Source organism: Erigeron canadensis, chromosome 1, assembly GCF_010389155.1.
Source record: "Erigeron canadensis isolate Cc75 chromosome 1, C_canadensis_v1, whole genome shotgun sequence".
NCBI lineage: Eukaryota > Viridiplantae > Streptophyta > Magnoliopsida > Asterales > Asteraceae > Erigeron > Erigeron canadensis.
This window is the reverse complement of record NC_057761.1, coordinates 28,952,910-29,097,088: the sequence shown is the minus strand read 5'-3', so window position 1 is coordinate 29,097,088 and position 144,179 is coordinate 28,952,910. Positions and strand designations below refer to the sequence as shown.

General features: G+C 31.9%; 9 protein-coding genes, 1 long non-coding RNA gene, 1 other non-coding gene and 1 pseudogene across 12 annotated transcripts; 5 read left to right on the top strand and 7 right to left on the bottom strand.

Moving 5' to 3' along the window:
- Window positions 1-23,807: 23,807 nt before the first annotated feature.
- Window positions 23,808-29,765, bottom strand: LOC122608380 (probable zinc metalloprotease EGY2, chloroplastic). Its single transcript, XM_043781482.1, has 14 exons — window positions 29,466-29,765; window positions 29,287-29,365; window positions 28,006-28,086; window positions 27,855-27,929; window positions 27,673-27,759; window positions 27,543-27,593; window positions 27,336-27,446; window positions 27,188-27,262; window positions 27,009-27,114; window positions 26,818-26,911; window positions 26,130-26,283; window positions 25,309-25,516; window positions 25,065-25,225; window positions 23,808-24,270 (listed from the first exon to the last, which is right to left on the bottom strand). The coding sequence occupies exons 1-14, from the start codon at window positions 29,630-29,632 to the stop codon at window positions 24,022-24,024; spliced, it is 1,698 nt and encodes a 565-aa protein (XP_043637417.1). The 5' UTR covers window positions 29,633-29,765; the 3' UTR covers window positions 23,808-24,021.
- A 1,527-nt stretch (window positions 29,766-31,292) lies between these two features.
- LOC122605605 (glycosylinositol phosphorylceramide mannosyl transferase 1-like) lies at window positions 31,293-35,333 on the bottom strand. The gene is made up of 5 exons (XM_043778569.1): window positions 34,836-35,333; window positions 33,312-33,708; window positions 32,531-32,694; window positions 32,351-32,421; window positions 31,293-31,687 (listed from the first exon to the last, which is right to left on the bottom strand). The coding sequence occupies exons 1-5, from the start codon at window positions 35,024-35,026 to the stop codon at window positions 31,527-31,529; spliced, it is 984 nt and encodes a 327-aa protein (XP_043634504.1). The 5' UTR covers window positions 35,027-35,333; the 3' UTR covers window positions 31,293-31,526.
- Window positions 35,334-37,539: 2,206 nt separating this feature from the next.
- On the top strand, window positions 37,540-40,894 carry LOC122608491 (probable signal peptidase complex subunit 2). Its single transcript, XM_043781598.1, has 5 exons — window positions 37,540-37,767; window positions 37,874-38,025; window positions 38,516-38,597; window positions 40,317-40,462; window positions 40,661-40,894. The coding sequence occupies exons 1-5, from the start codon at window positions 37,642-37,644 to the stop codon at window positions 40,761-40,763; spliced, it is 609 nt and encodes a 202-aa protein (XP_043637533.1). The 5' UTR covers window positions 37,540-37,641; the 3' UTR covers window positions 40,764-40,894.
- A 1,297-nt stretch (window positions 40,895-42,191) lies between these two features.
- Window positions 42,192-44,173, bottom strand: LOC122589156 (annotated as a pseudogene).
- Window positions 44,174-48,173: 4,000 nt separating this feature from the next.
- Window positions 48,174-48,246, top strand: TRNAR-CCU. The gene has a single exon. It is a non-coding gene; the product is annotated as a tRNA-Arg (tRNA).
- Window positions 48,247-48,397: 151 nt separating this feature from the next.
- On the bottom strand, window positions 48,398-51,431 carry LOC122584667 (laccase-4-like). The gene is made up of 6 exons (XM_043756712.1): window positions 51,331-51,431; window positions 51,095-51,246; window positions 50,358-50,602; window positions 50,071-50,202; window positions 49,076-49,996; window positions 48,398-48,755 (listed from the first exon to the last, which is right to left on the bottom strand). The coding sequence occupies exons 1-6, from the start codon at window positions 51,421-51,423 to the stop codon at window positions 48,625-48,627; spliced, it is 1,674 nt and encodes a 557-aa protein (XP_043612647.1). The 5' UTR covers window positions 51,424-51,431; the 3' UTR covers window positions 48,398-48,624.
- Window positions 51,432-57,134: 5,703 nt separating this feature from the next.
- Window positions 57,135-61,933, bottom strand: LOC122579076 (mucin-5AC-like). Its single transcript, XM_043751168.1, has 5 exons — window positions 61,605-61,933; window positions 60,505-60,616; window positions 60,164-60,278; window positions 58,852-60,015; window positions 57,135-58,126 (listed from the first exon to the last, which is right to left on the bottom strand). The coding sequence occupies exons 1-5, from the start codon at window positions 61,801-61,803 to the stop codon at window positions 57,881-57,883; spliced, it is 1,836 nt and encodes a 611-aa protein (XP_043607103.1). The 5' UTR covers window positions 61,804-61,933; the 3' UTR covers window positions 57,135-57,880.
- Window positions 61,934-78,517: 16,584 nt separating this feature from the next.
- Window positions 78,518-81,128, bottom strand: LOC122610972 (protein yippee-like At3g11230). Of its 2 annotated transcripts, XM_043783927.1 has the most exons (5): window positions 80,960-81,122; window positions 80,163-80,206; window positions 79,593-79,701; window positions 78,842-78,897; window positions 78,518-78,766 (listed from the first exon to the last, which is right to left on the bottom strand). In XM_043783927.1, the coding sequence occupies exons 1-5, from the start codon at window positions 81,053-81,055 to the stop codon at window positions 78,682-78,684; spliced, it is 390 nt and encodes a 129-aa protein (XP_043639862.1). In that variant the 5' UTR covers window positions 81,056-81,122; the 3' UTR covers window positions 78,518-78,681. The 2 variants fall into 2 exon arrangements, with proteins under 2 accessions (XP_043639862.1, XP_043639869.1); XM_043783934.1 differs by lacking the exon at window positions 78,842-78,897 and having other exon boundaries at window positions 80,960-81,128.
- Window positions 81,129-92,832: 11,704 nt separating this feature from the next.
- LOC122585038 (cytochrome P450 90A1) lies at window positions 92,833-99,843 on the top strand. Its single transcript, XM_043757139.1, has 8 exons — window positions 92,833-93,465; window positions 96,569-96,718; window positions 97,490-97,744; window positions 98,744-98,830; window positions 98,939-99,017; window positions 99,113-99,219; window positions 99,342-99,460; window positions 99,563-99,843. Exons 1-8 carry the CDS (start codon window positions 92,938-92,940, stop codon window positions 99,657-99,659), a joined length of 1,422 nt encoding a protein of 473 aa, XP_043613074.1. The 5' UTR covers window positions 92,833-92,937; the 3' UTR covers window positions 99,660-99,843.
- A 4,611-nt stretch (window positions 99,844-104,454) lies between these two features.
- LOC122589147 (putative ABC1 protein At2g40090) lies at window positions 104,455-110,926 on the top strand. The gene is made up of 13 exons (XM_043761396.1): window positions 104,455-104,626; window positions 105,130-105,284; window positions 105,380-105,505; window positions 105,583-105,678; window positions 105,948-106,048; window positions 106,165-106,201; window positions 106,329-106,547; window positions 107,315-107,426; window positions 108,927-109,018; window positions 109,484-109,651; window positions 110,075-110,188; window positions 110,336-110,539; window positions 110,665-110,926. The coding sequence occupies exons 1-12, from the start codon at window positions 104,455-104,457 to the stop codon at window positions 110,534-110,536; spliced, it is 1,593 nt and encodes a 530-aa protein (XP_043617331.1). The 3' UTR covers window positions 110,537-110,539; window positions 110,665-110,926.
- A 2,603-nt stretch (window positions 110,927-113,529) lies between these two features.
- LOC122584278 (GDSL esterase/lipase CPRD49) lies at window positions 113,530-119,142 on the top strand. The gene is made up of 6 exons (XM_043756494.1): window positions 113,530-113,758; window positions 116,579-116,656; window positions 116,796-116,936; window positions 117,556-117,632; window positions 117,707-117,853; window positions 118,607-119,142. Exons 1-6 carry the CDS (start codon window positions 113,648-113,650, stop codon window positions 118,818-118,820), a joined length of 768 nt encoding a protein of 255 aa, XP_043612429.1. The 5' UTR covers window positions 113,530-113,647; the 3' UTR covers window positions 118,821-119,142.
- A 4,978-nt stretch (window positions 119,143-124,120) lies between these two features.
- On the bottom strand, window positions 124,121-125,285 carry LOC122585199. The gene is made up of 2 exons (XR_006321666.1): window positions 124,975-125,285; window positions 124,121-124,509 (listed from the first exon to the last, which is right to left on the bottom strand). It is a non-coding gene; the product is annotated as an uncharacterized LOC122585199 (long non-coding RNA).
- Between the last annotated feature and the right edge of the window lie 18,894 nt (window positions 125,286-144,179).

Sequence of the window (144,179 nt, the reverse complement as noted above, 5' to 3'; positions counted from 1 at the left end):
ATTATTATTATACATTTTGACATAATAACATATTTTAAAGCTACCCGGGCAATGTTTTAAATACCGGTAAATTCCGGCCGGTATTACCGGTACCGTAGACAACACCGGTATTTTAAGTCCGGTATTTTCACTATTTAATATCGACTGGTATTTCCGGTATTCCCGGTATTTTCCGGTATTACCATACCGGTATTTCCGGTATTTTCAAAAAATAAATTTTAATTTTTTTAAAAGATTATTTTTATGATACTTTAATGTTATTTTTTTTTATTTGTGAACTTTAAAACTTATATTTTATTATAAATTACATACTAGGTATTATTTTTGAGTGAATTATAATTGCATTTTGGCTATTTTTGTTAAATTGTAACAAATTTTATAAGATTAAAACACATAAAAATATAATAAATTAAAAATAGTCGTACCGGCCGGTATTTCCGGTAATACCGGAAAAATTTTCCACGCCGATATGAATAAAATATCGGTTTTTAAAACATTGTACCTGGGTAAAATTCAGTTTCTTTGTAAAACGTTTATAAGTTAACCTGGTTAGATTAACTAGTTTTACAATAAAATACGACTATTTTATACACGTTAATATAGCGTATAGAGCTCTTATTAGACCCTTTTACTAGATATCTTACTTTTTAATTAACCCCACAAAAATTAAATTTACTTATTCAATTCACCAAACTGATTTAGGTTTGCATTAAGAATCTCCAACTTGAAGAACAAATCCTAATCAAAGGTAAACTTGATTATGTCGTTTTATACCAAACCACAAGCTTATCACTACCGAATTCCAATCTACCAATAAATTAAAACATGATTGACATATTCTTAAAACGACACGTGGCGTAATTCTTGATCGACACGTGTCCTTTTAATTTATTTATTTTATTAACTTAGCTTTTTTAATTATAAATAGATTTCAATTCCTTATTAGACTTATAATTAAACTCTAACTTTTTACTTATTGATAACACATTCAATTTCCTTATTAGAATTATAATTCAATTCTAACTTTTGGCTTATTAATAATAAAAGACATAATAACCTTATTTTATTGATCGTTTTCCCATTAATAAATTGTCATTTTTTCCCTCAATTATTCAACTCTTATTATTTATATTACTTATAATAAGTTATTAACATGAACACTTAAAAATTTTGAGTTTACGATCTGAAATCACAAGGCTATTTGCCGTCATCCACTATATTTACAAGTTTCGTTTTTGATGTGATTTTAAAAATTTAAGGTAAATATAAACTCTAAATAAATATATATTATATTTATCACTACCGTTTTTATTATAATTTAGTTTCGATCAGTGGTTTACTTTAACCATAATTTATTTCATACCAGTGAATGATGTACGAGACATATTCAAATTTCATTTTGATACAATTTATATAACTACCGTACATCGTACGGGTATTAGAACTAATTTTCGAATATATGAGACTTTGACTACCGATTTATCAAGTCTTAAACAAAAGTCTAGTGGTGGACGATAGCCAACTGCTAACGACCAACCTTTCTCCTTTACGAGCTGGTAACAAATGTTTGTTCTAGTATGCAAATAAATTGTGGATAGGATCAAAAATTTAAAAGCACACACTGCTCCTGAAAAAAAAAAAAATTTTTTTTTTCTTTTAAGAAAAATAATTAAGCGTAGCTTTGCTAAGTTTGTGAACCTTCGCTATTATGATAATGAAGGAAGTTTGTATTGATTAACAAACGGAATTAAGACTAAGTTTGTCCTCATGGCTATTAATTCACTAGCTACGAGTATTTCCAAAAGTTTGGCGTGTGCGACTTAAAACTGCAAAATAGAATTCTGAACGTGTATATTTGGTAATGCGACAAAACAGCAAACCTGAATTTCGAACGTGTATATTGTAAAACAATTGTAGTTGATTTTCTAAAGCATGTGATCTCTTTCTCGTGTCTTAATCACATTCAAATTTTCGTAATTCACATAAATTAAGTATGTTTAATGTACCTTTCCTTATAGTACCTAGCTATCATATTCACGCATGTGAATCAGAACTAACTCTTAAACTTGTAAATGAGAAATACTATGAAAAGACTTATGCACAACTAGATAGTGAACCGTATCATGTATATATAGTATAGTCTCGATCGTTAAGGCTAGATCAAAACCCAAATGACTGTAAATTAAGGAATTTTGCACGTATTGTATAACGAAAAAAGGTGAGGCCCGTGACCTCATCGTCATTTTTTTTTAACTATTTGCAATTTGCATTAACAGGCAATTGATTAATACTTTTGCTCCCCGCAAAACCCACTTCTCAAAACATCTCTCATTCACTAATTTTAAATATGAAAACTATATGTCTCATACATCTATCTATATCTATAATATAATTAAAAGAGGGGTTGGGGTACACTTGGTACCCATAATCCCCCTCCTTGAGTCTAAGAGGGGTGTTTGGTACAATGAAATGAAAAGGGTGGAAATGGAATGAGAAACACTTCTTATGTTTGGTTATAATGGAAAATGGGAAAAAAAATCGAGAATAGGGAATCGATTCCATTCCCCCAATTCTCTATGAAATTTAGAGAATTGATGGGAATGGAACATTTTTAAATTTTTTTTTTGTTTTAGTGATGTTATATGTATTAAATTTGATTATTATTTAAAATTTAGTATTTTTTATATATCCATTCCCTTCTTGTACCAAACGACGAAATCGATTCTCCTTCCAAATACCCATTCGCTTTCCCATTATATTCATTCTCTATTACATTTTCATTCTCTTTGATTCACTCATAACAAACACCCCCTTAATACTCTCTTCTTATTAATCTTTTTTTTAAGTATTATTTATATATCTATGACTGACCTTATACTTTTAATTAAAAAACTTTATTATTTTTATCTATATCTATAAATACATATATATAAACCCAAAAATCTATCGCACAAAAAAAATTAAACCTACTTTTTATTCGACTATTGTTCCACTACAAAAGGTACCATGGTTTTTTTAATTTACATTATAGATTCATATTAATCTTCAATTAATGATTTTATATTTTGTCTATATATGTTCGTTTAGTTTATTTACCTAAGTTCGACTTTCGGATCTACATTCGACTTTTTGTTCAACTTTCAAAGTTCTTTTAATTTATATAATTTTTTCATATTAATCATTATTATTATTATGATTTAACATTTACTTCTTATGTTGTTCTTATTATTATATCTTTTAATTTGGTTTATTGTTCATTATATATTTTTTATGGCTTTTTCAACAAAAAAAAATAAGACCACATTAGTTCATCTTGAAGATCTTAAGCCAACACATGTTAATCATTATCTACGACTCTGTGTTGTGCATGTATGGACTATTTCGGAGTGAAATAACCCAAAGAAAATCAAAACGTTTGAGATTGTCTTTATTGATGAATTGGTATGTATTTTTCAACTTATAGATTGTATAATTTTAGAATATAACTAAAGTCGGAAAAAAATGGGTAAACTATAATCAATATATATTTATATGGAATTATTTTTCATATGTTTCTTTTTACATTTCGTATTTTGTTTCGAAGATCGCAATCTCATTCTAAGGCTATATGTCTGCAGAATTTAATCTTAATAATGACATGATTGTGTTCATGTTTTATTGAAGTAGCATAAACTGTATAATTTTAGAATATAACTAAAGTTAAAAAAAAAAGGTAAACTGGAATCAATATTTATATGGAGTTATTTTTCATATGTTTCTTCTTTAACTTTCGTATTGATTAAGTTGTGATATTGGTCACACACTTTTTGTTTCTATGAAAATCAAAACGTTCGAGATGGTCTTTATTAATGAATTGGTATGTATTTTTCAAATTATATACTCTACACTTTTTGTTTCTCTTTTTATTTAACTAAAGTTGAAAAAAAAAAGTAAACTGGAATCAATATTTATATGGACTTATTTTTCATATGTTTCTTCTTTAGCTTTCGTATTGATTAAGTTGTGATATTGGTCATACACTTTTTGTTTCTCTGAAAATCAAAACGTTCGAGATGGTCTTTATTAATGAATTGGTATGTATTTTTCAAATTATATACTCTACACTTTTTATTTCTCTTTTTATTTAACTAAAGTTGAAAAAAAAAGGTAAATTGCAATCAATATTTATATGGAGTTATTTTTCATATGTTTCTTCTTTAGCTTTTTATTATTGAGTTGTGATATTGGTCATACATTTTTTGTTTCTCTTTTTATTTAACTAAAGTTTGGGGAAAAAAAAAGGTAAACTGAAATAAATATTTATATGGATTCAATTTTCATATGTTTCTTCTTTTAAAGTTTTTTATTTTTACCACTTAACTTTTAGGTTTTTTTTACTTTATTCTAACATTTTTATACAAACTTAAGTAACAAAGTTTTTAATTTTTACCAATTGACTTTTGGGTTTTTAACTTTAATAATCAAATTTTATTTTTTACTTTTTATCTGTTATTATAAGGTTTATAACTTTTACCATCGAACTCTCGGTTTTTTCAACTTTATCTATACATTACTTTCTACTTCTTATAGTTAATTTTAAGTGTCCAAACTTTTGGGTAATGCTAGATGTATGTTTGCATGATGCGGCGACGATATGTCTCCCGTGGCAGCGCACAGGGTAAAATTCTTGTCTAACATTAATTTTCTTAATATTTACATACGTTAAATATATATATATACACACACTAACCTAGGTTCATCACTGTTCACATTCAATTCAATTAGTAAAGAAGATAATATATTAAAGATTGGTAATATTATAGAAATAAAACAAAATAGTCGACAAGATATAATAGGATAATCATTGTTGTTAACTTGTTATTAGTAATTGGAATCAAACTACATTTAGGATACATATTCTTCATATATAAACCGAACCCTACAAATAAAAACATAACACACGTAATCATTGAAAACCTCACGAACAATTGCTACTTTTATTGTTCATAACAACCATGTCTAACGAAAACAAAATTAATTTTTTAAAAAACATTAATAAGCACTCGGTCAATTGTGTAATAAAGGTTAAGAAATTGCTTCTCTGAAAGCATTTGTATAAAAGAAACTCTGCTACAGTGCTACACCATCAGCGTTGATATAATTTAGCATTCATTATTTACATTTGCATATCTCAATTATTTTCAAGTATATGTTTACATTTCAACGTATAAATATTCTTTTGTTCCACATATTAATACTTATAGTGATAATGTTTTAAAATTTGTGTATTTGACACGGGTTTAAAATCTAGTTGGGTATATATGAAATTCTCTTTAAAATTTACTTTAAAAAAGAAAGAGAAATTGTCACAAATCGTCCATGTGGTTTGCTCGATTAGCATTTTCATTCTTGTGTTTTTTTTCTCATGAGGTGTACTTTTCAATTTCATTGTCAACCGTCTCTACCACTAACAACCATCACTTTTACTCCGTTAAACCCTCACGTGCATACCACGTGTGTGTATAATCGTCCATTTTGTAACCCAGGGACTATTTGTGATAATGTTATACTAGTATAAAATCATACTTATACATAAAATCTTTCTTCTTCTCTTTTCTTGTTCCTTCTATGGAGCAACTATTAGTCTATTACCATACTTTATAATTTTATCTTAAGTACTGCTATACTCACAAACACTTTTACAAACTTTGCTTTATAAACTAACGTGTAAGGTTATGTGGCTAATCATGTCATTCCATATATACTAAATAAGGTTAATTAACTGAGATCCCTAATTAACCTAGGTTAAAAATTTCAATAACTAATATTCACTCTTCCATTCTTGAATGTCACGTCTTTCCAATACTAACTTCTTCCTGTAACACCATCTTCGTCTTTACAAAACACATGATGACTTATTACAACATTCTGATCAAGGGCCAATATTACAACTTCTTGTATGATTCATGCTTAGTCTGATCTAACATATCTATTTTCACATTACGAGCTTTTTTTGATATCTGCAACAACTAAATCATATGATTACATAAACAAATTATAATCAACCAAGTGAATCATTGTGAAATTTCTTCAAATAGTTGGTGTACAATCTATAACTTTAACTTATATTCAATTTTTTAATACATCAACAAAACTTCATAAAAAAAAAGTGAATACAACAATTGAATCCTCTAGTCTTAGGATAAGGATAATAATTTGCATCAACAATGAAGAAAGATGGCACCAAAGTCGATCAATAAAACCCACTACTCATATGAAGATCCCCAATGGGAAAAGATCAACAAAAACATCAAGAATCAACCTTGAAAAGTTAATACCCAAAACCCACAACAATTCAACATCCCTAGTTTGCAGCTTTCATCTTCTTTGTGTATTTGGGGAGAATTTGAGGGCTGTGAATTTGGGAATGGAAATAGTTTATATTTTAAGGAGAAAAAAAAATTAATGTTGAGTTAGTATAATCAGTAAAAAGAATTTGATTGATGTGTGAAATCGAGTAATAAAATTTATAAAACACGAACTACTAAAAAATTGACTACAACACACTTACAGGCAGTGAACCCGTTCGTATGCAATATAGTAAACCGGTAAATCCGAGGTCGAACACAAGGACTTTGTAAACAATTGTTCAAATAAAGTAATTCAGATTAAAAAGGGGTTTTTTATGGCCGAGTTGCCACGTTGCAAAAGTTAGTAGAAAAAGTTAGTAATCCCGTAGGATTAATCACAAGAAAGAGAATTTTGATTTTATGACAAAAAAGATTTAAAAGTCATCCGTCTTGACCTCGCTCAACAACATGTTCGGATTGCACATTAATGAAGTTTAAATTCAATTTTAGTTGATAAAGATAATCGTGACAAAACAAAGACACAAACTGGTACCACCAACGTTTGTAAAATTAATTAAATCACCTAATTAATTAGTTCTCTTGTAAAAGCTGGTACCACCAACGCTTAAAACAATTTCCCTAACCAACTAGTTTGTTTGACTATAAAATTAACAATTGTACCTATGTGAAGATAACGTGGTACCACCAGCCGTTACACAACACGTTGACAAAATAACTCCTTTTATTAAATGACATTCACTATCATACCATGAACTAGTGATAACTGTTTATAGACAAACAGTTAATAGAAAATCACATACGTATTCAACTAGTACCACTAACGAAGAACACATATGCCACCAATATCACATAATAATTAATAAGGAGTTAATCATCAAGATCTCGATACAACGATAATTAAAATCAACTTTGAATTATTAAATTAGTGCAATCCTACATATTGTATCACTCCATCAAGACGGATGATAAAAAGTTTAGCTACTCATGACAAGATTAATAAAACTAACAATTATCATATAAATAGAATCCATAATAATTGTATAGTAATATAGTCTCAAAATAAATAATAATAAAAGAGTTTGAGAAAAGAAATCAAACAAGATTTGGACTAGCGGATGAATGCTTAAAGCTGCTCGAATTCGAAACAAAAATTGCGGCTCTTATACCCACGAACCAAGCACCTCCTTGCGAATAATTAATTGCCAAAAACCCTCTAGCCGACCTCCAAACTAAAACCCTTCTAATAATATTTGTTCGATAGCTATCTGTTACATAGACTCCTTGTGCATCTAATGTAATATATATACAAATATGATATGATTTACTTGCATGAGGTCCACTTTGGGTTTAAGTTCGGCCGACTTCAATTCCCATAGTAACCGACCTCCAATTGTTTCTTTTTTTTTTTGCTGGGCTGCACGCAAGAACAAGGGGCTAGGCCCATTTAAGTATGTTGATGTCAAATTATGGACTTGATGTCCACGCATTCTTTTCTCTAATTGAGCCCACCATCAGATTCATTTGAAGTAATTAATATAATTGGGACTTAATACTCATTGACTTGCAACTGGAGTCAAACATGAATTAAAAGACTTTATCTTGAGCATTTTATGATACTCCACCTACATGAACCTACAATTCAAATATAATCAATTAAGTAACAAAATTCATTTAAACAGTTATTATTCAAGCATAAAAGAAATAATATCGCGTAAAATAATATGTGTAAAATAGGCGATATCATTGATCGAGAGAAAAATGTTAACCATGATCAAGGAAACTGAATGATGTGGATATGCCAAATCATCCTCCATGTTAGTTAGTAAAAATAAGTTAGTAAAATGTCTGTCAGTATAGCATTTCTCTTTTATCTTTTACGTTGGAGTTTGCTAATTGGTCATCATATATTTACTTCTATACTTCTATATCTATATCTATACATATTATCTTACTATATTATAAAAGAAATAGCCCATTTTATTTATGGAAGTGTTGAAAATATGTAATATTTTCACTTAGCACCCCTTAAAATATTTCAACATACACTACCCCATAACATTAATGATTAATTTACACTATCAATCCTTTATTCTTTAATATTTTCATTAACCATTTACATCAATTATCCACACCACTCGACGCCGTCTCCACCACCAACACTCGGCCCCCCACTACAATGACATTGTCACGACCACCGCCGCATTGCGCGGGTAACGTGCTAGTATTATAAAAAAAATCGCCCCCATGTTGATAGTTACATGCGAGAATTGTCGAAAATACCCTTAAATATTAAATTACATAATTAGTATTTTATTTTTTTCTAAATATCTCCATTAACCCCTTTATATCAATCACTTTTACAATATTTATCTACACCACTCGACGCCGCTTCCACCTACAACAGTCACCACCAACACTATACCGTCGCCACCACAACGACCACCGTGTTGATCGGGTACTGTGTTAGTACGGTAAAAAGAAAAAGTCTAGTATCTTTATAACTTACATTAATGATACACGACATTATTCGTTTTACATAATTGGCCATAAACATATCCGCTATATATAATTGCATACTATGAATTAAAATATGTATATGTACACTAAAGACGTTGTGAATTAATATCCAACACCTCCATTAGTACATCATATCATTTAATATTAGTCTTTTTACATGATGGACGGATAGTATATATATATATATATATATATATTAAAACAGTAAGAACTCTAGCCTTCTTCTAATCTAAAATTAACTTTAAATATTGTCACATAAGATTCTTATGTGGCATCCCCATATTTATTAACATTATTTTATCTAATTAACCTCATTCATTTATAATAATAATTATTATTGTATTAAAAATTAAATAAAAAAAATTAACATTATCATCGTCGTATCATCAAAGGAACCAAGTTATTTTGGCAAATATCTTTCACATCTCATACATCCTAATTCTTATCAATTATTATATGCCAATATTATCAAATTATATGTATAAATTCATAGTTTGGAATTTTTTTTTTCCTCATATTTCTTGGTCGATTAAATCTTTATGTTCTTATACTGATTAATAATATTTATTTACGATTTTTAAGTTTAGAGATTTAACATGGTTGATAATGTAATCACATGCAGATTTCGTAGCCTTTATATGATTGAGTTTTCTAAGTTATTTTCTTTTTAATTATTCATCCAAGTTGCATTTATTTAAGGATTTATTTATTTTACTTCCCTTGATACTTTTTGCCAATCAAATAGATGTAAAATATTATAAATACTTTTTTTTCTCAAGTAATTTGTTTCCTCATTATAATTTTCTGGGTCAATATTTTGTTAAATAATAAGTTAAAACAATCAGACCTTGTAAATATATATACTAGGTCTTTTACCCGCACGATGTGCGACAACTTAAAATAACTTAAAATAAAAGAAAAGTTTTGATATTATAATTCTTGATGGGATAAATTTTAAAAGAAATATGTCTTTTTGATAAATGTTACTAATTTATGTTGTACAAATAGTTAACTATTAGTTAATTAAATAATATATATTAATAGAAATACCTTCAATTATTTCCATACATGTTGAAGTACTTTATGTTATCCTCATTAAAGAATTATGTTATCATCATCACTTTATATTTTGCAATGATAAATTGATAGACACAACTCAAAAAACCTGTTTTAACTTGGATTCATCTTGGTAGGTTTAAAAAATACGAAAATATTGTAAAAAAACATTAACTATAATATAAATCTAAGAAATAATGAATACAATTAATGAACATAAACCTATGTGATTTTATAAAGGATGCAATCGCCTTGCATTCAAACCCGGTAACATAAGGCATCAAATTGTTACCTTGAATCAAATTGAAAACGATGTAATCTTCCTTCAACTTATTTTCCTTACGTAATATTAAAAACGCAAATCGATTTCTTATGTGCTAAAAGAAAAATGAAGAGCAAAGTTAAACAAAATTTTAAAAAAAAACGTATGTTAATTACTGAAAGAGTTTCTCTCCTTTTGATTATTGATGTCATGGTAGGAATTAAAAAAAAAAAAACTATTTAGTTTTGATTTGTTTTGACCCCCACGTCTTGGAACAAAAGAAACTACGTATCCTAATAACATAATAACCAAAATTTTTTCCATAAAAACTATCTAATTAATAATCTAAAATTTTCCTCTTTATTTAAAGTTATTTGGATCCATAACTAATTATTAGACTTAGAATTTGTTGCCAAAATTTTGGATCCATTAATATATAAAAGTTGGAAAAAAATATGGAGATGCCATGTAAGATAAATCCTATGTGCCAATTTTTAAAAATAACTTTAAATTAAGGTAGATGGTTTAAGAATGCTAGGATAACTACTTTTTTAATATATATATATATATATAGATACATATAGATACATATCAAAGGTAAATATCAAAATAACAAATAACAAAACAGGTGAATAATAACAAAACATGAACAAAACAAATGTAAAAGAATAAACTCTTTTGCAATAGAAATAGACGCGGGTAAATATATTTTTATACTTATATATATATATATATCTAAAATACTATTTTTTTAATTAAAAGTTAACAAATTAAAATATTCAATTTCACTTTATAAACATTTTTTTTACCTTGATAATTTCACAAACACTTATTGTGTTGCTCATTAAGTCTTATTGATTAAATAAATCATTCAATGCCAAAAGTTATTGCTTATCCATGTCATCACAAATATCTCGATGTCATTCGGATTTTCATGTCAAATCATAAAAAATATCACACATGACACATTCTTTAGATGGTGCCAAGGCATACAACCTTCTAAACGGAGTTGCGAGATTGTCACCATCAAGCCAATGATCATTCCAAAATCTTGTCTTATTTTCACTCTCAACTGTTCTTTAATAACATCTTAAGGGGGCTAGCAATCAAGTGTGCCTCAGAGAATGAGGAACATATATTATTACCATTTGTTTACTCAGGAACGCAGACTCAGAACTATGAATCACATTGATGATTTTAAACCTACGTAATTTAGAATATTTTGAATCACATGTCATATCCATTTGCACATATCAATGCTAAATTAAGAGTATCCAGGCCACCAAAACCACCCACTTTATTACCTAACAATTGCCTATCAGTAGATCCATTACATTTCATTTTCTGAGTTGGCCCCCCTCCTCTCTTACTCCTTCCATCAAAAAAATGAAGTTGTGATCTTTATCAATCGAAATAGAGAAAAATAATATATCCTAAATACTTTGAATTGCCGAGTTAGAATCCAACATAGACAACACATTAGTAGTGAGTTTAGATTTTATTCTATAATAACTTTGCAAAATTAATTAAATATAACCATGGATGGAGTCCCCACTCTAATTTGGTGAATCTTGTCTTATTTTCACTCCCAACTGTTCTTTAATAACATTTTAAATGGGCTAGTATACGAGTGTGCCTTAGAAAATAAGAAACATATATTTTTTCATATATTATTACCATTTGTTAACTCAGGAACGCAGACTCAGAACCATGAATCACATTGATGATTTTAAACCTAACATAATTCAGATTTTGAACCACATGTCATATCCATTTGTACGCATCAATGTTAAATTAAGAGTATCCAGACCACTAAAACCAAAACCAAAACCACCCACTTTTTTACCTGACAATTGTCTTCTAGTAGATCCATTACATTTCATTTTCCGAGTTCGACCCCCTCCTCCCTTACCCCTTCCACCAAAAAAATGAAGTTGTAACCTTTATCAATCGAAATAGAGAAAGATAATATATCCTAAATACTTTGAATTACCGAGTTAGAAAATATCATAGACAACGCATCAGTATTGAGTTTAGATTTTATTCTATAATAACTTTACAAAATTTATGAAATATAACCTTGGATGGAGTCCCTACTCCAATTTGGTGAATCTTGTCTTATTTTCGCTTCCAACTGTTCTTTAATAACATCTTAAGGGGGCTAGCAATCGAGTGTGCCTTAAAGAATGGGAAACATATATTTGCCCATACATTATTAACATTTGTTTTACACACGAACGCAGAGTCAGAACCATGAAACACATTGATGATTTTAAATCTAACGTAATTTAAATTTTGAACCACATGTCATATCCATTTATACATATCAATGCTAAATTAAGAGTATCTAGACCACCAAAACCTAAACCACCCACTTTTTTACCTGACAATTGTCTTCCAGTAGATTCATTACATTTCATTTCCGAGTTCGACCCCCCATCCTCTCTTACCCCTTCCACACAAAAAAATGAAGTTGTAATCTTTATCAATCGAAATAGAGAAAAATAATATATCCTAAATACTTTGAATTGCCGAGTTAGAATCCATTATAGACAACACATTAGTATTAAGTTTAGATTTTATTCTATAATAACTTTGCAAAAATTATGAAATATAATCATGGATGGAGTTCCCACTTTAATTTTGGTACAATGAAAAGTTTTTTAATAGTATTTTTGTAATTTTGTTCCTACAAAATATTAATAAATAAAGAATACTACAAACATTGACTTTGTTGTCATAGGCTTATTCTTTGTAAGTACATCAATTTGATGGAAACATTATTTTTAAAATAAACCTCTCTAATGGTAAAATAATAATTTTTTGTTGTTTTATTTTTAATAAAATAAGGGTGGGGGGGGGGGGGGGGGGGGTTGGAAAAAATGTTTTTTCTTTGTTTAGGTAATTGTATAGTACATTGATAATATAGTTGTATGTAAAAACATTATATTTTTTTCAAAATCCTTTATAATGGTAATCACAATAGTCATGCATATTTAGAAGTTATATTGTATATCATTAATTTTGATAATTTATTTTATGTTGTTTAATAGAGCGTAACTTTTCTGTTATCACATGCTCTAAAATTGCAGATCAATGTTAAAGCTTGACATTCCCAAAGTTGTCACTCACCTAAGCTAAACTCCTCATTCTCAACACTGTCATTGATAATTTCTAAACCCGATATTATTATAATTATAATAGTAATAATAATAATAATAATAATTATATATATATATATTGTAGATACAGGGTGTTATGCCATTATTAATATTCAATTTTATTTTATTATGGTTTAAAATATAGCTTACTATATTTTTATTAATAGAAAATTGATCTATATATTTTATATGAAACATATCTTAAATATTTCAATTTAAAATATGCTTTATTTTTTTTTATATGATATTAACTATTATTCTATTGGATAAGATATAAGATAGATAGTATTATTTTATTATTAAGATATATATTAGCTATTAATCTATTGAATATATTATATTAGAATTATTGGATAAAAAGTATAAATTTGTGATGGAAATCAAAAAGTGTAAATTAAATATAAAGGGGGATTTTTTTTGTATAGTTATAAAAAGTATAAGTATTAATATTGTCATTTAATAAAGATGAAATAATTAAATTTGATCTAATGGTTATAAATCAAAGATGAAATTCATCCAAGGGTTCTTGTTTGTTTATGAATGAATTTAACACCTTGTTATATATATGTCTTTGATTTATAACCATTATATATATATATATATATATTGGTAGATAATAAGTCATAATCAAACTGCAATTAACAATAAACAAAATAAAAGAGATGCAAAATAACAATAACATTACAATTAATCTAATAATAAATAAACACGAACAAAATAAACTTAAAGTGGTATAAAAATAAACCGGATGTCTTTTTTTTGTTAAGAAATTTCTTGAAATTGATTTGTTTATTAAGTATAGGAAAGAGAAGATTATTACGAATTAGAATAATTAATAAAATTTTAGGTTGTATTTACATAATAATAATTTATTTGAAGAGTTTTAAGGATAATACATATCTTTAAAATTTTAAAAATTTTGTTTTGATAGAAAAAGATCTATAATAAAGTTTTAATTAATAATTATCTATTAAATAAAAAAAATAAAAAAAAATCTAAAAAAAAAGGAAAGAGCTACCAGGGGGTGTTAGGGGAGATTAGGGTGTCAAGTGTACCTCAACCTCCTCTTTTATTTTTATTATTACTAGTGCTCAGACCCATTTATTGAACGGGTAATCTCAAGATATATAATAAATCTTATAATAATTGTGACACAAAAAATATATGACCAATATCACAACTTAATAAATACGAAAGCCAAAGAAAAAATATATGAAAATTAACTCCATATAAATATTGATTTCAGTTTACTTTTTTTTTCCTTTTTTCTCTTCAATTTTAGTTAAATAAAAAAGAGAAACAAAAAGTGTATGAACAATATCACAACTTAATTAATACGAAAGTTAAAGAAAAAACATATGAAAGTTAACTCTGTATAAATATTGATTCCAGTTTACATTTTTTTTCAACTTTATCTATATAAAAAGAGAAACAAAAAGTGTATAACCAATATCATATCTTAATCAATACGAAAACTAAAAAAGAAAATTAATAAAAATTAACTTCATATACATATTAAAAAAGATAATAATAACAATAAAATAAGAATTTAATATTTAATAATGATTAAATATGGACAAAATATGTAAATCAAAAAATGTTTTTGGTAGTTGATCGTAGTTTTTTTTTTTTTTTTGCCATAGGTTTTTTCTTAGGCTTGAAAATATGTGAGAGTTTTTTTATGTGATATATATATACATAATAATAATAAAGATTTTTTTATAAGATTTTTTATTAAAGGTCAGCCGTTTTTTATTAAATAAATATTAAAAAAAAATAAAGGATTAATAAGGATAGAGTATTAGACTAAAGGAGTGAGATTAGGGGTGCCAAGTGTACCCCAACCCCTTTTTTAGTTATATTATAGATAGATTATATATATATAGATAGATATAGATATAGATATAGATATATAGATAATAGATATAGATAGATAGATTTGTTATCGTTTAAATGCTAAAGATATATATGTTAAGTTAATTATTCTGACAAAAAATATAGATCATCCCTTAAACGAGCTTAATTCTACTCTGTAAATCCGTAGTATACCTAGATGGAAAAAAAGTCATTATGTAATTTATGTAGTAGTTAGTTATCTAGCATGTTCTAAAATAGTACTACCTATAAGAATTGATGTTCATTTATAATGTGCAAGAAAATAAAGTTATTGTTATCCTTTAGCTTTATTCCTGTATTAAAAGTTTATAATTTATTGTGGAATATCTCCAATAATGATATTTGTTCGTTATTAATGATTCAAATTAATTGTTAAAAAATAAATAAATAAAATTTTAAAATAATGTTAAACTATGTAACAAAATAATTTTCGATAAATCATATTTTTATTCTAAAATATTATCATACATAATAAACTGCTGCGTATATAACAACTGTAAGTCATATATGAAAATTTGAAAACACTATTAAATGTCGATAACTTTATGGTCATCTTGAATGTTTTCAATGAAACGTATATGAAAAATAATACAACATTTATGTGTTAATTGATGGTTTTACGTATTATGATGTAATATAATTTCATGATGGGGCGGTATTAAAAGGTGCTATAAAATCTTTTGTCCTTTTAAAATTGGAGTCTTTTCTAATGAATTTATGCATTTTGTCCTTTTAAAATCTTTTTTTTTCTTAATACCGTCCTCCGTATTTCATGTTATAAATCTCTCTGTGTCAGTAGGATAAAAGATACGCTTGAGTTTGATGATCAAAACCCTTTAATTTCATGTTGTGAAACTGAAATCTAAGTTGTAGTATGATAAGAAAGTGATTCTTGTTAGGAAAAAAAATCTAAATCTTTTTTGATTAATTCTCTTAAATAATTAGTTTAAGTTTTTTTTTTTTTTAACTATAAAATAACTACAAGTGGTAAAATTAAGAGGTAAAATTAAGAGATAAAATTAGACATGTGCACGAGTCAAAACCGGCCCGATCGGTGCAAACCCGTGACTCTGCAAAGCAAAAAAATCAAACCCGTGACCCAACCCGTTACCCTTACAGGCGGGTCGGTTCGGGTGGGTTTTGGGCCGGTTCGGTTCGGTTATCGGGTTTAAAGGGATTTTTCTTCTTCACTTGTCAAAACCCGAGCGACCCGCCCCGGCCCGAGACCCGAAGGAGCACCAAAATCAAACCCGTGACCCGGTCCGTTACCCCTTCGGGAAGGTCGGTTTTCAGGCAGGTCAAGACCGGGTCACAGGTTTTCGGGTCATATACTCATGCCTAGATAAGATTAAGAAAAATAATTAGTGATCGTCCTACCTAGTTAACCTAAAAATCTTTCTAATTATAAGATGAAAAGGATCGATAAAATCAAGAGATAATTAGAAAATATAATTAATGAAATCTATCAACGTGATTTTTGGAGAATTTTTAGACAAACGATATATCATTTCACTTCTGAAAACAAGATAATCCGTATGAGGTGTTGATGAAATGCTAATGATTAGATCTTCCCAACATCAAGGGAAAAAAATATATTTTTCTTCGCCTATAAGAACGGCGTGTTAATTGGTTGTGGCTCAAACCCTAAACATTCAAGCGGACGGTATGCTAGAGGTTAAAGCCCAAAGGCACCACTGCAGACCAAGGATGCGATAACACAGCCCGCACGCGTCTGAAGAGATAAATACCTGAAACCATGGGGAATTAAGATTCGATCCCTGGTCTCCAAGGCCCCTAAACCCCCAAAGAGGGCCCTAGGTGGACCAAGTGTAAGGCAAAAAAGTAATAGGGTTTGGTGGTTCACAATGAATTTCGAGCAGGAGGTGCTCAAAGTGTAGAAAGTGACTCGATGTCTGATGAGGGTTTTGACATCCAAATGGAAGGCGAAGGAGACCCTTGTTTGGTAAACTGAATATGATGGAAGCTGTGATGAATACAGTTAAAGTCGAAAAAGAACAACGTACATTGAATGGGGTCGTTTTCAATAAGTAATACGTTAATAGATACAATAATTAGAACAGAATAAGTGAAATTGTAAATGAAGATTGAATATAAGTGATGGCATTGAGGAATACATGATGTTTGATATTATTGAAGAAAAGAGTAAAATTTTTGGAGGTATTTTCAGCAAACAGAACTTATGATCAATCCTTCAGCTGGGGTTAACTTCTTATTAACTGCTAATTTTGGCCACCAAAATAAGACCATGCCAGTGGCCAGTGGGGCTGCTAAATATAATAGAGATGGATCCTAAGATTAGATTCTGCAAAGGCGACACATGAACTTGCGGTGACTAACAACAAAGATCAAGTGACAGAAATTGTGGGTTTACCCTCTGTTTGGCATGATTTATATCTGGCGGTTATTGACGGGAAGCTGATAAACAACCTTAAAGTTAGTAGTAATACAACGATTATGCCAGTGTTCATCCTGCGAACAGAGGTGCAAAAAATGGATCTATGGTGCATAGGTATGAAGTCTAGATAACTGAAGGGTATTGAAGTGGAGATGGGGCTGTTTCGAAATAATATTATTGCGGAAAAAAATAAGGCAATTCTAAGACATTATATGGTTTTGTGACTCAACTAAATGACCCAACTGAGTTTACACCACCAATCTTCATTCCACAAAAGACTCGTAAGTCCTTTGCACAATCTTAAGCCCAATATACTCGGAGTGTATCCATGAAGTTCCGGAACAGCAACCCAGAACACCTACGAGCATTATTCATCACAAAAACCCAAAAGAAGTCCTACCACATCCCGAACCCTGTGGCTATCCAAGAATCATTACAAGGCAAACAAAAAAAATCCTATTATAAATATTAAAACCTAAATCCTAAATCAATCATAATGGTCGACCATCTCGAAACATATGAAAAGGAGATTCAATTGTTTGCAGTGGTCCCAACAACACCCAACATCATTGGATTGATATATACATAAATATAGAGATATATAGATATAGATATATACATTAAAATGCAACATAAAATGCAAAGAATGAGGATGAAGATATCTTTGGATATCGCAATAAACCATTTAAAAAAAAATAATAAAAAATTGTAGGAATGGAAATGGACACTTGATACCACTAGCAAACACCTAAGATGTTCTATTATTTACAAACTTGAAGAAAATCTGACCAATTGATCCATTGATGGTCTTATCCATTTAGGTTGCAAGATAATGATAAACAATGGGGACGGGAAAGGTTCATTTATAAAATAAAAGTATTTTCAAGATGTAGCTATGAGACAACTTTGTCTAGCTAAAGTAGTGATAAATTATCCTAGTAACAAAACAAATGGGGCCTTTAGACAGTCCATCAATTCCTAATTTCCAATGGAAATCAATCAAAAATTGGAACTAAATCAGAACCCTCTTCATAACTCCATTCTTCCCTTGAATATTCTTGATATTAGTAGTCTAAGGCCATTACTTCTGGTAAAACAGCTTCACCATCTTTTGAACTTACATTTTGCCTTTTTGTTGAACTATCATTGTACTTACATAATTTAGTATCCTTTCTTTTTGTTGAAACAAAACTTTCAACATAACTACCAAAAACGTTGAACCTATGACTCGAGATATAAACATTTTTGCTAAATGTTCTTTTCTCAAAATCATATATCAACATGTGACCTTTTGTGGCCATCCGAATTTTACCATTGTCATAAAAAATCATCAAATATATCAAGTGTAATTTTAGTCCAAGATTCTTTAACACCGTACGTACTCATTCATCAACCAAACCGCAAACTTTCCATCCGACGAATTCACATAAATGGCAAGCTTTCCACCAAGAACAACAGGTTCGCAATTGATAATTCTATAACTACATAAATTGGGTGAAGGGACTTCACTAAAACACTCGTCTACTAAACTAAAAGCAACAATTACTTGATCAGAGGTATCTCTCTTTCTACCAATCCAATGAAGAAACCCGTTAACATAAACAACAGCTGGCGAATAAGAACAATCATAAGGAGTATCGATGATTAGCAAATGATGGTAACGTACAACCTTGTAATCATCCATAACTGGATCATAACCAACTCCATGCGTGCTCGTAATGTATAACTAATTATGATTCCTCTTAAGGCCAATCTTCTTATGGATAGTTTTTATGAATGAAGGATCTGTAATTAGTAGAGATAGCCAATCCTTTGAAACGCACCTGACGGAAGACGATATAGAATTTGAGTGATGATATTCGATTGAATATTCATCATATTTGCTGCGCATGGATTCATATTCATATCGTCGACAGTTACGAGTACATGTATGTATATATAAACAGGGTTTTGGTGTCGGTTCGATTGATTTATATTATTTATTATGTGTGGGCTGGGCTGATATATATTTGTCCCATTGGGCCGGCCATCAGTAATTTATTCCTGTCCATTCGCACCAATTCTGTAATTTTTGTCGAATGGAAATTGTTTGTTTTTAGTTATAAGTTATAACAATGGAGTCTATAAGGGTGAGTTTTTTTTTTTTTTAAAAGGTAATTTTTATTGACATACACCTCGACAAATTATCAAGGCAAACCGATTACAATATACAACAATTTTACGTTAATTTAAATATACACCAATCATGCCAACTAATGCTCACATTCATTTTACAGTTCCTATACTAGAGATACCCCAACGATCTAACGTCTTGGAAAATAGACTCCACATTGACGTCTACAAGGGTGAGTGATATATGATGGGTTGAAATTACAGTAAGGTGTTTGGTAGTATACTAGTATGAAATACAAAGGAGAGAAAAGAAATACAGTAAAAATGACTACACTTATTTGGTTGTATAAGAAAAAAGAATTGAGAACGGAGAAGTAAAATGAATTCTATCCTCGTCTCCCAATAATTATAAGAAAAACCTTTTCAGAAGTGATATCCGTACAACACAAATTAGCCATCCACATCATATATATATATATATTCTACTACACAGTGTACAACTGCGTAAAGCAATGATTATTGTGTATGACTAATTTGTGTTGTGAGGATATCACTTCTCGAAAAAGAATGACTTATGAATGTATTTGACCGACCACAATTTTCTAATTTGGATTATATTATTATACTGAACGAAATTTATGTTGTCTTTTCATATTAAAATAATAACTAATTTACCTGCATATTATGCGGGTAACCGAATGGAATATGATTTTTTTTAAGATATAACACAATGAACGTGTTTAATTTTTATTATATTGAACACTTTTACATTATATGTTTTGAGTAAGTGATGTTAATACTATAATCTATTTAAAAATCATAACATAATAATAACATATACATCAAATTAGCTATGTTAAAAAATCTAATGATCATTCAAATCTCATATCTCTTAATTCTAAAATAGTGATACAATAATTAATTTTGATTTACAAATTTGTTTCTAATTTCAATATTGATCCTAATGGAATCTTTTCATGATCATGTAGTAAAATTATTTTAAATTTATAATATCTTGAAATAAGTTACCACCATTTTCAATTCTTTTTGGATGATGTCATAAAAATATCAAGATTACTAACTAATATGCCATTGAAGTCTTTTTTAAAATAAAATAAAATGACATCATCACAATCTTATTTTATTAATATATAAGAGATATGAGATTATAATAATATTTATAATTATAGATATATAAAAAATGGGGAAGTGAAGGTGAGGTTGTCACACAAAACTTGGGTACAAAAACTTCTCGCATCTTGATTTTTTATTCCATAAAAATCATGAGGGGGGGGGGGGATATTTAAAAATGAGTATGTGAGAGATTTTTCACCTAAGTTGGGTGTGTGACAACCCCATACTCACTTTCCTATATACAAAGGGGGAAGTGATTAAGTGAAGATGATGTTGTCACACACCGAACTTGGTTGAAAAATCTCTTACATTTTAGTTTTTTATTCCATAAAAAATCATGAGGGACTAAAAATTTATTAATTATACAAAAAATATTTTAAAAAGAGTATGTGAGGGCCTGAGGGGTTTTTCCATCTGCCAACTATTATTCTAATTACATTCAGACGATTTAACATCAAATTCTATGATTTCAATGATGGAAATAATTATGATTCGTATTGTATATATAATGAAAATATGATAATAATAATGTGTACCTGACGATCTAAAGGACCTTGTAATAGCAATAATGTTTGCCATTGATGTCGGGTTCCCAAAACAAGATGATTGTTTAATGATGGGATTAAGGATATGAGAGAGAAAGTGCACACGCAAGAATAAGATTAAGCTTAGACCTAAAATGGTTGGAAATGACTCTCTATATATAGAGAGAGCATTTACATTTTAGACCCTGGTGTTTAGCACGTGCAATATAAGTCTCCGTAGTTTCAATCACCTAATGAGAAACCCTATAGTATGTCTTTAAGAGTAAATACACTCATCATATATATACTAGACATAGGGATTTCAGTTATCGTCAATTATCATATCACGAATGATAAACGATTAGTGACAGTCACATTTAACGTGGTTCCAACATTCAACTATATCACACATGATTTTAATGTTATTCATCAGATTGGGCACTCTTAATCAACAACGTCATAATTAAAATTAAATTGAGGCAACCATTGATATAAAAAACTCAATGTATGCGTTGTTATCAAAGATTTTTTTTTTCTCTCTTTATTTTTAAGCAATTTAATTTCGTTTGTTTTGTTTTATTTTTTGTTTTTTACGGAAAAAAAAATAACCGATATTTGGACTAAAAATACTCAAGATAATTTTATGTAAAGACTCAAAGATTATTTCGTGGCCAAAGATTTGGAAGTGAGAACCGGAACTTATGATCTTGAAAAAAATAATAGTTAGTGCATATACTAAAAGAAATAAAGTACGTATTTGAACAGAAAAGCTTTAATAAAGATCTTGAAAATATGTTTTATCAGAAATAAAGTAAATAAATTCCAGGTAAGTATATGAAAATCTCAATACAGTGATCTTGATGAAAATTGAAGAAAAAAAGTGTGATAAAGTAAATAACACCGCGATATGTATTGACGGGGAAAAACATAGATCCTATTATGGAATATTACGTAAAAAACCCCGGAAATAAAAAACAATCGTTCCTGCCTTAGTTAGTGATTAAAAAAAAGAGAAATGCTAGACACACAAACTAATTACAAGCAAAGTTTTACAAAATGATGTGTTACCAATAAAATGAAGAGTGAGAATGAAGAAAGAGAAAAAGAGTATTACATAATACATATAAGTGGTCCATCTAATATGACACATGAGTTTGTAAAAAACAAATTGTAATTTGTTTGTTGATGTAGCATACCTCAAAAAAAAAATACAATGATGAAAGTGTTTTGATTGATTTCTAAGTGATAGCAGAAAAGAGAATTATAACTTAAATCGATCAAGTAACAATGTCTTTATAACTGAAACTAAACAACTGACATCCCGAAATATCAGGGATCATCTTTGTTTCTTTAGAGAGGTGCATAGACTGAGTAACAAGTATTCCTTACCGGAAAAATAAATAACCGATGTTTAGGACTATATCAGACGATGTCCACGTGGGGTTTTCAAATGACGTGGCATGCTGAAATGGCCCTTAACGGGTAACCAACGATGAAAACTAACGGTATTACCTTTATTGAGAAATTTTTAAAAATGATATCCTTTTAATAGACGAAACCTAAGTAGATTCCCTTTAATAGGAATTTTGGGTAAAAATGTTAGCTTTTTATGTATTTTTCTCTATTTATAATTCAGGTTTTAGTGTATGTTAGGTTAGTTTATTGGGCCGGGCTCATAGATAGTTTTTTAGTTAATGGAACTTATATTTTTAAGGTAAGTATTCCCGACATCAATTCAGAAAATCTTGTTGAAATTTTTAGTTTAGTCGGTAATGATAATTAAAGGAATAAAAACAAAAACTTAAATTTTTGATTCCTTTAACAAGGAAAAATAAGCAACGATTTATGACTCGTTTGTACGCTTATATCTATGAGTCGTGAGGACTTTGAAATTTGAAAAGGCTGATTCTTCATACTAAGGAACGCCCTTAAACGCCCTCCACATTGCCCCAAAAGGCGTTCTCCACCAAAAAAAAAGTTTGTCCAGTCGCATTTTGGACGCTCAAATTAGTCCCTAGCTATGGAACCATGCTCGCCTGCAAAGTACTTCTATCATAAGCCTTTCGTATACTTTTTTGTCTTTTTTATATATAATATTAATATATTAAAGTTTTATTTAATTAAAAAAAATGTGGGTTCTCTAGAACCCTTACTCCAAGGTTTAGAAGGGGTGTGAGGTGGCATCCCACGTGGCACAAAAAGTGCAAGGGGAAGGGGTCCTAAGAACCCCTTACTCCTAGTAGTCTAAGGTTATGCTTGAATTTGTATTTAATACGAATAAGTCGGGAGTATCATATCTTACCAATATATTTAAAGCTGGCATATCGAGTCTGACACGACACTAAATATGATAAGAAGCAAACCTATTAAGGCCAAGCATGACATGGAAACTAATTGTGTCAATTAATTCAAACACGATACCATATTTAACAGGTTACACAATCTATATATTTGAGGGCGATGGTGAGGTCCATGTGTCGCAAAATGTGGAAAAATTCACTCACCTCCATGAACAACAATTTAAAGTGTAAATGGTGACATATATTTTCATTATTTCACTACACTAAAGAGATCATGTATATTATTTGTAGCACTAAAGACTTGTAATGGCTTCACTTGTGAAAGGGAAGGGGTAGGGCAAACAAACTAGTAAACTCATCACCAAAACTAGGATCCCCAGTGCAACGTACTTGTTGTCGGGCTCACTTATTTCTTCGGCTAGTGGAGCAATTGGGCCCCGTTGTAAGAAGAATATTAAAACTACCCAATAAAATGCCACATCATCCAGTAACGAGGATAGCCCCAATAACACGATAGAAGCAGCTGATAAACGATATGCAGCCTGCAAACAACAATAGAGTTTGTTACCCGGCCTTCATGCTACATCTTATGAGGCAAAGATAGACATTTTTACCCCTTTACGTACTAATGTATCAAGTTGGGATGTGCTTTACCTTAAACGGGTCAAATGGGCCAGATCAAAAAAATTTACCTAAAGGGAACTAGCCAAACATGTTGAAAGTTTCCCAATGTTTATTTTCAATGTATAACCTCCTAAATTTTTTTATTCAAAGTTTTATTTTTATATATAATTGGGATTGTAATCATAAGTTCATAACACACAAACCGTTTTTTAAAAGGAATGACGGAAAAGTGTTTGGGGATCAAACCAACTTGACCCAGCTCATTCCAAGTCAAACTTGGTTTGACTTGCTACCCAACTCGCCTATCATGCGACAAAATAAAATTTAAAAAGAAGTTAAAAGAATGGAATTGCAAAAAAAAAAAAAAAAAACTTCAATATGTTAAACGAAGAAAAAACATTCCATCAATATGGAATAAAATGTATTTGTCGGTTAAACAACCTGGCACCTTTCAACACAAACCCATTTCCACTTGTTTCCTTTTCCATCAAATTTGCCCATTTTGCAGTGACAATGAAACAAGAGAAATGATATTAGTTCCATGGTTTTTTATTATTCTACCACACAGTAATAACACACAGTACTAGACTACTAGCATTACACTAGCATTACAGCACACTATACAAGTTGAAGATGCATGGATGTGGTAGATGATTAAAAACTTATGGTACTAATATCATAGCCTATTAAACAATGGAATTGAAAAACAAACCTTTCGTCCCCATATTGCAAAAGATATCCGTCCACCATCTAGCTCTCCAGCAGGAATGCTGTTGATTGCGTTGATGAGAAGTCCTGCCCATGCCCATATCACCAACGGGTTCACAGATATTGTTGCTCCTTCTTTAAGAACATCACCAAGAAGTAGTTTTGCTATACAAAATGAACTACTAAATTCACAAACGAGAACATACTAGATAGTTTTATGGCCAATAAGTAATCAAGATAAACCTTACCTATCCCACCAGCAAGAAATGATTCGTGAAATACAGAAGCATCAACGATGACCCCAATACCATCGGCTGGCGGCAAATAAAAGCCCAAGAGAAGAAGAACGAGACCTAATGAAAATCCTGCTAAAGGTCCTGCTGCTGCAATCTTGAGAAGATCCTCACGGTTTGGTACAATGTTTAGAATCCTTGTTATTGCACCAAACGAGCCTATCTGCCACCAAAATGGGTCATCAATTTCAGCATTCCTCCTTTCTTCTTCTTTTTTTTTTTTTGAGTGTTTTTCCACACATTTGTTTTACAGACAGTGGAATTATTGTTAAATCGCCAAGATAAAACCAAATGCTAGATTGTGGAAAAAAATCTAAGCTAGAGGTATCTATACGCTCATTTAATTAGCACCTCACACATATTACTAAGTGATATCAGATGCAGCTAAATGGGCAGATTGGGCCACAGGTCCAAAGGGTTCGGATCAAAATGGGTGTTTTATATACACGTAAAAAAGATCTGGGTCGTATTTGGTTGACCTGAAACACCTATTGTCCAATGTTTATATATTTTTACATATAAATACTTGAAATATGATTACAAATGTTGGACTATTTAAATACTAAACTAAGTATTTGACTAAACTGATCTAGGAGGTTGTATGCATTAGAAAATACACCTTGTGCGATCCATTTGACCCGTTTTCTTAAGCTAATCTTTTTGATTTGACCTTTTAGAGACAAAACATGACCGAAATCAACCCTTCTATAATTAAACGGGTTAAAATGTGCCGCCAAAACCAAGTATATACGTATAACACACAAACTCAACCTCACCTGCCAACTGGGTACAAAGTATGGAACCCCAAGCTTAACTCCTGCACTTTTGGCAACTAAAATATGGCTGATTTCATGTACACCCAAAGCAAGTGCAGTTACAAGAGCACCAGAAAGCCCATCCTTCAATAACTCGGGGTTGTCAAAAACCGATCTGGGACATTACAGTATGCACATTATTGTTCATTCTCCTAGTCCAATGAACTCGATGGGCAAAAAACTATTGTGCTATATGGTAACTTAGCAGGAAAGGTAAAAGTAGCAACAGCAGCCCATTTAGTTATAAGCAGGCTAACTTGGGTTATGTTTTATCTCAAATGGGCCAAATCTACAAAACGAGTAAACAGGTCGAAATCAACCAAACCAAATGCTTACAACCTTCTATATAATGTACATTTGAGGAACTAGATTATCATTGTAATAGTAATATTTTTGTAATATTTATGCGCAAAAAAACTTAATATAAGAAATTAAAATTTTAAAAAAATGTGTCTGCGGGTCAACCCACCCAAACCCAGCCTATCTCAGCTCTTACTATAGGCATGACCTGTTTCGGCCCAACCCATTTGGACCAATTACCCGATCCAGCTGACCGTCCATCTTACCACCTAATTCCAGGTAACAGTTAAAGTAATTATAACTATAGACATGCGTGAAACCATGAGAATGATGGAATAGATTTACATACAACAAGTTGGATTGCAATGCCGGCACATTACGCAGTAGTAATGTGAATATCGTAACTAATCCAAAAGCTCCAGCAGCAAACCATTCAGGGACAGCTGCAAGAAAAAAAAAAACAACTTAGTGTTTAAGTGCGATGACTTCTAAAGGAGGATAGTCCTTCTACAATGACAAAAAGTATAGACTCGTTAATACCAGTGGTTTCAGGTTGTAAGGTCTTTCTTGGAACCACAACTGCCACGGGTTTATCATCCTCGGGGTTAATCAGAAGAAAAACCTTATATTGATCCCCAAAAGTGTCCTTCACAGAGAGTCAAAAATACATGAGTAACTTTTCATATGGTGAAATAGAAGAAATATGTGGGTAAACAAACCTGTAGCCTTTTGTCTATCTTTTTGTAACTCACGGCAGCCTGTCCACGCAAGTTTCCTTTGAACAATACTCCACCCTATAAGATAATGAATCATTAAAAAAAAGACACGATTTTGAGTGACCTAAAAGATAGCCATGTCGTCAATTACCTCGTATGGCTCCTGGCTAGTGATAAAGAAAGTGTCGAATCCAAACACTTGGTCTTTCAGTATGTCAATTGTTTCCTTTGGGATCATGATTACATCAGCAAGTTGTTGTGGCTATAGAAAACGGTATGAAGTTAAAAGGAGAGACGGTGTGATTGTATGAATGTATGATATGCATAAAAGCAGAAAGGACACAATCGAAATATTCACCTTTACACCTGGCAGGGGTGATCCACTTGTAATCTCCACATTTTCAACCACCTGATTTGGAACAACAGTTAGTACTATACAAAATTAAAAGATAAGATTTTGGGCAAAAGTAATAGTATAATGGGATTACCTCCATGACTTCTTTTGGTTTCTCTTCGACAACTTCTTTATTTAGTAACTTGTTAAGCATCTCGAGCTGACTAGATTTTCCTTGATCCTAGAAAGAACATTGGTTATTTTTATATTAGAAATCTAAACTATTAAGTAATGACAATATTTTTACATTTAGGACAGTTAAATTTGGTAAAAAACCTCGATTGGTCCTTGAGCCTTGGAACTATCCAGGAATTTGTTGAGTGATTCCAACTGACTAAGTTGGCTCTTATCCTAACAAAATTTATATTCATAAGATCAATAATCTAACATATATATAAAAGAAGATAATATCGATAAAAGCAGTTACTTTTGCTTTATCATCCCCCATGATATCAGTAGTTGAATTCGTTGATTCTGCAATTTCAACCGCTTCATGCACGTCTGTTTCCTATACAACAAGTTAGCAGATCTAAGCTTGTAACTAGATATAATATAATTGAACAAAATGTATGTGCAAGGAGACCCATAATCTTAGTCAATGTGGTTTTACGGCTTTATTGATTGGGTCTGTGTGGTTTTATCATTTAAAACTTCAGATCACATCTTTCAATATCCTTAAAAGTGTTGTCTGCGCCGTTAGAACACATTTGATTATGATGAAGTTTGATAATTGGCATGTCAATGTGTTCCTAATGCTGATGTGGCAAAACCCTTTATACAGAAAAAGCAGTATATCTATTTCGGTTACTGCCTCCTTTTCTTATTTAAATGATCTGATAGGTGTGGCTTGTTTCTAATAACTTGATCACTCCATCTAAATTATTCACAAGTCACAACTAAATGATTGCTTATGCCCCTTGCACTTTTACTGGTAGTTGAACCCATTCAAGAATCCAACACCAAATTTTGTAGCATGCAATAAATTCACCAATTTGGCTTTTAAATATGTTTGAATAAAGGTAGTTTTGTCAATATTTAACCCAAAACCCAACCTGAAATGGACACAGAAATAAACTGGTTAGGGTTATGTAATCCCAATCAACCAACCTGATTTTTTCGAGCAAGATTTTAGGATGGCCATTTGGATAAACGGGTTGAACCGCAACCATTTGACCCAGGTTGACCTAAAACCCATTTGACCTCGAAATCAACCCATTTGACCTGCAACCGACCTGCCAACATGTCTGACCCGACTAGGTCAAATGGGTCATGTGCAGGTTAATAGGTTTCAGGTTAGGGTTAAAATTCCAACCTAAATTTCCAATCAGGTCAAGTTCTAGTTGGGTAATATCAACCCCACCTACCTGAACGCAACCCACTTAACACCCCTAACTAAAAGTAATTTTCCTGGTCACTGCACGCTAACATGTCGTTATAGGCTAACCCATTATAGTATAACATCTCTTTTAGATGCGTCCTAATGTTTGCACGAACGCATGACATACAATGTTGACCTCTAGTAAATCTTTTTCCATTGACAGTTTCACAAGTTCTATTCTTTATAGCAATTTATAAAAGAACCATATACCCCGAGTTTTAAAAGCCTTCGATCAAACCACAATAACCAAAATAAGTATTCAGCCTATTCAAACCACACAATATTATTATTACTAAATGTTAATAAAAGACAACAGTTTAGATGAATCACTTTATCATTATCGTCGTCTGGTCCAGTCTCCGATTCACTCGCTCTGCATTTCACTACTCGGTTGCCACTAATTACTAACCTAAAAAATGCAGATCACAACATTAACTTGAATACTAGTATAAATATAAGTACACAGCCTATAATACAACAAGAAGTCATTCAGACAAGTTTAGTAGTACCTAGAAGAAGCACATTTAGGTCGATAAGAACTAGGGGGCGTGCGGGCATGGTTGATGTAACAAGACATGGAGGGCTGAAACTGGAAGTCATGACAAGAACCTGGAACAAAGTTGGCCCGAAAACACGGTGACGAGGTCATTGTGGATGTGAAGCTGATCATCTTCATTATTATGTTAATAAGGCTTGTGACATTGAAGTTGATTTTAACGAATTAAAGTTCAAGAGGAATTTGGTGTAAGGACTGACTGTTAAAGGTGGAGAGGGAAAGAAAGGCAATCCTTCCTTTGATATATTTCAGCATCTTATCTTCTTCAAACTAATTTATATATACATGATAAATAAATTAAAAAGAATAGGATATTTATATGGAATATTTCTGTTTTGTTTTTATTTGTTACTTACCCGCCATAATTCTAGTGTGGACTTCTTTTTACGGCCATACTAGTATATGATTCTTGTTTGTTTCACCAAAATGGATATTTGTTGCATTTTTGGTTATATAGTTGTTATACTGGAGTTCAAATGTATTTCGTAATTATAAGTTTTGAGACACAAAATTGATAATTTTAGCATAAATCCATAAATAAAACTACCAAATAAACAAAAAGAATTCTTTTTTTAAGCAGTTACCGGTTACTTATACAGTCAGTCATCCGTTACATCACATAGACCAAAAATAAGTACATACATCACATAAATACCCGAGTTTTGTCGTTACATTATATGTCATTATCCCCTTTTTTTTAACACAAAAGTATGAACGTATGGTAGAAAAGATCAACTAATAACTGGACTTGACCACCTGGGCTAAGAAAAGAAATGGACCGACCTCATTTCTATGAAGAAACCTCTTTTTAGGTGATATCATGTCCTGGGCTAAGTGAATATTTTCATTTGGCTAATAGCCTAATCGATCTTGAAATACTTCCCATTAGGCGCCACTTGGATTTGAATGACGTTGAAACCAAATACAACTCTTCATTCGTTGTCACTTGTCAGGATGGAAAATCATTATGGCATGTTCTCCCTTGGTGCAGGGCCAGGAGTTTAATTGTTTAGATGGAAGACTTAAGATTAATGTTAGCATTGGTTAAATGTCACTCAGTTATATCATATGTAACACTTAAAGAATGAATTTTCAAATTTAGCTGCTTCTTTCTTGGTTGTTGTTTTTGTCTAAACTATATTATCCATTTATCTCAGGATGGATCCACTTCTAAACACCATTTGTCTCAATATTGTTAATCAACTTCTAAAAGGAATGAGGAAGTTGTGTATAATCTTGTCCAAGAAAGTGTCAGGAATAAGCTCTTGTCCTTAAGAGTGAGGAAGACTAAGAATGTGGATAATATGGGGGGAAAATGAAGATTGAGTTGGGTGAATTTCAGTTTTGTGGCTAATTGAGGGTTGGAGAGTGTATGCTGCTACTTAAATATGTATGCGAATTGGAATAGTGAGTTGTGAAAGATGAAACTACTTGGTCCAATTCTAGCATATTTAAGGTTTGTTGCATCTTTGGTATGTGGTTTGGAGATGCTGTTTTGATCTGTTGGTTGCTGGCTTTGCTGTTGCTTCATGTTGGTATTTTGGTTGTATTCTGATCTGTAGCATTTTGATTCTATTCGAGTCTGTTAGTTTGTTTGTCATTTGTTATTTGTATATGTTGTAAATACTTTGATATCAATACAATTCGCCCGTTCTAATTAAAAAATATATATATATATTGTTAATCAACGCAGGGATCATATTGGTACCATAACAAGAAGTTGAATAAACCTGGTAGAAAGCATCTCAATATAACTCAAAAACAACTGCACATAACCCACTGAATAAAACTCAATTTTTCATCTAAATTTACACACTATTACATCATATGAGTACAACAACCTAGCTAACCATCGGGATCCATAACAATACTAGCATACGTGGTTTGACTTAACAATTAATGGCTTCTACAAACATTGAGAAGTGGTAAATGTAAAATATGGTTGTGGCTAGCTAGAGCTTCATATCAAACAGAATGAGTGGTAAGCTTCAAAAAAGTAAAATAAGGGAAGGGGTCACCAGAACCAAGTACCACGACTGTCAACAGCCTTCACGTTGGTTGGTACCAATGGCATCCTGCCAAACTCAGATACAAACCTATTAATACACTCGGTCCTTTTGTTGCTATGGCCTCCTAGGCTACTAATTCCAGTTGATCCAATCTCGTATATTTTGCCTACGTTACACCAAAGATACACCTGTCATTAGTAATCAATTCGTATTCTATTTCTAAACAATTTACATACCTACGAGAATGGCATTCGAAATACTTGATTGTAAACCAGAGAAATATTGATTTTGTACCTAACCTTTTCTTATTTATATCAATATAAAAGTCATTATAGTTCTAATTGCTGGTCAAGACTTTCAACGATCTATGTGCAGTCAAATAGAGCATACTTTCAGATAATTGAGGGGTTACAAGTTCTTTGTATCGAATTTTTACATGGACGGTTAATAAATGACAGGTATCCAATAATCTATTTCTTGATTGTGGTACCATACACATTTGGACAGTATCCAGTTGCCTGGTCATAAACCCCATTTCCCCGTTGCAGGTTCATGATTAAAAAGAGTTAAGAGATCAAAATTTTAAAATTAATTATGCTTTGTTTTTTCGTCGGTATGCAAAACTATGAGGTCTTTCATCTTACAATTTATCATGTTTTGTGGTATTTTAACTAAAATGATTATTGATTTAAAAAAAAAAAAGAAGAAGCAGAGTACTATGGTTCAGAAAGTCAAACCTCTCCCAAAATAATGCTAATAGCAACCATAATAATAGTTTATATACATACATTATACAATGTGCAAATTATTAATCGGACTAGTAAAGTACCTTTTGCCCATATAGGAGGGGCACCAGTGACATTGGCAACCAGAAATGACATTGCAATATCTTCACAATTCCTGTTCGGATTCATTAAAAATCACTAAATCAGTTAAATATTCAAAGATAATGCAGGTCAATATAGCAAAAGTTGCAACTTAAATAACAATAAGTATTCGACAAGAGTACCTGTTCCTCTTCACATATTCCTTAAGAGATGCAGGCATTTCATCAGTGTACAAACGTAAATACTTCCTATGAAAAAAGGATGCCTTTGAAAGAATCATACTGTATGTACCCGTCCACCAAACAGGCCACCATCCACCATATACATAGCGATCTTTGTTTTCATTCTGCAAAAAGGAAGTATTTTGATATCAATATTGGAGCCTTATGGGATTTCTAGGACATAGCAAGAAGCTAACTTACACTGAAGAACAGAACAAGAAAAGCCATGTGATTTGCATAAGGCAAAATTGCCTACAAAGGTAAACAAAGGTAAACATCTTTGCTTTCACCCATAAGCTTTCAAAAGTTTTGCATTACGGTAATGCAACCCATTTGCATGGCCAAAATGATGACATGGCAGTTATAGTAACTTTGACAATGTTAACTTGTTAAAATGTGGCACATGTCAAACCCTTTTCGGTGATTATCCTAAATGATTCTACAACTTCTTTTGAAAGTTTGAGTATTTCTGGGCATGCAGAAAAATAACATTACCCATGACAGATACCAAATTTGTCATCATCTCTTAGATCATTTAGCAAAACATTCAGGCTGTACATATTGAGTGAACACTAAAACCCACATGCAAAGAATTAAGAAACTAATGTCAATACATAAAGTAACGGGCTACTGGGCTTGTATGTTGGGCAATGTGGTGGCCTAAGTATTGGTCCTATCAGTATAAGCTACAGACCACCACAGGTATTAGTAGTTTAGTACGAATGGCATAACAAAAACTTACTGATTGATCAATCAAATGGATGCGAGGAACAAACCCCACCATTGTATCTGGTGCACTTTCCCACACACTGAAGGCAAACTCTACTGATGAGCAAGGAAATATAATATCATCATCAATAGAGAAAACAGCATCAGTAATGGGATTCTTGATCTCTTTAAATCTATTGTTGAGACTGTCTTCCTCATTTATGTCAAATTTCAATTCAATCTTCCGACCAGATTTAGGGTTTGACTTTAAAACATGATTCAGAAACTTCAACAGAGGTTCAGAAGGTGGATTAGGCTCACTCCATACTATGTGAATCGAGTCCAATCTAGGACATGATGTATAATGAGATATTGATTGTTTGAGAAGATCATATCTTTTCCACGTGTTAATTAACAATGTATAGCCTTTTCTGTAAAGCAATCAAAACAAAATTGCATAAGAAGATGTACTCAAATCACTATCACCACCTAACAACTGTTGAAAAATACGAAAGCGACTACCTTTATTGAGGTTTCTATCAATGTACGTAAACCTTATCTAGATTTCCACTAGATAACAAATAATAAGTGCTTATATAATATCCTAAGAGATACAGCCAAACCACAACTTTGACAATTAATCAAATTTCAACACAGTATACATATTGTGTTGATTAACTATCTACTTGTTTTATAACAAATTAATGCTCACATGCATTCTAAGTATAGACTTCCCCTTTCGGCCTTTTGTAGATACTCCATGAACTAATCAATTTTTTCAAGGCTGTAAAAACTACTGTAAATGATTACTAGATATGAGGCCTTGAAAGTGAAGGCATGTTGGATTATTTACTAATTTACATTAAAAATAATAGAGGCAACATCGCCAACAATTGGAGCCGACAACAGATATTAGTCATTTAGTCCATATACAGTAAAGTATATTTCTGTGACATATATGCTACCATTTGTTGTAATTTTGTAGCCCAAGGTCTTGTATGGTTCACACATCCTATGGCCTTCTAGAAGAGGCAGAGCCAAAACAAAAACATTGGTGTTTATCACATCAACGTTTTAAGATTTTTAAACGAAAACAAAACTTTTGAAACTTTGTTATCTTACTCAAAATTACATTACACATCTAGAATTTTGCCGCAGCCTCCACCCTCAACGACGGTCAAGCATCCTTGTCTTTGTTCAAACTTCAATCCTAATTGATATAATAACGATATTTATTTATGGAACCGGTAACATTTTAGCAAGTTTGTAGACCTTATCGTTAGTTAAAAAGTAGTAACCGAATTAATAACTTACAATTTGTCAACTACCAATTAATTGAGGACTTACCTCACATTCGCCTTTTGTTATTAAATTCTTAAAGTAATAGTAATTCCATTTCATATAAGTAATTCCTAATTTGGCATCAACTGATACAGATCACACAAATGATAATTACAAATTTTCCTATTTTACTAAAATAATTCATAAATAAATAAATAAAATACTAATTACGAGTAATTAACTAATTAATTAATTAATTGAATAATTCGTTGATTACCTGGAAGTGCGATCAAGAGGTGGTAGGTTACGCTGATCCCATCCGAAAAACGACGGCGTTCTGGACAGTAATAAAATCACAGTAAAAATGAAACAAATGAACAATAACAACTTGATCTTAAGTGATCCAACGGCTGAGATCGCCGTCCGTTGTGCCGCCCTACGGCTTACTCCGTTGATCCTTGCCACCATTACCCCCAGTTACTGTTACTCTGTTACCTCTGTGTGTGTGATACAAGCTCCTCAGTCACACACCTTCTGTATATATATATATTTATTTAATATAGATAGATAGATACAGATTGTGTGTGTGAGAGAGAGAGAGAGAGTGTAGTAACGGACAAGGTGGAAAGGTGATGATTCCGGTGAAAGAGGAGCTAATAATTTGGCTGTCTTTGTTTGTTTGGCTGGGTGTTTAGTTCACATTGAAATATATATGGGGAGGTAATAATTGTTGTTTGGCTGGGTTTTTTATATATTCGAGAGATCGAAATCAAATTATTTGAGCATTTATTTATTGTGTTTGTGTGTGCGATTTTTGGTCAGATATTTTGATTTTATATTAGACGGGGATGGATGTTGATTGAAATTAAAAAAAAAAAACCGGATAGACCTTTGGTTAGAATAGACCTAATCAACAATTCAACATTATGAAAAATGCAACTTGTTGAACTAGTAAAATACTAGTATGAATGTTAAATCCGTGTCATATCTAAACCCATTGTAAATTTATTTCATGTGTTTTTGCTTTTTTATAATTGTGGAATACTAATATGCTTCTAAATAAATGTACGTTTATTAAGGATAAATTTAAGTCTAAGACACAATAAGACATTCTATCAAGAGATGACTTTTTACATCAAATAAATATTTTAGTGCACTAAAACTTATTCAAACAATCGTGAAAAAGAATTTAGTTTACCTTGGTTAACTTGTTTGATTTTGGTGCTATCTTTCTTCTAGCCTAACTTGGTTATCGTGGGGAAAAATGATTAATCTTCTTAAATATCCTCCTACAAATCCTCATAAAACCGTCAAGTCATGACATGTGTCCACCAATTCTCTTTCCTATTCTCAACTCTAGATTTTGTCACATGTCATAATTTTATAGAAGGATTTTCAAGAGGTATAGTTAGGAGAATTAATAATTTCCAGTGTCGAGTCTTAAATCATCAAATTTTGCAATATGATGGGTGCATACAATAAGTTTTTTTATCTTTAAGGTTTAAGCAAAAATGATTCAAAAAATAAAGTTATTACTTAATTTCATTGCCCGTGTATGTTTGTATTTCGAGCATATTTGCTTGAAAATATCAAAAACTTTTTCGAATCAATGTTGCGGATTTTTATACTTAAACCTGTATCATTTAAAATTTTCATGGATATGCATATACTATTGCAATTTTAGGCTATAATGGATATAATCACCATTAAGATAATTCCTAGGGAAAAAAAATGGTTGCCGGGTTATTTGTAGCAGGCCATTTTTAATGATAAAATGATAATGTTTATAAAAAAAAAATTTATTAAGTTAATTTCTAAATTGATTTTATGGATTATATATATATTAAAGTAAAAAGTTGTATAAAAGGTTGAATTGCTTTTAAAATTTCTATTTATCTATATCTATAATCTCATATAAAAAAAATAAGATTTAAGACTTTAAGCACTTTTTACAATATCTCAAAATTACATCTAACCATATAATAAGTAACACACATTCACTTCACACCACTTCTTTATCTCCCTTTATTTCATACCATCACTTTCCAGTGTGACAGGTCCATCATCACCAACACCCCGACCATCGCCTTCCGTATCCATCATCACCACACTTAACTATCGTTTTTTTAAATGGTACCACTGCAACGCGTCGGCACTCATCTAGTAGTTTTTTACTAGCCCTTTAGACCTCTTTGATATATCATATTGAAATTCAGTTTATTGGTGGCACGTTTATAATACTTGACTCTGACTACTAAATCACTTTTTGTCATTAATCCTCACGCTAAAATCTCAGCTTGTTAGTGTCACATCAACATATCAAAAACACCCTTTTAAATATACCCCCGTGTTCCCGTTCACTGCACTGGTGCCCCGGTCAACCGTTCCCCTAGTTACTCCATGTCACCGGTCACTCGTGCCCCTAGTTGCTCGTGCTTCTGGTCACTCGTGCCCTTGGTTACCCCTTGCCCCCAATCCCACGTGTCCCCTGTCACTCTTGACCTTAGTTACCTATGTCTCCTGTGACTCGTGACCCTGTCATCTTTGGCCCTGACCTGCCTTTGCTCTATGTGGATTAAACAATTTTGGTGATATATCAATCCGTATGGATCATGGATTGATCCAAATAATTAAATGGAGAAATGGAGCAATCCATTGGATTATTAAATGGATTAATGAATATTATTTTTGATCGAATAAATGATATAAATGAATTAGATCGGATCGAATTTAGATCAACATTCAATCCATTGCCAGGCCTATTCAATACGCCAACAAATATGCTGGCTTCCTTAACACAGTACGCCAAATCTCAAAGTATTCGTCTCAATACCCGATAGTTAAAAGTTGTTCTTATATATCAATTTTCTTAAAAAGATAAAAAAAAAACAAAAATTTAAAAACAATTGGGCCAAATCCTGTGGTCCTATACCAAAAAAAAGCCCATAGTCAAATCAGGTTCACCACTTTACTAGTTTACTACTTTTGAAAAACGCGGAGTTACTGGAAAAAAAAACCCCAAATTATTATCCATTTCAGACAAACCCTAAAAATCCTCAATCAAAAATCCAATAAAATCACCGATGACGACAGCCACCACCACCACCACCACCGAAACCACCACCAATTCCGCCACCAAAAACCCCAAAAAGACAAATCTTTTAGATCATAACTCCATCAAACACTTACTAGACGAAACTGTCACTGAGGTAAACGTAAATTTTTTTTTATATATATATATTTTTACTACGTACAGTAAATTATCTTTTCATATTTTTTTTACAATTAAATTTTTGAAATGATTATTTTTATCAGATCGTAACAAACCGTGGATACAGTGAAGATGTGAGAACGAGTAACATAAGATTGCTGATTGGATCGGTTATTATAATAATAGCATTATTTGCTCAGTTTTATAATAAGAAGTTTCCTGATAACAAGCTTTTCCTCATTGCCTGCATTCTTTCATATCCTTTTTTTTTTTTCGTTTTTCGTATTCGTTTTTACTTTCGAGTTTTATTCTGTTCTACTATACTGCATTGTTAAGTCCATTCACATGTAGACTGTAAATGAGAAATAAAATAACGTGACAACGCGTTAAAGAGATGTTATTTGATACGACAATGGAAAGGGTACGCTGAAATGTGAATTTTAAGTTAAATAAATTTGTACGTTTGTTGTATTAGACATGTTTTTTGAAAACGTTAAATTTGATCGGTTTTTGAAATAAGACGTGTTTCCATTGTGAACCCCGTAATGGGGCATCATAAAATTTGTTTTGTGCATCACTAATGGCGTTGCGACGTTTTTGGTGTCTTCTTAACATTTGCACGAATTGGTGCCATTTTAATATTTTATGATAAGATATATAACTTGCTCTTGTATATATAGAAACAGACATAGTAATATGTGATTTACTGTCAGAAGTGAAATATGTTTGATCTTTGACTATGGAAAGTATGTGGTATTCAATGGGATATTGCAGTTGATCATCTACACCAAGGAAAAGAATGCGTTTTTGTTTACCTACCCTCCTTCAGTGAGTTTTATTTTGTTCTATTTGTGCATATACTTGAATATTTGTTCAAATTTTAAAATTATATTTTTCAGTTTTCTTGCTCTTAGCTCATAGATCTATCATTAGGATTTAGTTTCTAGCACATTTTGCCCTATAAAACCTGAAATTGACGCTTGATTAATTTGTTTATAATAAAACGCATTCATTCAGTGGTTGTATGGTAAATCGTGAGGACTAGATTAGGTAGTAGCTCCTTTTTGGCGCCTCACAATGTTTTGAGGTTTATACATCTATAAATATATATGTACTCTTGAAGTATCTAGTATTTGGGGATTTTGTAGCATCTAATTTACTCCCTACATCGATTTGGTTGTGCTTTTGTCTATGTTCAGAATAAGAGTATGGCATCAAGTTTGATTTTTGTCCATGTAATTGCGCGACTTTAAGGATTCTTTGTCATCAGGTGATTATTACTAAGTTGCATAATGCATATATATTTTGCTGTCATCAAAATAAGAGAGATATGTCCACTATGAGATACAGTACTTTGTACTTAGCAGATTCATCAAGTTTCGTAGACTTAAGGTCAGATTGTTAAGGAGTCTTATTCAGGCCTTTTCTCTTTGGATGTTGTTTACTCCTAGATTTACGTTAGGTGTCCTACATCCCTCCCGAACTTCCTCCATCAGTCCATCCTAGATATCTCCCAGTATGTAAATGCTTATACTATATAGCGATTACAGACTTTTGTCATCTCAAGGGAAATGCATTATGCAGTAATAGATGTCTGAACCTTGTATCTTGCAACCCTTTAACAGGGTACACAGCTCACTTTTGATGCCCAAATCCAAAATAGTGCTGTGTTGCAAGCCAAGGCCAGTTATGTTTTTTTTCCCCTTAAAAATCAGAAAAATAAAATTATATTCAAGGCTTCATTTAAAGTTGAAACAGGAGCACGCATGTTTAATAAACTGGTAATAACAACATATTCAGCAAGTCAGCATAAATTCACAAAACTCGAATAATATTTCCAGTTGCTATTTTTAGCAATAAAATTACAATTTCAGATATACAAGTTGTCTTTTGACTCTTTATGTAATACTTGGATGATTACTGAATTTGAGAAACGTTGTCACAGATGTCTAGCTGTAAGCTTTATACTTCTGGAATCAACATCGACAGTAGTATAATTTTTTATTACCGGGTTAACTGCTTGATCCCCACGAAGTATAATAGTATTCTGCCCATATATTGTCTTTTTATTAAGTTCGTGTGCTTTTGATGAATTATATGTTGGACCACTTAGGAACTGCCCGTTAGTTACCATGCCAATGTTTGGTGTTCGTTGCTTGTTCTATCAGACAGGTTAAGTTACGAGACCCCCAATAATGGACTTTTTTTTTCTATTAGAAATGGTCATATATCTTATGGAACTTCATTGGGGCTTCAATATATTACAGAACTTAAAAGTTATACAAGCTAGTCATATATATATTTTTTACTTCGGCTACTCACTGTATTTCTATTATGAGGCTTAGGCTAGCCTTTTGATGCCACCAGCTTTGGGAACTGTAACAATAAAATAACCTTTTATCATGATGCTACAATGATACAATTGATTTGAGCTACATGATGTATTGAGAGAATGTTAGACTTTGCTGTATATAGAACTCGACCTGTTTATAATTTTGTATAGTATGCTGCTATCCTTCTTCATTATTAAATTTGTTTTCTTGATAGGGCTCTGCTTATAACAGCACTGGCTTGATGGTGTCGTCTAAGTTACCCAGGTTTTCTGACATGTACACTCTCATGATAGCCAGCGCTGATCCAAAATCCATTTCTGCAAAACCAACTGTGGAGCTCACTAAAAGTGTTACGAAATGGTCTCTTTCTCTCTCCCCCCTCCTCCCTCTCTTTCTCTCTCTCTCTCTCTCTCTCTCTACACACACACACACACACACACACAAAGCACACACCCATTTACATTTTGACTTTTCATGCAACCAACCTATGTTGCCATTGCTATCTTAACCATTAGGATGAAGGCTTTGTTTCTAATGTTGCGTATGGCTGTTTTGCAGGTTCACAAAGGATGGCGTGTTGGTGGAAGGGCTCTTTTGGAAAGATGTTGAGGGCCTAGTAGACAGCTATGCTAATGCTAAAGAAAACAAAAAGAGCAAGTAAAATGCGTCTTCATATGTAATGATTGTGATTGATTGAGGGGAAAAGACCTAAAGTAATAGACAATTGCAACATTGAGAACTTGTAGAGGTATTATACTCCAAACAGTAGTTGATCTTTTTTGAACTTACAAATATGGAGTGCATTCACTATTGCTTGCAAATATGAAAAATCCACATATGGAAGTGTTGATGCCTTAGAAATGCGTCTTCTATAGAGTAATTTATACTTTCTATTGTTAGAAGTTTCGTACAAACTAGTCTAGGACTGTCAATGTCATTGTCAACAAATCTATCACTGATCTATTTGTATGATTGAACAATCAACTGTTTTGATCCTTTGACCCTACGGAACAACCCATTTAAGCAAGCCAATGCTTGGTTGATTCAGGACCTGCACGGCTGCATTGGTCATGGTCGTGATGAATCTATATAGATTTGTTGGGTTGCGTATCCGGTCAATAGTCATTGCTAAGGTGGAAAATTATGATCAATTTGACAATCATAAACGAGTACACTTGGTAGAACCATGCGGACAATAGTCGGCTAGATCGGGTGATATACCGCTCATATTGTTTCTCTTGTAGACGAAGTCGTTAGAAGTTGAAAATTACAAATATTGATCATAAACAATAGCGTGGACAGGGTAGGTTCACACAACCACAATGACAAAAAGATATGCCTTACCTATATCCTTAGACGTACAATTTTACAAATTACAGACCATCAAGGATGGGCTTTCCAGATGTATTCATTGAAATGTCAGTTGTCTTCTATTATTCCTCTACACTAGCTCGATCTCGTTGTCTGCTTTATACTAGATGGCGTGCAAGTATTGTGTATAGGTGATTCGGATTGATCAGCCATCCATTCATGTGGCCCGCCAGTTGGTTCTTTTGCTGTTGGTCATATTGATCGACCTCCTAAGCTAGTCGCAAATATGGTAGATCCAGAAACTATTAATGTCATGGTTTTTCTGGCTTGTTATCGATCTATAGATTAGTTGGTGATTGAATTAGGTCTTAAAAAGGGGGCAGATTTTAGCAAACCAAGTCATTGTCAATGGGTACCTTCATCATAATTGTCCATGCCATGCTTTATCTGACCTGTTAAAAGTCAAAGAATTATATTCTGACAGTATTTTATCTACAAGACTCGAAAGTCATTAAGTTGCTGGCTTTAAAGTTGTCTCTAAACTGCAGCAACCAAAATCAAAGATTAAAATCCGTGTAAATCTCATTCGAGTAAAATTCTAATGACGATTACACTTGAAATAAAAAGATTTAGATAACAAAGTAGGAATGAATAAACATGACTTGTAACAATTAAAACAATACATTTGCTGGTGCGTAGTAATCATATATGGTCAATCTCACATGTCTCTTGTGAACGAACTTTCTAATCTCTTATAAGATCATCAGTTTCAAATATTCTAGACCACTAAAGTACCATCGTGGAGACTTCTTGGCGAAAGGAAATGATACTTGATGTCAAGTTCTTCGAAGAACTTCTTCAGCTCTGTTACCAGCTTCGATATTCTTTTGTTTCTCTTTTCATAGTTTTGAAAGTTAATTGTATGAGTGACATTGAGGCTCATTTTCATCTTGTTTGTATCTTGAATCTCCTTAACTCTAACAATGTGTTTTGGACGCCAAAACTGAGGTTTGCGATCTATGTACCTGATAATGTCAATCACACTATTTTTATTCACAAATTAAAAGCTGACCACGAGATCATATTACATACCCTTTAATTTTAGCTTTTAGAACGGTGATGATCTCCTTTGAAGTGGAAACATCCAAATCAAAGTCCACATAATCGTTCATGTCAGGGCTTCGATTGAAATTGCTGATTGCTTTTGTAGCCAATTCTGAATTTGGATAATAAATCTTCTCATTATCATATCTCAGGAAGACAGTTGTCAATATGTTCACTTCGTCCACAACAACCTGGACACCATCAACGACACAACGATCTCCAACGTCATACGGGTATTTGACAAACACAAATATTATGGCTTCAAAAGTTGACTTAGCAGAGGCCCCAAATGTGAAAATCGCAAGTAAGAACTGAGAAGAGATGAAAAGCAACACTGCTGTTGTAGCAATCTTTGTGATAATTAACCAGATGATTATAAGCACAAGTATTGTAATTGCAGTTACAAACTTGTTTAGTTCCTTTATGGCTGACTTTGTGTCATGTATTGAAAACACCAGACGAGAATGATTCTCAGACACATTCGTGACCCAATTACTAAAGGACTTGTTCGTAATACTTTTGGTTTCCTTATCTCCTCCTATCATTGAGAGCACTTGCTTCACCTCATCTTTGTTCATAAAACGCAAAAGATCATCCTCTGTGATGTACCTAGTTCATTTGGCGATGATAAAAACATAAGTCGCTTAGTCGCATTCACAACAGACTGAAAGATCAAGAAATAGGATTAGAATGATTCTTACTTATGCCCGTGTTTAGCTACATTCCTAAATATAGCATAGCCGGCATTTTCATCAGATGGATTAGGAAAGTCAGACTCCCTTACAACTTTAATCAACAGTTTCATCGTCCCAACAGATATGCTGTTAGGATTTAACTTCCGGAGTTTTGGCACATCAATAACCGATCCCTTTTTTTGTTCTCCTTCTTCCTTCCGCCCATTAACGCTTTCTGAGCCACCGGTTAATGATGGCCCAGAAAGCGTCCGCAGAATGTAGTAATGCAAGATGTCTTCTTGTATTCTATCAAAATATCTACTAACATAAATTGAAGAATTTATGATCTTTACAAGCAGAGTTCTGAGTATCCAAAGACCCGCAACAACAAGAGTAGAAGCAATCCCCCTAGTGATATACTTTACAACTTTTCGTGTACTTCTTGATTCACGAACACCACGGTTGATCAAGAGTTCCCATGTTAGTAAAATTAAACCTAACCAAATAAAAACCCAACTGCTCTTTCGCAAACTTTGAACAATATACCGAACTTTCTGTCTAAGCAGGAAATTTTTTAAATTAACAAAAATAACGCATTCGTACGCCAGGTTGAAATAAAACGACCACGTAAGATTGCCAATATCAAAACACACCATTCCCATAACTCGAAAATCCAAATCTCAATATTTTCCGATTTATCTATAGTTTTGCTAAGTATTAAAACTATAGTTATGCTAAATATCAACATACAGTTAATAGAAAACAGAATCTTGATTTTCTTACATAGTTTATCTGTCACTTTAGCTTTAGTAACTTCTTTACAGTATATTTTATCATCATCATCATCATCATTATCTTTATCATTGTCATCGTCGTCGTCATCCTCCTCCTCAACTGTTTGGACCACATCGACCTGCTGTGGTCTAGAAATTGGACTACTCTTTGGTGTTTCTATACCCGAAGAATCGGTACATGAGGACATTTTTTTCCTTGATCTGAGACACTGGTCTTGATCCAACTGAACCAACTCAATGTTAGAGTTTAACTTATGTTCACCACCCGAAATCTTCCGTTGACATAAAGGCGGGCAATATATCTTCTTTAAAAAACATTTAAACACTTATCATGGTGGAAGTATAAGGTAGGGTAGTCTAGGTTATGGATTCATTCTATCAAATGTAGTATATCTTTTAAGACATACGTTGTAGAAAAGGGTGTAAACGAGACGATACATACAGTTCGCGAGCTACCCGAATTCGACTCGTATATTATTCGAAATCGAATCGGTCTTAGTCGAGCTCGAGCTCGAGCTACTCGAGTAGACTTTCGAGTCGAGCTTGAGCCTCAATATAGCCTATTCGAAAAGCTTGCGAGCTTAATCGAGCTTATACTTATTAACAATACTACCCTTGAATATTATATTTTTACATAATTTATATTCTATCGAGCCGAGCTTAATCGAGTCAAGCTTGAAGTTGTCGAGCTTATAAGACTAATTTGATTTAAAACTAATTTTTAATTCTTAATCAAGTCAAGTCGAGTTGAGCTCAAAAGTGTCGATCCGTAAAGCAAGCTCGAGCTCGAGCTTGAAAATAAAGGCCCGGTCGAGCTCGAGTCGAGTTTCAAGCTTCGAGTTTTACAATCGAGTCGAGCTCGAGCTTGACACTATGTCGGCTCGATTACACCCCTAGTTGTAGTTACAGATAAAAAATATGACATATTGGTCAATGTAACTCTTTTTAATATGTAACTTTTTTTTTGAGCGGCAAATTTTGAACGTCAATGTACCTTGACTTTAAACTACCAATAGTGATAAAAACTCATAGAAACTGCTAAAATTATTAAAAAATCCTTAATGAATAACGACCGCTATGAATTTTAACAAAATAGTCTGTCGATATTATTTTATGCGGGTACAAAGTTAGTGGTAAAAAGTTTATACATATAATTTGCAACTATGGTTACTCCATTGGCAATGGGGAAGATATATGGTGCCCTAAGCGTCAACCTCATAATGTATATAAAATTCTATATTTCTAATACTATTTTGACAACCCGCAATCTATTGTGAATTATTTACATAGTTATAGTTTTTTATATCTTTTTTTTTAACGTTTGAATGGTTAAAGTCTGTTTGTCCTATTTATCGGCTCCTACGTCTTTCTGGCATGATGCCATTCGAATTTCAGGAAACCATGGAGGGAGGAAAACTTCCTATTACTCCACCAAATGGCATGATGATAAATAGGAGTAAACTTTGCTCTCTCAGGATTCGAACCTGGGTCTCCCCAGGCCCAAGACCCTCATGGGATACCATTCAGGTTTTACCCCAATGATAGTTTTCTATATCTTATAAAGTTATAGTTTAATTTTATACTTGTTAGTATTTTGAAAACTTTCGGTCAACCCTACACTAAAAATCATGTACATTGGATCAAGGAATATAGATGGGTCAAAGGACTTAAAAGTGAACTTGCCCCTGAAAGGTAAATAATGCAAATAGTGAAATAGACCTTATTACTTTATTAAGGTGGGCCCACAGGCTAGGGCCATGAGTATTACAATTGAAGACATCGAAATGGTAGGGGTCGAGGGGATCCCTCGAGTTGTATCCAACTTAAGGTATAAGTTTTTATAAACTAGGTTCATTGGGTTGGATTATTGATCTGAGTTTTTATCTCTGGAGAACAGAAGTTATTGGTTTTATCCTCATGTCCAGCACGACTGTCTATATCTCAACCTTCCCCATACATCATTGAAAATGATATTTGGGAATTAGGACCCAAAACCCGTAGAAGACGGTATTGGGAGTTATTTTTATTAAGAAAAATAAACAAACAATATTTCACAATAAATGAACGTATTTCACATTATTAAGAACTTATTCGTGTAACAGTTGAGCTTATAGTTTATAGAGGTGTTTTAAGGGAGTAATCGGACTTTTAAGTTCTTGATAAAAAAGGTTACTGAAATTTGAAGTTATTTTACTTACTTTTATTCTTTATTACCCTTACTTGTTGAATAGGTCCTAATAACCCTTCTTCAACATGACAACATTGTAAATTATTATTTCATTGTTTGATAACGATAGAATAATTGATATGAGAAATGTTAAATACGAGTAACATATATAATAATACATCAGCTCCGTATTTCCACGTGTATACTGTGAACATAAGTTGAAAATGGCGGGTATATTTGACACAAAAGTTTCGAGTTGAGGTTATGTTTAGATGTTTGGAGGCGGAGCTTAAGATTAGGGCTATGAGCTGGGCTTTTAATTCAACTCTTTTTAGGCAAATTATTATTATAAAGACCTTTTAGTGTTTTATTAAAATCAAGTAGGTTGTATCAGTTATTGGAACTCTTGCCTCTGGAAATAGAGGCAATGAGTTCGATCCTCATTGCGCAGCAAGGCTGGACCACTGGAGGTCCTTTTCTACCTTTGATAGAAACTGGAAGCAGTCTCTTTACCTTTGGTAGGGGTAAGACTGTCTACATATCAACCTCTCTCATACACCATCGAAGACGGTATTGAGACCCAAAACTCGTGGAAGACGACATTGAGAGTTACTTTATTTTTTTAGTGTTTTAGAAGCCTTTTAGAGCTAGGGTTTCTATTTCAAATGTTTATCTAAATAAAACTATCATTTTAGAAAAAGCTAATTTTCAAAAGTTTGAGGCTAAACCTTAAAAATCCAGACCCATCATATTAGATTGCAACCATATGGAAACTCAACTGATCCGCAAAGCCGGTTTTTGAAACATAACAAGTTATATAATTTGTGAGACCTACTTTTTTCTTCTTGAAGACAAGCAAATTTTATTATTCAGTATTCTTTATTTGGTGTTCCATCTTTATTATAACTATTGTAGGCTAAATATTAAATAAATAGAGCACCCTTACACAATTACACCATCCCTATTCACAACCCAATCCATCAATACTATTCATTAAAAAACTAAATTCTCTCTCTTATATTTATCCAACCCAATTAAACTCAACTTTTACACTCCCATTAACAACCCAACAAAATTATATTTTTTTAATAATTAATAATGTTTTATATTTATAACTAACCATATAAAATATAAATATTAAAAAAATACTACTCACACTTATGCATACCACAAAAAGTTTTATATTAAAGAAAGGACCAAACATTGTTTGGTTGACCAAACAAGTCGCATGACTTTTGGATTAGGCCCACCAAAAGAATCCCATTATATCCAACCGAACGAACCAACTTCCTATCGATGGGAATGGTTTAAAGCCTTAAAGCCATTTAAATATGAGGTGTAGAATGTACAACTATTTTTAAACAATTCAATTAAACATTTTCAACATCATTACATGAACCAATGCACCAAACAATTTCCTCTACAACCACCACCATTTGTTTTTTTTTTTTTTATAAAAAAGAAAAGACAATACAAATATCCATGTATAATTCATTATCATAGTCATACATATTTACTTATTGTTTATCATCAGACTAGCTAGAGCTAGAAGCCTAGAAGGCGAGAACCAACAAGTTATTGGTTGATGGGCTGTAAGCCTAAGCCGGCCCAAAGGTAACACCACAATTTTAGATTTTTAGTCAATGATCTCAAAAAGAAAATCAAGACAGAGAAAAAAAAAATGGAGAAAAGTCGAACACTTCCATTTGGCCGAATCTTGGCTTGATATTTCTGAGCAGCCGTATGACTTAATAAAATGTGTTTTAATGGGAGGACGAGACTCAAAGACAAAATATCAGATATCCTCAAAATGGCCTTAAGTTTTGTTATGACAACAATATCATATATAATAAAATGAACCACAAGCCATGACAACAATAAAAAGAAAGTTATGCTATATATGTAAAAGCAGTATTTCCATCATTCTTTCTAAAACATAAAACTCCAACTATTTTTCTAAACATATCATATAAGTTTGGTTGTTTCTATATTAAATTTATTTATAGGCACATTGTGCAAAAGCGCCTGTAGCTCAGTGGATAGAGCGTCTGTTTCCTAAGCAGAAAGTCGAAGGTTCGACCCCTTCCTGGCGCGCTTTCTAACATTTTTGTTCATTTTTCAATCTTTCATTTTCTGAATGTCTACTTTGTTTTTTGCTAGTAAGGTAAAGGTTCTTTTATTTCAAGAATGACCCTTATATAATTCGATAAATTACATAAATGACACTTTAAATCAATAACAACCATCTACTGTACATATCTCACAACAAAGACAAGTTTAATTTGAAGAGAAAAATGTTCTCTGAATCAATAATCAAACACCAAAATCAAAATACCTTACCGATTCCGTCTTTATTTCTCTAACAAATGCTAAGCAGACCGATCGTTGTTGTTCGTATCCACACTTCAATGAATTTTTTCTTGGGCAATAATATATCTAGAGATTGTTTCATAATTCGCAAAATATTGTTGATCAGCATGTTGGAAGATCCTTTGGTGGCGGTATAATTGATTCGTTTGGTCCTTTACCGTTATCCACCAAAAACGCCATCTTTAGCCCCCATGTCGTGTGTACTTCCAAATGACAGTGCAAAAACCACACTCCTATTACGAAAACAAGAAAACATTTCAGTCTTGTTAAGAGTGACTCGAATATTGTTAGAGTTCAGGTTTCAATGTATTAAAAACATTTTGGCTAGCATTATTTTCATTTTAACTAAATGAAAACGTTATGTGATATAAACATCATTGTGCCGCACCCACACTAATTTTCACACTTGTTAAACAGCCTCCCTGAATTTAAGGTTTGTAAAGGAAACATCATATAACTATATTATGTTTACATCGTATAAGTTATCCCTTTTAACTAAATAGACCTGTCAAAATAAAACATAACCCAACACGCCTATAGCTATAGTATTTACCTGGATTATCAGCTCGAAATCTTATGGCTGTCCATCCAGCCGTGGGTACATTAAGAGTGTTTCTCTCAACCGGATCAACTAGATTAAACTTCTTCGGATCATTCAATGGATCAAAATTCCCCATCCCTTTTCCAACCACAAAAAAGTTAAATCCATGAAGATGTATCGGGTGGCTTTCTGGTGCTATCACCGAATTACCTTGAATCACAACTTGAACCGTAGAATTATATGCCAAGCGGTAAACTTTAGTCCCATTGGTAATTTGCATATTTGTTAACGGGCCACTACCCGTGTAGTTATATGGTGCCACCGGATTTCCTGGGAAATCATCGGTGTAAACACCACTTATATTAAAATAATGTGCCTGAAGCAGAGGTGTAGTGGGCATCACAAATGTAACATTATTAATGCCCGCCACAACTCTGCTTCCATTAATACAAGTAGAACATGGGTTCACTCCCACCCCTACAACAAACGTTAAAAAGTGGTCGATTTTTAATGGGACCAAGGCAGGGTACTTTGCAGAATTAAGGCTTTTAAGAGACTCGATAAAGACATTTGTCGCTGATGTGGCATTTACTGCAGGAAGGGCGGTGAGGATGGTCGGTGAGTACATTTTGGTACTTTTGTAGCGTAAAGTGGATATTGCAGTTTGGTTGTCAACCGCGACAATGGTGTCCATAAAAGGAGAAATTGCCATCAAGTACTTGCCAGAGTTTTGATCTGCAGTTAAAAGGGCGGTTGTGGTTTGGCCTGGGGCAATGTATATCGTATCTGTTTTGAATGGCTTCACATAACAAGCATCAACTTCAACAACCGTAAATTGATGCTTAGCGATTTTAAGAAACAAATCTTCATTCAGTGCAGCATTGATTATACGAAGCAAGTATGTTTTCCCAGATTCCACGTGCAAGGTGTATCCTGTAAAACTTCCACTTTAGTACCCTAAATATCGCGGGAAAATATGTTGTTATACAAGTGTATGATATCAGTACCTGTAGAAGTACTGCAATTGGGAACAGGACCCGGGTAGCCATTGATGGTGTGTGCATCCGATACATTAGGCGGCATACCAGTTTGTATCCACTGATTCATCACATCATCTGCATCCGATTTCCACCATTCACCTACCAAAAATAGAAAGAAATCATGGTGAATAGCCAAGAGTTGTTAAGAAATCATCCAATTCTGTGCTTGTTCAATTCCAGTTGCTAGAGTAAAAGTATATGTGGTATCTTCAACATTGCTATCCATGAATTACTTGATTATGCTAAAATCTTACCTAAAATGACAACTTTTTCGTGGTCAGGCTTAGGGAACGGGTAAGGAACACCATGCTTAGGCAAAATGACAATAGCTCCATGCACGGTTGCCCTTAGCCAGGTGATATGTGCATGCCAAAGAAGTGTGCCCCTTTGTCCCGTAACGTTAAATTTGTAAAGATAGCTTTGGCCAGATTGTATCGGGCATTGAGTTACATAAGCTGGCCCGTCTGACCACCCTGTTCTTAGTTGCCGGATTCCATGCCTACAAATTGGAACAGCTTGGTATTAAAAAGACTTCAAATTAAGTCCATATTTCAAGTTTGTATCATGATTGAAGACTTTCGGGTTTGATTTCAATCAACAATAATACATGTAGATTTTGCCTATAACCTGAACAAAATATGATTTTTTAAGATTTTCATATTAAGTTTTAAAAACGGGTAAATGAAGAGATATCCATGTACAGGCTACCTGGGAAAAGTCGAGCATTTGACTTAAATATATATGCAGGCTAACTGGTATTTGTGTGGCTATTTCCTAGACTGTTTTTTTGATATATGTTTACCTAGTGAGATTCAAACTACATGTTGTGCACATAATTGATATTCCACATGTTTGTACGTTTAAATTGCTTTTTGAAACCAATTGTGCGTTTAAAACCTTTCGAACAAAATCTAAATATTGGGTTATCATCGTATGGACATTAGTGTAAATTATTGAATGCAGAATGGAAACTTGAATAATAGAACCATACCAGTGGATCGTAATGTTGTGTGGTACGTTGTTCACTAGTTTAACAATGACTCTATCATCTTCCCTGGTATACAAAGTCGGCCCTGGAAACTTTCCATTTATAGTAACTATAGGCTTAGTTTCACACAGCCTAGTAAAGTTCTTCATTACAACCTGCAAATCAGAAATTCATTAAATCTAACGATGACCTTGATGCACCAAGACTCAAGAAACCGGTAACATGGGACATGGGCTTACATTGAACTTGTAATGCCAAACCTTGGTCTCAACCATAATTGGCAACAAGATTATAGCTAGAACAACCATGACTGAATGCGCCCAACTCGCCATTTTTCTCATTTGGGTTCAGGCTAGCTAGATAGGATATCTTTATTTCTAAGTTTTTCAGGAGTCATAAGAGGTTTTATAAAGACATTAATTAAAAATGTCGCTTTATAATGTTAGGTGAGCAAAAAGTAATATGGCATGGAATTGATCAAGATTTCTTGAAGTTTAAGGTAGAACCTACAGTTTAGTTCTTGCATTTTCATTTGACCATTACATGATTTTGAACTATAAAATATACATGAAACATACTTCCCACCTTATTTGAATTAGTGTCCCATGTTTCTCATGTAGTTTTGTTTCTACTTAACAAGTGTTGTTTGCTTCTAGAAGGGCACGTAAATGGTGGCGATAGCGACAGATGGTTGATGGTGGTGGTGTTTGAATGTTGGTGATGGAATTATAGGTTTTCAGGTGAGAAATGGCTTTCATTAACTGATAACCACAAAGGTATGTGACCATGGCTGCTTGTGGTAATTGGTTATAATTAATGGTGATGTTTAGATATCATAGAATAAGGTGTTTATTTTGAGATGGGAGATTCTTTTCATGAACAATTTCTTGATGGGTATTGTTCATCTTATTTATCTCTTGTCATATTTTCAGGATTAAAATTATTGCTTCAAATCGAATAAATCATAGAGGCGTGAAAGAAAGACATCTGAACGATTAGATGATTGTATTGTCTTTTCGTTCTAAACTAGAAATTGACAAAAACATGAGAAACAATATTGTCGATCGAATTGTTTCCCTTAAGCAACTTTCATCTCAATAAGAATATGGATTGCATCCAAAGTAACTATATAGAAAAGTTAACAAGTACTATATATAATTACATATATATGGACACTTAAAACGTGTGTGATGCTTTTATAGCGTCTGCGATCTTGCTAATACATGATTTATATAAAAATCCAAGATAATCTATCAGACTTTCTTTGGATACACCCTCAACTGGAGTTAATTCAAAGGACCAGTTTACTAGAGTTGAATCATCCCCATAATCTACGAGTTTGAGCACATTTACAGATCCGTCCAAACCCACATTGCTAGCTTCCATTCTATATGAGAATTTATGTAATAACGGGTCTAAGAAAATTAAGCGTTCCTTGATCCAAGACCGGTCTCCATCATCTTGAGGAAACATGAAGCCGGAAACTAGTCTAACATATCCAGGAACACCCGCGACTCCTTTTAGGTGGGTGCATGTTTCAACCATAGGCATCCATTCGTGCAGTCGTGCAGTTTGAGAGACCATGGGCCATACCTTGTCTATAGGTGCCTCAACTATGCCTCCAACCGAGCCTCGCCAATTGTTATCTAGGCTATTTTCCTTTCATACACACACAAAAAAATAATTTGTTATATGATTTTAGCATAAGAAATTGAGAAAATGATAAGTGATATACATACCATTGTTTGTAAACCTTCTTGCTGTGATAATTATAGAACCTTTCAGACAAAATTCAATACATTCCAAAATATTAAATACATAGTTATCATTTATTCGAATTCATAGATTTTACCAAAACAACCTAGGTATTAATGTCTAACCTAGCTTTGTCAAGTTTCTTGTAATATACGATCGGATGTCATTAATTGATGACTTCAAGGATTAGTTAGAATAAGGTACACAATGAAAATTTTCTATAGATTTTAATCTCTGTGTAGATTACTGGGGACACCCTTAAGCCTAAAAGTACTTCTAATTAACTAACTTAATTCATATCTGTCTTGCTTAACTTGACTGGTTTTCAACAGATAATTTTACTAAATTAAACTTATACATACTAGTTTCAATATAAATAGATATATATATATATATAGCATTGTACCCGCGCGATGCGGCGGTGGTCGTGACGGCGACGGTGTGGTGGTGGAGGCGAGTGTTGGTGGTGGATGCGACGTCGAGTGCTGTAGATAATTCATATAAAAGTAATTGATTTAAAAGGTTAATGGAGATATTTTAGAAAAATAAAGGATTGATAGTGCAATTTAATTATTAATGTTAAGAGAATAGTGTATGTGAAAATATTTTAAAAGGTTGTAGCCTTGTAGGTGTAAATATTACATAGGAGAGCATTTTAGACATTTCCCCCCATGTAACTTTCAACATGGGGGGTATTTTCTTTAATATAGAGTATAGATATGTATATAACGTGAAGGGATCAAGTGAGAACCAACATATATGGTGAGAACCGTGGTAACCATTGAAAAATCATCTCTAAGGGCTTTGCCCTTAGAATTAAGGGCTACGCCCGTACCGTAACAACCGTCACTATCTCTTGGATTGACGCCCATCAAATCCATACCATTCCCATATGCGTCCGGTGACCCATATGATTTTTTACAAAAAAAAAAAATTTTGTTAAATGAAAATAAAAAACAAAAACAAGTTTCAAAAAATGAAAAATCAAAATCAAAAAAAAAAACAAAAAACCACACAAAAAAGAAGAAAGAGGAAGGGAAACTAGTGGTTCTCACGGTTCTCTCCATATTTGTGGTTCTCACGTTAACCCTACCCTGTATATAACTTTGTAAAACAATGTGTGTTCGTACTTTTTCGTACCATATAATTTTCATATGCCCCTGCATGATGCACCTACCTATATAGACATCTCACACTGGGATTTCAATGAAAGAAAAGGCCCTTTATTTTTAAGGTGGAAATGAGTCCTACGTGAAACCAAAATAAGGTGCAAAGTCCAGGAAAACAATGGACCAGTCAACGCTTTGAAATAGATGAATCACCATTTGACAATATATGTCACTTATCAACTGTCTGTAAATGCATTATTTATATGTATGAACAAGTCAACAACTGAGACAAAGAGAAGTGACCTATGTTTACAAGATGCCGAGTTAAAGTTGCAAAAATTTTGATTAATAGGTTCATCAGTGTTATCTCAAACAAGCCAAGCCAAAAACGTTAAGCTAGAAAGGAAACCAGGGGAACGGGTCAAGCTAGTCAAAAGTCGCTAGGTCAAATTTTAGTGCAGCTAACCTCATAGATCACTTTTAGTAATAGAATTATAATTAGTTACCACTATACTAAAATTTACCCATTTGACCCATTACCCAACCCACTTGTTTTGCCACCTCTTTTTTACCAGCAATTGTCATCGATAAGAGAGAGAAGTAGAAGATATGTTAGTATGTATGAATTATTATAATCAGTGCAGCATCAGTGTGAAGGATGGCTAATGAAGATCACTTGATATTCTTCATATGTATGATATACATATTGACAAACACATATACGAGTATCGACAACCTGAGCTATACCCAAGTGGTTAAGACTTAAGTGACATTATCAATATAATTTCTCAATTATATTCTAATTAACATCCCACCTTCCTATGATTATCTAGATCGCTTAATTTGTATTTACGACATCCTTGACTTTCTAGGTAATTTAATACGAGTACATATTTGTTTTGGCTTTGGTCGACTTTTAACTTGACTGATTTTTAACAGATAATTTACAAAAATTAAAATTGTACATGGTAGTTTCAATATTATAAAAAAACAATGACTTAGTACTTTTTTGTACCGCAAATATTTTTCATACGCCCCTGCATGTGTTTCATAAGGTGCACTTGAAATAATGAAATATGCACCTACCTATTTAGACATCTCACAGTGGGATTTCAATGCTTTAAAGAAAGAGAGGGCCCTTTATTTTTAAGGTGGAAATGAATCCTACATGAAACCAAAATAAGGTGCAAAGTCCAGGCGAAAACAATGGACCAATCAACACTTTGAAATAGATAAATCACCATTTGACAATGTCATTTATCAGCTGTCTGTTTATACTTCTATATATGTGTACAAGAGTGTGACTTGGAGTTGTGAGGATTGACTCAAACATGCATGCTAAGCGAAAAACTTAGCTTGAAAGGAAATCAGGGGAACGGGTCAAGCTAGTCAAAAGTCGCAAAGTCAAATTTTAGTGCAGCTAACCTCATAGATCACTTTTATTAATAAAATTCAGATCAGCTGTTATTGTAATAGATTGTCTCAAAACATAGTTAGCATATTAATTGTGGGCAAACATGTGTTTGCGGTTAACCCAAACACTATACAAAAATTTACCCATTTGACCCATTACCCAACCCACTTGCTTTGTCACCTCTTTTTTACCAGCAATTGTCATTCATAAGAGAGAGAAGTAGAAGATATGTTTGTAAGTATGAATTATGATAATCACTGCAGCATCAGTGTGAAGGATAGCTAATGAAGATTACTTGATATTCTTCATATGTATCTTATACATATCGGCAAACACAGATACCAATTAAATCCAAGTCAGTGAATGATTTTTCTTTTATTTTAGCCAAACCGCCAATATGTGCTTCTATCTAGAACCAATTTTTTTTATTTTCTTTCAGCGTACATAGGTCTGTAGAATATCTAGTTTTGTAAATGAATCATTCTTATACGTTTTTAATTTGTAGCAAGCTTCACCTGCATCCTTGGAATACAAATGGTTATGTATATCGAGAGGTTAAATTCAGAAAAGCAGGCTATTCATCAAGTACAAAAACTTGGGAAGTATGCAGGTCAAATGCAGGTGCAGTTGGCAACTATCATGAATATGGAGACTTACTCCTTGTTCACTTACCATGGAGATTGATTTTTTAGTTTTTAAAGAATATGCCGGAAACTAGAAAAGAGGGCTAACCATGTAGTTGGACAAAATCTTGTTTGATTTGAAAATGCAAATGCCACATTGATTTTTTTACTTCTTTTTTTTTTTTGAAAATAATAGAGAAAGATTAGTCGCATGTTCTGATAATTACTCAAGGTTAACAATGAATAGGTGAAGTTGTTTGATACTTTGATGTAAATCAATTAGTTGTTATTTTGTTTGCTAAGATGATGACATGATATCGACATCGTTCAGGTATCCTTGGTCACAGGCTCAAGGGAAAATTATGGGTGTCGCACCTATGTGAGTGAATAAAAAAAACAAAATAAGAAACAGCTGCAAATTAAATTGTTACCCCCCTAATGTTAATTAGAGATGTATGTTATGTTTATATTTTACAAATAATCACTCATTTTTGGAAGTTTTCTAGTCAGACTAGTCTTCTTTGAAATCAATGACGGAACTTGAACACTTACTATGAAGGGGCGGATTTCAATGAGATATAAAATTTAGCTTTGCAAGAGAGACTAATATGTATTATAAAAAATTATTTTTAAAGAATGTATAAGAAAAATAGTGTTAAAAACAAAAACTTTTGGAGGGGCTCGAACCCCCTTTGGCCCCTTACAAAAAAGTTCCATCCTTGTTTGAAATACAAATCAATTTCATTAAGATTGCAGAAAGACTAACATTAAAGGCAAGAAGGGGTCAGAAAGGGACTTTTTAGTACATGACCACATGGTTTCATACCCAAGTTCTTTTGTATAGTTCTTTTCACAACTAGTAACCATAGTTTCTCTAGTTCTATCTTCAATCAAATTTTCCTTGCCTTATCTCTATTATTTCTTATGTTATCTTCCATGTTTCAGGATGAAAAATGACACGAAAATTCCAAAAACGGCTATTAGAAAAAACCCAACCATACAACAAAACATAATGAAATGTGTACATCACAATCAAATCACTACCACGCCCATAACCACGTTCCATCATTTGGATTTTGGTTGATTTCCGGGACCATATTAATTCTATTCTTGATCATGTCTATTAATCAACAAACCAGATATGATAAACAATATATCATTCAGTCAACAAATGAGAGATCACAAGATTTCCCCTTGTCATGGTCACACTCATATGACTCCAACAAACAAGACAATCTACAACATCAACATAACACCATCCTTTCCACATTAAGTGCTTTCAAATTTCTGATTGCACATTGGCAGAACCAGAAATTCTAAAAAACATAGATCCAATGTACAAATTCATAACTACTTCTATTTTTCTGGAAGAACTGTTATAAACATGTTGCTTTCTTGCGATTCATAGTCTCTATTTGACTCGGTGCCTCAATAAAACGTACCCCCATACCCGGGGGTACCTAATGATGCGACGCTTATAATTTAATCAATAATGCTTCAATCAGTTAAGCAAACCCAACTTCTAAGTCATCTCTCAACATATCAAACTTGTAACTTCAATGCTCTCACACTTGGTTTACACAAACACTTGGAACTAACACCTATGGAAAGAGAGGATTTCTACTAGGCTCAAGCTCTTGTTTATGTGCGTGATACAATGATACAAACCATATCAACCAAGAAACTAAGAAAAGACAAGGTCTTTAAGCAAGTTGAGATAATTGAACCGATTTTCTCAAGCCAGATTTTGAATCAAGTCAAATGCACCCTTTTCAAACTAATAACTAGATTAGATGATGCCATATCATTCATGGGTTAAGCGATTTGGACAAATTAACATACAAATTAAGAAAACTCAGATATCACAGTTATGCATTCATCTCATAAGTTACCTTCCACGGATGTTAATGACACCCCTCTCACTGCTAATTTCATCATCAATGTTTCCATCCAAGCACAGACCGTTGTTATTCACACTCATTTCCGAGCTTGCATTGCTGCTTGTTGCAAGAGGTGAATCTGAAACACTAATTGTTCGACTTCTTGTGGGACCAGGCCTTACACTGTACATCGATGATGCTGGAATATTAGTCATCAATGGCCTCAAGTTACCAGGCACTGTCCGCCTTATATCCTGTTTCAAAGAAAGAAAAGAAATCATGACCACACTCTGAAGGTGGCAAAAAAAAACTGCCCCCGGGGAGGGGGGGTCATGTAGGCTGTAGCATTGATGACAAGTTTGGGTCAAATCTGTGGATTTTTTACGGGGTTGAAACATGCCAGATTGACCAAACACTTTTTGCCTAAAAAGTTATCGCATCTATCAGTGATCATCCCCATTTTTTTTAACGAAAGACTTTTTGCCTAAAAAGATATAAGTTCTAACTGTTATCATTACCCATTTTGACCCTTTCCTCTACGACTTTCTTATTTCACAGCTGAAAAATGAAACATGGCCCCAATCTACACATTCATAGCAATTAGGTCAAAATAGCATCTATACCAAACTTTGAGCAAAAAAAAAGATAGACCAATTAGTTGTTTGACCCATAAAGCTTGGCTTTTATTGTTCTTTTTACCATTGCCATTTTCACAAAGAACACATCTTTTAGTTGCAAGCAACCAACATGAATTACAAAAAAAAAAAAAATAAGATCAGTTAATTGTCATGGACAAAGCGCAAATGCATTATTGCAATATTATACATTTATATTACCACAAGTGACAAAAATTCCTCATTCTTGGATGGTATAAAGCTTTTTGGCATTTTCACAAAAAAAACCGTGGTTCCTTTGCAAGATGAAAAACCAAAATATATGACAAAACTTGTAAACTATTAAATGTGAGATGGGAAGTTACCATATGTCGTATAGCCATATCCAAGGATTTCTTTGAAAGTGATCTGCCAAAACCAGAGCTATCAGGAGATGACTTTGCAGATAAGTTACTATGAGGTGAATGCTTATCGTCTTGCTTTGGTGGAACCAATTTCCGCATGTTTATAACCCTTTCAACCATCTTTGTGCCATACAAACCAGGGCTCAGATTGTCATTAGCCTTAGCATAAGCACGATTCAGTGCAGGAATTGGCACAGAACTTCCACTGATATGACTCATACCATTCGGAAGTCGTCCTCTTGAAGGTGAACAAGATTGCCTTCTTACCCTTCCATTAGCCACAGGCTCAACAGATGAAGACCGGCTACTAGGGGCACCAGGTCTTCCCCTTGTAGCTGAAGTGGGTCTATCAGCAAGTGAGGTTCGTAAATTTGGCGGTGCATCAAGGGAGTAACCGGGCATCTCTTGAGGATTCCATGGTCTTGGTCTTACACTCGGAGAACTAGCCCGTGGTGCTGGTGCACTTCTTGTTGTACTTGGTACCGGTTTTGTGACTGTAGGAGGAGATTTAAGTGGCAGGGTGGATGTTCTTGTTACAGTTGTCAGTGTGGGTTGCCTACGGGTTGGTGTTGGCGCCCGTGATACAGGTTTGGTTGCAGGTAAAGATGGTCTGCTTGTGGGAGTCGAGGATCTTGCTGTAGACCGTGGTGTAGGAGTAGAAGATCTAGCTGGCACAATGGGCTTGGTTGAACCCATAGTGGGGCGAGAAGTAGGTGTTGAAGACCTAGTAGGTCTAGATGTTGTAGTTGAAGATGGCCTAGATGTTGCAGTTGAAGTGGGTCTAGACGTTGCGCTTGAAATGGGTCTAGACGTCGCGCTTGAAGTGGGTCTAGATGTCGCGCTTGAAGTAGGTCTAGACGTTGCGCTTGGAGTGGGTCTAGACGTTGTACTTGAAGTGGATCTAGATGTTATGTTAGAAGTCGTTCTGGTTAAAGAATTGGATCTAGTAGACGAGCCCAATGTGGGCCTTCCAGTTGGAGTAGCAGGTCTTCCGGTTGGAGTGGTGGGCCTCGAACCTCCTGGCCTGCGAAGTCCACCACTTGACATATTCAATCCAGGAGATGACCCTTGCTGCCTAGTTGCAAAGTTATTCCTTCCAGTAGCCTCTGGGTTGGTGTTTGATAACTATATACCACAAGCAAGCATATAAAGTTATGAATTTGAAATATGTTTGCGACAGGAGATTAATCTTATGTTAGATATACAAACTGGGATTACTGCAACACAAAATCTACATAAAGCTATTAGGCATGAAAACAAAATTTGCTCTTACTCGAGATTTTAGTGCAGTGGGACGAGCTTTAGGTGTTCCATGTTGACCCATGACGGTCTTCTGTGATTCCATTTCTAGTGATGGGAACAGAGGTGTACCAGGGGGCGTCAAAAGCCTGAAAACACAACAATGCTCACTGAATATCGACAAAACAAATCCACGTCCAACATGACAATATGACATGAAGTCAATAACATAACAAACTATCCATTCTTCCAAGAGCGCATACAAGAATCCAATAACAAAACTTAAGTGCATAATGAGTTGCAACAACCGCATAAAAATAATCCTTACAAGATTATTACACAACAAAAAACAATACTACCAATAACACATATTACCAGTCATAATCGTTCTTATCGTTTTCAGAGTTGAGGAACTCATCAGCACCAGTCTTTCTAGCACCCGTTGCTGGAGGCATACTGAACATCTGAGAACTTCCTTCGATCGATCCTGCAAAATGAAATATAATAACAAAACTATTTCAAACATTCTTCGCACAAATATATCATCATTAAGTTACATACACAAGTAGATTAACCATCTTTTAGAACCTAAGTCAGTAATGGCAATTTAGATAACTGGGTCTCCAAAACAATATGAAGTAAAAGAAGCATAATACTCAAATTTCCCCCTTTTACCCTCTAATAAATGTCATAGAATTCAGATATTATCTTTGTCAGACCTCTTAAATTCCCAACAACCAACTAGTGGATACATGTTAAATGAAGCATTTTTCAAAAATTTAACCGGGAAGTAATTAACCTTTCTCAAGCTATTTTTTCATAAATTTAATCGGGAAGCATTTTTTCAAAAGTTTATCTCCAACTCGGAACTTTTTCAATCCTACTTAGTCAAAGTTTGAAATGTTAAATCTTGTCCTTGTTTTATTTACCAAATAGTACTTGTACGCCAAAAAACAAAGGTAGCAAATCAATTTGCTACCGTTGTAATATCGATTCACAATTTTACACATATATACCTAAATACATAAATTTGTGAATCAAAGTTAAAATATTTACTCCTTCAATCCGCTTTTCTCATACACATTTAGGGGTGTTTGGGTTATAGCTTATTTTAACGGCATATAGGGTTATTGAAATTTGAAAGAGCCAATAAGCTCAGTTTCGCTGACTTATGAGCTTATTAAGTTAAACCTTATTGCTTAAAGCAATAAGCTTTATACCATAAGCTCATAAGCCGTTAAAACTAAGCTTATCGGCTTTTTTCAAATTTCGATAAGCCAATAAGCCGTTAAAATAAACTATAACCCAAACACCCCCTTAGCTAAACAACCCAAAACTAGTAACAAAGTCAATTATTCAACAAACAATATTTGAATAGTAAAGAAATATAATGTAAACAACAAGTGAACAAACACACACTACAAATTACTAACAGTAAAAAAGAAAAGTATATATACATATATATAGATACATACCAATAAGGGAATCATCTTCATCAGAGGTATGGTTAAAAAGATCACTTTGTTTTTCCTTTTTTCTCATTTCTAAAAATAACCCTAAATCTTCTTCTGCTTTATCTTTCTTGTTGTTATTATTATTATTGAAACTCATCATTTGGCCTCTTGCCATCTGTCCCGGCATTACCTTTTCCGGTGCCCGAAAACTTCGATTCATTTCCTGAATCTTTACAAACAACCTTAACAAACACAAACACAAAACATCGTGTTCTCCAAAAAACCAAACCCACCCACGCGCCTAAACTTGAAAAAAGTTTAAATCTTTAGCTGCAGATCTAGCTCAAATGTTTCAAATGCAGTCAATATATACATATTATATATTTTTTGAAGAATGAGAAAAAAAATAATCTTGAAAATCAATATATAATGAAAACGTTTGATGGGGTTTCACTTTCAGAGAAGCATTTATATGAAGATGGAATTTTTTTTATTTAATAAAGAGAGAGAGAAAGTTGAAATAAAGAAGTAGAGTAAAAAAATTTACAAAATATTTTTGAAAGATTTTTAAGCTTAAGCAAGCCGGTGAAGCACAGAGAGAGACAGAGAAAGAGAGATTAGTTAGTGGCAATAAGTGTAAATAAGAGATGTTTGGAAGGGGAGTTTTAATATTTTGAAACTAGTAAAGACAAACAGTTTTTGATTTCCCCAAAAAAATTGATACATGTACTTATTTGTTTAAATTTTTTTTAGTAAAAGAAATAGAAAATTTTATATTTATAATAAAGAAAATGCAAAATTGTATTACTTAAACTGCAATATACGTGTATAGAATTTTTTTAAGACCACATCCTGAATTTAATGATAATTATATATTTATTTAATATATTTTAACTATGTCTCGTAAGGTTGCATTTAACAAAAACTTTAGAATTTTAAATAATTGATCACTTTGTATTAAAAAAGAATATTTTATATCATTAAATTCAAATTTGTCATGCATTTTGGTGTACATTTTATTCTATTGGTCTTAACAATTTGAATAAAATAATTGTATTTTATCATAAAGTTCAAAAGACGAGACGAGTTTTTGATATAAAAAGCATTGTATATCTATTTATGCATGTCAATGATAACTCCTGAGACTATGTGGTTCAATGGTCCTAGAAATTAAATTGCAAAACTTTGGGTCATAGGTTCGAGGTCGGCATCTAAACCTCTTAGATGATAACTCCTGAGACTATAATTAGTAGTTTCCTTATTTCTAATTGTTTAAGCAAAAGATCTCGTTTAGGTACTTGGGCTTAATATTTCTACGGAAAAGACGGAAAAATTTTGAATATTTGCTAACGATTCCTTTACGGTGATGGACTCGTCATCCACGCCACTAAGTATTTTGGGTATGTGAACAATAAAACATCCCAAACGAGAATTTGGGGTGGGTATTCATAAGGGTATAGGATCGAGGTTGGCCCAGACCCCTGTACGACCTAGTGAGCATGGGGTTCAGTGTTCGGCTTGTAATGCCTAATAGGGGACAAAGTCTGCCCTTTCAAGGTTGTACAATCAGATAGTATATGTACGGTTTGTCGATCTCCATAAGATACCCTGGAGACATGGTCGTATGTATCGTGTCTGGATGTTACCGAGTGGGGTCCAAACGCGAGTGTCTCATCTTATTAATGTCAGCTTAGTGCACTTTTAGTGATGGTAGTTTAAGTAAAAGCCTGAGCTATTTGATGAAACAAAGTATTAGTTTATTATTGTAAAACTGTAAAATAAATAACAATAAACAAGAACATAAGATAGAGGAGAATGAATCATTATCTCATTAATCTCATGAATATATGTATATATATTACAACAATACATTTTCCTCCAAGAAAGCAATCCTCTAATAAAGTATAAGATCTCTAAATATCTAGTAAATAGGTATCGACATCCATTCCATGTTTATCCATAACACTCTCCTTGATGTCCATCGATTGGAGACATGATGCCTCGTTAAAATCTTACTAGATAAAACCCAATGGGACAAAATTCTAGTGAAGGGAAAAGAGTACATAATTCTTTTAATACGCTTGGGGATGTTGCCTCGTTAAAAACCTTGACAGGAAAACCCAGTGGGACAAAGCCTTGCTCAAGGGAAAAGAGTGCAACGCATATCTTCTCCCCCTCATGATCACATCACTTAAAAATTCTCATTATTACCAAATGTTTTCAATGCCTGACATATGAAATGTCTTAACAATATAAATTTCATTGCTTCTCGTAAAAATGAAATCCTCAAATATTATTCTCTTCACATATATTCACCTACCATGTTTGAGGATTAGTAATACATCATGCATCTCATTTAAGTACATCCTCATACTTCACAAGTTACACATTGCCAATAAACTCAAGGTAAATGATGTATAATTCATGTTTGAACTGCGAAAATAATTAGTGTTTCAATGACGACACTTCTAAACCAATAATATGATCATTATCTAAAAATTTATAAAAGAGGCAATTTAAGCATCATGTGACCTCATAATCATGAGCGTCATTTATTATCAACATCAGTATATTTATTATCTTTCTCTCTTATTTGTCATGCACATTAATTCATTCTTAAGATATTAAATTCATAAATCAAGACAAACTTTGTCTTTCATCTCACATTCATTAATTCAATCACCATTGGACACTCCTTCAAAGTTTCATCGAAATTCAAATCATCAAAATTGCATGAAATTTATATCATATCCAAATCCGGATTTCTTTATAAATTTCAACCATAATAATTTCAACGACAAACAATATTCTTGAGAATTTTTCACACGTGTTTCAATCATTTTTAATCACGAGACATGCTTCATGCATTTTATATCCTTCATGGAATCTCAATTTCAAATGAGCTCTATTTTTATATACTAGACGCGAATCAATACTTTCTAATTTTGCCAGACTTTTAATTTACTTGCTTCCACCATATAATTTCTGCACTTTCAAGTGTTTGGACTTCATGTCCCAAACTAGTAGCGTCTTTTCATCTTGGCCAATCATTCATAACATATCAATTTATGTGCATGCATGCTTTCAAGATCCTCACACTATTCATACTCTTCGCACTATCATATTTAATCAATCTTGACGTCGCTTTTATTTACTTTTCGATTCCACAATTCTCTAGACATGTCACAACTCATTGAGATCTCATTATTTCCAAGTACCCGGGGTTTCTCAAAAAACTCCATGTCTAGTTTCTCGTCATCAGTCTCTTTTGGGGTCTTTGTGCCTCGACTTTGACCATCTAAATTTTATGCTCCTTTTATTTCAAGGCTTTTATTTTGGAATCGACTATTCTATCACTCATTATCAATCGGAGCATAAACAGCTTTTTGGTTAGTTTACATTGCTGGCAATTACTAAATATTCTGAATGAATTATCCCACAAATTTTTTTAAGCTTGTATTCATTGGTGTGAGGATCTTTAATAATTCATTCTTACTTCTTTAGCTGCTTTCCACTTTCCCTAATGTTGGGAACATCTCCCCCTAATGTTGGAAAAATTAAATCATGTCAATGAGAAACTTTAGCCATAAACAAATCTTTCAAGGATGGCTTTATTGAATACGTACACCGCTTTCATGTTCCAACTCATACCCAAAACAGCCATACTAATGTCTAGTGTAATCAGACAGTTTCGAACCGAATCAAAGCATAAGTCTATACACTTCCAAGGCACGTCTATTTTCCCAACATTATTTCCAACATTTTTTAAGGTCTCATCTTTGTGCATTGTGGTGGAGCAACTTTAACATATATCGCACAACCAAAAAAACTCATATATGAGACATACTTGGTTCTGACCATAAACCAATTTCAATGGGGAGGAACACTATTGGCATGATGCGAGTTCATATTATTGCATGTTAAATAACATGAGCTCAAATCATAAGTCATTCATTTGCTCTCAATTATCAATTACAAAATTAATCATTATTGCCAATACAATATGGAACATGTTCTCAATCTTATCAGATGAGCAATTAATCACGCAAACTTCATGTTGCGACTTTGATGACCCATTTAGACGATGCATCGATTTAAAACACTAAATGATCTTTTGATGGACGATGTATATGCCTACTTACATCTCCTTAGCATATGTTCCATTAAAATAAAGGATTCAATCCTCATTGTATTGCATACACATTCATATAGAGTAAATATTCATAATTTAAATAATCACTTAAAAAAATCTCTAGATTCTTCTAATATTTCGCATCAACATTAACCCAAGATGGTTCAACCGATCATGCCAATTAATCAAATATCAATGTCAATAAATTATCCCTTAGACTCGCATGTACTTTGCACAACTCACATGCATAATCAGATATCAAAATATGCATCTCATGATAATTCTATATTATGAAACTAACATTTTATTTAATCCATACAATATACTCATATATGTAAAACGGATAATATAAGATGTCCAATCAAATATATATACATATATATATAATATGTTCAAGCAAAGCATGATATATAAGTATCACAATAGTGACCATTATTCGTCTAATATTCAGGCATAGTCTTTTATATATATATATATATATAATATGTTCAAGCATAACATGATATATATCACAATAGTGACCATTATTCGTCTAATACTCAGGCATATATATATATATATATAATATGTTCAAGCATAGCATGATAAATAAATATCATAATAGTGACCATTATTCGTCTAATACTCAGGCATAGTCTTATATATCATATACGCAAATTTCAAACTATAAGTTATAAGTAAGATTTATAGCAATATGCTTATGATGTGTATGTATAATCTAAAGCAATAATTATTACATGCAGTAGTTTGTCAAAACACTTTCATAATGCATCATTTCTCATTAATATATATATTAAAAACAAAGGTACGAAAATGCGTGTAAAGAATAGTAACGGGTCATTTTATTTCTTTGGGCCCGTTTTCATTTTCTTAATAGGCTAACTTCATTTTATTTTGGACCCATCTTATATTTTAAATTTTGGGCTTGACAAATTATGTTTTGATCTTTTAAATTGCTTCTAATTTGTTTACAAAGATCATTTATTTTAATTGCATATTATTATTTTTTAAGTTTGTAACATTTTTAAGATTATCTCATCTTATTACAAGTGAATTATTACATAGTATACATACACATAACAGTAGGGTGCATGTTTTGAATATATACATCTAACCATAATAATATAATGTTTCTAAAAGCATGTAATAGTTTTTACATAGTACGGAACACAATAAATATAATGTCTCCCGGGGCAACGCCCGGGTAACGTATCTTGTTATTAATTTAATGAAAACAATAAGTTTTTAAGTTATGTACATTTTGATTAACAATAACGAGCATAGTGCTCGCGCGTTGCGGCGACTAGAAGGTGATGACAATATAAAAGGGAGGCAGTGGTGGCCGGAGATCGAGGGAGGCGGTGGAGAAAGAAGGTGGTGGCGGAGGGTGATAGAGGTCAATGAGAGTGTGTAATGATTAAAAAGAATGGAAAAAAGATGTTATATAAGGGTTTTATGTTTAAGTAGGGGTATTTTGGGGAAAAAAAATGCTGAATTTTAAAAAATACAATACTTTTTATAAGGGAGTATAAAAATACTCAAGTTTATTAAATAAAGTACTGGAACTCGTAAGAATTAAAGATCGCAATGACAGCCGATTTGGTGGATATCGGCCTCACCCGTTCAATTTTTATATATGATTGATCTATATCTATATCTATACTATATTAATAAACAAACTACTCTCTCCTCTATTCAACTTTCTACCTTTAAAATACCCAAAATATCCTTAATTTTCAATACATTCCTAACTCACGCACTAAATATACCCAATATATTCCTAAAATATTTTATACTCATATTTATCCAAATTATCTATCTCTTTTATTAATTAATTAAAATACTTTCACCTAATATCTATATAATATTCTTAATAAAGTTATTTACAAAAGATACATCTCTTAACCATAAAATAATTACACTACCATTTACGTCAATTACTTTAAGATTAATAACCACATCGTTACCACCACCGTCAGTAACACCACCCGTTGCCGCCACCACCACCACATTGCGTGGGTACCTATCTCGTATACGAAAAAGGATATGACATTGAATGACGTTTAATCATACATGGATTATTCGTTTTCCACTCCAAATAAACATTTACACACATATTCCAAATAAAAAGCTATAATTTTTGAATTATTTTTGATAAAATTAATTTTTTTATATATTTCTTTTTCATCTTCAAATCAACTAGTTCTACAATTCTATGTGAATTTCTCATTTAACGTAAATTTTATGGTAGATGTCCAATTATTTTATGCACTTTAACCTATATCCGACCTATTGACATCTCTGAAATCAATAAGTAATATTCATATATTTTTTTTAAGGTGCAGATTGAATATTACAACAGAGCTTCTAGAATATATTGTATAAACCAGATTCACGTTGTAGAGTCTCATCATCCAATACCTAGTTATATATGTAAACTAAGAGATCTTGTTCAATCACATGCATGCATATTAAATTTTTTTTATACGAGAAAATCATATTAGATATTTCAGAAGCCAAAGCAATCACAAGAACTATCCAATAATCTTCAATAATTCTATTCGCAAATAATCACCAATATCAACCAGAGTAGGCATAAAAATGAGTTAATCATATTCATTGCTTTAAGGTTTACAAGCATATGTAAATGATGGAATAGATTTCTTCATGCGATCTTTATAGAATATCAAGTTTAAGTTTTAATACTTTATAATTTCGTCATAACATCAATTCCATCTATAGTCAAATAATGGAACTATCTAGTCATGGATAAAATAAAATAGTTAAATAACCATATATAGTTTTATTGACATGAAGAAAAAACAAATAAACCTTAAATAATGGACTCAAAATTATGCATCACAAAACTTTAGCCGGAACTTTCCAAAGAAAAATCCAATTAAATCTAGGTACGAATTTTGCTCGAAACAACTTATTTACGGGGTAAAAAGAAAACAAATCAGCCCATCATTCTTAAATTATACGTACTTGTTTAATCACATTAACTCATAATGCATGGAAAGCAATAATAAAAAAATTAGCCATAATTTATTCTAAAAATCACAACCAATATAACTTGACAAAGAAACAAAGCCATAATATTGCCAATCTAATAGCACATATTCGTTTTACCAGTCATAGTATAACGTCTTATATACATGATCGACGCCTACTAAACCAAAGAAAAATATCTGTGTTTTCAATAGTTGATAATTATTATAACAAATAAAAACTAATTAATTCAAAATATATATATATAACATAATATAGATCTATATAATTAATAAATATTGTTATTGCAAATAATGTAAATGCAGGAAACATGTATATACATCAAGATTTGCCTGGAACTAATCATTAAAATTTGATGTATGAACTCCAATCCTTTTAAGAGGAATCAGGCTATCATATCATATAGTAATTAATATACGTAAACTATATAATTTAGGCTACACAAAAATATAAAAGTAATCAAGCTTTCAAAAACACAAGTAATGATAACAATAGTAAATAACATAAAAATTAAGCAACAAGCCTTGTTCGATATTTTATATATTATGTTTGATTTTGATTGCATAATATGGTTATCGTCAATCAAATTATAGATTCATAGGTATATATAAGTAGTTTTTCTTTTTAAGTGAGAAAAAGAACAATATAAAATTCATATATACCTACAATATAACTATCAACATAAACATACATATATATACATGATATATGATAGTAAAAGATAGCTAGCCAACATGTGTCATCAGGCTACGGGTTTTAATTTAAGACACGTATACTCATACGTAACGCATAATGTAAAGAATTATGTTTTCAGGATAAATTATTATCATATTACCAAAGTGAAAATTTCATTAATCTATATATAAAGTTAGTTGTACCTCAACCGACGACAAACTTAGATATTAGAAAAACTTCTAACGTAACCGCAACTGGAAATTAAAGCTTATTGATCATATATCTCATCAATCGACGGCAATGAAAGATAGCTCGGATGTTTTGGAGACTCATGCTGATAACGTATTGTAAAAGAACAATAAATAAGAACAAAAGATAGAGGATAATGAATCATTATCTCATTAATCTCATGAATATATGTATATATATTACAATAGATTTTCCTCCAAGAAAGCAATCCTCTAATAAAATATAAGATCTCTAAATATCTAGTAAATAAGTATGGACATTCATTTCATATTTATCCATAACATTTATTGATTTATTAGATGGACACGAGTATATATAAAGCTTTTGTTTATTTATCTAGAATTGGGTTTTTGATGGCCTTTTAACAAATCAATCTTGAGTTATATGATGATCTAGAGTCAAATAATTGGAATACATATACTTAAGTTTTTAAACAAATAACACATTGAACAGATCTTTCATTGGGTTTTTGAGAGTGATATTTATACAACAAAATTTAGTTTTCTACAACAAAGGTATAAAATTTATTATGCAGTGTACAAATGTATCTTGCAGAAATTGTTGTAGCAATATCACTTACCTTAGGTTTTTGATAGCTAGATGGCTTTTTAAGTATAGCTTTACTTTTTTAAGCTATATTAGCGTTGGCTTTTTACAATTTATACCTCAAAGTGAATCAAATTCCCTTTTCTGTATACTAGACCATGATCTTTAGATTATCACAATCATATTAAAGTTGGAATAAAAAAAAATAAGTTTTTAGGATCTTGATAACGAAATTGTCGTTGATATGCTATTATACATGCATTACTAAAAATACTTTACATATAGAATATCAATCCCCAATTTATTTATTTTCTTAATAATAAAATGCAGCTTTTTATATACATAGTTTCTTAAAAACTACTCCATTAGATAATAAGAACCAAAACAAATAGGTAGAAGACAAATGACCACAATTGTAGTTTTATGTAAGGTTAAAAACACTAAGGGCAAGTTTGGTTCACAGAATGTTTTTGGATGGAATGAAATTTTTTGAAGGAATTAGAATCTGAAGGAATGAAATTTGACAAAATGTTTTTGATTTTTTGAAGCTTTAAGTAAGGGACGGAATGAAATTCCTTCCCCTATCCCCAAGGAATGGAGATTCCATTAAATGAGAGAATGTTAACATTCTAACGGAATGTAATTCCTCCATCTTTAACTAACCAAACACACTAAAGAATGGAATTCAATTTCAATTCCATCAAATTCTATCAAATTATGTGAATCAAACACGACCTAAAATGTATTTGATTGCATCTGAATGGAATGGTTGAGCACTGAGTGCTGAATCGGTCAGCATTTGATGTGTTTGATATGACATCTGAATGCTGAACGAGAAAAAAAATATATTCTCAATGATTTCATATCTAAACCCTCCCTTAACCATTTAGTTTACTTGGTTTACCTCATTACCCTTCCTTTATCATGAACACTCCAGCCCATTTTATCTCCTTCACATCACGCCCATCTCTGCCACTCTATTTTACCTCCTCCTATATTCCACATAGATTCAATAACATATGAAGTTTGTTGTTTCATTAGATTAAAGGGGGACAATATGAAAATCGATCCACTGCCTTCTGTCATCTCAAGTTCCAAATTCTGGATTTACAAATTCACAAAACAAAAAAGCTCTTTCATTTCAATTACTTCTTGGTTGGGTATTCAAAGTGCTTCCACCGATTCAAGTTACCCACATAATTTTATTTGTTAAGGATTTATTATTTTTATTTCTTTTTATTATTTGTTCTACCATTGGCTTTGAGTATATTATATTATTTACCATTCGACTCCAATTAAACGAGCAAAGCAATAATTTGTAAATATTTATAGTAATTATAATATATTATCGTACTTTAATTGTATAATATTAATTATTATTATTATTATTATTATTATTATTATTATTATTATTTCAATATTCATGATCAAATGTTAGAATGGTAATTTATTTATTCAAAATGTCAATTCAGAACAGATATCAAACATACTATTTTTATTCAGATTTATATCCATTCAGCATTTTTAAACCATTTAGACTTTAGAATCATTCGGCACTAAATGATGTCGTGTTATCAAACGCAGCCTAACATTTATAGTTATCTCCTTAAATAACATTTTTATTTCTTGATCCACCGATTTTAAGGTCCACAAAAAATTGTCATCTTGTAAAACTATGAGTTCCGAGATATCTTAAAGCATCTCCAATGGAAAGGTTGATAAAAGTTTTTTACTATTACATCAAGCTTTGAAAAAAGCTTTGATCTAAAAACTTTTTATACAATAACTTGATAAATAATGTAGAGGTTGATAAAAGCTTTTTACTATTACATCAAGCTTAAAAAAAACTTTGATCCAAAAACTTTATATACAATGATTTGATAAATTTCAAGTTATTTGAGGAGACAAACACTCTCTTTCTTCTAAACTATATTACTAAAAAATGTTTCAAAGACTTTTTTTTTGATGTTTTACCAAAGCTTTATGAAAAGCTTTTTTGTAATAAGTCTTTGATAAAAAGCTTTTAAAAAACAACCATTGTGGATACTCTTACTAGGATAAAATTAAGTATGCACGTTGTCATCGAAACACTTAAAAAAGGGTAAATTGCTATCCAAGTTTGTTAATTTTTAAATTTAAGGTATTCAACTTTTTTTTATCAATAAAAGGTATCCAACTTTTCAAAACATAAAATTAAAAATATTTTTTTGACATTTTTTAACTAGCAACTTTTGTTAATTTTTCGTATATGGCAGAACCAATAGGGTGTTCAAAACTATCTACATCCGAACCCATAATCTGGTCCGATTTTATCCAAAACTTCTTTTATCCAAAAACTCGGATATCTAAACCTTGAACATTCGATTTTTGGAATAAAATATTTTGATTTTTAGTACTGAAACTTCGACTTTATTGATTTTAAGTTTTTATTTTTCGTTGACGATTTATTTATTCATGTTGGGTCGGTGGATGAAAAAAAAGGTAATTCCCGATGAGGTTTAAAGTCAGATGTCTAAATTCCGGATTATGGGTTTCATTATCCGAATCTGAATCCAAAATATTGAATATCTGAAGTTCAGATATCTAAGACTTCGGATATTTAAGTTTTTGAATAAAATCAGATCGAATCATGAGTTCGGATAGGGATACTTCTAAACATCCTAGTGGTTTCTCCATGTACGAAAAGTTAAAGAAAACCGCGGTTAAAAAATGTCAAGAAAAAGTTTTATTTTATATATTGAAAAGTTGAATACCTTTTATTGGAAAAAAAAAATTGAATACCTTAAATTTAAAAGTTAACAAACTTGAATACCTTTTATTGATAAAAAAAAAAAGTTTGAATACCTTAAATTTAAAAGTTAACAAATTTGGATATCTTTTTGTACAATTTATCCCTTAAAAAATGATACTTTTATGTTTCTTCATCAATTGTCCAAAATTATCTATCATACTTCATGATAAGGTGACCAATTTTAGAACTTAATTATGATTAAATAATAAGTTGTTAAGCACTTATATAATTAAGTGATCGACAAAAAACATTATTTTGTTGATAGCTTCTATTTAAAATATTAATAATATGAGAACTAATATGTTTAACTTAAATCTTTTTTATCTTGCCAATGGGTTTATAGTCCAGTGGCATTTTAGACTTCCAATGAAGGCTCATTCTTTGGGCAATCAGGGTTCGAATCCAAGGGGGCGCATGCTTTACCTCAAATGGCATTCAATGCCGTAGATGTCGCGCCGTTTGGCGATCTATCCGGGGGTTTTCCCTGTAAACTACCGCGATGACATCCTGTCCGGTGGGTGTAGAGATCATATATGGGGTGAACATGCTCTGACTAAAAATGAATGTTCATAAAAAAGTCTTTTTTATCTTATAATTTTTGTAATCAGACGCAGGAAAAATTTATTATAGTTTCTTTTAAAACTACTAGTACAATATATATACAGTCTTGTATTCACTTTTTAATATACATGAAATTCTAGTTTAATATTTTTGACATATATAGTTGATTTTTCTATAACATTAAATCTGCTGAGTGTTGATTTGACTTTGATTTTCTAATTGAAAAGCAAAAAGATGGATAAGTTAATATATTACCAAAAACCATAAGTAAACTCGACTAATATTTGGTGATACGTTTCATTAAACAAAAAATTAGTTTTACCAATTAAAGATACCTTCCACCTAATAGAGTTGATAGGCGCATCCTTTAAACAAATTCTATATTAGATTTTAGACCCTTATCATATACACGGGTTTTACAACATTATTAATATAAGAATTAGTATATAAAAATAAAAAAATACTCGTACTTACGTTAGATGTAAAAAAAAATACTTAAAAAAGAATTGAGATATTTAAATGTGAATCCTGAATGATAGATCATATCAAGGTTTGTGGGGTTTTTAATAATTTTGTCTGTTGTGATTTTATTTGTAGGTTTCTATTTATATAAGAAGAATCTGTGTCCTAAATATAGTTTGATTTTGATTACTAATAACAAAAATGATTATCCTAATTACAATTACTAATAACAACAATATTACAACTAAATTGTTACAGTTAATAATATAAAATAAAATATTGATATAAATATGTAACCTTCTTAACTTTTAGCTATATTTTGTTATTAGATAGACATTATGCGATAAAGTATTAATTATTTTTAAATTGGGTTAAAAGTGTAAATTGGTGATGAAAAACTAAAAAGTGTAAATTAATTTATACATGTGTTGATTTAATTAATTTTTAAAAATTGAGAGTTGTAATTGGTCAATTGAAGTTAGGTTAGTTGCCTTTTAGTATATACTAAAAGGGTGCCCGCGCGTTGCAACAACAACAGTTTATAACGCGTGAGATGTCGTAACGGTAATACAGGTTGTTTAGGATACTTTCATGAGATGCGGCGATTAGACATCTTAACCGTGGTTATCATTATTCTAAATATAAGTCAAGGAGTAAATGAAGAAAATAATAAGGTGCAAAAACTAACCATTCTAAATATATCTATTATAGTGACTTAAAGGTAGTTTGGGGATATTAAAAAAAATGTTGAATTTCTTAAAATAGAGAGTCAATATGTTTTATAAGGGATTATAGATATATTAAGATTTAGATTTTTTTTTATGTACGCTATGCCTAAATCACAACTCTTATATCGACAAGTTAAATATTTGAGTTTTGCATTCTACTTTACTCGAACGACTAGTGGGTAGCTGGCCGGAATGTAGCGACTTTGAATAAAAAACTTTTAGAGTCTGTTGACTCCTTGACTAGGTTTGGTCATATCTTTCGACTTTCGAGCATTGTGGCGGGCAGGCGTACAAGGTAGGAACGTACGGACTTTGATCAGAAAGTTTTTAGAATTAATTGATCGCTTGACTGCTATTCAAAAAAAAATTGATCACTTGACTAAGCGAAAGGTGGAAATCACGTGTTTCCAAAAGACCAAATGGAAGGAAGAGTAATTACCAAATTAAGAAATGGGTACAAGTTTAGTTAATCGATTTAAGCTAAGAAAATCATATTCTTGTTGGTCCACTCTCAACGATGAAGTAAATCTAGACTTGGGTTACAAATAAGTAGTTTCTCTCTAGCGAAAAAGTTTTTACCAATCTATTTTGGTTGGGAGGTGATAAATTTATGGCCAACATTAATCCATTTGTGATAGATTTATCATCTTTCATTTAAGTTTGTGGTAACAAACAATTCACACTATGAAAAATGATACATAAATTTGGGATTTCACCTTTTATGCAATTATTTAAAAACTTGATTTCTTGAGGTGTACAAAAACATTGTCATTTTACTACGGAAAATGATAAATTTTTCTAAAAAAATAGCCTAAAAATTCTTCTAACTATTAGATTGAGACATGTGACATAATCAGGGGTAAAATTAGGAAAGAGAATTATTGGATAACACTTGACTAATTTTTAGGAGAATTATTAGATTGAGACATGTGGCAAAATTCTACTAACTGATTAGATTGAGACATGTTTTAAAGCGTTTTGCAGAATTTTTAGGCGAAAATTAATTATTTTCCTTTTACTACTACACTAGATTTGATCCGTGATTATTTTTTTTATTTAATTTTGAAAGACAACGAGCAGTCAATGTTTCCGAAATGGGTGTTGATTTGCTCAAGAATAAAAATTTTGTGCACAAGGAAATTTTGATAATTAGACTATTATACCCTTGTATCATTCATCCATGTACTTTTGAACAGTCAAAACTCAAAACCCATATAATACCCATGTCCTCAAATGTTAGTATCTCTGGCTCTTTGTTCCCTTTTCACTTTTCTAGTGCCCTCAATGTAGTACTGATTTGTTATCTTTTGTAATTTTTTAAAAACGACATTAATGATTTTTATTCCATGTGATAATTGCATACATCGTTTGATATTAATCAACGTTGTAAACACACAATGATTTCACCCATTTGGAACATTAACATCCATTTTATTAATCAGTTTATTTCGTATTTGTTTAATAATCGTTTTCCAAATGGTATGACCTAAAGATGGGCTTAAACTAGTATTTTGCAATAATTTTTCAAGTTTTAATATGATTGTCTTGTTATGGTAAATCGTAAATTAGTATGTTGTTTGAATATAAAGTTGCAATTTTCAACGATTAACAAATATAAAACTAAATTAAACAATGAAAGGGATTCTTGTTGTTGTGCTACGGAGCTTTGTTGCTGGAAGTGACAAAAATGTAGGCAGGGGAAGGTGTGATGGGCAGAGAGTTACTCGTACTAATTAAGTGCTAACATAGTTAAGGGGTATAATAGTCTATTTGCAAATAAATTTCTTGTCCACATAAAAGTTTTTCTTGAACAAATCAACTCCTTCCGAAATATCGGACTTTATGATAAAGGATGTTACTTAACCGAGTAAGGGTCAAGGCCCAAGGGGTGTTCCATGCCCAAATTGATATGGTAATAGGATCAACTTATCATTTGTACTAGTCAAGCTAACAGGCCAGCCCAAGTTAATATATGAAAGTAGAGCCGAAACACTACAACTCTACCACTGCGTTCTTCGAGTTTTCATTTTTAAGAAAAAAAAAAGTAAAGGTAAGAAAGTTCATGTTTTTGCGTTAGTTTTTTCTCTTATAAGAAAAGAAGGTGTAAGAAAGGAAAAGTGATGGTTAATTTTCATTTAAATACTTTCTGACCATTATTGGCCTGATTTGAATGGAAAAAATTCTTCCCCTATCTAATCTTATCCTTTCTTTTCTTTTAATAAAAAGTCGAGAATGCAGCGGAAGTAACATAGCTGGCAATTAATTTCATTGTTTCCCGCGAAAGATACATAGTCTGGCAATTCGTGAATCTTTGAAAGCCAGCGTATTTGCCAGGAACCCTTTAGACCGGGTGTCGTTTTTTATATCAGTATTGTCCACCCTACAAGAATAGCTTAAGACAACTTTCTTAGCATAATAATGAGACATGCTGGAGGCAGCACTTGAACCCAAAACTCTCTTATCTATGTAAAGTCCCGCTAATGAGCCCATAAGTTTTGCAAGTAGGAATACCACTAAGCTATGCTCCACTGATGGCAAGTCATGAATCATGATGAGTTGCAGTACCAAAAAAGATAATGATAACAAAAGATGTGTTAATTAAATTTGTAACGAAGACTAAGCTTATGTACAAATTAAAAACAAAAGTTTAACAAAAGATGATGGCTCATTCTAAATTCCCAATTAGCCAATAATAACACCAAAACTTATTCGGGTGGGACGTAGCATTAGATTGGTGCTGCATCAATCAAAACGGTTGGGATTACAAGTTATAGATATTGTGTTCCTCTCCAAGATATACTCTGGACGTTTTTCTAATAGCAACCGATTGGTTGTAGACATCTCATTACTTATACTCTGTCGCTCACTAGATTAGTGTCGTTTATCGTGGTTGTGATTATCGTTGTTTCTCCAAGATAGTAATGGTTATATATGTATTTAAGGGTGTTTAACCTCGTTATCTTATTTTTCATACATGTATCGAATATTGACCAAACACCTCTAGTATATATTCATGTACCTCATCGTATTCAGTCACTCACTAATAATGCAATTTAATTTCATGGGACTTCTACTCCTAATTTTTTGGTTTCAAAATTTCTTTTTCTCGAAACCTTTCTTCTGTTTCTCAAGAAGTGAATAAATCTTGGTTTAAAGGACCGTATGTTGCAACATCTAATTTCACTACCTCGCAAAATGAAAGCCTTATCCAATAAGGTACATTGAACTTTGAATAGCAAGAACCTTGCCCAGAATAATCACACAATCGATTCAATAGAAGGCATTAATCAGGCAAACACAACAATAAGAGAGGATATCCTTTATCCTGTTGCAGCTTTCATGAAAAATTTTTTGATGACGATGAAGAAATGTTAAACGATAAATCCAGACCAGAAACCAATAAAGTTATCTTTTACATCTTCACAAGTGAACGAGTGAAAAATAATCTCTCTCCCGCACGCAATAAATTTATATAAAGAAATTAAATACCCCGTATATAAATGTGATTAAATATCGTTGTTGCGTATATGCCATAGTCCTAATTATCATTTTTCAACATTAAAGCTACTTGACAAGTTTGTTTTCATGAAAATGATATAATGGGTTGATGCTTCATTACGGACGAAATTGTTTCAAAGTGCTTGACTTTTGTATGAGATTCGTGGCCAACAAATGATCAACAAACATAGGAAAAAAGATCCAATAAACCAATTATTATGTAAATTAAGTGTTGCAACCAACTTAAAGTTTCTAAATATTATCTTCTACATTTTGTGTGTAGAGATCAACATTAAATTATATTTAATTCACATTTGTCTTGAAGTTTATAGATTCAAATTTATGATACACCAAAGCGAACACCAATTCACAAATTCATAACAGATAACATTAGGATGAAAAGGGGTGAAAAGAATTTACAATTTTTGAAATGTGGATTAATTATCAAACTTCTTCTTGTTCACTTCGGCTGATATGTGCTTCATGATTGACCCAATAATTGCTTCCATCTGGCCCCGAAAGCTTAAACCTGCACAATTCAAGTTCGACATATTGACTTTGTGCTCAGATAAAGTTCGCATGAATCTTTTTAGTACATACTAACCGCTCAAGAACTGATTTTCCCTCCTTATACTTTTGGTTCTTTTCATGGGCGGTTTCCTGAAGATCAAATACCAACCTCAAAAATGTTTAATAAACGAGCATGCGTGTTATGTAAATGCTAAACTAAAGGTTTCATTAGATTATCTCTATGCCGGTTCTGAGAATCCATAGAGAAATGTTGACTGAGAAATGTTGACTAACTTCCAAACCATAGAATTGGGACTCACAAAGTGAAAATGGTGAACGCTGAAAACGTACATAACCCCATATTCTGTTCATTTTCTCCCAATGTCGTGTACATGCCCGCACAATTGACCAAACTAAAGTTTTATTAGCTCCTAAGGAATTTATACATCGCTACAATTCATTTATACACCACACGGGTATAAGATTAAAGGACTGTACGATCAACACACTATGTTTAGTGGTATATAAGGGTGTACAGATCACTTATCATTAGTTCATGAGTTCATCACCATAATGTGGGTTCCATTTAATGATTGGAAGCATACAAAACCCAGAAAATGACAATGTTAAACAATCAAACTAACAAGACTCACATGGACGGATTGTGTATGGTTGGCTACTAATCTTGAACTTAAGGTCCTTATGTGTGTATCTATTTTATGGGCCTCATTCGAGTTAATGGAATCCAAAATCAGAAGTCTTATTTCTTTAAACAATATGAAAACGTGACCCATATAATGAAAAGATTATGTAATAGAAACGAAGTCTCGAGAATGAGATCTTACATAAGTCCATCCAACAACTGATCCGCATTTGACACAAAAGATGTCAGCAACGGTGTGTAATCCTGTCATCATCAGTCTATCTTCCATGGGTCCAAGTGTGACATTTGCTCTGTAAAACTTAAGAGTATTTGAATCCAAATTCCATAACTTTACCCAAGAAATCATCTAATCACATATTCAAGTTCTCACAACATGTCATTACATCATATCATTTAAATTAACAAATTATTTCAACATATATAAAGTTAATTACTTAATTAGTCAATCAAGTGGAAAAAGACCATCGCTTGTGACCTATTATACACGTAGATTTGTCAGATCCTACCGCAACTGTAATTAAGAAGATGATATAACCGATACAATTATGCAAGTGGACAAACCATCAAGATTATTGATAGTATAATCCATTTTTCGAATGCAAAAGGATGTATTAAAGAAAATAGAAACAAGAAACCTTGTTCAATGCTTTATAGTTCTTAAAACATCATAAGTAGCCAAAAAATTAATCAAAAATAGTAAGAAAACAATTATAAACAGCATTACTCACAGATAAGAGCAATAAAAACTTACACTTTACTGAAGAGATAAGCTTTACCATGCCTGCAATGGAATGACTGAGTAAAAACAAAAGGGAACAAGGTAACCTCAGTCAGCAAAATTCTCTAAATATAACAAATCAACACCGCTAAAACACCGTAAACTTGCACACCAAACTAGCAAAATCAGTGATTTAAGACACTTTTATGATTACTTTTTACTATTTTTTATTACTTTCATGACAAGGTATCTTCCACTTAATTTGTTTCATCAATCCTGTGTAGATATTTGTATTCACTTAATTGCACTAACAAGAAGACATTTGCTTTTTATGACTAAAAAGAAACAAAAGTAACAAAAAAACACACTTACTTTTAATGACCAAAACAGAAAAGAATAAAAACATACTATGACTGACTAAATCTTATTGATTTAACCTGCAGCATCTGTTTTAATAACTTTAACTTCTTACTTTGTATGTTTTCAAAAGTTTTAATATCAAATTAATACTAACAACAATACCCAATCCTGACATGGCGGTTAAGAGACATCAAATTAATAACAAAAATTCAAAATAAATATAAATACAAATTATTAATCCTAAGACCTTTCAACTTCAATCCATACATACACAAACTATACCATCAATATCAATAAAGATTCAACATTTATCATAACAAGATCAAATTTTGAAACATGGGTTCCAATAATTATCCAAATATCATCAAAACCCAGAAACTAAGGTCCAACTAATCCATCAAAAACATCAACACCAAGATTATTATTAAAAAGTAATAAAATTATAAAAAAAAAAAAAGAGAGAGAATTACCTTTGAAACAATGTCATCACAAAGTGCAAGTTGGGTTTTACAGTGCTTACAACTGTAAATCTTTCCCTCCAAATTTACTAAAAACAATCTTCCCATTTTTCTTTTTCTGGTCGAAATATTTGTTGGATTTTTTTGAAGATATGAAAAAAGTGATGAAGAAAGAAAGTTTTCAAAGGATTCAATCAACAACATATTCACGCAATCTGGCCCCATTAATCTTTTATATTTCCGTGGACCCCACCTTTCTTATTTTGTAGGATATTGTTGTTTCCTTTTCTGAAAATACAAATTAGAAGGCGTAGGGTACATTATATTATGCATGGGGTATAACTTATACTGCTTAACGTACAACTTATTTTGGAGAGAATACAATTGTCTAGGTTTATTTTATTAAGGATAATGATCCATCCTCGTAAGTCATTAGTCTAAAAATCCTCCTAATTAATAGGATTGTGACAGGTAAAAAATCAGGGGGTGAGATTAGGAAAGAGAATTAGTGGTATCCCCATGTCATCATCTAAAGCTATTAGGAGAAATTTTAGGTTAATTTGTTAGGAGGATAAATCATTTTCCTTTTTTTAATGACAATAATGAAGTATGTCCTTTTTCTTCTTTAAACAATTCAGTCTTTGAATTACCTTTTTTACCCCTAACCTTTTAACACCTGTATTGTAAACCCTAAAAAACTCTTACATAAAACCAAACTTTCACACATATGTCATATTTTACAAGTGTTCCTTTTCATTCTATGTTATCCTTTTTCTTTTTTAATCAATTCAGTCTTTGAATTACTTTTTTTACCCTTAATCTTTTAACACCTGTATTCTAAACCCTAAAAAACTCTTACATAAAACCAAACTTTCACAAATATGTCATAACCACACCGTTAATATCACCATCACCCGTCATCGCCGCTCTGCCGCTACATTACACGAGTACCCCTCTCGTTATCATAAAAAAAGATCGACTAGCAAAATGCTAGAGGATGCAATCATGCAAATATAAACACCAATATTTACATATAGATATCTATACATAAAACGACACTCTCAAATAAATCTCATGACTTTAATTGTTGAGTTTAAAAAAACATGAAAAAACTTATGACAGTTACAAGCTTTGACGACCCTCACCAATGGAAGTCGAGACATTGGTTTTTCACTTCATGTTATTTTTTATGCAAACTCAAACAATTCCTCAGGACCCCAATACACAAAATCCTCCACATATGAGAAGCACGTTAAAAATAAAAGAGTTTTGTTAATGATGGCTGTTAGTTAATTAATTTGATGCATACAAAATTTGTACTTTATCTTGCGAAAATTCAGGGGGCGATTATTGATATATAAAGTACTACTTTTTATGTATGTAATAAGTTATTAATGACAACCCTTAAGGCTGTCATTATCAATTTCCAAAAAAAAAGAAAAAACAACAAAATTACAAAAGCAATCTAAACCAAACTATACATAATATTAGTAGCAACTCCTTTAGATCTTGATAATAACCACAACTGGAAATACACCTAATCTCAGCTATAAGAAGTTCCAGGGACAGTTTGACGTGGTTAAATACATGCTTATTTCTTGTTGACCATATGCACCAAATGGAAGTCATAAACATGGACCGCTTTTTTCTTTCTTACTATCCTTGACACATCCTTTATGAATCTCCAATAAGCCTTGGTAGGAGAAAGCAAAAATATGAGTCAGAAACACATCATTCACTCACTTTACCCCATATTTGTTTGGTCCTAAGATAAGTAAAAAAAAGATACTTAGTAGTTTCACAACCAGATTACACATCAAACAAAATTTGTTTCCAATGTTTATATTTCTTTTCATCAACCCAACTCGTGTCGCAATTATGTCTATAATAGCTCTCGATACAAGAATATTCACCTTTGCAGGGACCCAATTATTCAAAGTAAAATTGATTTCAAAGTAAATCTCTTGGATCTCTCGATTCTACATCTCATAGAACACACTTGTAACTCAATGTCATTGTTATTATCAACAACATATTTAATATCAAGACCTTTTTCATGAATCAACACCCCATTTTTCATAATGCTTTTCCAATTTCCAACGACTATATTGTTTAACGATAAGTTAAAAAAACTCCGTTGCCTTTCGCCCTTTCATGAATTATTGATATTCCTTTACACCATAAGATTTGCAAATCTGAGAAAAACTTAGGCCACCAATGAACTAGGAGAACTTGACAGCTTCAATAAAATCAATACCAAGCCTACCTTTATCCTTTGGAGCAACAACACGACTCTAACATGACACATTGTTTAGATATAGTGTGTTTGTGTGTGGTCGTCTTAATTAGTTTTACCAAATTCATTCAGGAATTTGGCCACTAGTTGATTAGGATGGATTTGAGAGCGGTTTCACTTAAGATCAAGGTCTTAACTTCAAGATTTTTGACATCACGAGTTTTTTTTCCCTGAAGAGTTTAATTTGTTGAGAGAATTTCTTTTAAGATACTATTGTGAAAATAAACCTTTTGAAAAAACTCGAACCTTATATCTTTTTTTTTTTAATGTGTGGAATACTCGCAGCGGAAAACATACGTTGTCTTAACCGGTTCCGCGCTAGAGAACCCATTCACCTCCAATACCTAGTAGAAGGATAAACATTCAATTAAAACAATATTTAATTGGTTGAAATCTCTGTCCCTCTCAATAACTCAAACCTGTTTCACTGAAGAAATTTATTTGAATAATGTAAAATTCCTTGAATTTTGACTGAACCAATTTACTTCTTAACTTTTAAATATATGAGTGGAAAAAAAAAAACAAACAGGGCCTAATTGTTTTTAGTCTCTGTACTTGTAACTTTCCCTTTAGCCTCTCACGTACAAATCACGTGAAGGCATTTTGTATCATATGCATGTTACCCAGTACCCACCTTTCTACTCTTGGGATATATTGACTTTCGATATCTACTTTGTTCATATGACAAGTTGTTGGTAAATGAAATCATATATTGTATTATAGTATATTATCATCATGCAACTAAAAGTTAAGAGCTTGATTATAAACAGATATGGGGTCATACATTTTAGTTAGTGAGGTTTCGATGACTTCATCTTGAGATAATGGTGATGTACGTTTTTACATGACAAAACACAAAAGTAGTATTAGCTTCACCAAACTGTAAGGAACCCGTTTCAGGCTCAATACCCGTATGAAAAGGCCCAATGGACCACAGTGTTACGATTGATAAAAGAAAGATTAACAGGCTATCAACAACAAAACATTGGGCTGGATGACTAGAGAGTAGAGAAGGTAATTAAAGTCCATTGACCAATCCCATTACTTCAACCGTGTAGGAACTAGAAACAATCAGAATATCCCTAATACGCGTTCGGCTTAATGGCTTTGAGTGACTTAAAGAAAAGAAATGTTAAACAAGTTTGTAAAGAATGAAGTTTGAAGCCGATAGTGACTTGACGTGTCTATTGGGGGACCTCTTTGTTAGATTCTCGTGAACGACATTACATGTTGCAACTTTGTGACAAATGGTCTGGACCAAAGCATACACGAAGCTTGTGCTCAGTCCGCACCAATCAGCAAAATTTATATCTAAATTTTTTTATCTATGATTTAATAAAGCTATCGACTCCCCATAATATTAATTGCTAGTTTTGCCACCAAGACTAAGGAAGTGTACTTACATGGTTTAAAGTGTTCTTTGTCTACTACTAATATAATATGTTGCACAATGCATGAGCTATCTCATGTATAGGGTGTTACAAATTTTTAAAACTACAAAATTAATCCCAAAACCAATGGATGGTACTGAATCTTATGTTACCAAGCCACAAGTTTTTCTTTTCCGATTTAGTTAATCGAACCAGAAAACTTTCTATTTAGTGGTTCGATTTATGATTTTGGTGACGAACGAAAAACAGAAAAATCAAAAACCAATGAAACTTTAATACTATTATACGAGTATACATGTATATATGTATACACACACTTAGCTAACAGACATAAACCTACCGATTTTATAAAACTTGTATACCTAGTATTATCTGTACTATCTATATAAACAAACTACCCCTCCTCATTCAACTCTCTACCTTTGAATTACCTAATATACCGTCTACATTTAAACTACCTCCACACACCTTATCCCTGAAATTCCAAGATTACACTTAATAAAAAAAACCCTACAATTACCTAAAACCCCTATTGTTATAAAATCCCCATTAACTCTAAAATTATTGTTGAAGGTATTGCTACGGATAAGAAAAACTTTATAACTTACGAAATTACGAACTAATTATGTCCTTTGTATATTCGTATTAAATTTTAGTTTTTGACTATTTATTTTTTTTAATTGCCTTGGTCTCCTCCCCTACAATTGTAAGTGGTTATTTTTCATGGTTAGTGTTTGCACTTCATTATTTTTTACACCTAATCCGCAACTTATTTTTAGTATGATATATACGGTTGGATTATGCATTGACGCATCCCATGAAAGTAAACTGAACGCTATAAACCGTTACGGTGTCTAAAGCGTTATAGACCATCAACGCTGCAACGCGTGGGCACCACTTTAGTTATCCTAAATGAGCTTCTAACTTTTGAAATCGTTTTTTCCTCGATTACATAAATTAATATACTAGTGGACGAGGGCCACACCCAATTTGGGCCGCAGGCATACTTACGATATGGGCTCAAACTCTTGAATTACCTATATAAAATTTGATGTTCAATCTTATTTCGAATGGAGTCATCGAGGGCATTACCCCCACATCTAATAGTGTAGATCCTCCCATAACTAAAACACCACATAGATAGTTACCAACTATCGATCCACTAAGTCATGACTAATGTCTATCATAAGTTCATTCTGTTAAGTTATACATATACATATTGTACGTATTATCAAAAACATATTAGTAAAGTAAATTTAAGGTTATACAATGTTTGGCTATTCTGATCTTTAGTTGGTAAAAGAATATTATTTCTGCCATTTTAAAGAAAAAAAAACATTTCTAGTAAATTTGGTCGTGTTTACACTTCTATCAACATAATTTTCACCGATTGGGCGATTATACATCTAGTTAATGAAAAAAAGCAATCAAATATAATAATGAATACTAATAAATACTTATAATGTCGGGGTAATGTCGTGGGGTGGGGAGAGCAAGAAAGGCATTTCATGTGGGTTAAGTGCACAACAAAGTGAAACATACTCATAAGTCATAAGAATCATTGCACAGGCAACAACCACAAAGGTAAAAGAGAAAATAATAACTCATGCATATATATATATTTTTTATCATTATTTATCAAATATCTTTAGTTTTTTGTTTTTTAAAATAAAAGTCTCATTTTCATGTTTGCTAGAAAATATATCTTATTTTCTTCTCTCTCTATCTCTCATTAAACTGACTTTTAAGATATTTTTATTTGGATTTGTAAATAACTCTCTTTGAAACCTTAACTCTATCCAAAGCTAACAACCTCAAAAATTTTGTGTAATAAATGAGTGGTATTTCAGTTTTTTCACGACGGTTTTGAACCTTGGGAGACCCAAATTCAAATTCTTAGGGAGCTATGTTTATTCCTATCAATCCTATCAATCGTTCAAAAATGAAGAAAAATATCGTGTATAGGAGGAAAGGTGTACGTAATGTTTTGGTTAGAGATTAGGGGTGTTCGTGGTTTGGTTTTTACCCAGTTAAACCGTAAACTGAACCGTTTAAAAAACTGAAAAAAACCAAACCGTTTTTGAATTAGGTTTTAGGTTTGGTTTGTAGCCGAAACCAAATTATATATTTGGTTTTTGGTTTGGTTATGGGTTTATGATAATGAATTTGGTTAAACCGAAAAAACCGAATAACTTATATTCCTTTTATGTATTATCAAAAATATTTAATACATATATTTTTTTTTGTATGGATAGTTATTAATGTATTTTTTACTATTGTTTTCTATTTGTTTATTAAATTGATTTCTTCTGAAATTAAAATAATTCAATTGACAAACAATGTAAGACTTGATAAAAAACCTTTAATAAGGAAAACAAATAAGAGTTTAGTTGTTTCAGTTATGTTGCTTATTTATTCATATTGTACTTGAAGTCTAAATTTACTATTTCGGTGAAAATTGAAATTAATTTGGTTGAAACACAATCTAGACAAACAAAAATTGTAAAATTGTGAATTTGTGTTTTTCATATTTGGTTTGTTCGGTTTTAAACCGAAACCGAACCAAATTCTAATTTGGTTTTTGGTTTGGTTTTTTCATTTTGAATTAGGTTTTGGTTTTGAAAAACAAAAATAAAAAAAAACCAAAAAACCTGAACCAAATAGTCCGAATAACCGAACACTGAACCGATGAACACCCCTATTAGAGATATAGGCTCAGATCTTGACAAATTTTAGTGAAGAAATATAGCTTGAGAATGATGCTTTTTCAAACATGAATTTTATATGGGATACGTTTTAAGGGGGCGTTTGGTAAGAGGGAATCATTGAGAATGAAAATGTAATAAAGAATGGAAATAGTAGGAAAGAGAATGAGTATTTGGAAAGAAAATAATTACATTTTTTGGTAACAACAAATAATGATAATAAGAGAAATATAAAAATAAACAAATCAATATGAAATTTTTTTTTAACAAAAACTAATTATAATATCATAATATAAATAATTAAAATTAATAGTTAAATACATGAGAAAAAAAAATGTAATTTGATTTCATTCTCACCATTTTGGGAGGAATCATGAGAATGGAAATGATTCTCCCTTCTACCTCTTCATTTCCATTCTCTTGTGTAACCAAACAAGGGAAGTGATTCTCATTCCATTTTCACCCTTCTCATTCCACCCTATCAAACACCCCCTAAGTATCAAATGATATATGGAACCAAAAAAGTTTCACATGTTTATATATTTAATTGTTTTTTGTAAAGCTCCATAATTCCATTAATCAAAAATAAATGAAAAAACAGCTGACTGTATTCATAAATGTTTAGCCCCACCACACGTGCCACTAACTAAACCAACCAAAAGAAGGCAATAATGCGATTTTAATTTAAATAAAGTTTGGGAGCAATACGGAGTATAAAAAAATGACATATCTTCTTAAATAATTTTTATAAAAATCTTTACAACTATAAAATCAATTGGATGTTTAAGGCTATGTTAACTCGCTAGTACAAAAACTTGTTTGTGACAAAATTCTCCAAACCTCCACAACCAAGGGGTAACATGGAAGGCAAAGGGCCAATGCGCATTTTGAAATTTAGATTTTGTCATTTATTTATAAGTTTTTCATGGTTTTTTAAATTTTTTTTGTAAGTTTTTAACATTTTGTCCCTTTTTAAATTTTTCAATTTTGCCCCTTTTTAAATTTTTCTATGTGATTTTTTTTCTAGTATTGCCTCTGTCTACAACCGTTGTCAATACCATATATCTACAGTCAATCACACCACCACAGCAAATATCAACACCACAAGATACACTTGGCCGGATCTCTAAATCCTGCAACCACCTTACAGTCGTCGTCGTAACCATCATCTTATGGTCACATTTCCACCACAAATATCAGCACCATAAAACTATACTTGGTTGCAATTAATCAACGATGGTGGTGATGCTTGAAGTTACTTAATGACAGATGATAATGATGGATACGTTAAGTTTATTTAAGCGTTTAGACTATGAGCTCCTCCACTCACAAGTCACAAAGTGTTTCATGACAATATGACATTCAATCATTAAGAAGGACATTCTCTCATTCCCTTGGCGTGGGGGAATGCCTCTAGAAAACATTTTTTTTTCTTTTTTTTAAAATTGTTATATATAAATTCTTTTTAATTAAAAAGAGGAAGAATTCAAACCGCAAGACGCGTTAAAAATTGGACTGGGCACGCAAAATAAGGGAGCAGAACGTCCCCGAGGCCGAGGTGGCCGGGGCATTCCGGGTGAAAAAAAGGGGTGAAAAAAAGGGGAAGGAACAAGCTATTCCGTGTAATCTTACTGCGTTTGAGTAAACTTGTTTTGAGGTTATAGCTAAACTCAAACTACAATACATACGTTAGTTTGTATCATTGAAAAAGTAAAGAAGATATCGTTTTAAGAATGTATATTTTTTGGGAAAAGTGAAGGTGTGAGACAGCACCACCCAACTTGGGTGAAATCCCCCTCACATGTTAATTTTTTTATCCATAATTTTATAATGAATAAATGATGGCCCCCCATGCTTTTCATGGATTAAAAAATTAGCATGTGAGAGGGATTTCACCCAACTTAGGTGCCTAACAGCACCACCTTCCCTTCCCCATATTTTTTCAATACATGTAACATCAAGTATACATAATGCATAAGTTTGACAAGAAAATGAAAATTTGTTAGTACCAAAAGTATTAATGTCTTTCCGACACTTTATAGTAGTTTATAATTCAAATGACTCTTTTTATTGTACACTAAAAACCATGAATATTTATAAAAAAAAGGTAATGAAGAACCTAGCCCGAATAAGGTGTCGCTTTGGAAGGTATAGTTTGGTTTGGAAAGAACGGAAAGTTGGCACCAAGGTACGTGACCTTTTTGAAATTATTGAATGGATTGGTCCCGTAGCTTATCATTTAAGACTGCCCCAGGAGCTAAGTAGGATACATGATAACTTTCACGTATCAAATCTCATGAATTGTTGGCGAATAGGATTTTGCATGTATCGTTGGATGACATCAAATGACAAATTACAGTTAAGAACCAATTGAGATCATGGATTGAGAATTTAAGACATTAAAATGAAACAAGATTCCTATCGTCAAGGTACCTGATGGAACTCAAAATGAGGGCCAATTTACCTTGGAGCTAGAGGATCAACTGAAAATCGAATATCCACATTTGTTTGATGTTATAGATTCCAACAGTAATTCCAACTAAATTTTGAGACGAAATTTCCTCAATTGAAGGAGACTGTGACATATCAGAAATTTCCTCAAATGAAAACATTTTTTTTTTGCACAAATTTTCCTCATTTTTTTAGACATTTCCATGTCAGAAGTCCATCCCTGAAATTTATGATAAGTGTACAACTCTTTAATGACCTTAACGAAAACCATTAAGGGCGTTTGGTTCGCGGAATTCCCTAGAATTTATGGGAATTGGAATATGAATTTCAATCCTTTACCATGTTTGGTTGGGACATAAGATGAAATTGGAATTGTAAATTTTCCTTTGAATTCTCTAAAACATGGAATTCAAAATTCCTTCAAGATACGGAAGGAATGTTTAACATTCCAATGAAATGTGTATAAATTACCAAAAAAACCTTCAAATAAACAAATTATTATTATTATTATTGTTATTATCATTATTAATATTAGAAATTCATAAAATTAGTATAAGTTATTATTATTGTTGTTGTTTTCATTTATTATTATTAATGAAAATATTATAGATATTGTAAATAAATTAAAATAATAATAATACAATAATATTATATAAAAATAATAAATAACAATATAAATAAAATAGTATTATTATTATTATTATTATTATATTATTTATATTATTATTTTTATATTTATAATAAAATTATATAAAAATAGTGAATAATAATAATATAAAACAATGTTATTTAAAAATAATAAATAATATTAATATATATAATATAATAATATTATTATTATTAATATTTTTATATATTTATATTATTTTAATTTTTATATATTTAGTATAAAATTATATAAAAATAATGAATAATAATATATAAAATAAAATATTTATATTATTTATATTATTAATACTTTTATATGTTTATACTATTATTATTTATATATATTTATAATAATATTTTATAAAAATAATAGATAATAATATAAAAAATGTAATAAAAAATAATATCACATTTTTTATATTATTATTATTTTTATATATTTATATTATTAATAATATTTTCATTATTAGATTAATAGCTTTTATATTTCTATTATAACTATTTATTATTATTTTTATCATTATTTTTCTTATTATTATTATATTAATATTATTTATATTATTAACATTTAAATTTATTATTACTTATATTTAAATATTATTAATATTTATATTTGTTTTATTATTAATAATGGGTATTCTTGTCATTTTTATAAATTAATTTCAGATTCCTTCAAATGAATTCCGTTGAATTCTGTCAACCAAACAATAGCAGATTTTAAAAGTTTCAAATTCCAATTCTTTCAAATTCCAATTCCTTTGACAGATGTCAATTCCTTCAAAAACATTCTGTGAACTAAACGCCCCCTTAGAACTATGTATATATATATATACACACACACATATATATACAAGCTGACCCAGCCCTGACCCAACTTGACCTAGACTCCAAGGTGACCCAACCGAACTCAGACCCCAAGTTGACCTAACCCAACCCCAAGTTGAGCCAACCCAGAACCCAAGCTGACCCAAAATCCATAATCTACATTTGTGTTAATTAATGTACATTTGTGTAGATAATTATGTGTAGATTGTATCAAGCTGACCCAACCCAAGCTTACTCAACCCATCTGATCAAGCTGACCCAACCAAAGCTGACCTAACCCAGCTGATTAAGCTGACCAAACCCCAAACTGACCCAAGCTGACCTAGACCCCAAACCGGCCAAACTGATCCAACCCAAGCTGAAAAAGCTGACCATGCTTTACAAAAGTTCAATTTATTTACAATTATGGCATCGCACATTTTTTATTTTTATTTTGACACATGTTGCGTTCTAATTGGCCCATAAGACCTCATCTTCCTTCTCTCTTTAAGACACCTTCTTCTAGGATATCTACCATATATATATATATATATATATTGTGGATAATGGTCGATGGACACTTTTTTATATTTGTTTTTGATATAAAGTAAATGGCATTTGTGGCTTTGTGGGCACAACCTTACTCTGATACCTTGAAGAAGGTTTGATCTAGTGGGTTTAATGCGTATCTTATGCGGCCATGTGACAGAACATGCTACCACATTAAAACACTTGCAACTTTATACTAAAAGGGAAATGTTAATCACATTTATTTTGATCATTCGGTGGTTTACATCATTATATTACATGTGTATTACATATCAAATGTATCGTATAATATGTATTAGCTTTAATATTATATTTCATACCTACATAACATATCATTGTTGTATTCGTCAACAATACCGACGGGGCAATGACCCATGAAGTGATATTAACATCTGGTGGTCGAGCATGTCTAGTTTAATGGTTTGCGGGATTGCGCAAGATTAAAACTCGCAACCTTAAGCCGTCCTATTAAAAGTTTCATGTCAGAGATTTTAGCTTTGATCTAGCTATAATCTGTTAATTCAAATTCAACTCACATATTTTAATCAATACATGATCAATTAAGCAGTTTGATAGGTTGATAGGTTGGTTACAAGTTATGTGCATTAGTTTTAGATCCACTCCATTGGTTTGAGTATCTAAAAACGTACTAGTGTACTACTCATGAAGTTGGAGTTGCATTTTATAAATAAGCAACAAAATGAGAAGTTGGCCTAACTTATAATATAAAAGGAAAAAAAATAAGAAAAACGTAGTCCTCGCTCCTAACGCATTTTGTCAAAAGTAAGTTTAACATATGGAGTAGATGATAATGTTTTTACTAGTAAAGAATTAAGTACATCTTTCCATACGATACATACATACAATTTACGATACAAACTCTGAAGAAGAAAAACTCCAAAATAATGCCGACATAAATTTCTGCCCTTTCCTTGTCTTCTTTTTCCATTCGTTTCTTTCACTTTCATGTGTCACCCATTCGTGCGGTTTCTCTACATTAATGTCCTCTCACTTTTCTTTCTCTATCTATTTACCATTACACACACACACCAACTATGTGAAGAAAAATAAAAAGAAGCAAAAGAAAAACCAAACACTTCATTACTTTCATAGTTTCATCATCTCAACCAACCAAAAAACATTTGTATGGTTACTATGGAACTATTCTCTCTAACTATATTCATTACTATATCTCTCTTTACCATAGTAATAATTTTGTACATATTCCGTACAACTAACAAAACCCGTATGCCACCGGGAAGCACCGGTTTCCCGGTGATTGGTGAAACATTTCAACTTATATCGGCATACAAGACTGAAAACCCAGAACCGTTCATTGACACACGTGTGTTGAAATATGGGTCAGTATTTACAACACACGTGTTTGGCGAACGCACTGTGTTTTCAGCTGATGCCGAAACAAATAGATTTATTTTGCAAAATGAGGGAAGGCTTTTTGAGTCAAGTTATCCTGGTTCTATTGCTAATTTAGTTGGGAAACACTCTTTGTTGCTAATGAGAGGCAGTCTTCATAGGAGAATGCATTCTTTGACTATGAGTTTTGCTAATTCTACTATAATTAAAGATCATTTGCTGGTTGATATAGACCGGTTGGTTCGGCTTAATTTGGATTCTTGGAATGGTCGGATTCTTCTCATGGAGGAAGCCAAAAAGGTATCAAAAAATCTTCAAATTTTTTTACAATTACAACGTACTTTTTATATCTATGTTTTATGTTTTATACTAGTATTACTCATAGCACTTTATTATAATCTACTTACTGGATTGAAATGTATAACTCTAATTCTAGAGAATGATGAAAGGAATACTAATTTTTGTTTAAATAACTGTATACTCAAATTGATACTTATGATGAAATTAAAGACCAACTTTTAATAACTACCATACCATCCTTCTCTTTTTTAATGCCCATGTTTTTTATTTGAGGTAATGTTCATTTGCAAAAAACCTACATACAAAACCAATTAATTTTACCATGATACTCTTTACACAAGTTATAATAAAGTATTAAGTAAATATTAAGTATAATAAAACTGGCATTTTACAAAGTAAGTAACATGCAGTCATTATAATATATTTTTTTAAGTATATGTTTTTAATATGTGGACTTTTAAATTTGAAGGGAATAGATTGTAACAAAACAAACTACAATGAGTAATATGATACATGTGTATACACGTATCATTTTTTCTATACCACCCGTATGGTCGTATTAAAATGTGAGTCGACTCGGTATGAAATGGTCGAGGTTGACAAGTGGTCTGAGTTAGGAACAAAGTTGACACTTTGATGGTGACGGATTGTCAGAGCTAAGTTTCATGTGGGTTGTTTATTCTATTTTAATATAGTTAGCATACTAAACAAAGAGAAGCGATACTTTTATAACTTTTATAAAGAACATATATGTTTTAATGGTTTGTGATCATTTTAAAAATTAAAGTTTTTGTAAAAACTAAAAAATTAGCTAAAACACACTGTGATTTGAATTTAACATAATGTGTTTGTAATTTTTTTTAGAAAACACATTGTGTTAAGTTTATATTTCTGATTTTCACGCGCTATCAAAAACACACTGTGATTTGAAATTTAACACAATGTGTTTTTATTGTTTTAGAAAACAAAATTAAAACACATTGTGTTAAATTCAGATCACAGTGTGTTTTGGTCATTTTTCTAGTTTTCACAGAAATTTTAGTTTTCAAATGAACATTTCACATGTTTTAATATCTCATGCATAAAAGAATAGATAAGTCTAACAATCTTATTTCAGTAATTTTTTTTAATTAATTTTATTTCTAAATTTTTTTTATATGTCAAAGCTATTCTTTTACAAGGAATATTTTATCTCTTAAATAAATGTTTATATTATTATTCTCTTAAATAAATGTTTATATTATTTCTTCGTACAATGTAGATAGTCATTTATCTTTTAAAAAATTGTAGAAAATTGGGCTAATTAAGCGCCTAAGCCATTGCATTTTCGGCATATACATATGTTCTTTTTCCTTTCATTTTAATTTGGTCATTTAAATGACCAGTATCTCTGCTTAACAAATAAAGTAAAGTAACTCCCAATGCCGTCTTCTACGGGTTTTGGTCCCAATACCGTTTTCGACGGTGTATGGGGGAGGTTGATATGTAGATAGCCTTACCCTTACCAAAGGTAGAGAGACTGCTTCCAGGTAGGGGTGAGCAAAAACCGAACCGGAAAACCAAAAACCGAAAAAAACCGACAAAACCGAACCAAAAAAGCAAAAAACCGAACGAAATCCATTGGTTTGGTTTTTATTTTCTAAAAACCGGACGGATCGGTTCGGGTTTCGGTTTCATATGCCAAAAAACCGATCAAAAACCGAACCAAACCAAACCAATTATATATTAATTTTGTTTTATATTTATATCATATTACATTTATATTTATTACTTATAATTTATAAACATATTAATATATTTAAACTTTTTGTCTTTTTAGTGTACAAATCTATATAAATTATATGTTTTAGATGAAAACGTACAAGAAAATCAATTAATTTTATAAAAGTTATAACAATTTTAACACCTAAATAATATAATTAGTTAATAAAAAGCATCTCTATATTTTAAATTCTATATCATAGTTTTTTTTTGTTAACAATTGAAAATTAAATTTATAACATAATAAACAAAAAAGTAAAAAAAAATTATAAAAAAAACGGAACAAAAACCGAAACCGATCCAAACCAAACGAAAAGCCGACAAATCGACAAACCGAACCGAACAAAAACCGAAACCAATGGATTTGGTTTTCTAAAAACCGAATAGATCGGTTCGGGTTTCGGTTTTAGCAAAAAACCGACCCAAACCGACCCATACGCACCCCTACTTCCAGGTTCTACCATAGGTTAGAAAAGAACCTTCAGCCTTACTGAGCATGAGGATCGAACCCATGACCTCTGTTTCCAGAGGCATGAGCTCTAACCACTGATCCAACCCAATTGGTATTCTCTGCTTAACAAATGACATATCTTAATATAATATTTGTATTTTAATATATGGACATATTTTTTTAGAGTTTGGCCTTTGATAATGACATATATCTTAGTCTACTATATTTGAGTAAGTGGACATATTTTTAGAGTTTGTTTTTTAAAAATGATATTTATCACTATGTGGACATAGAGATTGGTATTTTTACATGTATATATCTTAGTCTACTATTTGAGTACGTGGATATATATATTCATTTTTTCCACATAAATATTTAGGGAAAAGTGACGGTTATATATCAACATCTACTTAAATTTTTTTTTTATAAATAAAACAAATTCTTTGTACTTCAATGTAAAGAATAAAAACTAAGTCAGAATTTAATCTTCCATGTTATAGATTTATATATTGCTATGGTATATTTCTTTATTACTCTTAATAAAAAATATAACTGTTTACATTCTTATGCCATTTTTTTAAATTTCTAATGAGATTGAATATCATATTACTGCCATTGTAATTAGGAATGGGAAATATGAAATTCATTCTTTGTAATACTAATATAAAGTAATGTTTGGTCATATGTAGTCTGTACAATCCCATTCTAGTTATAACAACTACTTCAAATTATTAATAAAGTAGAGGAAGAGGAATCATTGTGTTTATTCCATTTCATGTGAAACTCCAAAAAGTGGCAAAGTGGGAATTATCAAAAACATGCAATAGGCTTATATTCTATAGTGATTAGTAATATGATTTATTATTAATAGCTAATTAATAACTTGTGCAGATAACGTTCGAGCTAACATTGAAACAATTATTGAGCATTGACCCGTGTGAATGGTCAGAAAATTTAAGGAAAGAATACATGCTTGTTATCGAAGGCTTCTTTTGCATTCCTTTACCATTCTTCTCCTTCACGTATCGTCGTGCCATTCAGGTACTTATTACTTTGACATTCTTATGTTAAATTAAATCTAGGAGATACAAAATAAGTATCAATCATTAAGAATCAAATTGTGTTCATTTAAAATGAGACAAGTCACATGTATGGTTTTAGTATCATGGTATGGAATTGCCTTTATGAGGGAAAAATAGAATATTAATCACGTAACTATGATTCTTAAAATTAGTAACAGATCCTAATTTCTTAGCTATATATGCCTTTGAAAGTTTGAAGTTAGAGAGATTTGGCTTTTATACACGAGAAAAAAATCTGATAAAACCCGCTACATCAAAGTTGTATGTACACAAGTACACAACATAATTTTGTCATACAAACCAGGACAACAAGAGTATCAAACTTTATCTAGCTAGTTATATAATGTGTGGTAAAAAAGTTTATACATGTTATGTATGACTATAATGTATATATATAGTACATACATATTACCAGTGGCGTGCCCAGAGGGGGGCAAGGGGGGCTATTGCCCCCTTCAAAATTAACCATTTTGCCCCTTTTTAAATTTATATTTCATTAATTTTTTAATTTTGCCCATCCGATATTTTTTCCTACTGGTACCGCCTCTGCATATTACCTTGTATATAAATTACTTACTGGTCATCCAAAAAAATGCTTTTTCTTTATTTTTTTTCGGTGGTTTGATTAAAGAGTATCAATTTGGTAAAGTAGTTTGGTTGATAGTTAGAATATCTATGTAAATTATCAACGCAAGACTTTGGTAACTATGGTGGTGTTATTTATGTCAAGGCAAGGAAAAGGGTGACAGAGGCATTACATTTGGTGTTGAGAGAGCGGCGAGTAGAGAGGGAAAGAGGGGTTAAGAAGAAGGATATGTTAGCGGCATTGCTTGACAGTGATGGTGGCGATGTAAAATTTCATGATGACGAGATTGTGGATTTTTTGGTGTCTTTATTGGTTGCCGGTTATGACACTACATCAACCACTATGACCCTCGCCGTTAAGTTTCTCACAGACACTCCATCAGCTCTTGCTCAGCTTAAGGTTCGTATAATATCTATCTTTACATCATACATTGGTGACAAAATGGACTGGTTAAGATTTAAGAATAACAATAAAACAAGTCCTTTTTTAATTTTTCAAGTAAGGTATCATTATATGAAAACGTACATTTTAAATAGTACTTAACTAGTTAATTAAATCTATACATTAAATTTTACACTGACGACCAACGTCTAAAGTAATTTTTTACTACTAATTAACTCAAACTTGAAGATATGTCACTATATCATACAAGCATAGACATGAAAGTAGTTACTAAATGGGCCAAAAAGTAACCAAAAGTAGTGTGCAAAGGTGATAAAAAAGTCACAAGTTTAATGCATAAAACTGGAAAAAACAGAGAGAGCAGAGGCATTTGTTACAACATTAGATGATGCAAAATCCGCACGCCCTCTTCCTTTACAAAGTTATTTGTCAATGTGTGTGTGTGTGTATGGTTATGGCAATTGTGGGGCTACTTTTGTCCATTCATGGCTAGGCTACAGTGCTGCTGCCAACTTTTTTTTTTTACACGGCAAAACTCTAAGACCATTCACATTCGTGACCCAAAATATGGGTTTATAGGTTGTTCAAAAAGTAAAAGAAAATAACATTTTATATTTTTATTGAATATATAAGTGTCCTCCAACTTTACAACCGGTCGGAAAATAGGTTGGTAGGTTGCAACCTTATTTTGCCCATGTGTTATTTTATGACTGGTGATTTTATATACTCTGTATTTGCTTAGTTAAAAACATAGTTTAGGTTGAGTTGTTAATGGGTGTAAAAAGGTTGAGTTAGGTTGGGATGTTAAAATGGAAGAGAGATAATTTAATTCTTTCTTTTCTTTTGTCAGAAGAGACAAAATACCGCCAAGTGAACTTAAACCACACTGGCAATTAAATGATAAACTGGTGTTTCTGTGGTGTGAATTCATATATTTGAGTTTCGCATTCGTGTTTGCTGACACTAAACACTATTACTCCGATCATATATGTATAGGAAGAGCATGACACAATAAGAGCCAAAAAAGGCACAACGGTGGCTCTTGAATGGGACGATTACAAGTCCATGCCTTTTACACAATGCGTAAGTTCCCCAACGTTTTTGTTTACGCTGAATGCTAGTTAACTTTTACATCATGACGTTTTTGTTGACGCTAAATATAAATGAAATTGTACTGTATTGTTTTCTCAGGTGGTTAACGAAACATTGAGACTCTCAAACATAATTAGTGGTGTCTTTAGAAGAGCAATTACCGACGTAAAAATCAAAGGTACCCGTGGATCATATATAGACTGTTCTGAATCGTACGATGCTTGAAATTTAAGTATACAGACTATTGATCTTCTTAATTTGTATTGTAAGCAGATTATACAATCCCAAAAGGATCAAAAGTCTTCACATCACTCAGAGCAGTTCATCTTGGTCAACATAATTTTGAGCACGCTCGTGTTTTCCATCCTTGGAGATGGCAGGTTTTTAATTCTCGTCTATCTTCCGGCAAAACATTAAATACAATCATTTATCCCCTTTGAGTGACATATGGTTATGTAACAAAATACAAAATAAATACTATTTTATAATTTTTTGTATATAGAAAACTTCGGAATCAATGGATTTCATGCCATTTGGAGGAGGACCAAGGAGATGTCCAGGTTACGAGCTAGCCAGGGTTGAACTATCTCTTTTCCTTCATCATTTCGTCACTCGTTTCAGGTAACTTGTGGAGCTTAAAATAAATATGCGGTTCCATCTAATTGGTAAATGGTACAGTATCTTTTATCTATATGCATTAATGTATTCGAACTTGTATTTCAGTTGGAAGCCGGCAGAAGAAGATAAGTTGGTGTTTTTTCCGACGACAAGGACACAAAAGCGGTATCCTATCATCGTGGAACAACGTAATGTAGTATGATAATGTAAAGACTAAAGAATAGTACGTAGATATAGAAATCTGATTCTGATCCAATGGGTTATATATGACTTTGATATTGATATAGTTAAATAGAAATGTATTAAGGATCGAGTATAAATGTACAATTTTAGGACGATAAACTTTGGAAGATCCATCAACAATTATTATATTTCAGTTCTTCAAATTAGGAATACTGCTAACACATATGTATTTGATTAGATAAACACAAATGCGAAATAACCCTTTTGTTTGGTAACATTTTCTTAGCCCGTGTGAATTTATGAGAAAATTAACAAATATGGTAGAGTAAACGCAATCTAAATCATCAACAAGCACACACAAACACAAAATCTCTTAATGTGAAAAACCTCTCAAAGTGAGTGTAAAAACTACGACACCATTATGCTGCTTAAAATCTACTACCACTAATAAAGAACAATACAATCATACCTTTCCATAAAAAGCTAACAACCATTGTAACTCGACCTTCAAACCACTTGAGACGAATTCAACAGTCCAAAATGTTGGCCACATGTTAAAAACCAAGACGATCTAACGGTTGAATTTTTGGGGATCTTCTGTTTTGCGGGCTGCTGCAAGGTAAAACGGGGATATGGAAGTCTCCCTTTTTCTTCACTCAATAGTCAATATGATATGTGGCTGCCCAAAAGCATCATGTCCTAAATGTTAAAGTTCAACAAAAGTCAATAGACTTTTGCATTTGGGCCTAAGTGGGCTTTTTCGCATCGGTTAAAAGAAAACAAAACCCAACAGTACTTATAATTTGTCATATTGTGAAGTGTGAACATGTAGCTAGCATATGGTCTATTTTTGTAATTCTAACTATTTTATTGGTTCCACGACATATTCATCAAATTGATTTAACATTTATGTATATATTTTAGAGGTCTACATATTGTGCATGTTGGATTCTTGCGCCATCTAAGGACTAATTTTAGTAGCGGAATCAGGATTCGAAGTGACCTATAGTACACCTTTTTTTACCACTAGCCTTGCATTGTCGTAAAGTATCGACAAAGGCTAGATTGTTATAATTTTTAGCAATTTTAAGATTTTTTTGGTTATTTTTAATGGTTTTTAAGAGTTTTTTTTGGCATTTTCATACTTTCTATTTCTCATTTAGATGCACAAGTATGTATTTATAAGTTTTATTGTTAGAAAAATCTTTTTAAAGTTTAAAGTTATTTACATTGACCGGTATCTCATATTACTTTGACCCGTAACACTCATAAAGATTACATCACTTTCGAAAACAAATTACACTACGCCGATTTAGCGGACTCGTAGCCCGGGCTACCCCTAATTACAATGTGGTTCCGCCTATGACTAATTCGTCACTAAAAACAATAAATAAATAAGAGAGAAATTGTCACAAATCATCCATGTGGTTTCCTCGATTCGCATTTTGATCCCTGTGCTTTTTTTTTCTTTTTTTTTTTTTATCATTAGGTGTCCCTTTAATTTCCATTGCTAGTCGGCCTGCCATTAAGAACTGTTAGTTTTCATCCGTTAAACCCCTCATGTGCAATGCACGTGAGGACATTTTGTCCAGTTTGTAACCATAAGGACTATTTGTGATAAAATATCTTTGAGGAACTATTTGTGATAGAAGAAAAAAACTCATCATCTTCCTACCTCTCTTACTCCCACCACCAGCCAAACTTTCGGTCACCCTCACAGCCTCCTGCCGCCACTTCTTTTCACCATAAAAAACTCCGGCCATCATCCCAACAACAATTAGGGTTTCATCTTTAACCCTAAGCCTTAATTACTTAATCACAACCACAAAACCCTAATCTTTTTTTTTTCTATTTATCTCTCACACGGCCACGCACCAACAGACTACCACCACCTAACGACGGTCTAAAAAGAAGAAGAGACATTTAAGCTTCAATACAGGTTGTTATAGATCTGAGCATCCTCGATTATTATTTTTTTTCCCTTCGGTTTTGGTTTGAACCGCCATAGACTACCACTTTTCATCACCTTTTATCACTATCGTGAACCATCACTGTTTTGTCAATGTTTTCGGGACTGAAATGGTCAACTTTTGTCAATGTTTTGGTAACCTTAGTGGGATGGTGGTTCTCGGTTTCTGGCGGTGGCCGACCGGTCAAGAATGGTGGTCGGAGCAAAACTAATGGCTGTTAGTGTTAGGGACAGTTGGTAATGAAAATGAATAGTACAGGGACACCTAATGTTAAAAAAACGAGAGTAAAAGGATGAAAATGCGAATTGATCAAACCACATGGACGATTTGTGATAATTTCTCTAAATAAGACAAACAATTATATGAGATTATAAGAAGACATTTTGTCGTGATATAAATGTCATGTTTAATCGTTAATTGCCATTCGTCTTCTACTATATGGTTTATATCGTTGGTGAACAACTTATTGGTTTGAGGTTTCACTTTTCAGCGAATTGTGTTTTATGTACAAGGTCATGGTCGATTTCTACCCGTCCATGTTTTTTAGCGAGTGGTTACCCTTTAGAATTATTGAGTTTGATATATATATATGGTGGTCGATATATCATTTAGTTTTACTGAACTTTCAATGTTTTTAACCACAATTTTAATCTCGTCAGATATAAATGTATTAAGATAGTTCTTTGACACGTTTGTATCTTTTCATATATATAAACTAGGTCTTTTACCCGCACGATGTGCGGTTGCTTAAAAGTATAGTTGAATTAAGTCGGCTAAAAGTTTAGAATGTCAACAATTATTAGTAAGTTGTTTTTGTGTTTTATATACACTAATAAAAACTCATCTAAATATTATGTGGTGGCATCATGTATTCATACGTTTAACTTGTAGTTTTTGATGATAATTTATCAGTTTAAAGAAAGTTTTCACAATCTTAAAACCCTTCAGATTTTATCATGTTAACTATAACATTTGTTACTTGAAATCATATAAATTTTAACAAATCAATTGATATTCTGTTGCGGTTGTGATTTTATTAACTAAATAAAATAGTGCTTGTTTTTAGTTAAAAAGAAGATTTGATATTTAATATGACTGGTAATTCTGGTTAAAAAGAAATATGCCTAATTAATAATCAAAAACTACCTTTTAAATATCTTTTTATTTTTGCCTAAAAATAATTGTCATTGAAGTTTACGATTTCTTTTATAATTTTATAAGATAAATAATTTTATTTAATTGTCAAAGAACTGATATGATGTACCTAATTGCTATTTGAATGACAAGTTAACTCAAGAAGATGATGTTCTTAAGCTAATATTAAAAATAACATCATAAATAAAGTAAAAAGCAAAACAAAAAATTAAGTAACAATATTAAGAAAACATGGTTATAGTCTTATGGATGTCTCCATCTTACTAAAACATGAGGAAAAAGAAAATCAAAATATACTATGCAAGACAACAAAAAATTCTAAAATAACTTAGATAATATAAACGAACCTTAGGATCGAAAACAAATTCTTTTTGTGTTTTGGAAAGTGAATCTTTTGGTAGGGAGAAAATTTTAAGAAATTTATTATGAATATATATTGTGATTTGAAAGTGATCGAGTTTTACAATTGAAAACATATATTATAGATATTTATAATTAAATAATATTGTAAAAAAATTATAAAGATGATACATAAGCTTTTATCCTATGTGTTAATTTTAAAAAATAACTTTAAATTGAAGATGCCTTTAAAAAGCTAGGATTCCTACTGTTTTAATATGTATATAGATTCGTCATTTTCTACAAAGTAGAGCATTAGATATTGACACGTGTACCGAACTAATTTTTTTTTTTAATTTTTATAGTTGGGATGGTTGGAGGTGAGTAGTTGGCTTCATAAGTCAGTCATCTAATCTATTTGTACATTTCATAGGTGAATGAGATCTGTGGGTTACAAGTGAGTAGTTGGTATTGTACGTGTGAATCATCTAGCCTATTTGCAAACCAATCAGAGGGTATCTAAAGGTGGCCACTCATCCACCAAGGACTAGTTCCTGTCAACATCACATCAGCAAAAAATACTCTAAGGACTAATCCTTCCAAAATGCACCCAATGCACTCATCCCCCAAGGATTAGTTTTAGATACACTAATTTTTTTGTCTTCTTCTTTGTATATTGGATTAAAATAAAAGAAAAAAGCAAAAAATACCTGCATCAACTCGTCCTGCAGGAACGAGTGGGGCGGACGAGTGCGAGAGACGAGTGGAGGACTAGTCCCACCCAATGGTGTTCACTAGTCCCTCCACACCAAACAAGTGAGGGACGAGTCCCACTGAGTACCCTCTTAGGCAGATTAGATTGCTGTTGTCGCAAATATAAAGTTTAACACGTGTTAATTATCTAGTCTAACAATGTATTTTCCTTTCATCCAAACTATAAAGTTTTTTTATATTGGGGAACATCCCCCAAAATAATACCATATACAACTCAAAATCGTGGGCCAGGAAACTAATTTTATGTATATATGTTTCACTCGATTAAGATGGTAAAATATTTTGTATCGAAAATGTTTTTGGTGATTTTGCCTTTAGAAATTTAAAATTTTAGTAGCATCTTGAGAAAAAGAAACATATGCCGGCCAAGGAGACAAAGAAAATGATATACCTTTGTGATTGTCATTCCAATGCCAAAACTTCACAATATGACCGACATTGTTTGTTCAAATCAATTTCCGAAATTTTTTTACAAAATATTTCATCCTATAAGTATGTTTTTCTTTCATTTATTATTTACTGTACTTCACAATTTGATTGATATATATTTATATATATTCCATATATATAATAAAAATGTTGCGTTTTTCTAAATTAAAGCTTGCTATTACAGCCACCACCTTGGCCACAGCAGCTGTTGGCGCTAAAATCGCTAGCTCCGATGATCCTGCCACCACTCTCAAGCTCTGCACCATCGTCCCTACCCGCCTTTTTCGCCTTTCTGTCACCGCTGCCTGCATTGCTTTTGGTACCTTTTTTTTATTTTACTTCTTTATTCTACATAATTTTTTTTACATAATCTATATTAAACTTGTTTAAGTTCAAGTTCTAATGTGGCAATCAGGCATGGAGTTGCCCCTCTCCAATTTTGGTAGAATATAAATTTTTTTTATTTTAAAATTATATTTGGAATTTTGCCCCTGTTATATGAAAAAATAGATAAATATAGTGAATACATAAAAATCATAAAAGTTAACGTTATAAATTTGCCCCCTCGAGATAAATTTTCTGTGGTTACAATACAATTATCTAGATGCATAATTTAGAGTGTCACAGTTGTGTAACTCAAACAACATATGTCGAATAAGGAAGATTTTCCTTTCATGTTACACATTGAAGATGAATTTACATTGTATGTAATAGTTTATTCAATATAAGCAGCTGGTCAAAAAAATAATACGAGTAATAATAATAAAATCCTGTAGTAGATATTAATACAAGTATAATGCTCGCCTTTTTTCCCCCCCAAAGATTATGAGTACTCTCTAAGGGGACTGGCGGAAGATAGTGATGAGAGGGAAAGAGTTAAGCATGAAGTTCACACCAGGAGTGCATGTAGGCTTAGAGACTTATGTTTCAAAAATGGTGGAGTTTATATAAAGCTTGGTCAACATATTGGTCAACTGGTACGGCAGGCCTCCTTTGATCACCATAATTTAGTTTCGATAAAAGTAACATGTGATTTCAAGGTTGGACTGCTAATTATTAATTTCTTATGTAGGAGTACTTGGTACCCATAGAGTATGCTAAAATAATGAAGGATTCGATGTTGAATAGGTGTCCAACCTCTACATATGATGAAGTGTGCCAAGTTGTGAAAAAAGAACTTGGTGCGCCTCCTGAAGAGGTATGTTTAGCGTTTATCATATCGCTATTCATTTTTATGAATTCTTGACTGATTTATGCAGTATTTTTCTTACTTAGATTTTTTATGAGTTTGATCCCGTTCCAATTGCAAGTGCTTCTCTTGCTCAAGTCCATGTTGCCCGTACTCATGAGGGGGAAAAAGTTGCCGTGAAGGTTATAAACTCATATTATTCTCCCAAGATATAGTTTCTCCAGTTGCCTTTGGCAAGATTTGAACTTGTGACTTACAGCCTTCATTTGTGGGCTCATATGGTCACATGATAGCAGTACCAGTTGATCTATGATCAATTGATTTGTGGGCATGACATCTATGTGGTGTGCGCTATGGATATCATGACAGTACATGGGACCAGCGGGTTATCACTCATTTACCCTTTTTATATATTTCAAAATCATTATTTGATCTTCTGCTGCTGTTTTAGGTGCAGCATACACACATGACAGATACTGCAGCTGCTGATTTGGCCACGGTGGACTTCATTTATACTACTTTGCACCGTCTTTTTCCTTCATTTGATTACAGGTTTATATCTTTTGTGAAGAATATCTAAATTTTGTGTGAGAGTTTAATTATGTAATACTCATTTAAAGACTAACATTACATGGATACAACCTAAACTTTAGTGGGTTTTGATGTAGGTGGTTGATAGATGAAGCACGAGATACTTCACCAAAGGTTAGCTTTGAAGCCTTCCATTGTTTTTCCTTAAATATCGAAGTGCATGCACGCTATTTGTGGTTGTCTGTTACTCTGTTTATGGACTTCTAGTTTTGTTGCAATAAGTTTTCTTTATGGTTATCAGGAGCTAGATTTCTTAATTGAAGCGAAGAACAATGTAAAATGTATGGATAACTTTCGAAGGTTATCTCCTCATATTGCAGCATATGTATATGCCCCAAGAGTATATTGGACTCTGAGTACCTCAAAGTTATTGACCATGGAATATATAGAAGGTCCACAAGTCAACGATTTGGAGAACATTAGAAAACTTGAAATACGACCAGATGATATTTCAAAATTAGTAAGGCCATTTCTTCTTTTTTGCCTTACGTTGTCCATTTTAATGAACTTATTTGGCTAGAAAAAATGTAGGTTTGTGTGGCAATAACATTAAGTTGCTTATCCCCAATTTTTGTTTTAGTGAGTTTTTGAGCCATGGTATCTGATTATTTTATTGCGAACTAAAGGGGTGGTAATTTCGACCCATACAGTTATGAATGATATGATATGGGGTATGTTTCATCTCCAGTTGTCTAACTGAGAAAAATATATCTTAAAGTGTCAAATGGGTCGAAACGTCACCCAAAGATTAAATTTAACGCAACAAAACCTCTGTATATTCTTAATGAACTAAAGATGTTTTTTTTAACAGAATAAACTAAAGAAGTTAATGTTGTGGTTAAAAAAGTATACTTTTTGTAATGTGTTATTATATGACACTACCTATTGGTAGTAACAAAATTAACTTAATTGGAAAAATGATATTTTTACTCATTATGACCCGAATCATTTTTGAATTGTTACCCAGTCTGGCTGCTCCACCCATTTTGCCACTTTTATAAACTAACAATGGCATGAAAATGTCCAAAAGCAAAAATTAACAGTTTTTGGGAATGATGGAAATCATAAATGCAAGAAAAACAGCATACTAGGCGCCTTGGTCTAAGAATGCTTATTCTTGCATAATATCAAAGTTGTTTCTATTATTTCCACAAGAGCAATTGATTGCAACAAAAATCCTGTTTCCATCGTTTAAAAAGTCTCACTCGTTTGGTTGGACTCATGAAGGTTAGTCAAACTTTTGCTGAAATGATTTTCAAACATGGATTCGTGCACTGTGATCCACATGTTGCTAACTTGCTAGTTCGTCCAATGCCTTCGGGTAGAAGTAGCATTTTTGGTAAGTCCTTTTATTTCTGATTCTGCTGTTTAGAATTCTAACAGATAGATGTGTGCACTATGAATTCCAGTTGATTGTAATATTGACTAGTTATCTCTGAGTATATATGACTAGTGATATTATAATTTTTTATTCTACTTCTAAATGCATCAAAATCTTTTACTGATTCATATCTTTTACTTACATCTTGAGGTTTTTTTACTTAAATTGGCATATGAATATATGAATCCTTAAGAAAATGGTAGAGATGAAATTACATTTAGTCTTGTATATATAGCTTTATTGGAGTTCAATTTTTGCTAATACTAGAAAACAGTTGCATACGACAGTTAAAACTAGAGGTGGCAAGATGGGCGGGTTAGGTAAGAAGCCAAAACGGCAAAAATAAAATTTTATTTATTTATATATAACTATAATTTAAATAATGTGTTAGTTATGATTGCAAAACAATACTGTACTATTACAGTAGTAATCTAAATCTATTACAATAGCAACCTAAATCCTAAACCTACCTCTAGGCAATATGATCGATATAACAGTTTCTTGGCTTATGTATCTCCTGTTTAATAGCCTGGGTGCTGATAAATGGTGCCTGCTTCTTTGTATATCATATAGTATCTACGGATATAATATAATTTATAGCAATGACATTGGATATAAATAAATTGCTAAATTGTGTGAATGCTTTGGCTTGAATTCTTCATTTCCTGCAACTTGTCTTGTGTATTTAATTGTATGTTACTATCAGTCTTAACATATCATACACCCCAGTCTAAGTTATGAAATTTTAAAGGAATCATTGCATTTAATTTGATTACAATACTGTTGGCCCCATCCGGATCATCTCGGGCTCGAATCAAACATGTCTAATGAACAAAACTCACACACACAAACTCACACTTTGTATATAATGAATTCTGTTATGTTTTACAATGCATAGACACTTGTATATATAGACATATTTCCTAACCATTGTGACTCCTCACGAAAGGTCACAACTTTCCATACATAACTACCATCGTGACTTTTCCTAAAAGTCACACCCTTCCATAAATAACTTCCTATAACCGAAACTACCATTCGGTTAATAACTTTATTATTGACATACTAGACCCCTTAACTTATAAACATTACAAACACGACTCTAAATACACAAACTAATTACACAACGACCCGTTAACATGGATTAATGAATTAATATTCAACAAATACTGTACCATTAAAGAATAATATTTGTTTGTTTGTTTCTTCCTTGAATATAGTGATTAAGGAGGTTTGTATGCATATGAATAGTTTAATACACCTTGGGCGACTTATGAACAATTTATTTTTGGTTAAGTCTGTAAGTCTTAGCCATCTAACCTGTTGGTGATAAAGTATAACACAATTGAATCAATATTTAGGTAAATAAGCAACATTGCTGTTTCTAGTTTATCTCATGAAAATCTCCTACTTCCTCGTCTGATTGGGTTTGCTGTGGTTAATTTTTTCTGTGCAAAGGAAGACGCAAACCGCAATTGGTACTCCTTGACCATGGTATCTACAAAGAACTTGACACTTACACAAGGACTAGCTACGCAGCTCTCTGGAAGGTGCACCTTGTTTTTTCCCGAATCTACCTGGCACCTTGTTACAACCTGAATCTATCTGTCCTATCTAGTAGTGTCGAGATAGCCAAAAGGTCTAAACGGCACAAGTTGATCTGTAACACTTTTAGTTAGTGTTTAAATGCAAATATATAAGTTGTGCGATGTAAAGAACAACCAAGTACTTTTCATAAAACAATAAGGGGGCTTTATGCTTCAAAATAGACTGGGTTTCGTTGCCTGCTAAAATTTTGAGTCTACCAGTTTGGCCATTAGAGACTACAGAGGAAAAATAACCTGAATTGATCCATTCAGATATAAATGGTTCGTGATTCCTCTTTTTTATTTACTTCATCTACTATTTATTTTACTATCTGTTTTTCTTCGACATTTTAAAAAAATATTAAAAACGGCTACTTAAAAGAGAGAAAAAACAATGATCAGAGTGCTTCAATGAGATTTCTTTTACAGGCTCTAGTATTAGCTGATCACTCGGCAATTAAGGAAAATTGCACTAAACTTGGTGCTGGAGAGGATATGTATACATTTTTCAGTAGCATTCTCACAATGAAACCATGGGAGACAGTTATTGATCCGGCTGCTGATCATTTAGCCATACACGATCAGTCAGACCTTCACGTAAGATTCTATTGTTGAAATATCATAAAAATTAATCAGGTTTTGGTCACATTTTTATATTTTGTATAACCAAATTTTCTATCTAATATAGTAATATATGACCAAGAACTTCAATTTAAGGTAATCTTGAGAGTTAACACGTTTTGACGTTTCATGTCACTGTCAGTTAGATAGAAGTCAACATGGTCAAATTTACTAACACATTCGCTCCCATATCTTCGTTTCAACGTAGTAAATGGGTTAAATTATCTTAAAACTGGAGTTTTTGTAAGTTTGATGGTTTTGATGGCATAAAAAAGGTTGGATGCCTAATTAGAACTTCGACCACAGTTGGTTAGCTTTATATGCAATGAGTTCAATATTTTAAACGGCTTTAAAATTTAACATCTGTATTCTGGTCTCGTTATGCACTTTGATTTGCAGATATACGGTCCTGAATATTTTCCACAATTCACAGAACTTCTACGTAGACTGCCACGTGTCATACTTCATATGATGAAAACAAATGATTGTATACGTTCAGTCAACAATGCATTGGTATATCTTTTTCCAAGTCTTCATAGAAATTCATGCTTTTCGTTTATGACTTTTACTTCTTTCAAGGCCCATATGTCTGAAAAATGAAAAAAAAAATGGATCCATGTAGCACCTTTTCCGACATTTGGCACTTTTGTATCTTGACAGTTGCAAAGACCTTCTCTCGGGTCATTCCTGATCATTGGGAAAGTTTCATCTGAAGCAGTTATTGGGGAAAAATGGGCAAATGCAAAATCCATTTTTAGCTTGATACGTGTTTGGTTGGAAGAAATCTCACTAGAAGCCCGCTTTACGCTATTGCAACTAGCCTTATGGGTCCTGGAATTCAAGAGATCTTTGAGCTTGTGAAAGGTTATATTTTATATTTGGGCCAACACTCTGTCAGTTTGTTATTTTTGTACATTTTTTCCGGGCGTTTTACAACATATGAAGGTAAATGCATTGATAGTAAGAAATTTGATGTCTTTCTTGAATAGGATGGAGCTTTTGGAAGGTTCAGTACATAACATGAGATATCATATGTGCTTTTTGGACAAAATTACTGGGAAATTTTCATTATTGAAGACAAATATACTGAAACTCTCTTGACTTTCTTAGTCAATAATTCCGATTCTAAAGCATTTTCTAACCTTACTTTGTTATCTATCAACTTCAGAAAAATCAGGTGTGTGATAGAACTGGTTTACAACCTTCTGTCTAAAAACCTAAAACTAATCTGCACATGGTCCTTGTTCTAATAATACGCAAACATGAAAGTTTGGTTCTAATAATTTGTCATTATCTTGTTAGAGTGCTCTCATTTTCTTATACAGCGACAGTAGTTACTAGTTAATTAGTTTATAGCTTCGTTAGGAGTATAACGAAGACCCTCACCAAAAGTATTGTTCTTCAAAAGTATTGTCCACAAGAGTGTGAGCATGCCCTTATTTTCGTTAAAAAGCATGATATGTCGAATGTATTTTTGTACAATCCTGTTGCTATCCTTGCTAGAGGCACGATAGTAATGTAGCTGACTCGATGATCCATGGGTGTGGTCATTTAGTTGATTGCCATGATCTATGTACGGTACCCATGTGGTTGTTCATGTTAGTCGATATAATGCACCCATAAAGTTATAAATAACTTTAGGGAATCCCCATCCATGTACATTAGTGTGATTAAGCAATCTATCAATGTGGTCATATGGTATAGAGATGAATAATGTGATTAGAATAGTATGTCGCTATAAAAACATAAAAAAAAAATGTGACTGTCATATGTATAGCATCTTCATTTTATTTGCTCCAAGGTTATGAATTCATATAGGAGGTACAATGTATTTATGTAGTATATTCTTAATTTCTTGTAATAAAATCAAGATATATCGGCTCTCCTGAATATATCGGAGCCAAATGCTCGATGACCTTTTATTTACACATTATACGTATATCGTTATAATAAAAGTTGGGATAAAGATATATTATAGAAATAAAAAAGATGGCATTTTTTTAATTTTGTGTCTAAGGTAGATCATATTAATTGAAGGTGTGGGAGTGTCGTGTTGGAATGAAAACATGAATACAAAGTGGGTAAACGAGTTAATGCAGAAGGTCGTAGCATGCTTTATTTGGTAAACTATCATATCTTATTCAATTTCTATCTTACATACCCGTATACACTTGGAATAATGAGCAACTTCATGAAAAAATGTACGAGTATACGTATTCATGTTATACCAAAAACGAAACATATACAAGAAAAAAAAGCAAAATGTATATTAACTTCTTTAGGTGTAGTAAATGCGTTTAACCAAAAACTGAATAAAAACAAGGATATATTTTGTTCTCAATCTGTGATGGACTATCAATAGAGGTAGGTAGGTTTCATCTTTTACTATAGTCATAAAAAAGCGAATACCTCTGGTCTTGACTAGAGAACCAAACGATGCTAGGTAAATTGGCAAGATCTATTAATGTAGTTTTTAGATATCTTTGCTATCTTATTAAAAAGGATTAAAGACTTAGCTTGTTGTCCATTTGCATTAGATTTTCATATAAAGCAGAAATTTACCGTTGTTACATTATGAAGGTGAGTTTTGTTAACATTATAAAAAATGATAGTTCTAATATGTAAAAAGAAAATATTAAAAAGAGACTTTGAAATGAATAAATTGATACTCATATTATTATAAACCACCCTAAAACCATTTAAACAATCAAGTTTGAAGTATATCTTTGACAATATATATATATATTTTAAATTAATTAATGATTAATGACGTCCAATTTATTCGAGTTTTCTTTCTTTTCAATCATGGGGATAGATAGGGCTATCAATGGGTTCGGGTTGGCAGGTTCAGGTTGGCAGGTTGGTGGGTTGAAAAACTCCGACCCTAACCCAACCCACTAAAAGTTTCGGGTAAGAAATTTCAACCCTGACCCACAACCCGCCAACCCATGTGACCTGAGAAGCAAAATATATAAATATAAAATGGAATAAATCAACCAATATAAAGCTTTATCATTGATGGTGTAAGCCGAAAACGAAGGGTAAAAGAAAGAAATACGAGGGTACTGTTAATACTTGACACAAAGTTAACAAACTTACCGTCTCATCTCACTTATCATCTCACAGAATTTTAAATCCTCATTTTATTTTATATTTGAAGTTACTTTAGGTTAGAAATATAAAAAATGAGAATAGGGCGTATGAATTAGTGTAATGTGGAGTATGTATTATTATATATAATTCAATTATTTTAAAGATATTGGGTTGGCGGGTCGACCAAACAACCCAACAACCCAACCCGGACCCAACCCAAAAAAAATCAGGTTGACAGGTTGGAGAGTCGAAAATACTCAACCCCAACCTGATTTTTTTCGGGTTGGGTTTCAGGTTGGGTCGAAATTGACAACCCTAGGTATAGATATTTATAATGCCTATTAAAAGGGAACCTCCTCTTTTATTACTATAAAAATATAAATGAAATACTATCTTGTCTTCAACAATTACTTTTATTTTATCTTCTTCACATAATATATTTATAATACGTTTGATAAAAACAAAAATCTCTACATTACCCCCTTTCCAAACAAAACCTTTTACAGTAATAATCACCTCAACACCGTCACCACCCCTCTCCTATTGACTCCTTTATCAACTGTCGTCAACCACCACCACTTATCGCCCCTACCGTCATAATCGTTGCATCACGCAGAGATACGTTTTAGCTGATTCATCGATGTAAAAATTAAAAACATTTAAATAGAAAGTGGTTAGAAATCAATAAATACAAGTATACAACCCCACTCATATATTAATTTAAACATTTAATAAAAATAAAAACATTAAAAACAATTCATCTCCCTCCGTTCTCTCAAACTCTACCCATCGCCTAATTTTTCACCTATACATACATTCTTTTATATATATATCTATCTATTGAACTCCCGATCAAACCAGCAGTACAAAAATTCCGATATGATTGGACCGGCGAGGCCACAAATTGTGTTATTTGGATCATCAATTGTTCAGCTTAGTTTCAGTAATGACGGTTGGGGCGCCATTCTTGCTGACGTCTACTCTCGTAAGGTATATATATATATATAATTATGTATATGTATATATGCTCCTTTTCTTTCGTATATTTCAGCTATTTTTCATCAAATTTAATTCGATTTTGTTACATATATCTTGTGTTTTCTTAATTATATGCATCATTTGTGATCACTAATTGTTTTTATTAATTTTAAAAAATGTATATATACATGTGATGTATCTATATAAGTAATTATGGGGTCAAAATGTAACCAACTTGTCGCATTTTGCTATTGTGTATATGAGGATATAAAACTTTTAAACCATTTATTGTGTGTATAAAATTTTCAATCTATTGCTATTGAATGTATTCATAAGTAGTCATATAAGTTAACATTGTAAGAATTCGGAGTCGGTTTACAACTTATGATAGGTTGCATACATACGTAAGTAACGCCCAATGCCGTCTCCCACGGGTTTTGGGTCCCAATACCTCGACGGTGTATGGGGGAGGTTATGATGTAGACAGCCTTACCCCTACCAGACAGTGTAGAGAGGTTGCTTTCAAGTACTATCTAAAGATAGAAAAGCACCTCCAACCTTGCAAGGGATGAGGATGGAACCCATGACCTCTGTTTCCAGAGGCAATAGTGTTAACCACTTGATCCAACCTTGCTGCAAAACGTTCCAAGTACTATGTTTTAACCTATCTAAAGATAGGTTGGATACATACGGTAACAATAAAATTGGAAGTTTGACCACACAATAAACTTTTTGGAAGTTTGGTATAGTGGTACACATAATAGCAAAATGTGACAAGTTGGATGCATTTTGATGAAGTTAGTTATTGAAAACATGCTTTTAGCTTTCTGTATACTAGAATAGTGCCCGTGTGATGCCGTGACAGTTTTAGGTAGTTTTAAGACATAGTATCCAAGATTCCTCGATCAAGTGGTTAACATCCTTGCCTCTGGAGACAGAGGCCAAGGTTTCTATTCTTATGTCTTGCAACGTTAGAAGTCCCTTATCGATAGAACCTGGAAGTAGCCTCTCTACCTTAGGTATGAGTAAGGCTATCTACATATATCTTAACCTCCCCCATATACTCTCGTGGTATTGGGACCCAAAACCCGTGGAAGACGGCATTGGGCATGGGCGGCTCAACATAATATATGGACCAAGCCATCGCTTTAGGCCCCCAAAATCTAAGGCCTCAGTATTTTGTATAGTAGGCTTAATGTTTGGATTTTGATATAGGTATCATTCTATAATTTGCATTCCTATAACATACTTTTTGGTTTTTTACATCAACATCTGTATCTTTTTATTATTAGTAGTTCAACAACATACGTTGAACTACCTTCTCTTTTCTTTTCTTTTGTTGTTTGATTTATATGCTAATGAGCTAGGCCTCCAAAACTGATCTCGCTTAAGGCCACCAAAAACCTTAAGCCGTCACCGGCACTGGGTGTTACTTATTACTATTTATATTGATACAAAATTTGAAAGTTTACTTATTAATCAAGCTTACCGGTTGTCAAGTAACCGGTTACCATATTGCTTATGTTGGGACAAATTATGAAAGCTTATTATTTATATACAAATTACAATGTTATTTTACTTGGAACAAAAGTGTAAGTATGTTTTTATCATGTACTTTCCCTTTATGAGTCATTGATTTGTGATATTGATCTTTTAAAATATACTCGTAGTCAATATGAGATAGTACATAGTCGTTGTACACTGTACAAACTTTGAGCAGTCAACTGATGTCTTAAATGATAGTGATGAGGACTGACAACTATTTCATAGGGTGGTTGGTGAAAACTTCTGTACTTTTTAAATGATAAATTACCTTAGTCTTAAGTATTTAAGAATATATCATCTATGAAAATCATTTAGGCAGTTACGAATGGTTTGTATTATCTCAATGTAGTATTGTTTTTGGGAGCAAACTCTTGAAAATTTACATATGTGAGAAGGGGAATTTGAGGGTTGATATCAAATCTAAGTATGTGAACTTGGGGTTTTGCATAAGTTGATTAAAACACAATCGGTTTATACTAATAATGAGAAACCATTAGCGATAAAGAATATGCTAAGTGCCATTTTTTGCCATTAAAAAAGGTAAATGGGTGCGAACCCTCAGGTCCCATGTACCGTCTTGCTACCCAAAGCACACACCGCATAGAACTCATGCCTGGTAAGTCACCATCCTCACACATGGCTCAGACATGGCTCACACAATAGTGACTCCACTTGCCTTTGGCAAATTTTGAACCTGTGACCTCTAGTCTTCATCTGTGAGCCCATGTGGTCATATGATGGCGGTAATAGATTCTAACTTAAGAATTTTGTTTTAACCTTTTTTTCCAGTTAAAAATCAGGAATTTAAAATCTTTCTGCAGTTAGAATTATCAAGTTAGAAGCTCTAGAATGTAAACACAAACTTTGTAACTAAGTCTTTGCTATCTGTGACCGTGGAAACACAGTGCCAAAACTAGTATTGTATTCCTTGATTGTTAATGATAAATAAAAGCCTTTTATTTTCTCTGGAAATACGATAGGCAGATATGTTCCATCTTGTTCATTTGGCACTTAGTTCTCTGTTTTTGCATGATGCCTAAAACTGACGAACAACTTCTATGTAATGATATGGCCTTTGAAGCATCTTGGCCTTTTTCTAACCTGAGAAGTTTCCACTTATCTGCAGCTCGTTTGAACTAAAGAAATTTGAAACATTAAATTTTATACTTCTTAGGGTTTATATCATATATCCCCCTAATGGACTGCTCATTGTTCTTGGTGATGACCCTGCTTGTAATTATATATTAGTCAATCTTTACAGTGTGTATCTCTTGTATATTATTGCAGGCAGATATAGTGTTACGAGGGTACTATGGCTGGAATTCCAGACGTGCTATCAAAGTTGTTGATCAGATTTTTCCAAAGGTAATCTTTGATAGCCAGTTGATAATTCATACCATATACTTGCATTTTTGAACTTAAATTGCCACACGATGACTGTTTGAGTATGTATGCTTATACATTGTGCTGTTCTTTATAATGGTGTCGTTCTATTCTCATGTAGGATGCTGCTAGTCAGCCTTCACTGATCATTGTTTACTTTGGTGGTAATGATTCGATGGGACCTCACTCATCTGGTTTAGGTCCACATGTTCCTCTTCCCGAATATATTGAAAACATGAGGAAAATTGCTAGCCATCTAAAGGTACCATTTCTTCATGACATGTTTTTTTCAGACTACATGAATGGTTACATGTAGCAGACCACTCCGAATAGCCAAATAGGTTAGACCTTTTGGAATGTGCTCCATCCATGACTTTAAATAAAAAATTAAATGAATATATAAAGGAAGTTTATCATCTTTTCTTTTTATACAATCATGGTTACTAAAAGTCGCATACTTGCAACAGTTCGTCTTTAATGCTTAAATGAACAGATTCTTGCTTCTGATAAACTGATAGTGTTCAAATTATTAGTTTCATACCAACTGCAACAAAACATAGTATTTAAGGGTAAACTAGAATTACCAATTTGCCTATCCTTTAAACATAAGAAACTTTTACACACTTTCTACAAAAAGTTTTTTTTTAATCATACAAATGTATCTTTTTGGTCATTTTATCTGTTAATATCGTAGCTAATGAGGGTTTTCCAAACACAACTTTTTATAATCAGATTACTACAATTTTGATCAGCAGAAACACGTCCAAACACTATCCACTACAAAATTTAGTACAACTGATCATGATTATCCCATCTCACTAAATTACTTTATCAACGCACATTAAAAAACCCTTTAATGCTGACACCAATATGAAAATCAGGGCCTTTCAGAGACAACTCGTATAATCTTTCTTACTTGCCCACCCGTGGATGAGGTCAAACTTGCTGAAACTACAAGGTACGAGGATTATTTTACTAGCGAGATGTGTTCAAGCAATGCATCTAAGGCCTGTTTACTTTTATGTAAAACAGCTCAGTATTTAGTGAACTTGTTCGAACAAATGAGTTATGCAAGAAGTATTCAGATGCCTGTGTAGAGCTGTGCAATGAGATGGGAATCAAAGTTATTGATCTTTGGACTGAATTTCAGAAACGAGATAATTGGTTGTCTTTCTTTACGTAAGCATTCTTGCCTTTTATCATTTGCACTAGTATTTTATTGATGCAAAAAGTTTAGAGTTGGCACTTTAGAACCATTTAATGGAGAATGGGTTTTTGTTGGCCTTAATGCTGTATTTTATCTCAGACTGGTCAAATTGGTCTTGCGAAAGAAAAAACAATAGTTGAAACTTGAAAGAGGTGAACCAAATGATTCAAAAGTTGCTTGAAGTCTACTTTAATGCATATAACTTTCTAAAGAAAATCAATTTAAGTTTTAGATAACTATTGTAATATATTGTTTTTGTACTGATAAACTTGTAGTTAACATATTAGCTGTTTGTAATTTGTATTGTTAAACTGGTCAAAAAAGTCAATCCAACTCGGTCTATTTCAGTGTACTAAGTTGGCCCACTTCAACCCAACCCGGCCTTTTTGGTGTACTAAAGTGACCTATTATCCAACCTGCCTGTCTTGCCGCCTCCAAGATATCACTATGCCGATAAGGCGATAAATCAAGGGTTATATTTGAAGTGTTACATTACTAACATGGAAGACCCATACGGCATGGTGGGCATCCTATACAATCAGGGTATAAAAGCTTATATATTGTAACAACATGGATGTAGTAACATTTTATTGAATGTTCAATATTATGATAAAAGTAATAGATTATTTATTAAAAGGTTTGTTTTACAATAACCGACGACCCTTATCACATCTAACTTCAATATATTTTTACTAAATTGTATTAGTTATAAACTGTTCCTCCAGGGACGGCGTACATTTATCAGGTGAAGGAAGCAAGGTAGTTGTTGAGGAGATACTAAAAGTGCTCAAAAACGCAGAATGGGAACCAAGTTTACATTGGAAATCCATGCCCACCGAGTTTTCTGAGGACTCACCATACGATTTAGTGTATTCAGATGGAAAAACAACTCTAAATCCGTCTGACTGGACCTTCCACAGAGAAATTAAATGGGACTAGTAGAGATCTTACTATTTGTGCAAAATTTGTGCTGATGCAGAGTTGCAAGTCACGCATTTGGCTACAAGTAAGCAATACTTCCTATCACAGTAACGGAGAGTTGTACCTGTGTCGTCTAAATCTGGTTCATTATACTTGCAATGATTCTGTCACACCCTTCTAATGCATCTAGAACAAGTAGCATTGGTAATTAGATATCTTGTTTACAGGCATACATTTAAACTTGCTGTTTTTGTATGGAAAAGTTGCACCATATGCTTAAGAGCTTGTATGTTATCCGAATTCTGTAATTTATTGTACTTAGAAAACTACTTAATGAATATTGCTGATTGTCTTAGTAAGTCACATTATTTTTGCTGGGGAGTAGGAAGATATTTAAGTTAGCATTATTTTAATTTAAAAGTAATTGACATAAATGGTAGTATAGTTATTTTATGGTTAAGAAATGCATGTTTTGTAAATAACTTTATTAAGAATATTATAGAGATATTAGTTGAAAATATTTAAATTAATTAATAAAGAGATGTTTGGATAAATATGGGTGTAAAATATTTTAAGGATATATCGGGTGAATTTAGTTTGAGAGTTAAAAATGTGTTGAAAATTAATGGTATTTTGGATATTTTAAAGCTAGAGAGTTAAAAAGGAGAAGTGTATATTGTTTATTAATCTCTATCTCTATATTAAATAAAAAAGGATTGTTATGACATCATCATTTATAAAGTTAACTTGCTTGTCACCTTTCAATTCTTTCTTGATATTTAGTTTTTTTTATTTAATTTACTTATGATGTCATAAAATTTTTCTTTTTTTAAATTTATTGAATTTTTCTTTTTATTTTTTATGATGTTAATTTTTAAAAAATGTTTTAATTTCTTCTAAAAATTCTAATAATTTATACATGGTCTTTTAAGTTCCATCATTTAAATAATTTTGTAACAACAGATATTTAAATTATCTTTATATTATGCGAGTTCATAAGTTAATTATAAGGTATACTATTTCGATGTTATGAGTACCGTTTGATTGTTTCAATTTTAGTGGCAAATATATGTTATTATAAAACTTTTATTAATATACCCGGGTTAATTAGCTAGTATACTCAGAAGTAGATTGGCCTGTTATGAACTTATTATTATGACAGACAAATTCTATATAGGTATGTGTTATCGTGTTAATAAGAGGTTGATAAATGGGTGGGTTGGTCGGCGCATCAAATTATGTTTGGGTTAAAACCTCCAAAAGGCTTGTACGAGTACTCTTTTAGTACAATTTTTTAATGTTCCATAGATTTTTAGCATGACCAAACATGGCGATAAACGTTTATTATTTCAATACTAAGCAAAATATATGGAGAAACACTTTATAAGGTGCTCTATGCATTTAAAATACATCTTGGCTATCTATCGAGCCACTTAGCCCGTTTCCGATTAACTTGAAGTTTTATCTGACCCAATAGAGATACAACCTAACATAATAGTAAAACATGTTAATTCATAAGTAAATGAGTCCAACTTGTCACAAGGTCACATCTTATATATAAATCGGTGTTACATAATATAATTTTATGCAACTACTCATTGTCTATTCGTCTTCAAGTACGGTCGCATCTTATAGGCCTTTCATGCTTTGGTGTAAGATCGATGTTGGTACACCAAATGAAGCTAGGGAATGGTTGATCTTCATGATATTAACATCATTTTTTAAGTTTTATTTTAGGTATAGTGTTTGAATGTTTATGTTTGGTTTTGATTCCTTATTTGGTTATAGAAATTTCGATGTATGCAACAACTTGACCCAAAACGAGAGTTTTTTACTGGACTATGAACTAGGGGTGAGCAAAAACCGAACCGGAAAACCAAAAACCAAAAAAAACTGACAAAACCGAACCGAAAAAACTGAAAACCGAACGAAATCCATTGGTTTGGTTTTTGTTTTCTAAAAACCGAACGGATCGGTTCGGGTTTCGGTTTCATATGCCAAAAAACCGATCAAAAACCGAACCGAACCGAATCAATTATATATTAATTATTTAATATTTATATCATATTACATTTATATTTATTACTTATAATTTGTAAATATGTTAATATATTTAAACTTTTTGTCTTTTTAGTATACAAATCTATATAAATTGTATGTTTTAGATGAAAACGTACAAGAAAATCATTTCGTTTTATAAAAGTTATATCAATTTTAACACCTAAAAAATATAATTAGTCGATAAAAAACATCTTTATATTTTAATTTTTATATCATAATTTTTTTTGTTAACAACTGAAAATTAAATTTATAACATAATAAACAAAAAAGTTTACAAAAGAAATTTATAATAAAAACCGAACAAAAACCGAAACCGATCCAAACCGAACCAAAAAACCGACAAACCGAACCGAACAAAAACCGAATCCAATGGATTGGGTTTTCTAAAAACCGAATGGACGGGTTATGGTTTCGGTTTTAGCCAAAAACCGAACCAAACCGATCCATACTCACCACTACTATGTACGGTTACAACAATATTCTAGTAATATTTTTATGGGATAAGTATCTAACAAATTTTAGACGAATGTCTATAGTGTGATAACTAAAGTTGTGTTCATTGTATTTAATTTTTAAATTATGTCTATTGTATGTAAGAAGACATACGTGGCAACCATATTATATAGTTGTCACTTGTTAGTTTTTGATTGGTCGGATACATTTTCTTACATATAATATACATACATAATTTAAAGATGATTACATACAATGAACACAACTTTAGTTATCTCTATTATTAATAAAGGAAGATTGTTTCTAGAAGAAAAAATATTATGTGTCATATTGTAATTTTTCCCTACATTCTATATAATTAAAGATGATGTAACATTACAAAAATATAATTATTCTAATCTAGCATTTTCTTTATTTAGTCATCATAGTTTAGAATTTCCACTTAAGTTTTGATAAAATATTTATAAATTAAAATTAAGGATATCTTCAATATATCTATCTCTACGTAACAGTTTATTTTGAAATTAAAATACATAACTACATGTCTATTAGTCTACCTCGTTGGTGTATTAAGTTTATGGTTATAAATACGTAAATTATGTTTTGTTTTTATAGGTTGTAGGTTATATTATTATTACATAGTGATGGTGCTAATATTATTATACTTTGAAGCTTGTATAGTCTAATTAATGTCCACCTATAACAATTTTTATTAATTACAAATTTATAGTTATGATATTTTGTTCATTATTGAATTCAATATTTGATAATGTTAAGATCAATGTCTGCCTCTTATAACAAATTTTATTTTTGTATTTATTATAACAAAATATATTTGTAACTTCTTGGATTGCATCCAGGTTTGATTAAGATTTTTTAAAAATTATATTACTACACATCCTTTTAATTTAATTATGACATCATACTTTTTATTTAAAATTCAAAATATTATTTTTTCTTAAATATGTATCATTAATATGGATATTTATTAAATGTCTACATTATTATGAATTTTAATCACCCTATTTTTTTCGTTATAATAAACTGAAAACTATGGTGTTTTTTTCCTTTCTAGATAACGTTTTTGTTTTTGTTTTTGCCAACCGAATGTGTTTTAACGTGTGTCCACAACTACATTACTATTGTTTCCGCTTGGTTTCGTTTTTTACATAATAATTTATCATAAGTTTCAACTTATATAAAGTTGTTTTTTATACATTTTAAAATGACAATATATTTTAAAGTTATCCGGGTATCATTCGGTTTATTTGCAAAACGTTTATCAGTTATAGCTAGTTTTATACTATAAAGATATTCGTATAAAATTTGTTATATTTCAAAATATTTATCCCTATATTTATGGAGTCATATTCAAGACTTCATGTTTTTAGGTATTGTCTAATAAAGGAATAAACAAGCATTTGTGGAACATATACGAAATATATATGGACGTATGTGATGTACCTCGCTAGCTTGGTAATTGCTAGCATTTGTTTCATATATAGATGTTTTTACATTCACCAAGTTTTATGATGTTATTATGTTCACACTGCCTTTTAATATATAGGGCCCTAATATATATGATGTTTGATTATAATGTAGCTTTCGAGTAATTGGAGAGCATCTTAAAATAAACGAACAGGTTTGAAATAACTTAGTAACAACTAACAAATTACCAATTTATGAGGAGATAATTTTTATAATAAATACATTACCCCCATTTTAGTGTACCATGTTACGAACCTTCTTCAATGCTCCCAACTATACACTGAAACACCCTTCAATTCATTGATAATTTATGCACACCTGGACAATACTTGACATGCTCCCTTTTATTTCATTTTTACCCAAATTGGTATCGGTAATTTGACATTTAACAGATTCTAACAAACTTTTATAAAATTGTACATAATGGTACGGTAATCATCATTCATGGTACATATACCATTTATTTTCTATAATACTTCATATGCATGGGTATGGCCTTAAGACGATGGCGATCATGACCGCTTCTTCAGCGGGGGCTTTAATTTGTTGCCTCTGTCTACCCATTCAGTCCGACTCTACTCATTATTGTCGCCGCATAGCAGCTTTTGGACCGGGATGAGATACTACGGTTGAGAAATGGGCGTTCAACAGGGGTCTAGATAAAAGATATCGAATGGAGGAAAGAAACATTGCCATGTTTGTGGGAAAAAATCGACCGAGACATTGAGAAGATGGCAAGTGATAAATTTATTATGTGTGTTGCCGGAATTTCTGAGCTGCCCGAGCTTGAGCATGTAGACCTCACTAGTGTGTTCCCTCCATATCATAGGTAACATAGTCTTTTTCTAATACTTTAAAGAGTAAACGACATAAATCGTCCTTGTGATTTAGCAAAATAGTCACGTTTCATCCCTGTGGTTCAATAACCTCATGGATCGTCCTTTATAGGAAGAAATGCTTCACGTTTTGTCCTTTGACTATTTGACCGTCAATCCATCTCCGTTAACCCCCCACGTGCCTCCCACGCTAGGGGTAGTCATGTCTTTTCGAAATCTAAAGGACCAGTGATGATTTTTTCTTCATCCCTGCAAACTTAATATCTAAAATTAAACTATATCACAAAATCCACTATAAACCATATCTACATCTATATTTCAATCTGTATCTCTAAAATATATATCGAAATCATTACATACATACATCAATATTATATGAATAAGTAGCAACATTAAAAAGATAACTACTATACATCATGCGAAACATTCATGATTGAAAACCATAACTTCAATCACAAAAGTATAACCATACCGCATGAATTCACAAAACCATAAAAACTCCAATCCATGACAAAACGAAGTCAACCAACAAAGATGCACTACAACAACGGTCCTTATTTCTTGTTATGGTGGTGATGGTGGATGTATAGATATAGGGGTGGCTGACACTAAAACCACGCATGCCGAAAATATGCGGCAAGAGCATCGGCGATGGAGAGCTGACCATAAAACTATTAATTGGGTTGTCTTCAAATCTGAGGGTTGGAAGAAAAAGATGAAGACGAGGACAATATTCTACCCCAAAACTATTCCGGTGAAGCTAATTCCGGCCACTTCTCAACCTAATTCCAGCGGTTACCTTTAAGCAATCCCCATTAATGTCACCATCGCCTGCTGCTTCATTTCCTTCCTCACCACCGTAGCAATCCCTGAAAAATTTCTTTAAATGGTCATTTAAGTTAATAGTTTTGTCAAATAAGTTTTTACAAAAAAAAATTTATGGAAGTGGGTAATCCGGCACTCCCACTGCCGGACTCAAAGATCTCACACGAGACCGGCATTCCCACTGTCGGCCTCGGCTCGGTTAGATTAGCGAGACCGGCAGTGGGAATGCCGGTCTCGAGGAGAAGACGACAAAGGGCATTAACAGGGGCAGCTAGTTTATCCTATAAAGAAGTCAAACTTGCAGGAAATTAAGATGCACAAAACTTGGTCCTAGAAAAAAAAGAATTTCAAGTTATTATAGCCCTGAACTTACCAAAACCAATTCCATGACCCAGGGTATAGACAAATCCTGTGCCATTCTTAACAAAGGGACACAATTACTCTGTTTATAACTCATTTAGACAAAAACAAACAACGAACCGAAATGACGAGTTTATAACAAATTTAACCTTCTTCAATCTTTCGCATTGGCTTTAAGTCCATTCAGAAGCAGTTCCACCATCAGTTTAAATTACAACTTTACCAAGATATAGACAAAACCCTGCGTAATTCTTGAAAAAAAAGCTTGAACAAACAATATCTGGAATATTATACAGCAGTTCCAGGATGAAAGGTTTCTACCATTTACTGTTTTAGTGTTGCAAAATTTGATTACTTTCCAAAAAATCAAAAATAATTTCTACCATCTACTGTTGGTGCCACTCTAAAATGAATTTGAATTGTAAACAATAATCAAAAAAATATAAACATGTCTTATATCAATAACATACCCCAATTAACGCAAATTCAATATTAATAAGTCACTTGCCTGCCACCCTCACTGCCACTCGCTGCCCTTTGTCGTCTTCTCCTCGAGACCGGCATTCCCACTGCCGGTCTCGCTAATCTAACTGAGGCCGGCAGTGGTAATGTCGGTCTCGTGTGAGATCTTTGAGCCGGAGTGCCGGATTACCCATTTCCACAATTTTTTTTATGCAAAAACTTACTTGACAAAACTATTAACTTAAATGACCATTTCAAGAAATTTCACAGCAATCCCTCGTCACAATTGCTTCACATCCTCCCCAATTTTCCGGCTGTCACATCCCTCGCTACACAGCATTACAAATAATATTTTATTTATGATTAAATGGCTCTATATCTCTGTATATATGTTTCTTTCTAATCTTATTCTAAATAATTACCGAAAAAAGGTAAATGGATATAAGGAAATGGGGCGGCTGGAATTTTAATGTGTGATTTGTGGGTTTGAAAGTTACTTACTTTTGATTAAGGAATACAAATTTTAAATATAGAGATTAGGTATGTATATATAGCTTTAGGGTTTTGGATGAAAATGAAAAGATATAGAGATCAGGTGATGAGTATTTGATTTAAGGGTTTGTAGATTGAAGATGAAAAAGAGTGGTGGTAGTGATGTGTATTAGTTTGTGTTTGTAATTTTGTATGCATATAGCTCCAAGTAGTGTAGGTGCAGGGGAAAAAACAAATGAAATAGATAATACAGAGTCAATGGAGGGCGAAAAAGACATGACTACCCCCTCACGTGGGGGGTTAACGGAGATGGGTTAATGGTCAAATAGTCAAAGGACAAAACGTGAAACTTTTTGTTCTATAAAGGACGATCCATGAGGTTATTGAACCACAAGAATGAAACGTGACTATTTTGCTAAACCACAGGGACGATTTATGTTGTTTACTTTACTTTTAATTGTCATTCTTTGTTTGCTAGACTACAAAATAAAAATTGGTATTCATTTATCTATACTAAGCAAATGACTCCTTTTTTATCTTAAAATTTCTTCCTCCTTTGAAATCCCAAAAATACTACATTTTATTTACTAATTTAAACATATCTACCTAATATAACTATAATACCTTTAATGAAATAATTTACATGCAATATAGATACATCAACCCTTAAAATAACTGCACTGCCACCCTTAACATAAATTATATTTAAATTCGCCTCCCACGCCGCCCCCACTGCCGTCACCGCCACTCAAGGTTGTAAATAAGGTGGTCACTCGGAGGTCGACCACCATTAATTAACGTTAAATCTCATTTTGCGGTCATAATAATGGAGACCATAAAATATAAAGGAATTTATATGAAAACATATATATTAGTAATATCTTAACAAATTTAGTTAAAAGTGATGTCTTTTGACCGTTATTCAACCGTTAAATCCGTCATTTGACCATTAAATTCGTTATTTGACAGTTAAAGTTCTGTTAATTAACCGTTAAGATATGTTAAATCCGATATTTAACCTTAATTGACTCAGACCTTCAAATTTATCCTAAAGTCCCTTTAACGCAACGGTGGACCTCTGTTACCGTTATAACAGCTTGTTATAATGGTCGTTAAGGCCGTTATTTACAACATTGCCGCCACCACTACCGTCACAGCGCCGCCACCGTTCGCCACCACCTCCGTTACCCATCGGCGCACCACTAACCCCACCACAACTGCATTGCGCGTGCACAAATCTAGTTGTTATTATATATAAATATTGCCACCAATGACTGGGCTTGAAATTAAATATGATCCGTTTGATACACCAATTGCTTCATCTAAGCCGTTAAAACTCTTCCATTTAATAAGGATTTTATCAAAAAGTTAGTTAGATTCTTAAAAAAACGTGTACTATTGTTACCGTCATATAAACGTGACTTGAAATAAATTTATAGATAATATATAACTAACTCCCCTTTTATGAGCAAAAGCTTTATTTGAATAACATGAGAGATAACTAACTCCCCTTCATATATTACGGGTACACAACTATATATATATATATCACCATCCACCATATTCGACGTTCATTTCCCAACCCATTTCCTATATCTTTACAAACGATCCACAACTATTATCAGTTTATCACCTTCTTAATATCTCTACATACGATCCATCACCATCATCATCATCTGAGAGGAGGGACATATCGGACATGATCTGAAATCTTCATCGAACCAAGTTTACCAATTAGACAGTTCGAAGTCGGGTGCTGTTGTGGCGTGGAGCTAACTTTCCAGCGGGCGGAGGGTTGGTTAGACCTCTCCGAACCGAATTGTCACGGGTGTATCACTTGCTAACAGTCTGACACCATTGGCAGCAAGATGTCACCGGGATTTCATGTCCTGAGTCGAGGACGAGAAATGTGTGTGTGTGTGTGTGTGGGGGGGGGGGGGGTACCATTTAACACTTCTAAAAATCCTGGTATCTAATTATAGAAAATTAGAAATACTAATATATGTTTTACTGAACAATCCTGCACTGTTAATGAAAACTAATCTAATTATGAGATTCCACGGAAAAGTATGTCTTTTTTTATGTGTGAAAAGGAACGAGATTTAAAAAAAGATATTTGGGAATGAAAAAGAGAGGTGTCAACAAGTAGTTTTGTTACTTGTATAGTTGTATTAACAAACATCACGTATGATTTCGACACCTATATATCATTGTTACTGTACGTATTTTATATTTTGTACCTGATTATTATCCATTTAACAATGATATATTTATTATATTTTTAATTTTTATTGATTTGCACTGGAGAGATCATGTTGAGAATATGAATTTAGAGTTATATATTTATCGAAATATGAGAAAATTAAGATTTTTAATTTCCATATGCATAAATTTAATGTAATGTGTACTGTATTATATTGTTAAGAAAAAGTATGTTTTAATTATGGGGAGTGATATTGGAACACATGTTGTGATAATTCTGTTACTTGTATACTCTTTAGTAAATGTTTTTTTAATCATGATGGACGAAAGTCAATGGAAAGGAGGGTGTCTATCAACTACTCGTGCAACTACATCAACAAATTCTTGTGAAAATGTAAAGGATAAGCAAGTGAAATATGAAGATATGAAGGACGGACCTACTATAGAAGGCGTAAAGATGTTGCTGAAAAATAATGAAGATACTTAAGAATTCGCCGCATAAATATGGATTTTCATAAGTGTTCGTATTATTGGTTTGAACAAATCTCATTTTTTAGGTTTCGACTTGTTTTTGGATGTATTTCTTATGACTTTGTCACTTTTGTTCCTGGACGGTTAAATTCGTGCTATTTTCAGCTTGTTCTTTTTTTTTTTGTGACATATAGAGTTACTTTAATAATCATTATCCGAGTTCCACACGGGTATTGTACTAGTTAAATTGTGACAAGAACTCTTCTAAAAGAGGGAGAAAAAAATGGTGTTAAGCAATCGGCTCATGAAGTACGAGGAGGCCAAGGTCGAACAGTTGACCAAACAAAAATCTGGCGTTGATGAAGAAGATAATAGAGGAACATAAGGAGGAATCATTTGGGGGCAAAGCAAGTAGAAAGAAGGGAAGTAGGTGGAAGATAATGTCCCCCTCCTTGATTTGGGTTACCATCTTTATAATTTTTGAAAATATTTATTTCTATTTTATATTTTATATATGTCTTTTACAAAATTCAAAAGCAAAGAAAAAAAATCATAAATTGTATAAACTTAAAATATACTTTTAAAACTGGAAAATATTTAGTTTTCAAAATAGTTATATTCAATCCTACGTATTATAAACTCTAACTATATCACATTTATCATTTAATATATTAATTTAGTTTTCTTTTTTATTATCTTTTTCTTAGTGATCATGTAAAAATAATTTTCTTTTTTATTTAATATAAGGTATTTTTTTAAAAAAATTTTTATAAACATGGAGGACTTTTCTCTTTAATTTTTATATATGTTCTTATTATTATGATTAAGGTTGAAGGAAATGTTCGTCAACTTAGTTGGTAAAAACCTCCATAATGCCCAATGAACATTTTGAAAATATTCAAGTGTAAACATCAATTGTTTTATATTTATTTTTAATAACATATTGATAGTGATATATTATACCCATATTTAACATTGTTTTATTTATATTCACATGCTTACGAAATTAATAAGAACAATCACATTGAACTAATTAAACAAAATTTGTTATTGTGTATGTCTATATCAAAACATTTAAATCAACACTAATTGAACAATAACTTATAATAATACGTGCATCGCGCAGGTAAAATACCTAGTATAAAATAAAAAAGTATTATACAACTAATTTATGAGAGTCAAAATAATAAGCTATCATGATTTTAATTTATACTGAATATATTTCGCTATTTCTTAAAAATTTATACTTTTTTTTTAAAATAAAGTTAGATATCGTTAATTTTTTGAACTTGAATTTTAGGAAACAAGTACTTTTCATGAATGTATGCGTTATTTCATTTCATTTTATTTTTATTTTTAAAAAAGAGTATGTTAGATTTAATTGGACATTATTGTTTTATAATTATGTTTTTTTGTTTTTTATTTCTAATTTTTTTCAACAAATAGTCAATATAGATTGTAAAAACACAAATAGTTTTCATAAATATAATTTTTATATATGTATTTCTTTTTTTTTAAAAAAAGAGTATGTTAGGATGACATGGACATTATTTGTCATATAATTTTGTTTCATTATGATTATTTTTTAAAATCTTTTTCAACAAATAGTCAAATATTTATTTAGTATAAGATAAAATAAAGAAAACTTATTATTTGAGTGTCTTAATTAGTTGTGTGCTGTACTGCTATGGTATTATTCTTTTTTTTTAAGCTTATATTTATCAATTTATGTTTTTTTTTTTTTTTAAATCCTGGGTGTCTCTGCAGGTTCGGTGTGGAGAACCAATTTCTTGGTGATTTGGAATGTTGACTTTTTTCTTATATAATAACTATTATATGTGTGTATATATATAATTAGTTTCATAATTTTTTGCCCTACAGTATTTTTTTTAAAGTATATATGTGTATTTGAGAGAGAGAAAATGTAAAGATTAAAAACTCAAAAGTCAAATCAGTGCATGTATATTACAAAAGAAATAACTATTTGATTCTACATGGTTTGGGTGCAGGTCTGAAGCCCCTCGCCACCCCCCCCCCCCCCCCCCCCCTTCCCTCGCATCGTAAGAATAGAGCTTTGGCTCCCTTTTTGTCCCAGAACATTTTCTCGTACCGCGAGACTAGGCCCTCGTGCCGCGAGCCACCTACTCTACTCGCTCCGCGAGTTTGAACCCTCAATCCAAATATATTACGGATCTCAATCCACGTACATATTCAGATTTGTTTCTATCTCAATCCAAATATATTTCGGATCTTAATCCAAATATTTTCAGGGTGTGAAAATCACACGTACAAATTCAGATTTGTTTCTATTTCAATCCAAATATATTATGGATCTCTAGGAACACACAAAGTTGTCCAATGCCAGACTAGTTCCATCTCCACTTTCTACATCTGTGGTTTTGTCTAATGGTGATAACACTGCTTTCTCGGATCCAGTAAAATACCAAAGTATTGTTGGGGTTCTCCAATATGCTACTCTTTCTAGGCCTGATATCGCATTTGCTGTGAACAAAGTGTGTCAATACATGCATTCCCCGACTGTTAAGCGTATTCTTCGTTACTTACAAGGGATATCCGGTTATGGATTACGCATCTCTAGCAACTCATCAACTCAGTTACATGCTTATGCCGATGCCTCCTTCAATGCTATTAATGCCTACTCTGATGCTGATTAGGCTGGTTGCCCAGATGACCGTCGATCCACGGGGGGATTTGCTATATATTTAGGATCTAATCTTGTCTCTTGGTCTGATAGAAAACAACGTACTGTATCTCGGTCATCCATAAAGGCTGAGTACAAGGCTATGGCTGACACTTTCGCCGAACTTACATGACTTCAATCTCTACTTCAAGAATCAGGCATTCCGATACATACTACTCCAACATTGTGGTGTGACAATCTAGGCGCTACTTATTTGTCAGCTAATCCAGTCTTTTATGCTCTCACAAAGCATGTGGAAATTGATTTTCATTTTGTACGAGAGGAAGTTGCTCAAGGAAATTTGTCAGTAAAGTTCATATCTTCACATGATTAGATTGCTGATGTTTTTACAAAGGCGTTATCTTCAGATCGGTTCATGCTGTTGCGATCCAAGCTAAGAGTCACACAACGGCTTTAGCTTAAGGGAGTGTATTAGAATATATATTAGTTTTCATATCTTAGATATATATATATATAGTTTCTTAATATCATTGTAATACATGGTAAACAAGTTTAGATTAGCCTATAAATATGACCTTTTATAATCTCATTATTCATACAATTCAATACATCAACCTATAAAGTTTTTCATACATTACCCTCATTTCATTTTGAATTAGGATTCTCTAAAGTTGATCCATTAAATTAAATCCAATAATTACGATTAAAATTTAATATCTAAATCTGAATCATTAAATTTAATCTAAACTTATTTATAAAATTAGCTCAACTTTACAGTATCTAATAATCCTTTTATTTTAGTGTTGTATACTTCATCATCTCTATATATAGTACATACAGTAATTAATAATTCTTCCATTAACAGCATATCAACCTCCAACCACACATACACCATGCATTGAGTATTGTACTATTCACTAAAGTACTAATTGAAAGCATCGATGGCGTTATCATTTTACTATTTTTTTTATGTCATTATTATTATTTTCGTATAAATCAGATAAGGTTTATGGTGGAATTTATGTGTTTGTATTTGTTTCTTGATTAACATTTAAAAAAAATATTTGTTTCTTGATTAGTTGTTTTGAAGTTTCCAAAAGGACATGCGCATTTTTCTTGAATGTATTATTTGTGAGACCGTTTGTTTTTATCTAACATGATAATCTCTAAATTTGAAAATTAATCAAAAGTTTTAATCTGACATTCTGAATAATAATTGGCGGAATTCGGCAAAAACATTTCATAGAAGTTCATTGAGATTCTTTTTATTAAGCAAATAAACTTCGATTCTTGAATAATCCACATTACTTCAACTTCTATTGTAACAAAAGATTCCCTTTTTATGTGGAAAAGACACATATCAATAATTATGATTTTAAGTATGAATCTTCAATATCTTGTTCATTTGCAACAAAATATTTTCTTTGTGTGTCGGTAAAAAAACCCCTTGCTTTTTGGGGGAGAGTAGACACCAGCTTGCATCCAATTTTTTGATTTGCAAACCTTCAAGGAAAAAAACATATAAATTTAATTAAAAAAAAATGTTGATTATATGACTTAATTTTTCTAGCATTCATCAATATTTCTACACTTGAAACCTTCAAATTCTTGATACACCTTATTTGTGAGATGGTCTAGTAGTGGAAGACCGAATCCAAAGTAACTCAGGATGGATGGATAAAACATCGAAAACAAATCAAACCTCCAACGGGTTGAAAAATAAATAACATGCAATTAATTAATACAAAATCAAAAATATGCATTATCATAATTTATACATGGAATTCGTAACAGCCAATAAAAGGACTATGTGGAATAATATTTCTCACAGATTAACAATATGTATAGAAAAAAAGGAGTAAAATGTAAAAACAATTTTAAATTAAAAAAATAAGAAAGGAAATCAACCAATGATAATTAAGGTCAGGAAATAATTAGAAGCTCATTTTCATTATATAAACCAATATATCCTACGTAATACCCGAATAAATATATATAAATAATAAAATATTAATGTTTCATGATAATTTATATTAACAAATTGTAAATAAAATATATGAAAAACAATAATGATATAAAAGAAAGGAAACAAAGATTTTAGTGATCAATTCTTCACATGCTAGTATTCATATTTTAATTAAATCATTTTATTAATTTAACAATATAAATAAAATATGTTGACAAACGACGATGTTGTCTTTTTTATATATTTTTCATTTTTTTTATTAATCTTGATATCATATACAGATCAGAAAAATCTTTTATATAAATATCATAAGATATAAACGATGTAAAACTAAATATTTATAAATATAACTATAATCAATATTTATTACATTACATGATAAAAATATTAATAAAGTCATAATTTGAAAAAAAAAATCAAAAAAGTGGTTTTCAAAAATAATATAAAGTTTGGTAATTATTTTTCATAGTTATATCAATAAACTAATTACTTTCTATAATTATAAGATGTAGAAAATCACTTTTCGTGATTAGTGATCATATTTAAATTTATTAAATCAAAGTTAAATCTAGAAAAAAGAAGAAGATAAAAGGTACCCCCTCCGTCCCAATTTAAATGTCACGTTGACTAACTTTGACCGTAAATAACTTTGTTTGTGTCATGTAACACTTGATATAAAATATATGAATGCATTGAGTTTTTAATGTACTTTTCATTCATATAAGTTTCATCAATTACTATATAATACAAACAAAGTTATTTACGGTCAAAGTTAGTCAACGTGACATTTAAATTGGGACAGAGGGAGTATATGATATTATAATTTTGATTTAATGTTTCTAATTAAAAATTAAACTTTATCTATAATTTTAAATTTCTCTAATTTAGAATATATATATATATATATATATATGGTAGAGATTTAGAATAAGTTGTTTTAAGGAGAGAAGGGAGAAAATGTCTTATAGGCTAATCAGAACGCAACATGTGTCAAAATGGAAAAAAATGCGCGGTGGCATTTTGGTAAATAAATCAAACTTTTCTGAAGCTTGGTTAGCCTGGGTTCTGATCAGTATAGGTCTGGGTCAACTTGGGTTCTGATCAGCTTGGTTGGGTCAGCTTAGCTAGCTTAGGTTCTGGGTTAGCTTGGTCAGTCAGCCTTGGTTCTGGGCCAGCTTGGGTTCTGATCAGCTTGGTTGGTCAGCATGATCAGTTTGGTCAGCTTGGGGTCTGGGTCATATTGGGCTAGCTTGTAGTTAGGTTGGGTCAGCTTGGGGTCAGGTTGGGTCAGCTTGGGGTCAGGTAAGGTCAGCTTGAGGTCTGGGTCAGGTTGAGTCAACTTGGTTAGCTTGGGTTGGGTCAGCTTGACACGATCTACACAAATATAGATTATGGGTTTTGGGTCAGGTTGGGTCAACTTGAACCAATCGACACATAATCTACACAAATGTAGATTATGGGTTTTGGGTCAGCTTGGGGTCAGGTTGGGTCAGCTTCGGGTTAAGTTGGGTCAGCTTCGGGTCTGGGTCAGGTTGGATCAGCTTGGGTCAACTTGACACAATCTACTAAAATGTAGATTAATATACACATATGTAGATCCCAAGCTGACCTAGAACCCAGGCTGACCAACCAATCTAACCTAGAACCCAGGTTGACCAACCCAACCAACTGACCAAGCTGACCAACCAAACTAACCAACCAAGCTGATCAGACCCCAAGCTGACCCAGACCCAAGCTGGTCAGAACCTAGGCTGACCAAGCTTGACAAAAGTTTGATTTATTTACAAAAATGTCACCGCATTTTTTTTTAAAAAGCCACATGTCACGTTCTGATTGGTTCATAGGACCTTTTATCTCTTCTCTCCTTAAGACACTTTCTCATTTGATCTCTCTCTCATATATATATATATATATCACATGTGATCATAGCAGTATTCGTGCACATGTGATCAAGAATCCAAATCTCCACATAATTATATAACGGATGATAATCCATGCCTACGCACAATTATAAACTTCAAAATTACACATAAGTTATTAAAAAACAATTTTCATGTAAGGAATAATAATCGGTTGGGCTTGATTTGAAAAATTCTCAATATTATATAAGCTATGATGATTTTATATTTAAACCAAACAACCCACTTTATGCCTTTATGGTCATTGACCGGTATGAAACCATTATTTTTTTTCTCTTTTTTTTTAACAACGTTAATCTTTTATTTAAATGGTTAGATAACATAAATAATGTGGACCTAATCCGTTAAACATGAATGGATTGCTATGAAGGTGAAGTTGTACAATAAGAATATGACATACTCAGTACTCACAGGACATTCTATTAAAACTCGATTGTACGCATTTTTGATGCATTAATTTTTTTTTATTTTTAAAGAACAAAAAATATATTGAGTTAAATGTGTTGATAATAATCGAAATTGAAAGACAAATATAACCAACGATAAATATATGTTTCATTACAAAGGAAAACTTAACATATATATTTTATCACCATTTAATCCATAATTGCCAACCATCTGGAAATGGTTTATTATCCTTAGACATATAAAAACCATCATTTCTTGCTAACCAATAACAATTTTTGGGGTCTCCAGGCCCACATTTGGTTGATATCTTGAGATCGAAAACTTTAAAAGTTAAACTTTTGATCTCTTGATTATCGGGTGTCAATGAGCGAAATGTACATGTAAACTGTGTTGTAAATAAAAAATTATAACGAAATCTCCAATTAAAACTTTGGTTGGGGGACAAGTTTCTATCTCCCAAGTCATCATCGTTAGACCAACAATGAGCCATTAAATTATCAACTTCTCCATCTGTGATAAAGACTTCGAATGGATCAAGTATGAAGAATTTTTTACGACTATCAGTATTAGGAATAACATCAACACCCGATGTTAACATGAATAAATTTAGCATAAGAATAATAAGTATAGAGATATGTTTGATTGTGAAACTCATGATATATGTCAATATGTTATGTAGGGTGGATTAAAATTGCATTTGTTTGCTATTTATATGCATAAAAGTCTTGGTCAAATATAAGATTCAATAAATATGATTTCTAAGTAGTAATTTATTGGATCTATTCGCGTGTATTGCTAGATTCTTATTAGCATTTTCTAATAAAATTTTTAAATGTCGTTAAAAAAAGTAGTAATTTATTTAATATTTAAATAAAAAAAAAGAAATGTGGAAGTTTTTATTAAATAAAAATAATAATAACACATAATCCTTTCAAAAGCATGGTATGAGAAAGAAATCAAGTGATATTTGTATTATTTTTATTTTATTTTATAAATCTATCGTATTGATTTATTAGTGACAGTTTTCGGTGTAAGTTGTATATTGTTATAAAAATATACAAAAATTATATGAATATCACATAAATTCAATTTTATCTTTACTTGAACATAAATAGATTATTTACAAAAAGACATCTCATCAAAGTGTATGAGAGAATTATAGTTTATTTACGTCTCTTTTTTTCTTTAACGGCTATAAATTTTATTAATAAATATGTTTTGGTAAGGTGCCGAAACAAAAAAGTTACAAAATTACAATAGATAGGACATACTCATTGACCAAGACGACCAAAAGATATTAATTTCTTAATATCGACTAGACACCCAAATGTAAGATAGTGATACAAAAGATAGGAAGACATACAAGACTACTTCCACCCAAGTATAAAATACTAGCCCAGTGCCCGCGCGTTGTGGCGGCTTTACGGTAATCACATACGAAACATGCAAGAAAAACAAAAAAAAAATGACACCGGTGGGGATTTGATTTCGGCACCGGCGGCATCAGAAGAAAAATAAAGAAAGAAATCCGTGGGTTTTTTGTTTGTGTGGATATGTATTTTTAGGATGTGTGGGCTTTTTTTGTGTGAAAGAGTAAGTTTGAAACTTTAGAAATAAAGTGGGGGTGAAGTGGGGGTATTTTGAGAACAAAAATTATGCTGAATTTTTTAAATCCAATCCTCTTTATAAGGGATTATAGATTTACGTCTCTTTTATAGATTAGTGTAATTAATGAAGTATTTTTATACTTGAATGAACTTTTATTTCGAATATATTAATGGATTGTGTTATTTCTAATTAAAATGTGTTGTATTATTAATTAGATCATTGTGTTCAAATGGTAAGTGATGAATTATCGAAAAAGATAAGGTGGCACGGTGAAAAGATAGTGCATTATGTTTTTTTTTATATATACAAAACATATCTATATATTTATTCTTTTACATCAATTATTTAAATTACTCGACATTGCTTCCACCACCAACCGTCGCCCCACTATCACATTATCACCGCTACAGTTATTACCGCATTGTACGAGTATCATTCTAGTAATTAATAATAATAACAATACCAATCTTTATTATTAAGCATCAAACTCACTCCATTTTTCTCAAACTAAAGGTGTATGCAATGGTGATGACGAAGACATATTGTTGTGACGATAACGGTGACGGCGTAATTATTAATGTATAAGTAATTGATGTAAAATGAAACAGTATAATTATTCTAAGAATTGTGAGAAGTATACTGTAAATAATTTCATTAATCGTGTTGTAACTCATGTTATGTGAAAAAAATTTAATTAGTGAGCAAAAAGAGAGATATTATTGTTCTTTAACAAAAGTGACATGTTTTGAATTTTCAAGGTTTATACTTTTCAACTTTGATCTTAAATAATTTTAACTTTGTTAGATAATACTTGATGAATGTTATATGAATTAATTGTGTTTTAGACGTATTTTCAATGATATATAACTTCATCAAGTTAGAAAATAACACAAAAAAAATATTGAAGGTCAAAGTTTACATATAAAGACTTTGAAAATTCAAAGTATGATACTTTTAACGGGACGAAAAGAATATATGAGAAAAAAGTAGTTTGTTTTATGAGTGAGTAAAAATTAAATCTCTGATGTACCTAAAATGCCTCACACCAAGTCACCATTCAACACATCTATACCACCTAACATACATGGCCTATCAAAAATAAACTTAATAAAACAATTACAACATCTATATATCAAAATAACTAACTACCTTTTTACATCAATAATCTACACTACTCGTCGCTACCTTTTAGGGTTCCAACCGTCGCCGCACCATATGTCGTCACTATTACAATCATTGTCGCATCGTATGAGTATAGATCTAGTAATAAATGATGGAAATAGTTTAAAATTGAATGTAATAAACAACTATTATATGCATAAAGTTCATTGAATATATGATTAATGCTTTATTTATGTATAAATTTTTTAATTACAAGATTCAACAATTTTGATTTTTCATACATTCAACTTTAACTTTTTAAAAATATTATTACTTCTAAGAAAACTGATATCGCAAATCTTAAATCTCCTCAAGTACCAATAAATATTTACGGTTACATAAATGCACTAATTAATTTATTAACCTCTAAATTAATAAGCATTTTTTGCATTGAACACAATTACGTTAGTGATTCATTGGTAAAGGATAGAGAAAAAAATCAAAACAACTTTAAATCTTAACCATTTAAATTCAAAGTTAGATTAATCTTGGCCATTGAAATTAAATAGTTACATATGGAAACTAATTTATTCTATTTAAATCTATACATTGACTTTTACTCATAAGCTAAACAACACTTTTACAAAATTAATATATGAACTCCATTTTATTAAACGTAGTAACAATGATGCCCCACCAAAATAATACCTTTAAGGCTTTAACCTCCCAAAAAAAAATTAAAGAAATCACAATACAATATACTCAATTTCGTTCATAGCGCAATGCCAAATGAATTATTTCACAATTAGTCAGCACCGTATGCACTAACCTTAAAATACATCTTAACATTTAAAATCGATGGACCAAACTGTTGACAAAACCACCAACATATGAGCAGCCAACACACCATCAAGGATTATAATTACATCGAGGAAATCCAAACTCATCCAAATATAAAAAGAGAATGAAGATAGAAAAGAGAAAAAAAACATATAAATACCGAATCCATATATAACAATAGCCAGTTACAATAAATATAGCACGAGTAACAAGGATCAAGCAAAATGCATATAGCTTAAGCAAATTAGAACCCAAAATTCTCTGTCCTAATTTTGATCTTTATGATACGTTCAAAAAAGTGTTAACCTTATTAAATAAAAATTCCTAACCTTGAAATAAAAAAGAACATAATAAAAGAAAAAAATAAAAAAAGATGATGCTCAACCTTGAAATGAAAAAAAGCGTTGTTTGAGGAATTATTTGAAAATTTTTAGACGGTCTTAATTAAATTTTTGGATGGATTAATTAATAGTTAAAAAAATTTATAACCACTACAATCGATGGTGGTTGAAATTGTGTTTATGGCAAATGTATATTCAAAGAGAAGTTGGAGAGGGATTGATAATACGATATATCTTAAAAAGGAAAAAGAAAGAAAGAAACTCCTCCCGCCTCCTGCAAGTTTTGAGCCCCAATATCTCGACGGTGTATGGGGGAGGTTAAGATGTAGACAGACCTTACTACCTAAATGGTAGAAAAGGCCCTACAACCTTTGCATGGGATAATGATTGAACCCATGACCTCTATTTTTCAGAGACAGATTGTTTACCACTAATTCAACCATGCTGCTTATATCTTAAAAAGTATGTAATGTAATTAAATGTTGTTTTGTCATTTAGTTTAAACATAATCTACAACATAAAAATATAACTAAATATAAAATATACACATATATACATAGAACAACATATTATCCTCCTACTACTACTCATAAAATATAACTATATCGGGTTCAGATTAATAGGTTCGGGTTGACGGGTTGAAAGTACCCAACCCAAACCTGACTTAATGTCAAAATCGACTTGAAAATCTCAATCAAAATCTACGAACTCGTGAACCCAAATCCAACCACCAACCCCCCAAAAAATCAAATTTATGTGTTAAATGGTATGGTGGGTTGATTTCAGGTGATATGGTTGATGGTTGGCGGACTGAATTCAGGTAAATTGGTTGTGTGTTGGCGAATCAAGTGAGGTAGCGGGTCGATCTATTAATTTTTTTTATATGAATTTAAAATATTTTTGGTTTAACGGGTTGACCTATTAACCCAAAAGGTCAACCCAATCCCAACCCAAAAAAATCAAATTGGCATGTTACCGGGTCGAAACTTCATAACCCTAACCGAGTTTTTCCGGGCCGGCTAGAAGTCGAATTTCGGGTAAGGGGGAGTATATATCAAACTGAATTTCGTTATCTTAACATTATGTCCGATTTCATAACAAACTTCATTTTGATATACTATAAGACGTATATTTTTCGGGATGTGTGATACATGTACGGGATGAGTTTTGTGGTAACCCGGTCACCCACCGGGTATTAATCTAGTTATTATTTGGGAATGGGAAAATGATATATCTTTATAATAAATAGTCTAATAATCCTTCTAAAAACCCTAAATCATGACAAATATAAACCACATGTTATGATTATATATAGTTAGAAATTTTTTTAAGATAATTATCTAATAATTTCTTGACTAGTTGACTGTCTAATTCTAGACTACAGTACGACCAAACACAACTAAACCACACAAATGATAATATATCTAATGACATAGTTGTCAAACTGTGTATCGTTTTTGGAGTTTTTGAATCGTATATCAACAAATCGTGAGTCGTATTTTTAAAGACACTAAAGTAAAAATTATATATATAGTAAAATTTGAATCGTATATTAACAAATCGTGAGTCGTATTTTAAAAGACACCAAAGTAAAAATCATATAGTAAAATGCTACGTATAAAATATACATATGTTAATCAGAGGCGGTATCAGGAAAAAATTTCAAAGGGGGTAAACTCAGAAAACTTATGAAAAATAAATCTAAAAGGGGCCAAAATGTTAAAAACCTATAGAAATTTTTTAAAATTTTATGAAAAATTTAAAAATACATGACAAAATTTAAATTTGGAGGGAAGCATTGGACCCCCTTGCCCCCCTAGTACCGCCCATGATGTTAATAATCTTATCACAAATTTGAAGGTTAAACAGAGGGGTATTTTCAGAAGTTTAGCTACTTGCACCATGCACCATATTACATCATGTGTCATTTGGATTGCCAAAGAAAATTGGTGGCAGTGGAATTGCCTCATGATGGACTACTTGCAAGTTGCAATGATTTCTTTATTTTGTCTTTTTGACTTTATTGTTAAATAAAAAATAACATTTACATGCATAATAATCACAAACGAAATAATTAATCCTTCTAACAAAATAGTCTAAAAATTCTCTTAATTCTTAGATAATAACATGTGGAAAAATCAGGAGGCAAGATTAGAATAAAAAATTAGTGGATACCACATGTCACCTTCTTAGATTGTTAGAAGAATTTTCAGGCTTTTTTGTTGGGAAGATTAGTCATTTTCCATCACATAATACCCTTAAACTTTTAAGAACATGATATTTTTAATTTAACCTCTATCTTAATACATCTATATTTTCATTTTACACACTGTGACTAAAATACCCTTAAAAAAATTTCAGACTCTATCTCTCCCTCATACACAAAACACATAGCAAAAAACCTAACTCATAATTCGTCCCCCCCTTCCACATCTCACCTCGAACGTTATCACAATATTTCGAACATTGTATATTTTTGCCGTTGCAACGCGCGAATACCCATCTAGTCATTAATTATGAAAGGTAAACTTCTATGTTTTATAATTATGGAAAGTATTTAAGTTAATGATATGATGATGAAAATTAATTCATAAACTTTATACTATTTTTTAAAAATTACTTTTGATTTTTCTAGTTATTAAACTATGACTTTATATATGCTTTTACCATATAACGTAATAAATATGGTTATAGTTATAAGTATTTAACATCACCAAACTTTAACATATTTTATTTATAGTATTTATTAAATTAATAAAGTGATACAAATATACCATGAATATTATATATCAGGAGAACTGATAACTAAAATTAATATATATATACATATATATATATTTTTACGTCATATAATGTAAGTATTTCTATACATATACTTAAACTCACTTAATTATATGTAAATAAAGCCGATGAGGGCCCATTGGTAAGGTTTTTGACCTTGAAAAAAATCTACCAGGTTTCGAATCTCACTTTCTACATTTATAATGGTAGATTATTGGTTTGGGGGTGGGGGTGGGTCATGAGTTTTGGGTTTCATTCCATGCATGCATGATTCGATCTCTGCATATTGCCCCATTTGGATGTCATTATGGTGTATCCAGTGCTAACTGCTAACTAGTAACTACTAACTTGATGTTTAAATTTTTTATATATATAAATAAATATAATATTATTTTTTTGAGCACATTTTACTCACAATATGTCAATATACGATATCATGACGTATTAGTATTTTATTAGTTATATATGTCTATCTGCGTATTACGCGGTATATAATCTAGTATAGATATATGTGATGAGGTGTGGTCAAATTTATACCACACTCGAACTAAGCTAAACAAATTCTTATATCTTGGATATAATAAAAAATATATATGTATATATACAAATAAATATATATTTATAAAAAAAACCTTGGCAAGGCTTAAGGTGGAAAAACCTTAGAAATGGTGGAAGTGGGCCCTAGGAGAGCCTTCATCTAACCTTAGGAAAGACAAGGAGTGTCAAGGCTTCTAATGGATCGAACCTTCTGTTATATTATTTAATTTACATATATAAGTTTAAGTGTGGAAATCTTTGGAAAGGCTTGGAGTAATGTAACAACCGTCCCAGAAATGTTCTATTTAAGTTCTTAGAAACGTACATATGCCACTGGATCGGCCAGACAGTTTAATTTATATGAGTTCTAGACGTACTTTAGATGTTCATTATGAGCTTATATGAACTTCAAATTGATCTAAATATTAATATTGTACGACGAGTTCGTGATTACGCTCAATAATATAATATGTTCGGTTCATAAATGTTAAAAGTTCATAAAAGAGCTCAGCTCAAATTAATTGCAAAATGGTCCTTGTAGTTGTGAAATCTCATTTTTCTGGTAAGGTATAAAAAGAAAGTGTAAAACCCTAAAAGTTTACTATTCATCACCTCCTACCTCTCTTCACTCACTCCCCACACCTTAAAACACACACTAAATTCATCTCCTGATTTTGTTTGGTTTGGGTGAAATCATTGATATCATTAGCTTCCTTGTAATCATCAAAACGTGTTTCTGTAATCGGTTTTGAGGTAACAACAACAAATCTTATGTTTTGATGAAACTAAAAATAAACCTTTTAGACTTGTGTTCTTGATGATTTGGTCGAGGATTGATGTCAAAAACGTGTTAAAGATTAATGGGTTTATGTTTAAATGTGTCTAGTAACTGTTTTGTGATCAAATTTGGGTCGTAACATGCCTTAATCTTCAAAACTCGTGATTTTGTTAAGTTCAGTCTTATGTCCGTGTGCCTGCAACATCAAACGAAATTATCTTGTTCAAAACGAAATTAGCTTTACGAATTTAACAAAAAAAAAAAACTTCGTTCAGTTCAGTAAAAAGAACTTAAGGTCTAAACTTCGTTCAGTTCAGTAAAACGAACTTAAGGTCTAAATTCGTTCAGTTCAGTCAAACGAACTTAAGGTCTAAATTCGTTGAGTTCAGTCAAACAAACTTAAGGTCTAAATTCGTTCAGTTCAGTCAAACGAACTTAAGGTCTAAATTCGTTCAGTTCATGTACGTAAAGTTCAGTTAAAACTATTTTGAGTCAAAACGTTCATAGGACCAAATCATCCGTTCATCAAGGTCATTTGTGATTTGAATAATCACTTAGACTAATATATGTACTTCTATATGGTTGTTACGTGCATAGGAGTTCGGCAAGGCGTAATTGGATCTCGATAGATATACTTATCTATCTTTATACTCGTTCACTGTACTAGTTCTCTATATTGTAACAGATCACTGTGAGTTCACTTATTCCCCCTTTCGTACATTTTTAAAGTTCTTTATCGGGGACTGAAAAGCATGAAAACTACCTTGCACTTATATATATACATAT

What these genes read in the sequence shown, in the direction of transcription:
- LOC122608380 (XM_043781482.1), bottom strand. Translation starts at nt 29,632, where the DNA reads ATGAAGATGATCAGCTTCACATCCACAATGACCTCGTCACCGTGTTTT. An exon ending in TGGGGGATGATAAAGCAAAA is followed by an intron (nt 27,930 to 28,005) that starts GTAACTGCTTTT and finishes AAATTTTGTTAG; the next exon opens with GATAAGAGCCAACTTAGTCA. An exon ending in CTTACAACCTGAAACCACTG is followed by an intron (nt 26,912 to 27,008) that starts GTATTAACGAGT and finishes TTTTTCTTGCAG; the next exon opens with CTGTCCCTGAATGGTTTGCT.
- LOC122605605 (XM_043778569.1), bottom strand. Translation starts at nt 35,026, where the DNA reads ATGGTGGCAAGGATCAACGGAGTAAGCCGTAGGGCGGCACAACGGACG. An exon ending in TCCATTTGATTGATCAATCA is followed by an intron (nt 32,695 to 33,311) that starts GTAAGTTTTTGT and finishes TCCTTTTTGCAG; the next exon opens with AATGAAAACAAAGATCGCTA. An exon ending in CCCTCCTATATGGGCAAAAG is followed by an intron (nt 31,688 to 32,350) that starts GTACTTTACTAG and finishes GGTGTAACGTAG; the next exon opens with GCAAAATATACGAGATTGGA.
- LOC122608491 (XM_043781598.1), top strand. Translation starts at nt 37,642, where the DNA reads ATGACGACAGCCACCACCACCACCACCACCGAAACCACCACCAATTCC. An exon ending in TGTTTACCTACCCTCCTTCA is followed by an intron (nt 38,598 to 40,316) that starts GTGAGTTTTATT and finishes TTTTCTTGATAG; the next exon opens with GGCTCTGCTTATAACAGCAC. An exon ending in ACTAAAAGTGTTACGAAATG is followed by an intron (nt 40,463 to 40,660) that starts GTCTCTTTCTCT and finishes GCTGTTTTGCAG; the next exon opens with GTTCACAAAGGATGGCGTGT.
- LOC122584667 (XM_043756712.1), bottom strand. Translation starts at nt 51,423, where the DNA reads ATGGCGAGTTGGGCGCATTCAGTCATGGTTGTTCTAGCTATAATCTTG. An exon ending in TTTGGCATTACAAGTTCAAT is followed by an intron (nt 51,247 to 51,330) that starts GTAAGCCCATGT and finishes TCTGATTTGCAG; the next exon opens with GTTGTAATGAAGAACTTTAC. An exon ending in CAATTGCAGTACTTCTACAG is followed by an intron (nt 49,997 to 50,070) that starts GTACTGATATCA and finishes GAAGTTTTACAG; the next exon opens with GATACACCTTGCACGTGGAA.
- LOC122579076 (XM_043751168.1), bottom strand. Translation starts at nt 61,803, where the DNA reads ATGAATCGAAGTTTTCGGGCACCGGAAAAGGTAATGCCGGGACAGATG. An exon ending in CCACTGCACTAAAATCTCGA is followed by an intron (nt 60,016 to 60,163) that starts GTAAGAGCAAAT and finishes TGTGGTATATAG; the next exon opens with TTATCAAACACCAACCCAGA. An exon ending in ATATGGCTATACGACATATG is followed by an intron (nt 58,127 to 58,851) that starts GTAACTTCCCAT and finishes TCTTTGAAACAG; the next exon opens with GATATAAGGCGGACAGTGCC.
- LOC122610972 (XM_043783927.1), bottom strand. Translation starts at nt 81,055, where the DNA reads ATGGGAAGATTGTTTTTAGTAAATTTGGAGGGAAAGATTTACAGTTGT. An exon ending in GTGATGACATTGTTTCAAAG is followed by an intron (nt 80,207 to 80,959) that starts GTAATTCTCTCT and finishes GTTTTTACTCAG; the next exon opens with TCATTCCATTGCAGGCATGG. An exon ending in GCTTATCTCTTCAGTAAAGT is followed by an intron (nt 79,702 to 80,162) that starts GTAAGTTTTTAT and finishes TAAGTTTTACAG; the next exon opens with AGCAAATGTCACACTTGGAC.
- LOC122585038 (XM_043757139.1), top strand. Translation starts at nt 92,938, where the DNA reads ATGGTTACTATGGAACTATTCTCTCTAACTATATTCATTACTATATCT. An exon ending in CGTATCGTCGTGCCATTCAG is followed by an intron (nt 96,719 to 97,489) that starts GTACTTATTACT and finishes ATTTATGTCAAG; the next exon opens with GCAAGGAAAAGGGTGACAGA. An exon ending in TCCATCCTTGGAGATGGCAG is followed by an intron (nt 99,220 to 99,341) that starts GTTTTTAATTCT and finishes TTTTGTATATAG; the next exon opens with AAAACTTCGGAATCAATGGA.
- LOC122589147 (XM_043761396.1), top strand. Translation starts at nt 104,455, where the DNA reads ATGTTGCGTTTTTCTAAATTAAAGCTTGCTATTACAGCCACCACCTTG. An exon ending in TTGGTGCGCCTCCTGAAGAG is followed by an intron (nt 105,506 to 105,582) that starts GTATGTTTAGCG and finishes TTTCTTACTTAG; the next exon opens with ATTTTTTATGAGTTTGATCC. An exon ending in CACGAGATACTTCACCAAAG is followed by an intron (nt 106,202 to 106,328) that starts GTTAGCTTTGAA and finishes TATGGTTATCAG; the next exon opens with GAGCTAGATTTCTTAATTGA.
- LOC122584278 (XM_043756494.1), top strand. Translation starts at nt 113,648, where the DNA reads ATGATTGGACCGGCGAGGCCACAAATTGTGTTATTTGGATCATCAATT. An exon ending in CTGACGTCTACTCTCGTAAG is followed by an intron (nt 113,759 to 116,578) that starts GTATATATATAT and finishes ATATTATTGCAG; the next exon opens with GCAGATATAGTGTTACGAGG. An exon ending in AAACTTGCTGAAACTACAAG is followed by an intron (nt 117,633 to 117,706) that starts GTACGAGGATTA and finishes TATGTAAAACAG; the next exon opens with CTCAGTATTTAGTGAACTTG.